The following is a 144,179-nucleotide window of genomic DNA, read 5'->3' as shown; positions in this document are numbered from 1 at the left end:
CCTTGAGTAAAGGAAAGAGTCATAATAAAAGGTACATTTTAGGAGGATAGCCAGGCAGTGACATGAAAGCTATGTTAGGGCTGGTGGGGGAGAGGGGGAATGTTAGTGGGTAAAAAGAAGCAAGGGCAGTAACTTAGTCAAACAACAGCTTCTTAATTTTACTGAAGTTTCCGAATCGAAGTTGAAGTCATGCTGGAAAAAGTTAGAAAGAATTTGCCTCATGTTTTTCCAGGGTTCGTAGCTTTTGAGCTACTAAGCCCTAGGTTTACTTGTGAATGGATCTAATGGTTCATCAAAGCAAAGATTTGGTAGTTCGCAAGATAATTGCCTTATATAGTTTAGCTATGTGCCCCATAAACCCATACAGCCTATTTTTTAGGGCAAATTTCTGGAGGCAACTGGCAAAACGATCCTTGTAACTTACCTACAAGGGGTTGATTAATGGAGATACCGGCCTATTGGCCTTGCAGTATTATGCTGATGGATTTTGGTTCATAAAAAGCTAGTTTTTATTATTACCAATTTCATGTGTTTGTTATTTGAGGGGAAAGAAGTAGAAAGAATCTGAGATTCTGAGGCAGACAGACAAAACCTGATGTTTTAGTTCTGCATCTGACTAGCTGTGTCATTTTGAGACAATTGTCTAATTTTTCTGAGCCAGTTTTCTCATCTACACAATTAAGGTATTAATACTTATCTCTCCATGAGATAATATGTGTAGAACCTCTAGCAGGATGCTAGGCAGAAGATGATGTTCAATTAATAGCTGCTATCATCCAAAGAGGACATACCAGAGAACAATTTAAGATTTCAGGAAGTGAGCCATTTTCTCCCTTTCTGGAACTGTAAGGGATTCATTGAGGTGATTTTAGTTATTGCATGAATTCTGGGAACTTTGTGCCTACAATAATTCTAATTAGATTATTTGGAGGCCAGCTGGTTCCTGAGATGTCTTCATTGCTGCTATAAAGGGCAAGCAAAGTGCGACCAAATAGAACCCATGATCTCCCACCTGTACAACAAATAAGGCTTCTAAACCAAGGTGGGATGCACAGTGTTGTGTGCATAGGCTCTGGATCACTCTGTGATCTTGGACAAGTTTTTTAACCTCTCTGTGGCTACACATCCTCATCAATAAAATACAGAGGATAGTAATAGAAACTACCACAGAGTATTAAGTGAGTTAACACATGTACTTAGAAGAGTGCCTGGCACAAAGCAAACTCTGTATACATTTTAATGTTATGATTATTGCTATTGTTATTTGAGTTCCACATAAAATTTTCTTCAGAAAAGTTTGGGATTTTATAAAAGAAACTTAACAACTGCTCCTTTGCATTATTAAATTTTACATTTGCAACATATCTCAACTTGGACTAACCACATTTTAAGTGCTCGATAGTCACATGTGGCTAGTGGCTACCATATTAGACAGTGTGGTTCTACAAACTTGCATATTAAACTATAGTTGGCTAACAAATATTAAATAAGTAGATTGGCAGAAACACAAATGACTTGTTACTTGCTACATCGTAATAGGTTTAGAATATACATATAGCGAATGATTTTTGCATTTAAATAACACTTGGGCAGAATTCTAACATCTAATAGATGATTTTGTGAAATGTTGTATGTACATGAAAATAAAGACTATGCTTAGATGCAGCATTTCTCCAAATGCAACAAATTATATATTTTCATGGCCTTTGGACACATTGTATGTTGAGCAATACAAATCTGGTAAAATGTCTATGAGAACATGGTGACAGAGATTGAGCTGAGAAAAATATGGCCAGAATGCTCATTTCAACTTCCTCCTAGGAACTCCTGATTTCCTTCTACTGGGAGATCTGTATCTCTTGGAAATTTGTTCAACTAAATGCATCAGCTTTCTTGCTAGCATAAAGAGCATTAGGGGAACAAATGGGCATCACAGACCCCGATGAACATCAGCACCGATTGCATTATGACACTCTAGCTCCTAAATCTTTCATGGTAATGGGCCACGCTGGAGATGGCTGCAGCGGTAGACTTCATGCTGGGAGAAATCGCGGGTGGTGCTCACGACGTCCTTATCAGTGAATTTGAAGGATCATTTGAATAGCTTGTAATGAGAGTGGCTAAAGTATTGATTTTGGACTACATCTGAATGTGAAAAAGATGATGGTTTTGAAGCTCAGAGAGCCACCGTCATGGGGAACAATACCACCTTCACAGAAGCAGTTTTAAGGAGTGAAAAGTAAACATTCTCTCTGTGGCCAAAGACGTGCTCCATGAAAGACTCACGTATTCTGAATCAAGGGCAGGAGTGTTCTCCTTGTGTTTTCCTATGCCATCTTTGGGTATCTGGTTAGAGCATTAGTTAGCAGGCTTGACAATTTCACGGGCACAGTTTCAATCATCAAGCAGACTAGTGAACTTCAATATTTCCTGGCCTCAGATCCCTTCCTTCCTCCAGCTGCTGTCTTTAATGAGTGTGTAGGGGGTCTCAAGGGAATTAAGGGAAGAAGCAGTGACAGATAAGGACCATCTATCACTTCTATTGGCAAAACAGCTCATAACCTATGGAGCCTGGGTCAGTAGTGGCACCTTTTAAAGAAAAACAGCACATAGAGCATATGCTATCAGGGAGAGTCATATGCTTGCAAATCGGATCATGGTGACTTTTCAATGAAAGCATGCTTTGCCACTAAAGCTGAGGATGGATGCGAAGCCGGTAAACAAAGCAGCAAAAGAGTTTAGCTCTTTGAAATACGGAGCTATCAGTAGAACCTAAAAGAACACAAGGCAGTGAGATCAATGAGTGCAGATAAGAATGCTGTTAGAATTGGTAGTGAACATCAGCACTAATGTTTCCATATCAATACTTATTTACGGCCTCTGTTTTCTAACATTTGGCTTACATGGAGTGTTCTCCATAGATAGTATCATTTCTGCTTGTCCATCAGTGTCCAAAAAACACATGTTTTTTGTTAAGTTTCTAGTGAATTTTAATTTCTTATAGTATTCTAAAGGAGGTTGTTGGTTATATTTTACCAAGAAACTTACTCCGGTATGTTTGCTGATACTAGATTCAAGTTCTCCAGCTGTTTTTTCTGGTCGCTAGTTTCCATCCAATTCAATAGCTATATGTTTGTCATTGACTATGCTAAAATTGCTCTAATAATAGAAACCTTGTAGAAACAAGGTGAAGACATTGTGGTCCCTGTCCAGAAAGAGTTCAGTATCTAGCTGGAGAGAAAGACTCATAAAACAACTAAAATATAAAAGGAAAATTGCTATCATGGAAAGTGGTTTTGCACACATGCATTTAATGTCACAGATCTGGGAGAAAAAAAAAGAAATTTTGGATAAATGTTGGTTTTGCTTATATTGCTACCTATGAATAATCTTTCAAGGCAAAAACCCTTCTCAGTTTTAAGATGGAAAATATCATTTGAGGAAGCTTAAAATAAACATAAGTATCAAATACACTATGAAGTCATTGAGTGAAGGCTATTCAGCCACAGCTTTCAGGATATCAAAAAAGCATATGATGTTTTATGCAAGGAGAATTTGTGGCTTACACTTCAAAACTTTATGGATCTAGGAAAATGTTTGTATTTCTTATTTGGTATGATTTAGGGAAATATTTCCTTAACATCTCCTTTTCATATTGTGCAATTCACACTAGAGACATGTCTATGAAATATTTACACATGATTTTTATTTGAAAGGAAGTAGCTGGTTGCTGCATGTAAGCTTCATGGTGAAGATTCCTTGCTTTCAAAAGAAAATTGAAGCTAAATGAAAAGATTTCAAGGAGAGTTTAGAGAAGTCTTTTCTGTCTTTTTTTTTTCCTTTTCAAGAGGTAATTGATTTGCTCCCCAAAAGAGTCTTTCTAGAACTCTAGGTAGACAATACTCTAACCTTGTCAGAAGAGGATAATAAATTTAGAGTTAGACTGGTTTGGAAGGAAGGACTTAGAATGAACTACATTTTACAGGAACAGAGCACCAAGGGTCTGTTGTTAGTTTATAGGGCCTTGATTAGATAGCTTATTGATTTTGGCTGCTGGTGATATGGTTCATGTTCAGAAGGTATCAAACTCATGCTGAATAAAATAGAAGCAAACGCTTTAAAAAAAAAAAATCCCAGAAAGTAGGGAGACACTGGCTAGCAGTCTAGTTGGAGTTCTTCAAATGGAATGGGCAGCTGTGCCTTATTGCCTTAGCCCTCTGGAAGCAGTTATGTGTATTAAATACTGGAATAACTTGATATTTTAAAAGCTTATATGCTCATCCAAGTAAAATGGTTTTAGAAGACTACCGGGAGTTTTATGATTTTATAGTTAAATCAATACCCAGATTTATGCCTTTTGGACAGAGAAACTTGAATTTAATTGAGAAAATGGATCTAATGAGGATAGGCATATTTTGTGCAGATGTAGAAGAGGTTTTTTTTTTTTTTTTTCTTTTTGCTTATTATCTGAAAAATGAAACAGGTACTTTTGATATGAAGATGAACATAGCGTTTCAGGATAAAAGACAAATGTTCAGAAATTTTAAAAGAAGATTTGTGATATTATATAGAGGTTCCTGAATGTCTGGAATCTGGCAGAATAATTTTTTGTCTCTTTTAAATTCTTAAATTTAAGATTCATTAATTATACAGAAAAGCACATAATATTTTACTTTATACTGCACAATTAATGGCCATATGGTATTAAATTGGCAACCAGACTTTTAAGAATAACAATTTTAAACAAAATCACTTGCAGTCTAGATTTTTTTTTCTTTTTTCATATTTTATGATGTTTTTCATAGGAATTTGTATTTTATTCACTGGCTAAATAGAGGTAACATTTTTTAAAAAGGAAATTGTGAAGGACATTGTTAATTTTTTTAGAGATAGCTATAAATAAAAATTCCCTAGATATTATGCTCCGTGTTCTCAGAAGTCTTGGTGTTTTCCAAATGGAAGGGAAAGCCTTGTAAGGAAAATTAGCAAGTGCAGAGATGTTTTGGTGATCTGCGATTTATTTTCTACTAACCCTAATTCTCCACAGTCTTTGACCACATTTTGCTTCAGGAAATATTCAAATACACTGTTCTTACACAAACAAAATTCAATTTCATGGAGATTCTGCCTGTGTAATAACTGCGTGATTAGACCTTGAAATGCAATGAAGCAAATTCGGCTTCTAGAAACATATGGACTCAAGTAACTTTAAGAAAAATCATCGGAGGGCAGAATTTGGCTCTGTGATATGTTTATGCAATGAAAGAGTTCCAGAAATAACTGACTGCTTTCCTGCTGTCCAGAAAACACACTTAAACACACACACACACAACATTTTTCACGTTACTTTTTCTCTATAATCAATTTCTCTCAAATTAAGAGGTCTCAGGACACTCTATGAACATCAAGATTTTAAAAGTGGAATTTGTATATCAAAGTGCCAAAGACATACTACCCTATGTTTTTCATAAGTGCAAAGAATTGATCACAAGTAAATCTGGAAGTACCTAAGAGTTATGTCTAGAAGGTTAGCTGAAGCTTAACTTCATTGCCATATATTTCTCCTGGAAGATATTGTGAATATAAGTTTAAAAAAATCTTCAGACATATCAAACCCATACTGTTCAGAGAATTTATAGGTTTTATGTATAATGCTATAAATAAAAATACATTTTCAAACTGAGCACTGCAAAAAATAGAAAATCTGAGTATAGTTTTGGCTGAAATAATTTTGAAAAAGCACAAAAAAACGGACATTGATGTAACTTAAAAGGCACAGTCTTTTGGGGGGAGTTTGACTCCCAGTTTTTACTCAAATATGAATTATTTTCATTAAAGAAAATCTAAAGGTGTTTATATGCTCCTACTTTATGTGATGTATTTAGGAATTTACTTCGGTGTCCTTTAAATCTTATTTACTCTTTTCCAAGGGCATAATCATCCTAGAAAATCGAAACAAGATTCACTGGATATTCAAAAATGAATGAATCTACCACCCCCACTGTGTATTGCAGGAAGACACCTGGCATATTAGACAAGGAGAGATACAGAATTAAGTTGAAGACGCTTCAAGTTGCAGGGTTCTATATTTGAAGGCCGTAGTGGAGTGATTTGGCTAGTGCTGATAAGTGATTTGAAAAGTAAGCAGTGATTCAGTCATTTTGTCTCTGGAAAGTAACCTGAAAAGGAGATGCTATCTACGGAGAATCTGTGAAAGGACAATGATTTCATCTAGACAGTTGATCTGATCCACCGGAAATACATTTCCTATTACAGGGAACTTTCTATTAAGCTTTGTTCAATTAAGTTTCATTTTTTCCATCTTTTGCCTTTATTCAATAGGTAACCACAGGCCAGGTAAAATATTTTTAAATTCCTTATAGGCTAGTTAGTTATTGGAACCCAAACAGATTTTCCCCCCAAGTTGTTACTTTTGTTTCATTAGTGGGCCTTTTTTTTTTAGGTGACAGACTCGTGTTGGCTATGGGGTGCTCTCTGCGTCATGCTAGAAAGAGTTTATGGTCCCACCTGCATCCATGAGAAAGAGAAAAACAAGGCTTTATTTTTAAGTCCTTGGAAATTCCATGCCATTAAGAAACTGCTACTGCCAGCTTTCTGGTGTTATTTAAAGGGGTAAAAAGTTCATTACACTAGTTTGCTTCTAAGCGCTGGTTTTATTTTTATATTATTTGAAGAGATGCTCTATTTGATAACTGTAAATTGCTCAGAAGATGGCAGATCCATGTTTGGGTTACAGATTGTTTTTGGCTGCAGGTAAGGAGACCCACATAAGAGTGGCTAAAACACATCAAAAGTGGAAGGACTAAAGGCAAAAGGCACATGTCTTCAAAATCTGTCCCTTATGAAGACAACCACATTTCCTCTAGCTGGTCATTGAACAAAACTGTTTCTCAAGGTCCATCACAGCCAAAAGGGAGCCTGGGAAATTAAGGATTTTAGCTGGGCACAATTTATTATGGTGGACAAAATCTGAGTTCTTAAATTAAAGGAGATGGGAATGATATTTGGAAGAGACATTTTCCATAGTTATCTGTTTATCTTCAATAAACATCAGCTTAGGTCAAATATCAGTTTTACACCTGTTATTTTTTTCTTTATTGGAACTTGTATTGTCTAAGAATTTTCTACTCTTAGTTAAGTTTGTCTCACGGCATCATCATATTGCTTCTCTTCTCCCAGGATATTGAAACCATCCACACAAGGTGATCCAGTGCTGTGTAGTGATTAGAAAGATATGGAAACTATTGCTTGAATACTTAACCACTAACAACCTATTGCATTTTTCTTCTTGGATAAGTATACACAGTCTAAATTTATCCTTATGAGTGAAATTATTACCCTATCATATCAATGCATTGAGAGTTTAATAGATTGTAATACAAGCCATTGTTTCTTCAACCATTTATTTTTCAGCATGAATTCCCCTTAAAATAGCCTGTTCTGTTTGTCATAGGACCTGTGGGGGGTGCTGCGTTAATCAATTCAGTTTAATTTATTAAAAACAGTCATTGAATACCTAGTATTTGCTGGGGCTTTTCAAAATCCATTTTTAAAAATAGCTTTTGAATATTTCAAAGAATGACGTAAAATTTGTTCAAACTTTTCACGGCAGTAAAAAACAAAATCTACTTTAACTAAAAAAGCAATATATGTTATACATTTTAAGTCACCTGTTTAGGTATTATATTATCCTTGATCCCTACCTCCCCTCCCCTCTCACTACTGTTGTGTGCACTTCTCATAAATAGGACAATTTATATATTGCCAAACTGGATGATTTTTGCAAAAAACATTTTAGAAACATTTTCTCCTGAATCATTGGTTTCTTACAATGATCAGGAGTCAAAATAACAAAAATTAGTACTTCTTAAAATTTTGCATACTGTGTTTTCACTGTATTTTTAATGATATTAGCCAGGTAAAAATCATATCTCTATTTAATTTTGCTCTTTGAAAATAATAAAAAACAGGGTTAGCAGCCTTAATACTCATGAAGTTTTCTTCATAAGGTGGTATTTTCTTACTTTTCAGTATAAGAAACAACTTAATGCATTTAAGTTTTAGGGAAATAATATAGATGTATCAAAACATGTTACCAAGTTCCATGTTTCTGCATCCGGGGAATGTAGAATGGCTGGGAATCAGAATAACTGGTTCAAAAAAAACCAAAAAACAAAACTCCACAAGAGAGTTCCTGAAGTTGATAACTCCTAAGGTACCTCCTCCCTTTAATTATTTGGGCATTCTTTGTACAAGGTATCCTGTGCAGCTTACTTTCTGGTATAATTCTTAGGTTATGAATTGATTCTGCTTTTTTACTGAAATTTTATATTTTTTGCGTGATTATATTGATTTGTATTCATTCTCAGGTGTAAAGGAAGAACCCCAACATCTGAGTGTTTATGAAGATGCTAAACATGGTGAGAATAGAAATTGTTTGTGCTAGGAAGCTGTATTATCTCATCTTTTGGAAAAAATCCAAATGATAAATTTAATTAGATGTTGATATCTTCTAAAATATGCTTTAAAGAGTATAAGTGGTTGAATAGAGAAAGAAAAATGTTAGTTGCTTTTTGAAGGAGTTGTAACTAAAATCCAGACTCAGAGTCAAGCCAAAATAGAAGGTACATAAAGCCATGCAGAGGAAAGTTGCTAAGCAAGATACGATGTAGAGATAAAGAATTTTGGAAGTAGTTACAAGTATTTAGTAACTCTAGATTTAGGTAAAGGTAAATTGCCATTATTTATAAGAAATAAACATATGTGAGTGAGTGGTACTTCACAGTGCCTAAGAAGAAATTTTTTTTTCAATTTTTCTCGATAGTGTCTCTGTTTTTTTTTTTTGTTACAGAATCTAGTTTTATTGTATTCGTATGCTTACAAATGAAAAATTCTAGAAAAAGTTAACCTTCGATCCTTTCAATTATCTATTCCATTGGTATCAATGAGGTCTAAGATCTTTTAGGCTCCCATCTATGAAGGAGTAGCCACTGAACTGAAACCACTTCTAATTATAGGTCATAAATCCTACATGGACAATCTAATTTCAAAATCATGAACCAAGCCAATTCTAACATATTTTTGTATTTATAGCTTATTTCCCAAATTCTAATAAGTACTCCCCCCCCAACATACATTTTAATGTTTTCAAATTGAAATACATCTTAAAATCAATATGGACACTTAATGAGGTAATTTTTCTTTTATATCACTAACGCTGGTCTTCAGTTGGCTTAAGTAATAAGGAAATTTGTTATCTCAATTAATAGAAAGCCTGGAGATGAACAGGTTTTCTTTTTGATTGACATAGTGGTTTAACTGTATTGTTTGGGACTTTAGTTCTTTAGATCTCTTCTCTGTCAATGATATGAATACAGATATGGCATTGATTTCATCAGGTTGGCCAATAGTAACCAAGATGTCTTACTTTCTTGCTCATGACAAATGAAAGTGAAATAGAGTACCTCACCCCCCAGTCTAACATATATGTTCCTCCTTTCAGTCTGCTTGGGTCAGTTTAGTTCATGGGGCCACCTTGGACCAATCAGAGTTACCAGGAAAATGTCTTGCACTGATTGGTTTATTCTCCTCAGGCTCTCTCCCAGAAGATTCACCTGACTGTGGTGAATCGCCTGAGTTGTATGAGAGACAGGAGGTACAGGATTGAAATTAGAATTCTACTAGGAGAGAAGCAGAAGGAATAGATCTAGATAGACAGCTCATAGTGTCCGCCTAACAGAAGTGGACATATGTGAGCTGACCCAGAACCACAAATCTTAAAAAGAATCACCACTATGCTTTAAAAAAAGTGTTCTGAGACTTTGTAGATAAATCCAAGCATTTGGATTATCCTTTCTCTTATCCCTTTCCCTTTGCAGTTTCCTCCAGAAATTCTGCCAGATGACTAGATAATGAATTCCCAATAAGGTGATAAGAGTTTAGAATAATTTAATATGGTGAGCTTCTCAGGACTGCTGTGTTATAACAAGACATTCCTAGCAGTAAATTTCTCTCTGATGATGGTAAAAAGTTAGGTCCTGGGTTCCTGTAGGAGAAAGCTAGTTGGAAGATGGGGTGCCCTGACCATTCACAGTTGCTCTTCACTTTGGGTCACCAAAACACCTTTGCATATGGTAATTAAGCATAAATTTTTATTGTTTGACATTAAAGAGCATACTTCATCCAGAGATATTTCTGTCCCTGCTCCAAGACTGAAATTCAGCATAGCCATAACATCTCCATGCGTTAGAGATTCACACTTCAGGTTAGAATTTGAGTTCACCAAATTCACCAAGAAACAAAATATTTACAAATAGGATATAAAATATGTTCACTGTCTTCTTCACGCTTTAATATATTTCCTTTGGTGTAACTAAGGACAAGGCAAATCAAGCAGGTGGGGTTAGGGGCTAGGAGTACTCTTTATTTGCAGTTCACGGGGTTATACCTATAAGAAGCCACTTGGCTGAACTCTGATTGCTCAAGGTAAACTCAAGAAATTTACTGGAAGGAAACCCCTTAAGCTCAGTTGTACCCAAGTAATTAGAGGATGAAGAAAAGCAGAAGTAGCTTCTGTGAGTGACATAGACCAGCATATTAGATGACATCATTATTGAGAGTTTAGCCTCATCAACTTTTCATCAATGTCTTGGCCTGACATGGATTTTTAAAAATACTTTTGTAATGTAAAATTTGGAACTTTCTTCTTTCTCCATCCCCCTCCCAAAAGTGATGTTCTATGAGTTGTTACAAAGAAAATTCAATGAAATCTTTCATGCCCAACCCCCATTTAAGTAACTTTCCAGGCTAATAATTCTCTATTTCTACCAGAAGACATACCCTGATGACTTGCAGTGACAGAACTACTCCAGTGCACCTATCCTTTGATTTGTGTCCTAACAAGATCAGCTGACTATGTTTCCAAATCTGTTAATACCTAATGTCCTTGTTATATACATAACTGATTAAATATTATATAAACTGATTAAGTAAGAATGTGAAAAGATAATTGCTTTTTTCTGAAAACTAATTTACATATTGTGCAAAGACTTGGTAAAGGTTTACATTTCAAATTTCTCTCTGATTAGGTGGAGAAGAGAGTGCGAAAGTCTGAGGGATGTGAGTATCATAAATATTTAGAATTCTTTACATGGGTTTTTCTTACAGGTCTCTAAGATCTTTGCTTTAAGAGCTAAAGATGAAAACTTTAGACGATGCATTAAGAAAGTGGTATATGCAAAACACTGATTGCCAGGCATCCATTTATCCTTTAGTGTTAACCCAAAAGATTAGGGAACATGTGTACATCTATATGTTCTCGGTGAAAGAAAATGTCTAAAAAAGTATATGTTCTCTTTAATGCTCCTTTGCTTAATCTGGACTTCTTTGTTTAAGAAATGAGCTTTTACTGTGGTAATTTACATTTGTACATTCCCCTGCCTGACAAAATCTGACACTCCCCTGTGTGGAGAAAGATCTGAGGAGGGTGTGTCACCCATTCATAACAGTTTGTTCAATCAATATTTATTGAGCACCAACCATGAACTGGTCTCTGGTCCAGAAACTGGGAAACAAAGATTAAAAACCCTCTCCCTGACTTCAAGGTCATAGTCACATGAAGGGAGAGACGCGTACACTAGGGTAAGGAGAATGATAGTCGTGTGTCTGAGGTGTTGTGGGAAGCAGAGGAGGGACATTAAGCTGTTGAAGGCTCCAGATGAGCACTGTATAACATCCTGCCATTCACTTGACCTCTCTTGGTTGGTCACAACTGGTATGGCACTCAGTGTTAGTAATGCTAATATTTATTGAGAATGTACCTTGCACAAGACAATGTGCTAATTGCTTTACATGCACAATCCCATGTAGTTAGTTCTCACACTTATTCCACAAGGAAGATCCCAGTATGACTCCCATTTTCTAGAAGAGATGGCACAGCTGGAAAGGGTAAAACTGGAATTCAAACCTGTTTCTGTCCGTCTTTGAAATACGTGTTCTTAAGTGTCCACGATGGTACCTCCATCAACTTTCAATGTAAAGAGATCCTTATTTGTTCATGATACAGTTTAAAAATTGTTTGAACATATGGACAATATATGTGCGTGTTTGTATGTCTGCAAAATATACAGTTGGATGTTCTCTATATGTACTTGCTGTGAAAATGTATGGTGTATGTATATATCTATAAACACTCCCTCCCCATATGCCGAGCGTTATAGTTAGCAAGATGAACCAGTTGGCCGTTACACATGCTGGCAGGGCCATCCTAGGAGCAGTTGCTGGGGATGTATAGCACCCCCCTTCCCCAGGAAGGCTGAACCATTGTCTTATGCGGACTCTTCAGATCAGTTCCAGGCCCCTCTCTAATGCCAGCATTTCTGTAGCCAGTGGATATTTTCTGTTCTTCTCTTATACTGGGGATGCGTGGGGGGAGGAGGGGGCATTCAATAATTTTCTGCTGTAGGCACTGATACACTTAGGACAGCTCTCTTCCTGGAATATATAAATGCCAGCAAATCAGCATTTCTTAAGCTGCAGTATCCTTCCTGGAAATCCTGTTAAAGGACATACCCTGGCTGCTTGTCTCGGACTGAATGAGAATATAGTGACCCTCAGGATTTCCACTGCTGAGATATTAGCATAAATCTCCCACTAATGCACCTCTGTTAGTGGAAGAGCCACTGCAACCCAGGAAAATGCGTTAAATTGAGAAGGGACTAATGTTTTGCAACTGGGGCATGGCACTGCGAAGGAGGCATTTGCCGGGGGCTTTCAGCTCTGCAAATACTACTGGGGAGGCATTTAGAATTGTTTCTGTGTTTGGGCCACGAGAAATAATTAGATGCCCTGCTAGGAAATATACTTTTTGATCTGCTCATGGAGCAATAACAAGAAGTTTACAACTGATGGAGCAGTTTCTTCTTACATTTTTTGCCTCTGACATCATAACAACCTCATGCGGGAGGCAGAACAATTAGTCCCATTTTGGAGATGTGGAAATTGAGACTTAAGATGTTATGCGACTCTGAGACGCAGACTGGCAAAGCAGGAGGGGCTCTCAGGATTATTCTGGGTCCTGGTACTCTCTCCTGTGGACATTCTATGTCTTTTTTTTCCTTTCTCTTTTTCTCCCTCTCCCTTCTTAAGCTCTTGCTCCCCTTCTTTTTAGAAGTGAAATTTAAGTATTTAAACATTGCCTGGAGCATAGTGCTCAATCTATACATATATGTATTTTCTGGTGTGTGTTGAGTGCATGTTAGATGAGTTTACACAGAATCCTACCTGGGATCGTAGTACCTACAACAGGCAGGAGGAGAGCTGCAGAGGCTGAGTGGGGAGAGCAGCCCAGCAAGCACCCGGCTCCCTCAGTTGCCCTTGGCTACCAACCTGTCCCATTGACCTGTCCAAGCGCCATGTTGAGTACACCCCAAGGGAGTCCAAGATCTCATTTTGCTGAGGCTTCCTTATTTGTTGAAAGCTTATGCTCCTTTATGGCAGAGTTGGGTATTAAAACCAGCATCTTTGTCTACCAGCCCAATGCTTGGCTTCTAAGCAGGTCTCTACTTGGACACAAGAATGACTGACTGAGTCTTAGAGTTAGAAGAAAACTTAGAGTTCACTTAACTGCCTACAGTGTGTTGGAAGATCCTCTGTTTTGTTTGTGAATGGGGCCAATGGACTTCTGCTTGAACTCTTGGATTATAGTGACAGGTTTGTTATGCCCAAAAGTCTTTAGGGAAAAGCTCAATTCATAAAAAAAAAAAGTACTTGTTGAGTGGGTGGACATATGAGGTATGATGCTCAGCGAACAGTTTCAATCATTCTCCTGTTTTTGTTTTTCTTTTCCTGTCATCATGGAATAGATTTTTATTGTTTTACCTAAGGGGAATGTGTGTGTGTATGTGTGTGTGTAAAAAGAGAAAAGATAGGTGAAAAGGAGAGAGCTTAAGTTTTTGAGTGATGGAATATGAACTGAAATTCAGTTGTCTTTGAAGATAAATGATTTGGAATAAACTTAGGCTTTCATGTTGGGTTCTGAGAAATCTCAGACAGATAGATAACTTACTGGTCCCAAGTCCTACTTTTTCATAGGCAAAATGAGAATAGTAATATCTTTTTATGGGTTTTTTTGTGAAGATTGAACTAAATAACATACATAAATTTCTTTGGCAAGTGCCTAGCACATAGCAAGTTTTCAGGCCAATGAGGGCCACTCTAATAATAACAACAATAATAAAATTATAATCATGTTGATAGTTATTCATATATATGTATATTATACATACTACCTATATATAACACCTAATATATATTTATATAGCTGTATACACACACGTATGTATGCATAATACCTAGGCCTTAGAAAATAGAAATCTAAGACCTGAAACCTTTTTATAAGCCTGGGTCTCTCTTACATAGCTACATAAACCAGAATGTCCTTGATTCGCATTAGTGCCCAATCAAGCAAATGTTCAAGTTCTCTGCTGAACTTTCAGATGTGCTCATTGAACAATCAGGGTTGCCAAGGTAGACTGTGTTGCTCCATGTCTATTCATTCTTTTACAAATATTAAATTGTGCCTACCGTGGACCAGGAGCTATGCCAGTTGTGGGGTTTATAGCAGTGCACACCAGACAGACTATTCTTGCCCTCGCCATGAAGTTACAAATTCAATTAAGTGCTGTGAAGGGAAAGGAAGAGTCAGAGAATAACAACAGACCCCTAATTTACATTGAGGTTTCAGGGGGAAAGGCAGCAAAACTTTAGACCTGAAAGGTGAAGCAGAGCTAGCTGGACGAAAGAACAACAGCAAATGGCCCGAGGTAGAAAAGAGCTCCTCATGTTGGGGCAACTAACTGTGATTCCTGCCAGGGCTGGAGGCCTTGTGCAAAGGTCAGACCTTCCTGACCTCGTAAGTCAAGGTGAGGGGCTTGGAATTTATTGGGGGAACAGTAAGGGAACATGACGGTATTAAACAAGAAAATGGGCCAGGCGCGGTGGCTCACACCTGTAATCCTAGCACTCTGGGAGGCTGAGAGGCAGAAGGATCACTCGAGCCCAGGAGTTTGAGGTTGCTGTGAGCTAGGCTGACGCCACAGCACTCTAGCCAGGGCAACAGAGTGAGACTCTGTTTCAGAAAAAAAAAAAAAAATAGAAAGAAAATGACAAGACTCAGTTTACATTTTTAATGACTCCTTCAGCACCATCTTCCTACCCAGTGATGCTTCTGCCTTCTTCTCATTGAGTGAAACATACCCATAGAAAAGGATCCGATATTCTCACTCCTGATAAGGCAAAGTGGATGATGAAGCTGTATATTTTGTCTTGAGAGGACATTTATATTTTAACACATTAACTGCCATGTGAGTTGTGTTTTAACTCAGGCTAGTTTTGAGCCCAGGGCCTCTTGAAGCAAAACCCTGCAGCTGGTTAGTGAAAATCTTACTTGTTGATATTCTTATTGTTGCAATTAATATTGATAATTTAATTCTAAAGACATGGATTGCATTGCATATAACTCATGCACAGAAAATAATAAAAAATAACAAATTAGAAGGGATCATTTTGTTTTAACAAAACACTGTGGCCCCAGCGAAAAAAAAATTTTTTTCTAGTGTAGCAGTCAATGTGTTAACTGAGGTTCAAGTGTTAAGCTAAAGGAATGAATCTCTAAGTGTGCTTTTTCTTGCATCAACCACCCCAGGAGCTGAAGGGGCTTCTCTTGGAGAGGGAAACAGCCAGCCAGTGACTGAGAGCTCACAGATAAGCAGACCAGGGATCAAGTCCAAACCGTGCTTCGTAGGGGCGTGACTTGATTTTACTTCATTTTCTTAACCTTCAGTTTCCTTATCTGTAAACTGGGAAAATAAGAGTCCTCACCTCATAGAGTTGTTAAATTGAGTGACATAATGCATGGGAATAAATACACCACTGTGGGACTGTTTATATTAAGCCCTACCGTGTAGAGTGGGTAAAGGACCTCCCTTCCCTGATTCCTCCTTCTTTTGAAAACATTATCACAAGATTCCAGGGTAATTTCAAGTTGACTTTCTCATGATCTGTATCATGTCATCTATGTTTAGACATTTTCACACTTTCATCCGAAAACATTTTGGGTGTTCTTCCTTTAAGAAACATATACTTTCTTCCACACATATTTTTGCATGTAACAAACTGTGTCAACGTGCAATTCATTTCCTTGAAATAATTGGCAATTTGGTATCGGCGATGGGCAAGGGGTGAGCCACCCGCAAGTCCAAGGAAGAGATGGAGCGCAGGGGAGGGTCGCGGGGAGGGAGGGGGTGGCCTTCGGAATCGAAGCATTCAGAATCGTATGGCTCGTGATAGGATGACATCAATGTCAAGAGTACTCAAGTGCTCTGAATTCCGGTACGGAGATTGGCTGGAGGTCCTCATTTCGCCTTCGGAAAGGGGCCTGGGTAGGAAGCGACTGTCTAACGGTGGTAAGGAGCTGTGCAGTCCCCATGGCATATGCCCTCAGAAAGCTTGCTTCTCTCCCCACCCCCCGCCCCCACCTTCGAAAGCAAGGGGTGGGGGAGCTGAAACACACTTGGCACAGGTGCAAGAAAGCTGAAAACGTCTGGCAGAGCTCACAGACGTCGTTTTCCACTCGGCACCAAATGTTTTACAGTCTTCGCGAGCCCATATAGATTCTGGCTTCTGCCCAGTCGTTTGTTTGAAACCCTAGGCTCCGAGAAAAGGCTCCACGCTGCAGCTGGCCTTTAAACCGTGTTTTATGGGGGAGAGTGTTCAGGGTACAATTGGAATGAGGAGAGCTTGCCTTTGACGTTGGACGTAAAAGTAACAGATTGGAGCGGGGTGGAGCTAACGCGAAGGAATTGTTGGTCTGTTCATTTCCCCCCCCCCAAGATGACGCTTTTGGAAATCTTACCTCAATCTCCGTGATTTCACGGGCTAATTTATAGTGAGGCCCCCACATGTGACTTTAGCCCAATTTAGCTCAATTTTACAAAAACATAAATCTAACAGTTCCAAGTAATGGAGATGGCAGAATCGTTCTTAGTGATGTAAATTTCTCACTAATTTAGGGCGATTGTGGCTTTGCTCCCACCTACATGCATGTTCATTATGAATGAACATTTAATAGTTAACTATTTGTCTTTCTTTCTTTGTAGCTTTTTTGCGTTCCTTATCAAGCTATGGCTCATAATTTCAAAGCACTAATGACTAATTAGATTTTTTTGGTAACTGTGTATTAATGATGCAAAAGAAAAAGACTTCAACAAGAGAGTTAATCAAAACTGAAATTTGAGCTCTAAGAAGTCCTTCTTGCTCTGACAATTTAGGGAAAAGTAGGTATTTGAGTCCTCCTTAGGCCTTTGGATTTCAATAATAATTATTCTTTGTTTGAACGATTGCTATGTGTTAGCTGTTATCCTAGATGCTTTCCCTGAACTGTCTCATTTTACCTTCGCTATAACAATGAGGTATAACTATGATCTCTATGTTCCAGGGGTGGAAACTGAGGCTTAGAAAATTTAAGGGACTTGCCCCAAAGAGATTTTTATGAATGTGCGTTATGGATTTATTTGTTTGATCCTTTTCATTTTTCAGGAACCAGGAAGAACAAAATACACACAATTCCCAGAATAAACGTTGCACTCACTCCCCTCAGTGGCTCATGTGAAATAGTTTATCCTGGAGTTGAATTAAAGATAATTCTGATGCCCCAAATAGCAGAGCCTGAAAACGGTTCTTTTTTTCAAACAGAGGAACTGGTGAATATGCAATCGAACCTCTGACTTAACTAGTTAGTTAATATGGAAGTTACAGATGCTTTATTATTTGGGGAAAAGCTTCCTGTGAAAGCCAGCAAATATGCAGTGTCCCCTGGGGTGTCCAAATTGTGACAAAAAGGTAGAGCCAGCTTGAAATAAGCTAGTCATGACACAGGTGGCATGTGAGTGATGACCCCCTCAAATTTGTGACTCTCTTCTCTCCTTATGAACTACTTCAATAAATAAATAAATGAGCACTTTCTCAGTTCCCAAACTGAGAGCAGTTAAAAGAAAAAAATAATGAGAGCACAGATATATATTTAGAAGGATGGCCAGACAGAGAGGAGAGAGCGAGTTGCACGCCATGGAACAAAGAGAAAGATAAGAAGAGAGAGTGTGTCACTACTTCCCCGTGGCAGAATCACAATCTTCTTTTGGATGTCATGTTGAAAAGATTCCCAATTCTTAGCTCTGTGAGCTAAAGCAGATGGGTGCTCCATGTTGGTACAGATTCCTATTTGAAGCAGTGTGGTTGCAAAGATGGGGTTTGGGTCATTTGATTTTCTCTGAAAAACAGTCTTGTGTAACTGTCTAAAAGAATTTCTAATACCCAATGAAACGCATCATCTGTGATGTTTCAAAAATGTTAAATAAATGCCAAACCCATGTTTCAAATATGTTTGTCCAAATTAATAGACAGAGTTCTTTGGTTAATATATGTTTGGGAAATGCTAAGGTAAACACAGGGACAGGTGTTTGTTTTTTTTTTTTCCTGCAGAACTTTTCAGAGCCTTTAATATGCCCTATGAGTCTCCAAGGAATAATATTACACCACTTGATCTTAAAATGCTCTTTCTATAAAGTACCTGCTTGGGACTGCTGTGCTGCCAAACAGCCTTAGGGAAATGCTGAAATACAATTTTCTTTTGCTTAGCTGAAGACCGGTGTTACCTTTTTCACCCTATTTAGGGTGATTGTGGCTAAGCCTCCACTTATATGGAAGTTCATTATGAATGGATTTTAACAGTGAACTCCTCTCTTTAATCCTCTTATCATGCTTGTAGCACATAATTCCTAAGGATTAATAACTAATTAGATTTTTAGACAATCAGAAACCAGAGATGTAAAAGAAGAAAATAAAACAGTAGGGTAAGTCACAACTGAAATTAGGAGTCTCAGCTCCCACTGAAGAATTTAGTTGTAAGCACTTGCTGGAATGACTGCATGCAGTTATGTCACCTTTATGGGGAATCCTCGGAAAGAATCCTGAAATGGAGCCCGCTATACCTGTTGGCACAGGGTATTTTACCTCTCAGGTTGTCCCATGAGCCTAATGGATTGCATGCTTTTCTTAAACATGGTAGGCCAAGTTTACTGTGCCCTTTTCCTGTAAGACAGGACTAGCAACATCAAGGAGAATGCTAGCATGTGCAAATCTCCTGCTCAGATTCTTTTGCTTAGGTGTAAAATTGCTTGTTCTTTTAATGCCTTGGTCTCCATCAATAGACTGCAGAGAAACTTGCTTTATTGTATCCCAAACAGAAGCTTGGAGCTTCGCCTTGAAGATTTACCTTAAAGCTAGTAAAATTCAAGCTTCGGGGGCTCTCGCTTGTGCTGAGGCTCTTTCAACATGTTAGTATGTTTTTGTAAAATCACTAAATTAAGATATTTTTGCAGTCTTCGTTCTTAAAGAGATTCTCTTAAATTTGAAGCATCATGACCCACAAAACATGGAAGGGCCCCATGCCCAAAGAAAGCCTTAATTAGATTTTGATACAAAAGGGGGGGTGTCATATTAAAATTTCATCCGTGGCACACATCTCATCCCAGAGAAATAATAAAAAGGTTTAGAACACCCCTCCCTCATGCTGAAATGTTCACCCGAAGTTTCCTGCAGGTGCTCAGCTATAGTTGGGTACCTATTCTGTCTTTTCTTCCTGTAGTCAGGGGGCTACAATAGACCAGGGGCCCAGAACTCTCCAATGATTGAAGTTTCCCGCCCACCTCTAGGCATAGAGTACCTGGCTATTATACAAGGTATACAGGACAGCAGAGAACAAGAATAACCCTTGGCCTCTCGGCACTTGCTTTCTGGAAACTCTTTTCATGGTGGGTAAAAGAATCAAAGGATCCCCCCCAAGTTTGGCAGATCCAGAATGTACCACCTAAAGTGAACTTCCACCTTCTATTTTCAGCTCTTCCATGGGACATGCAAAGAAGTGATGCTGTAGTCCTGACCCACTACTGCCGGGAGCTCGCAGTGTGACCAGCAGAGATCCGTTCATTCCATCCTCACCTCCGCACTCTCACTTGAAACACAGACATCCTTTCCTCATCACAACATACAGCACACAAAGCTTTGCACACGCTAAGAACCAAAGGACTTATTAAAATCATAGTTTTCTTTATTTCTTATGATCAAATATCCATCCATTGAAAAAAAATTAAATCTTAATGTTTCAATAATGCCATCTTAATGTTGAAAGGCCACCTAATAGTCAGCAGGGAATGAATTGGCAGCAGCGAGTCAGGGTTGGGGAGGTGGAGGGCCAGTGATGAGATGAAGGATCAGGAACCAACCCTCTTGGACCTTTCTTGGCTGAAAGAGGAGTCCCAAAGAAGCGTCCAGAGAGTGATGAGAAACAAATGTCAGCAATATGTTGAACAATCAGTACTCACGGAGTGTCGTCGTAAAAGCAACCTTACATTTGTCTCTCACCATTCTTTCATATTTATTCATCAGAGGGAGTCCTTCCCTGGCGCTTGGATGTTAACTCAGGGAGGCGCCATGACATTTCTGTTTACTCTTCAGTTAGAGGCAGCCCTTAAGTCATAAACACAGTCTCAATTTGTAACCTAATTTGAATGCTGATAACCATAGTTCTGAATCTGATTCAGTCAACGTCTTCTCTTGCTCTAGCTGGGGACTACTGAGTGGCCTGGCTGCTGCAAGAAAGGTCTGTGGGCCTCTTTCTCCAGCTGCCATTTTTCCTTGTCCACTAGCACTGTGGCTTCTGACCCCACGGAGACCGAATGGGCTAGGGAGGGGGAGGGGAGCAAAGCGGGTAGAAAGCTCCTAATTTGATTGATACCCTGATAAGATGGTGGCATGTTCTCTGGATCAGACATATGTTTAAAGTGCCAGTTTCATTAACTGTGCCTTTTGGGGGTTCCTCAGAGTCCCCATGATGGAGAATGGTCTCCTACCTGTGTTCTTTCTACCTGGGAAAATGAATTCTATTCCTCCAGGACTTGGTGTTGCACACCTAATTTCTTTCTGCTGAAGTCTTGTAGACACTTCAGGTGGGCCTTTGAGACTAGCACGAGGCAGCTCTTGGACCAGCTCTCTCCCAGGTGCCCCACCCCCATGTGGTCTGTCCCACCACAGTGCCTTGCCTGTACTCACTCCTCAGTGTGAGGCTTTCTCTGGGCAAGCGCAACTCTCCCTCACTGCTGCCAAAGCGGCTCCCCCTGCTGACTTCCTGGGTGGGAGTCAATGCCGTCTACCTCATCCCCATACAAAAGGGGCATGCAGCAAGCTGTCAGTGGTCACACTGTGGTCCCTCTCACCACATTAAGGAGGAAGGCATTTCCCAGCACTCCCCAGGAAAGCATCACAGAGGAGGATCTCCAAGGAAATCTCCTTCATAAACTCGTCTTCATCTGTCTGTCACTGCCCTACCTCTTGAAATTCTCCAAGTGGTGAATTGGCCAACCTGGCCTTCAGCCATGGTCGATTTATAGCTCTCTTTATTATCTTTATAGTAAAGTGAGTGATTAAGAGCATGGGCTTTAGAATCAACAATCTCCAAAGTTCAAATCTCCACTCTGCCATTGTGTCATCTTGGTGTTAGAAAGTTATTTAAACGCTCCAAGCCTCACTTTTCCTCATCAGTAAAATGGGGATTATAATACCTTTATCAGAGATTGTTGAGGCTATTCAAGGAGATAATGCATTAGTGGCTGTTAATAGTGTTTGGCACATAATAAATGCTTATTAAAATCACCTACTATAGTGAGCATTATCCTAATCTTAGGAGAAAACTGGACAGTATCTAACAGAAGGAAAAATAAAGAGATATGAAAATTAAAAGTGCTCATTTCCTGAGGGAGTAACCAGGAATAATGAAAATGTAGTAAGTCTCAAAAATTGATAATTTGTGTGATGTTGCAAAATAAAGCATAGACATCTCTCATGTGTTACAAATGAACTAAATAGTGATATTAATAATAATTATAGCTGAAATTGAGTGTGCTGTATGTACTAAATCTACACTAAGGGCTTTGCTGAATTATCTCTTCTACTCCTCACAATGACCCAAGGCGGGAGGTGTTATTAACCACATTTTTTTGATGAGGAACCTGAGGCTCAGTGAGGTTTAGTTACTAATCTAATGCATTTAACTAGTAAATGGTGGTATTAGGATTGGAATCCAAGTCTGTCTGTGGACTTCAATCTTCTTATCTGTTACTATGTGGCTAACATGAGACCTTTCTGTGGAATATATTTGCATTATAATGGGGCATTTTGGAGCAGGAGTCGCCTAATAGCCCAAATACCCCAAAGACCAGAGGAGAGGGCGGTCAAGTCTGTGATCCTTTAGATTGTTCCTCTAATTCAGAGGGCCTGGATAATGGTCTGTCCCCAGCACAGAGAATCATAACCCTCCTAAGATGGCTTTAAGCCAAAAAGGATGGCCTCTATTCTCCCACTTTCCTCAGCCCATAGAGGAATCTTGAATTACTAATTGCTAGGTTTATAATGGATAAGGCTAGGAGAATTGACAGGGTTATTTTTTTTTATATAAGTGATATTAGTAATAAAAATTCCTGCTTGTTCTAGAGTTTCACATGATTGTTCTGATCATGGTGTAGCTGTCTTTCTCATGCAGCAAGCCAGAGAGAAGTACATTTCAGGCATGACCTCTTATATATATATGCACTAGGTTCTAAGCCATGCAAATGTGCTGATAGTTCATCAGATGAGTTTTCACTGATTATTCCTATAGGACCAATCCACTTTTGAGAAGTTAATTTCCATTATTCTTCTCCATGAAGCAGAACTTGCCAGGGGCCTGGAATACAATTTAGAGTATAGTCAGATGGGATTCGCACTTCCCACCCAGCAAAGTCACTCCTTGACTATTATTTTTCACTCTATTGTAAATAGCAAGAGGCAGATGAAAAGGTAAAAAATATGTTGGTTGGAAGATACTTATTCTCACCTACCTAGGGTAATCAAGGAGAGACATCAGCTCCGGATTTGGTAAGTGATAACTCACATTTGACTTTAATACATGATGATAAACTTTGAGGAATATATCTTTTAAAACATAAAATGCTTTACCTCTGATTTAAAGTTTGGGGGATTGGTCCTGCACCGTAGGCAGGTTAGATTTAGCATCTCTGGAAATTCCAGAGCAATTTTAAACTACTCTTTTTGATCACTTGCTGCAGCTCCAGCTCTCAAAGAGAATGAGATGTTTGGGGAATGAATTGTGATGGACTTATATGAAAATTTATATGACCAAGAATTGGATTTGTTCCCCTGGAATATTATAGATTATGTTTTATGTTGGAATTACATCAGTGTGCAGAGCAGCAGAAGGCTAGCTTAATGTAGCTAAAAATATACCTGACTTTCCACTTGGAATAGAACTCCCCTCTCTCCAACCCGTTTCTTCCCTAATGAAAATAATGGCTTCATGACTCATATATGTGATAGACAGTGGGGAATATTTGAGTCTTAAAATAAGAAGAGTTTGAGAAAGGACTAATGGTCCTTTTCTAATTTCTTTCCCATCCATCTCTTCCCTCCTGCTCCCCTGTCTACATCCTATTTCAAGCCTTCGTCACCCCATGCCTTGCTGCAGTGACACCTTTCTCAGTCTCCAGATCTTCTTGGTTTAATTTGTCCTGCACGTTGCCGCATGGCCAATCTCCCTCCTGCACTAATTTAATCACGCAATTCCCTGTCATTTTTTGGTGGTTTTTTCATCTGCTCCTCAGTAAGCTTCGAACTCACTTCATAACCACCATCTTAGTCCAGGCCCCTACGAGGTCTTGCCTGGAGTTGAACGATAGCCTTCTAACTGGTCACCTAACTGGTCTCACTCTTGCTTTGATTTAACCTAACGTTTCCCAAATACCATACAATTCCCATCGGTAACCTGCAGAATGATTTTTGATGCTACGCAGAGACTTTTATGTACAAATTACTTCTCATACGTGGCTAACACATTATTATCAAAATGTAACCCATAGATCAAAACTACAAATTCGTATATGTTATTGTTTAGAATGAGAGTCAGCAAAACCATGAGCTAAGAGATAATTTCCTGGGGTGTGTTGGATCTGTTGGGGCCTTTCTGGGGCATTTAGAATGCCCTCTCCACCTCACCTCCCAGGGGACAGTTCCACAAACTCACTTCATGTGCCAGGTGGTTTATTGCCATGCCCACATTGGCAATTATGGAATCGTAGCAATGGCGGAGTGGTGACACTGGCACGATCCTGGCTTCTTGCCTTCTTCCCCAATTGCAGGGACCCGCACCTAGTATGGCAAAACTGCACAGCCGTGATTGGAAATGATAATGCAGCTTTCTGGAGTGCCTCAATTACAAATGATGGGTAGCTTAGCTACTGAGAAAATCTTGTTCCATGTTCTTATTTTATTTTATTTTTTTAATTTTACGGGAACTTGATATTAAATGAGGAACCATAGACAGAAAGTGCTGAAGGAGGAAACAAAGAGAATGTTGGGGAGTGCTGCACCTAATGAAAGCTCTGTATCCGCAAAATAAGTTGTGGCTTTGTAAATTCACTCTAAGTACCTTTGAGAAACAATAAACCATAAAAGAGGTTACTGTGACCTTGGATTCTGTATAGCTTTTGAGATAAAAGGTCTAAGTATCAGAATGCATTTGGTTGACTGTAGTGTTGTTGACTGATAAAAAACAATCCATGCTCCTAGAACCCTCCGGTGGAATGCAGATGAGGGCCTGGCCTGGGAGCAGTGTGCACCATGAACTCTCTTAAAGCAGAGATCAAAGCTGCTTGGCTAAAATAGAGCACTAAAAGGTAAATCTTTGTAACCATAGATGAATAAGGCGAAGCTACTGACATACGGATTAAATTGTAATACATTGACTTTGCATTTATTACTTATTGGGTATGTATCTTAAAAGCATTTTGAAGATGTTCCAAATTCTAAAAATTGTACAGGATAACAACTCTTAAAACATTTACTATCAGCGAATGTTTTTCTTTGAATATAGCCATTATATTTTCTCCTTTTTTTTTTTTTTTTGGTGAGACAGGCTCTTGCTCTGTTGTCCAGGCTAGAGTGAAGTGGCATCATTATAGCTATTATAGCTCACTGCAACCTTAAACTCCTGGGCTCAAGTGATTCTCCTTCCTCAGCCTCCCAAGTAGCTAGAACTACAGGTGTGGGCCACCATGCCCAGCTAATATTTTTATTATTTGTACAGATGGGTCTCACTGTGGTGCCCAGGCTGGTCTCGAACTCCTGGCCTCAAGTGATACTCTTGCCTCAGCCTCCCAGAGTGCTGGGATTACAGCCATGAGACACTGTGCCTGGCCTCATTATATTTTTCCAATTGCTTCAAAAGTGAATACTTGAACTTTATCTTGGTTTCAGCATTTTTCACACATAAAACTTTTAGGCTTTAGTAATTAAAAGCATGGGTTTTGGAATTAACAGACCTGAGTTCAAACCTTGTGACACTTGCTTACTTGCTGTGTGATCTTGGGCAAGTCACTCAATCTCTTTAAGTCTCTGTTTCCCTGAGAAAAATAGAAATAAGAATAGAACTCATTTCATAGGTCTGTTTAGAGAATGGGATAATGTACGTATAATAATATACTTAATTAAATATTTACTATGAGAATTTCCCCCCTCATCTGTAAAATAAATAAATGAGAATAAGAATAATGTAGGGAAAAGAACACACCACCCTCTCTGGTCCACCCCTAACTATATGCATGGTGAAGTTGGGGTGTAGGTAGATGGTATTGCAACCGATAACTAAGGAATGCCTCCACCTCACCTCCCATTTAATTTCCCACGACAGAGCTATATGGAAAGAAAGATAGCTAGATAGGGCAAAGTACTCCCTTATAGCTGTGCAAGCACCTCTAAGATGAGTCCTTCTGGCTAAGGCTTGAATCAGACAATATGTGTGGATCTCCGGGCTTAAGTGAGATCTGCTTCCTACCCCTTGAATCAAGATAGCTCCTGGCTGAGGGTCCTTTTCAGTTACCAATTGAGATGAGAAGCAGAGAAGGAGACCTGGCCAGCTTAGTCCAAGCCAAATGGCCCTGGGTATGCCTAGGGCAGGAAGGGAAATGCTGTGGAGCTGGTCTTTAAGCCAGACTCCCCCAGCCTGTCTCAAATGACACCACTTTGTAAAATGTAGCCCAGTGAATGTCCTGGCCTCCGACCAAAGAGATAAACAGCTCCTCCTTTTTTGGGAGAGAGCTGAAGGATCATCATTTCTGTAGATCCCTTCACAAAAGGTGGAGTTTTTAGAGCTGGGGTTGCCAGGATGTAACAAGTAGAAATATACGGAACATCCAGTTATGGCTGAATCTCAGACAAAGGAGGAATCATTTTTGTAATGTAAGTAGGTCACATGCAATATTTGGGACACATTTGTTGTTTTTCTGAAATTTCAAGGTTAACTAGGCATCCTGTGTTTTGTCTGACAGCTCTGTTTTCAACAGTTTTTTTTTTTTTTTTTTAAGGTAAATCTGGTGATGGCTAAGTGAGAAAGGCTTTAGAGAAATATTGTTGACATTTGGATAGTCATCGTGGGGGGCTAACCTGAACATTGTAGGATGTTTGGCAGCATTCCTGACTTCTACCCACTAGAGCTAGTAGCAATCGCTTCCCTTCCATGGTGACACCAATTATGTTTCCAGACTTTGCCAAATTGGAGGCCGGGCATGGTGGTTCATGCTTGTGATCCTACCACTTTGGGAGGCCAAGGTGTGAGGATCTCTTGAAGCCAGGAGGTTGAGACTAGCCTGGGCAACATAGTGAGACCCTGTCTCTACAAAAAACTAAAAAAGTAAAAACGTTAGCCACTGAGGTGGGAGGATCGCTTGAGACCAGGAGTTTGAGGTTACAGTGAGCTATGATCTCACCACTGCACTCCAGCCTGGGTGACAGAGTGAGACCCTGTTAAAACCAAAAAGACTTTGCCAAATTGTGGGAGGTGGCAGTTGAGAATCACTGCTTTCGAGGTGGTGGCAAAAGCAAAACTGTGAAGCATATCAAGATGGTAGAACAGAAGGTGGCACTTTTATCCAAATAATGATGCTACTTCCATTCCTCACCCTCTCCCCACATTCTGGGCTCCTTCCCTGTGATGTTAGAAGCTGTCTATACCTCTGTTTGAGAAGCTCAATAATAAAATTTTAGTCCTTTGGTGATTATAAGCACTAGAAAATCATTCAACTCTGTCTCTGTTCACTTTGTCTGTCTATACAGCCCACCTAAAGCTATATGTGGCAACTGTTCAGGCTTTTACTCAGATCTCTTCTACAAAGAACCAACAAACTATTAAACCAAATATTTACATTTTATCAGAGGCCATCAGTTTGTGTGGCCTGGGGGAACTTAGCATTTGCTAAGTGAAACTCTTATAGTCAAACTACTTAAGTGTATGTATTATTGTTTTTCTCTGTTTTGTAGAAGGAGAAACTTAGAAGGATTAGGTATTGAATTCTGTCCATCAAACATTTCCACCTACACATTTATCCTTGAAAAAAATGCTGATAGGCCCTCCCACAATGTTTCCCATTTGTGAAGTTTCCCTGCCTCAATATGTTTTCTTACTCCTTTGGAAAAAACTGAAGCGACTTTCGCTCTATTAACTTTGATTGTCCAGCATTGATAATTAATTTTGTAGGCCTATCAGCTTATGTAGTGGGAAAATTTCATTAGCAAGTTAAATGTAACTTCGTTTCTTCATTGCTTTCCATATTTTGTCGGCTTTTAGAGAAGCAATGGTTTTATAAAAATCCATTGAGCAAAGCAAAGATGATGTAGCTATATGATTATATTGCTGTAGGAAAAAAAAATCTCTGTTGTTCATTTTCTATAAAGGTTGTGTGTTCTGAAATCTCTTTTATTCTAGTGTGCTTCCTTAAATCGGAACACATTGATCCCTAAGAAGTCTCACCTTAAAGAACAACATTATCTTTATTTGTAATCACAGGCCTTCATCATTGCAGAAAATATCTGAGCCTTCTCAGATTCTGATATTTGTATTTAATCAATAACCACATCCCTTTTTGATCTGTTTTACCTCTGCCATTGTATTTTCCCAGCTGTGTATGTTTTATTGTGTAAGAATTCAATTGAGAGAGCCATTCATGTTTGCAAAAAGGATGATGTTTTATTATGGGTTATAAAGAAAAGAAATTTCACACTTTGTATAACCGACCCTTTCTGTTATAGCATGGTGAATTCTGAGAGTGAGGAACAAAGTTAACGAACCGTGGAAAGCGAGGCCACAGAAAGATCTTCTAATATTCTGACCGCATTATAAAATAAGACCTGGTGATTTTTATGTCTCTAATTGATAAGCATTCAATTCACATTTGAAATGTGCCATCTTTACATAATTTGAGGGTTTGTAGATTAAAAAGAATGAGGGAATGATGGTCAAAATATTTAACACCAATATGGCACTGCCTGGCCAATGACACCAGGTACCATACTAATGGGCTAGGGTTCCGGAGCCCTCCCTCCCCTGCAGGTCCAAGTATTCCTCCTTTAGTTGCTAGACCATCAGCAGGGTCCTCAGAGAGGGGGCCAGGGTGGTCAGGACATGAAGAAAGCTCTAAAGAGGTCCAAGGAGCAACTGTTTATGAGCCAGTCTGGTAGTATTTTAGTATTTTAACAATTGGAACAGCTGTACCACCGTGTACCAGCTGGAATAGGAAGTGAAGAACTATGGAGTAGTGCAGTGCAGTCAGAAAATTAGACCCTGCGCTAGAGTTCCTCACACTGCCATTAACTCACTGTGTGGTCTTGGATAAGTCAGTTCTTGGGGCCTGTTTTCTCTTACGAAACATGAGAATGTTGGATAAGAACAGCCCTAAGTTCCCTTCCTGTTCTAAGAAACTACTTTGTTTTTCCTCTATAATCTACACGTCCTATGCATAAATTCTAGAGCTATCTCTTTGAGCATCTGGAAAGCAGTGAGATTGAAGTGATTCATAGACGGTGTGGGGCTCTCTCATGCTCTGTTGTTTGTGAATGACATGGTGGTCAAACAGGAATGAAGCTGGCATTAACCATGGATATGCCTGCCGTGATGTCAGAAGCAAGTCAAGAGCAGTTAAATATTTTTTTAGAAGCAGCTTAAAAATGTATTTTGTAAGAGTAATAGTTTTCAATGTTTGGGGGAATTTATCTCAGATTAGAAAAATGTGCTAGTTTACTGCAGAAATAAAACGAATGTTGCTTTTGCCTAAAATTACCTAAGTCAGGGAAAAAACAGGTAGTTTGGAGGTTTTTGTTGTTGCTGTTTCCCTAGGTCACAAAAAATTCCCTTAATTCTCCATTTCACTTTTCTGTTCTTTGTTTTGTTATTGGTACATTATGCTTTTTTAATATTCAGTGAATATATTGAGATATATCCATGGGAATATATAGGCACAGATTAATGAGCAATGTATTTGCCTAGCAACTATAGAATCATGCCCACAGGAAGCATTGAAGAAGATTCCAAAGTAACCTCAACCTAGATTTATTTTCCCCACAAATTGTTTTAACTTATTTGAGTTAAAAATCTCTTTCTAGTATATATCACATCTTTTTTTCAAAAAAAAGCTAAGTATGAAGAAGTGCTCAATATAGTTATTAATTACTTTAATTACTAGAAAAAGAAAAAATATGGTTTACGAAGTATCTGCTGTGTTAGGAAACTTGGTGCTGAACAAGTACCTGCATGTGTATTTCCTTTGGGTGCCTACACAAATGATAGTTTAGTAAAATGAACTGATTCTGTTTTAATATCCTGTTGCTTATTGGACCTGACAAATAGAAATGAGGAAAATGAAGAATTGATTATCTGGGGTCACATAATTCCCATTTATGCTTATTAGAATAAAGAAGAGCCTTTCGGTAACAAATGAGGAATGTGCATAACCTGTTATGACATAGTCATAGACGTGTAATGATACGGTTTAGAATTCTTGTACTCTCCTGAAGTATACCATATTCAAAATTCACAGGAGATGTTTTAGAGACATCTGTTGTAATTATAGGAACATGGTTTCTAATTCATTTAATTCCCTTTCCTACCTAAACTGTACATAGAAGTGAATTTTAAGAGACTGCATAAATAAATTTTTAATTACAAAATGATGTTATACATTATTAATAATAACCAACAATGCATAATGTTTATGCATGAGTCCATTAGAAAGATGAGCTAATGTATGTCAATGCTAAAAGAATGCACTAATTTGTCCTGAATTTGTGAATGAGGCTGACTCCATGATGCAAGCTGATGAGTGCAGGAACACAGTGTGAGTTAGCATGCTATTTGATAGTCAAGAAACATCTTGTACCTATGGCATTTAAGAGGTATTTAAGATTTGCTCCTCCATGTGATCAAAAAAATCTTATTTTTCAGCGAGCCATGCGGTTGTGAAATTTGGAACAAGACCATTGAGTTGACAATACTAGCTTTCCCAGACAGGTGCAGAATAAAATGGCCTAGAGCATCCAAGAAATGTGTACGGTCCTTACATTTCAGCACATGGAAATCACAGTCTTATCGTAATGGAATTTCCCACCGTGGCCAAAGGCCTGCCGGCACGCGGTGACTTCATCGTGCTAGCGGTAACAGATTTCTGAAATCTCCATGGCCAGCTCCAGACACTCGCTGGTCTCGTGGCAAGATTCAAAAAGGCTGCAGTCCACGTCACAGTTGCAGTTGCAATCATTCCGAGAGGGGTTTTCATCCGTGGCGTGGCGATACGGGTGAGAGGGGCAGCACAGGTTGGTACACACTACTTCGCACGTGTTGGGGAGCATCAGAAGACAGTCCCAGAACTGACAAAACAGACAGGTGAGGATAAGGGAGGCGCACTCCTCTGTTTAAAGAAGCAGAAAGACAATGAACAGTGGCACATCTGGGCATGTCTGTGAAGGGCGGGCGTGTGCGGTGGTGAACTGGATAACTTGAGAGCCCACTCTTAATTATTTATCCGCATTAGGGGTGATCCTGCCCCGTTCTCTCCGGCTCCCCCACCCCCATGCCCGTACTCACTCCGCTTAAGTAATTGCTTTATTAACTTCCTGAGCATTTCCTATTGATTCAACATAATCTGGTTATTTAAAGTGCTGTCACTTTTCTAAACTCCTTTATTTACTTTGCCTGCAGAGGTGCTGGGAAGCCACACAATTAGCTGCCTCCCTGGAAAAAATAGCAGGGCTTCCCCAGATGCAGGGGACTTAAGGAGCAATTAGAGCTGGGGACAAGAAGAGAGGGTACAAATGCCCTGCTTCTCGTCACCAGGCTTTGTTATTTGTCCGACATGGATTCCCATAAATCCGCCACACCCACACTCCAATGCAAGCGAAAAGCACATTTCGAAACTTAATATAAATGCTTTTTAAAATAATCACAGCTTTTGGGTTGTGCTTTATTTTTAATCCCTGTTTCCGTTTTCCTCCAGTTATGTAAAGCCTTGATTTTATATCAAGTTGTTTAAGTGAAATACGTCATCATATGCCTAAAAGGTTTTAAATCTTATCAATCCTCTTTAAGAAAATTGGTTTAAAAATTTACTATACAGACTTGTAAAAATCTGGAAAGTATCTCTAAGGCATTGAGGGTAATTGGTAATTCTAGCCAAACAGCTGCGATGGGTTATAGATTATTCTATTTTTTTGTTTCCATAAAGGGAATTAGTTAGAAGATGTAGCAGTTCTCTTGTTAAAATTATAACTTTTCTCCTTTTTTTAAGTTAAAAAAGTCTCAAAAATGTGTGAGTGTTTTGTAAAAGTGTGGGTAAGTGTTCATTGTGATATATTATCCAATTAATTAAAATCAGTAATCTAAAGATTGTTGATGATTGAAAGGAACATTCTAGCATGAATGGGAGAAAAACTTCCCCTCCAAATGGGCTTATCAATTGATTACAGTTCGACTTTCATGGGCATCTATTTTTTCCCAGTAAGAATGCTAATAACATTTTGGTTTTCAGACTTGAGTCAGTGGAGATTTTAGAAGCCTACAGAAGAGATTTTGCCCTCTGCAACAAATGTTATAGCTTAAGAGCCCTTTTCATTTATTTCCAACAGTATTTTCCAGAAAATGTTTTTTCTTTTATTGTTTATATACTTACTAATCTTCAAGAGAAAAGAAAACATGGAAACATGCTCTGAAAAGGAACAAATAGTTTAAAGAAAGCCAGTTCACTTTCTTGTAAAAACTCAATATAAAGTTCTAAAGTGAGTCCTGAATATAGGAAAGGAGAAATCTTCTTTCCTTTCTCTGTTTCTCTTTGTCGCCCTCCTCCCCTCCTCCCTTCCTTTCCTCCCAATAAGATGGTGGTAAAAACCACACCGTAACTTTTATGAGTACCGTAATTGCTATATATTGTTGCAGGTGCTGTGGCCATTACTCAGTCTTTTCAGTTTAGGCAGCATAATCCATAATACCTCTATGGTGTATTATGCATCTCTTTGCCAAACTTGGTATATATTTTTTATTCACTTAGAGCCAGTTTCTAGCATTTGGCCAACTCACCCATATCTCACAAGTCACCACAAACCACCCACAAAAAATTCAGGAGTGAGTGAGTAATAGTACATAGACAGTCTTTTGCCTGTGCTTTTCTGAAGAGGGAGTGTTGTTTGCTGGTTAAAGATGTGGGGCGTATAATCTCATCAATTTTACCAATGCCAAGACAGCTATTGTGGCAGCCCCTGGCAAAGAGGAGGTTCTCAGCAGAAAATATCCCAAATGAATACTCCGTGATCGCTCACGAGGGGGGCTCAGGAGACTAACTCGTGCTTATGGCCATATAAAAAGGACTCCACTGGATCCTGTCCTTTATGCACTCAAGGTTGGAAGCTTGGTTTGCAGGAAAGCAGGGTAGGATGCAGGTGACTGTGAGGATAGGAGCTGGTGTTCACCTATCAGAGTGTGAAGAGCTTGCTTGTAAAATGGCCTTATAATTTCCTGAGGGCATGTAACCTTCTGAGTCAATTGCTCTTGCCAATGTCTCCCCAGTTGGCAAACCCTGGAGGTCTCCACTTCTGATGTATGCTGTAGATTTTATTTAAAAAAAAAAAATTTGGCCTAATCCTTTGGCCAAATTGGCATTTGTTTCCTTCTGCCTCCCTATTTTGCACTTGAGCATAAAGCCCATTTTTTTTCTGTTTCTAAGTGAGTTCTTTTTATTTGGTTTTAAAAGACAGAGCCTCTTGCCCCCCCCAAAACATGGTAACATTAATAAATTGCAAACAGATTTTTCCAAACTTTCAAGTGTGTTCCACACTTTTCCTAAAAGGCGTATTAAATAATTCTACATGAGCAGGCAAAACTATTTTGCATATGGTCAATTTTTGTTTGCACAAAGGTAACATAAGCAGTTCAGGGGAAAATTTGCAACTGTTTGAAAAGAGCTTTGGATTTCCCCTTCTCCTGAATGAGTATATTTTCCTTTGCCTACACTGTTTCCTGGGGCTTTAATGTTTAACAAACATGATATTCAAAGTCACATCCCATGATTAGCCTCCCTTCTCCTGGCCCATGCGAAGGAGTATGCCGTGTATCCAATTGCCTCCTTTATGTCTTTTCTGCATTCTGGATCTCTCTCTTCGCCCCATCCCACAAACCTGTCCCTTCTCCAATTTTCTCTTACGAATGGCTCCTGAACACACAGATGAATTCGGCAGAAATCCGGGAGTCATTCTTTATCATATCCCTTTTCCTCATCATACCCTCCCCATCCAGTTCATTGCAGGGTCCTGCTGATTCCTGATTCCACCTCAAATTTACATTTGAAATCCACAAGCCTCCAACCACCTCCAGTGCCTCTGTCTTAGTTCTGGCCACCATTGGCCATCATCAGGTGAACGGCAATGGCCTCCCGTCTAGGACACTCTGCTTCCACGTGAGCCCACTGCAAATTCACCAGCTCCCGAGAGATTTTTAATCCTAAATTCAAACAACTCATTCTCCTCTTCAAGTCCCAAATCATTGTCATAGTCTATAAGTCCCTGCATGACTGGGCTCCTGCCTGTTTTGGGGGGACCTACTTCACTCCTCACTCACTACACTCCAGCCACATTGGCTAAATTTCAGTACTTGGAATGTACCTACCTCAGGGCCTTTGCACATGCTGTGCCTTTTGCCTGCATTGCACACCCTCCCCCACCCCAACTTTACCCAACTCCTATTCAAACCTTTAGGTCTTTAGTTGAAAACACCTTCCCTCTAAATCACATCCTTGCTGAAATCCTCACAGCATCCTGCTTTATTTTTTCTTCATAGCACTGACCACAGGATGGCATTAAACCACTTAGTTGGTTTGTTATCCCCTCCTACTAGAATCTAGGTTGCAGGAGGCAAAAAAGCCATATCTCTTGTGGAATGAATAAATCAATGATGAATGATTCTAAGAAATAAATATTAAGGTTCCCATTTTTAGACGAAATGACTAAGGTTCAGAGACAGATTGTCACTAGCTGTCCTAAGTCCCACCAGCTGTAAGGTAGTGGAGCAGGGGTTCAAATCTAAGTCTTTCTGGATCCAAAGCCTGTACTCTCTGTCCCACTGTTGTATGTGCAAATTGTTTCACCTAAAAGTCAATCTGCTGCCCTCTACATTTTACGTGCATCTCAAAATAACCCCGAGTTGAGTAGTAGTATTATCCCGGTACAGATGAGGAAACTGTGCGGAGCGTTTAAGAGACATGCCCCAGGAAACACGGGCAGTCACAGGGGCTGTAATTTGAACCCAGACTGACTCCTCCAGAGCTCTTAACTACAAAGGTGTCCTGCCCACTGCAGCACTCTCACTTTCAAAATTTCGGACAGCATTTGAGCATCCGGGACACTCCCAGCTCCCAGATGGTCTGCTTTCCTCTCCACTCCCTCCTCCTACCCTGCTCTTTGCTGTATGCCTGAGACTGGCAAAGTCATTTTCCAGGTTCCCTTAGTGGCTTCTGGCTAGATTCAGCCAACAGGAGGCATGAAGAGGAAGCAGGAGGCTGGAAGGAAGGGAAAGATCAGGGTGCTTCTCCTCCCCTCCCTCTGCTTGGGGTTGAGTCTGAGGCAGTGGTGGTGTCTTCTCCTAGCTTTGATCTCTCTCTCAGCAGCTCTTCTCCCTCTGGCTCCGGCTAACGCCGGTGAGTAGTGGTCTGTCTAATGACGGTTAGCCCCTGGTGTCTACGAGCTCGTGTGTGTACTAGCAGGAGGTGTGTTTCTGGAGCTGAGAGATGCGCAGGGATCATGGTCTGCAGGGACAAAGGCAGGAGACGGGAGAGACTTCCTGATGTTGGTAATTCTGGGGGCCTCACTGTTCACAGTATTTGACTTCTCTGTTCTTCTAATATTTCATAACTTTGTAACAAGTTTCTCATGCGTTAAATCTTCAATATGGGACCACCTGGCATTCTGGCATAGGCTCTATAACACGATCAGAGTGCCCACATGGCTCTCCCACTCCTTAAACCTGGATTAAAGAAGATTTGAGATGGATCACAGATCTATAGGCCACCCCATCGACGGTGGCATTTGGCTGTGAGCAAGAAGCAAAAAGACTCTTAACGTTGTTTCATTTCCTTTTCATACCCCTCGGGCCCCTTTAGGACATCTAGGCTGCAATGTGCTGATACCCTAATGACACTGAAGAATTAATGGCAGCTTCCAGAGGTGCTAAATGTGCAACTGGGGATTGGCTAATTAAGAGGGAGAATCTGTCTCACTAGAAAGGATCATTTTAATTGTAGTGGAAAGATACCAACACAGGAAGGTTCCACAGATGTGCCTGAGGGCCGCCCCATGGTCACAGTCCTGGACTCCCTGACCCTGACCTCCCAACTTCTTGTCTGGCCACCTTGGTGCCCACAATTAGGAGGGGGGAGGGACAGGAGCACATCTTTCAGCTCCAGAAACACACCTCCTGCTACCTTGATGATCATTATCTGAAGTGACCCCAGATAAACCACAATCCTTCCTCCTTCCCAAAAACAAATTAAGAAAAAAAGAGGCAAAATGAACCGGGCCTGAACCCAGTACTCTAGGGAGTTAATGTGCTATCACAGAGAACTCGACATCACAATGAGATTCAGGACACGGTGGCTCCAACTGATTATTACAAGTTTTTTTGCCCCAAAGTATAAAATTTGGCTCCTCCTCCACCCACGTTAATTTCTGGAAAAAAAATATGTCTGTAATGTAGAATGGGAATAAATAATGTGTGACTGAATGCCTTTCTCTGTCTGGGGTATCATCTCTGATGCTATCAATTTTAATAGGTACTTAAATATGTCAAGATCTATTTAAGTTCAGACAAGCACAACTAACACTCAAGTCAGTTCTTTAGAACTAGAATGACTAGATTTGGGTGATAGTTAATAAATTTGTGCTTACGTTTTTTTCTGAGCAAATGAACTGAAATAATTATAAAATTGAAACATTTTATAAGGTGACACTACTGCATTTAATTGTATGAAATTTACAGTGTAGAAAATGTAATCATTTTATTCAGTAGTCCATGGTGTAATTAAGACTATTCTTTTGAGGTATCTTCTATTTATGATTTTCCTCTTCCACCTGGATGAGATGTCTCCAATTCAAAATTATACGTCAATTAGATATATTCTCGGGATTATTTTTTTAAGGGGCCTGTTTTCTAATATCATGTGTATTCCTGATTTTCTCAGCCACAGGGATGCTTTTGCAATCTGAAGATTGTAGAAACAGAAGCAAGGACACAAACAGTTCTCTGGACTTTTTCCATTTTACTCAGGGAAGGGACCACACACGATGAACCACAATTTAATAATAAAGTAATGTTGCAGCACATAGTGTGTGATGTGCAGTAAAGATCCTTTTAAATTCCCATCAGAGCACACACCATGAACTGTGCTAATGGATGTAACACATTTTACAAAATCTGCATGTGTGAGGCTTTTCCATCCTGTTTTAAGTGGGGCAATGTATATAAATAATAGATATTAGCAATTAAGCATCCATTCCTATGCACTCATTTATACATTTGAAAATAAATTAACCACAAACTACATGAAAGTGGATGCAATCTTCTTTTTCCCCTTCTGTTTTCCCTGCTGTTCCTGAAAGATATTTCTGTATTTATCTCAGTACGAACAATGACCCCACTCTCAATTTCTGCATCCTTAAATTAATTACTATCAAAAAATTCTCTAAAATGAAGTGCGTCTGACTTAACTCTTGATTTTCTTGATATTTGCTGTTTAGGATAATGAGAGTTTCTTAACACTCTGGGTTTTTTACTTTCTCTTTTACCCAAGTACGAAAAGCTCTTACCTTACTGGGGATATTTTTCATATGGGGTTGGGGGAAAAGAAGAGTGGACTATTACCTATGCCTTGAGCTTATGACCTGAATTTCCTGGTTCATATTGGCCTTAGCTTAGTCCTTCAGAAAGACAATGTAATTTGAACAAAAAGTAATCTGTTATTTAACAAAAAATTTTTTTGTATGAGGCTCTTTCAGGGCCATTTTAATGGAGCAGTTATATTGGCCCTTCCCTGGGAATATGGAGGCTCAATGTCACACTAGTTGGCTTGGCCCTGTTACCCTCCCGGTATCACTGATAGGACAGATCACAGTGGTTCTGGAGGGACGCGATGTTTACTGTGTGGATATGTACAATGGCAATCAATTCCTAATTCTGGGATCGTTAACCTAATACTCATGATGAACAACATCCATGTGTCCCTGGTACAATTCAGTAAGATGCTCTAGCATCAACATGCTTTGGCAGAGAACTATCCTGCATTACCTGTTCTCTTGACTGGCATTCACCTCTACCAAAGCTAGAGACTTGAGCACCATAGTGAATTCAAGGTCATAACCTGATGGTCTACAGGGCAAAGTTGGCCCAAAGATGTGTTGTTGGGAGTGTCTTGGGCTTCATCAAATAAACAGAACTAGTGATCAACACTAAAAAACTTAGAAATTCAGTATAACACTCCTGGTCTCTTGCTTTCTTGGAAAACTTCAAGATCTTGCAACTCTGGGCCTACGTTATCTTCTGGCAACAAACAGCTGGAGCTGAGTAGAGGTAGTGACCTGTAGATGAGACATGTGCTCTTCAGCTTGCCACAGTCGTCACCAATCCCTACTGTCTACTTCCAATTTACTTCATTATTTACATTCTCTCTTCGCAAATGCAGTCTGTAGTTTCTGCTCTCAAGCATCCATGACAACACGTGCATAAGATACCAGAAATATAACAAGTGTCAGAAATCTTCTCTCTTACTTTCTAAAACTGTAACATAATCAAAGCTGAAATTGAGTACTTACTGTGTGTCAGCTTTTGTACTTGCTGCTTTACACACGTTATTTTATTTGATCCTCAAAACACGCCATGATGTGTTACTAGCCCTGTTATATCTGAGAAACTGAGATTCAGAAATGGTAAAAAAAAAAAAACTTGCCTAGTATTATACAGTTAATAAACTTCAGAGGCAGGAGTTACACTGATATGATTCTAAAAGTGCTGTTATACAATGTATATTTGATTTTTTTCTTATTTTCAAAAAGTAAACGTAAATTTAAATGTAGACCAGAAACAATACCCTGTTACATTTTCCTTTGAGAAATTCCAGGCTTTCATTAAATGCAAATGTAGGTACTGAACACTATAAAATTCTTAAATGGTTCATGTCTCCTGTAAAGGTCACTGCAAAGTTAACCTGAGTAAAATTCCATGTCTTCGTGTGAAGTCCATGATTTTGAACTTGATCGTGCTGATCATTTAGCACCAAATCAATTTGAAATTGATATTACAAATGGAACATGCCCTTTGTGTCACATACAGGGATGGTTTGGTCTAGGTGTACACGATCAGGACACTTAGGAAGTGATAGTACCTAGAGGAACCAACCCTTTTCCATAGATTTCTGATGTAATCATCTTAATATTTTATACTATCTATATTTATATATTTCCAGCATTTTAACACCAGCCCACTCTGCCTTCTTCACCTTCTCTCTGCCTAGAGCTGCAGGTTGAATAGTCCCACATCTGAGAAGAGAAAGAAGTTTGCCATTTTTCTTTATTCCACGCCATAGCCCCATAGCAAGAATGATTATGCCTTGCTCCAGCTATTTAAAACATGTTGCCTCTGATTCCCAGCTTTGAGAGCAAACAATCTGCCAAGCACCTCATAACTGCAAAGTGACCTTGACATGTGTCATTCACCAGGGTTTTCAAATTGAAGTCTTCCTGTTTAATATTCATAAAGACTTTTTTTTTCCCCTAACAGCATATGTGATGATTTTACAGGGGCTGGGGGTTGGGGAGCTTTATTTAGAGATGGGTTGAATTCTGAGAAACATACCATCAGTGTCTCTCCGATGAACTGAAGTATCAGTTTGGAGGTAGGAAAATTTCGTTTGGCATTCTTCAAGGGAGGACAGTGATGTGCTGGATTCTGACAGTTTTTTCTCATTGGGGGTTTCCTTGGCTGGTCCATCTGTGATATTGAATTCGGATACTGAATTTATAACGATAGCATTAATGGGTTTCTCATCTGCATGTTTTTCATTTGTGAGTTGCGTATCTAGACAAAAAAAAAAACACAGAAAAAACACGTACACAAACCCACTATATTTTACATGACCTAGTGATTTAACAATGGACATTTACAGAAAATTTCACATCCTAGACTTTTATAAGAATAAAATCTTATTAAAAAGAATGAAGTATTATTGAGCAGGATAATTGTGAATAAAAATATAAGAATAGAAGAGTGCAATCATTATAAAACTTTATACACATTATACACATTACAAGTTTCACCTATCACAGTAATTTCTAACACTTATTTCTACTATTTTTTGTGTTCTGAGTAGGGAGAGTCAAGGAATTCATTCACATGGATCAACAAAACGTCATAGTATGTTGTCAGTGTACTGTCATAGTGTATTATGGATCTGAAAAGCAGGGAGGTACTGCTGATTAATTTGCATGGTCTCAATCAAGTAACTTTATTTCTTTGTTTATGCAATCCTCAGTTTCCTTCTCTGTAAAAGAAAAATAGATATAGATGAATTCCTACTTCTGCCCTCAAAACATATCACTTGCTACCTCTTTCTCTTCCTTGAGATTTATTAAGTCCCTGTTCAGGTGGTAGTCTATGTGGCTTTTGGGGAGATGCTTCTTGGGAACATGCTTTATTTCCGCATAACCACCTGGCACAATTGTTAGAGATGTTCAGGGAATATCTAGCAAAGACTTTGACTAAGATCTGGTTTGAGGAGGCATAGAGAAGGCTGAAAAGTCCCAAGTGCTTTTTGTTTTTTAGATCTCCTATATAGTCGGCCCTCCATATTCATGGGTTCTGTATCCCTGGATTCAGCCAAAAGCATATAGAAAATATTTAGGCCCTCCCACCCGCAGAGTGGTCTCTGTGCTCAGTTCTCACATGGAGCCACCCTACCTCCCCCTCTGCATATCCACTCTTGCTCCTGCTGGAGGGTGGGAGGGTGAACCAGAAGACTACATGTTTGGGGTGATGAGTGGCAACTGCAACCCCACTGGCAGCACTGCCTCCATGGCCAGGCTTGTGTGTGAAGGTGGGGTCTCTCCCCTCTCTGTGTGGCACTGTGGCACTGCTGCTGCAGACACCAGAAGAGCCTGAGAGCAATTTGTTTGGGGCTGTTAAGGGCAGTCTTGCACTGCAACCACGGCCAACACCAGCCTACACCACTTGGGCCCCAGAGGATCATCCTACCACTATTGCTACCACCATCACTCACATCACACCAGCATCCCAGGGACTTGAGAACCCGTTCACTCACCCAGCCCACCACTGTCACTACCTGCACCCAAGCAAACCACCTGGAGACCCAAGAATTAGACCACTGGTAACCACCAACACAGTTGCCAGTGTACACTGCCCTAGGGCACAAGACAGGCATGCTCAACCCACTATTGCCACCACTGTGGCCTGAAGACTGGCCTACCTGGCTTCCTACTTTCCTAGTCCCCAGCACAACTTCAGTGCAGCCTTCACTAATAACTGCACCATAACTCTCTGAGGATATCTCAGAAAGCATTAATGCTATTTATAGCCAAAGAAAGACAGAGACACTACTGCACACACCCAAAATCAAACCCAAAGTGCCCTACTGAAACAACACCACTGATATATCTTCAGGAAAATGTCCTCCCCTATGAAAGTAAATTCAATAACAGAAACAAGCAAATGTCATAGCATATATGCAGACATCAACATAAGGACATAGGAAACATGAAAAAGCAAGGAAATATGATACCTCCAAAGGAACACAATAATTCTCTGGTAATAGATCTCCATCAAAAAGGAATCTTTGAAATTCCATATAAAAATTCAAAATACTGATTTTAAATAAGCTCAGTGAAATACAAGAGAATTCTGAAAAATAATAAAAAGAAATCAGAGAAACAAATAAGGGTACAAATGAGATATTTACCGAAGAGATGAATATTTTTTAAAAAGGACAAACTAGAAATTCTGGAACTGAAGAATTCATTGGCAGAAATACAAATACATTTGAAAGCTTCAACAACTGACTAGATCAGGCAAAAGAAAGAATCTCAGAACTTGAGATTTGGTTATTTGGAAATAACCCAGTTAGACAAAAATAAAAGAAAAAGAATAAAAAAGAATAAGCAACATCTTCATGACATTTAGGACATAGAAAGCAATCAAGTATATAAATTATCAGTATCCTTGAGCATGAAAAGAAAATCAAATGATTAGAAACTCTATTTAATAAAATAGTAGACGAAAACATCTCAAGTCTTGCAAGAGATTTAGATATTCAGATAGAGGAGGCTAAATAATCCCCAGATATATCCAATGCAGAAAGGGCTTCTCCATAGCACATTATAATCAGACTGTCTAATCAGACTGTCTAAAGTCAAAGACAGAGTCCTAAAAGCAGCAAGAGAAAAGCTTCTAGTCACCTGTAAAGGAAATCCCATCAGACTAACAGATTTCTCAGCAGAAGCCTTATAGGCCAGAAAAGAATGGGATGATATATTCAAAGTGCTGAAACAAAAACAAAAACAAAAAATAAAACAACAGTAACAACAAAAACCCTCCAATTGAGAATACTGTATCCAGCAAAAATTATCCTTCATAAATGAAGGAGAAATAAAGTATTTCCCAGACAAGCAAATGCTGAGGGTATTTGTTATCACAAGAAAGGCTCTACCAGAAATGCTCAAGGAAGTCCTAAACCTGAAAATGAAAGGACAACATTTACCATCATGAAAACACATGAAAGTGTAAAACTCACTAGTACAGAAATTATAAAAAAGAGGAGGAGAAAGAACTCAAATGATACTACTATAGAAATTCACCAGGCCACAATGACAAACAATAAGATAAAAAGAAAGGAACAAAGAGTATATAAAACAATCAGAAAACAATTAACAATATGACAAGGAACAAAGCCTCATATATCAATAATAACCTTGAATATGAAGATATTAAAGTATCCACTTAAAAGATATAGAATTGCTGGATGGATAAAAATAACATGATCCAACTATATGCTGTATACAAGAAACTTGCCTTACTAGTAAAGACACATGTAGACTGAAAATAATGGGATGGAAAAAGATATTCCATGTAAATGGAAACCAAAAGTGAGCAGGAGTAATTATACTTATATCAGATAATGTTTTATCTTTAAGCTAATGTTTTGACTTTAAGCCAAAAACAGTAAAAAAAAAAAAAAAAAAAAGACAAGAAGCTCTTTATATAATGATAAAAGGAACAATCCAGCAAGAGGAGATAGCAACTCTAAATATATATACATCCAAAACTGGAGCATCCAGATTCATAAGAAAAGCCCAGGACCAATTTGATTCACAGCTAAATTCTACCAAATATACAAAGAAGAACTGATACCAATACTCCTGAAACTATTCAAACAAATCAAAAAGGAGGGAATTCTTCCAACTCATCCTACACTTCCAGCATCACTCTGATACCAAAATCAGACAAGAACACAACAAAAAAAGAAAATTATAGATCAATATCCCTGACGAACTTAACAAAATACCAGCAAACCTAATCCAACAGCACATCAAAATATAATACATCATGATCAAGTGAGATTTATACTAGGGATGAAAGGATGGTTTAACATATGAAAATCAATACATGTGATGCAGTACATCAACAGAATGAAGGACAAAAACCATATGACCATCACAATTGATGCAGAGAAATCATTTGATAAAATCTAACATCCCTTCATGATAAAAACTAGGCATAGAAGAAATTTACCTCAACATAATAAATGCCATATATGACAAACTCACAGCTAACATTATACTAATGCACTAATTGGGAAAAGTTGAAATCCTTTCCTCCAAGAACTGGAACAAGACAAGGAGGCCCACTTTCACCACTCCTATTCAACATGATAGTAGAAGTCCTAGTCAGCGAAATCAGGCAACAGAAAAAAGTAAAACATGTCCAAGTTGGAAAACAAGAAGTTATATTGTCCCTCTATGCTGATAATATGATCTTACATCTAGAAAAATCTAAAGACTTCACCAACAAACTCATAGATTTCATAAAAGAATTCAGTAAAGTTGCAATGATCTTTGCAGTGTACAAAAATCAGTAGCATTTCTATACATCTATATGTAGCTGAGAAAGAATTCAAGAAGGCAATCCCATTTACAATAGCTACCAAAAAATACCCAGGAATAAATTTAATGGAGGTGAAAGATGTCTACAAGGAAAACTACAAAACTGATGAAAGAAATGGATGATGACACAAATGGAAAAACATCCCATGCTCATAGGTCAGAAGAATTAATAGCATTAGAATGACCATATTGCCCAAAGTAATCTACATATTTGATGCAATTCCTATTGAAAAATACCAAAGTCATTCTTCACACAGTTAGAAAAAACAATCCTAAAATTCATATAAAACCAAAAAAGAGTCCAAATAGCCAAAGCAATCCTGAGCAAAAAGAACAAAGCTGGAGGCCATTACCTGACTTCAAAATACATTACAAGGCTATAATAAACAAAACAGCATGGTATTGGCATAAAAATAGACACATAGACCAATGGAACAGAGTAGAGAATTCAGAAATAAAGCCTCATATTTTCAAGCAACTGATCTTTGACAAAATAGACAACTTGCACTGGGGAAAGGACATCGTCTTCATCAAGCGATGCTGTGAAAATTGGATAGCCACATGTGGAAGAATAAAACTGAACCCCTATCTCTATCTTGCCATATATAAAAATCAACTCAAAATGGATTAAAGACTTAAACATAAGACCTGAAGCTATAAAAATGCTAGAAGAAAACCTAGGGAAAACTTTCCTGGACATTGGTCTATGCAAAGAATTTATGACTAAGATATCAAATGCACAGGCAACAAAACCAAAAATAGACAAGTAGCACTTAATTAAACTACAAAACTTCTGCACAAAAAAAGAAATAATCAACAGAGTGAAGATGCAACCTGTTGAAGGGAAGAATGTATTTGCAAACTAGTCATCTGACAGGGGACTAATATCCAGAATATACAGGGAACTCAAGCAACTCAACAGGAAAAAAACAGCTAGTCCCATTAAAAAGTAGGCAAAGGATATGATAGATAGTTCTCAAAAGAAGACATAAAATGGCCATAGGCATATGATATAATGCTCAACATCACCAGAGAATCAAGTTAATCAGAGAAATTCAAATCAAGACCACAATGAGATATCATCTTACCCCAGTCAGAATGGCTATTAATAAAATGCATATATAAAATAACAAATATTGATGAGAATGCAGAGAAAAGGGAAATCTTGTGTAATGTTGGTAGGAATGTAAACCAGTACAGCTACTATGGAAAACGGTAAGGAGATGTCTCAAAAAAACTAAAAAGAGAATTGCCATTCAATCTAGCAATCCCACTACTGATATCTACCCAAAGAAAAATAAATTGATATGTTAAAGCAATACCTGCACTTGCATGTTTATCACAGCACTACTCACAAAAGCAAAGAGGTGGAATCAAGCTAGATGTCCATCAATGGATGAATGAATAAACGAAATGTGGTACGTGTACACACACACACACACACACACACACACACACACACACAATGGAATACTATTCAGCCATAAAAAAGAATGAAATCATGTCATTTGCAGCAACAAGGATAGAACCAGTGGTCATTATCTTATGTGAAATAAGCCCGGCACAAAAAGACAAATATTGCATGTTCTCACATGTGGGAGCTAAAAATTTTGACCACATAAAGGTAGAGAATGGAAAGATAGATAACAGAGACTTGTGAGTAGTGAGGGCAGGAGGGAGGATGAAGAGAAGTGGGTTAAAGGGTACAAACATACCCTTTAAGGTAAGATGGAAGGAATAAATTCAATGTTTGATAGCAGAGTAGGGTGACTATACTTAACAAAAATGTATTATACTCAGGTGACGTACACCCTAAATACCCTGACTTGATCGCTATGTATTATATACATGTAACAAAATTCACATATATCCAATAAATTTGTACAAATAAAAAAGTAAATATTCACTAATCCCCCCAATAACAATACCATAAAAATAATATAAATTACAAGAACAATACAGTATAACAACTATTTACATAGCATTTACATTGTATTAGGTTTTATAAGTAATGTGGAAACGATTCAAAGTATAAGGGAGTATATGTAAATACTACACCATTTTATATCAGGGACTTGAGCATCTGATCGTTTTGGTATCCGAGGGGGGTTCCTAGAAGCAATCCCTCTCTGATATTAGGGGACAACTGTATTCACTCATTCATTCCACATAATGATTGAGGATCTGCTATGTAACAAACATGGGCTGGCCACTGGGGACATGGTAGTGACGAAACAGTCATGGTCCTTAGCCTTCATGATGCTCAAATAAGTTAGCAAAGAAATAACTGCTTAAGTTACGTTATTTAGGAATGTGTGAAAGAGAAACACACCATGAAATCATGTTAGAGAGAGGACCGGACTGGGTAATGGTGTGGTTAATTTATAACTTATCTGCACCCATTAAGCGGAGTCCTAAGATCAAGGAAAGAGTTAACAGGAAGACATTATTCTCAAACGTGCAGCCAGGCTGCTTTCCAGAGACAACTTAAGGCTTAAACAAGTGACAGTCATGGTGATTTGGTGGCACTATTGGGAGATAGTAAGGATGCATCCTGGGGAATTGTATTCCCATTGCTAGCACAATGCCTGGTTTGTTCAATAATGCTCATTGAGTGCCTTGAAATTAATAATACAATGGGCAACCTGGTTTGATCTTACCATGCTTATGCAGTGCAGCACAAGAAATATATTCTTGCTAAGCCCATCTTCATTGTTCTTTCCAAAGTTGTTTTTCCTTTGGGGTAGATGGAAATCTCTGCTTGGTCCTACCTTTGAAGGTAGTAGTTCCCTGACTTTTCTGCAGAGTAGAATCACCTGGGAAATTTTTTTAAAATTTGGAGTTTTTTTAAAGCCCAGGCACCCTCCTCCTCAGCAGACCAATTAAATCACAATCACTGAAGGATTTTTGAAGCTCCCCCGCCCCCCCAAGGTGATTCCAACATGCAGACTAGTTTGGAACTGCTGTGGGGCCTTCTTCTCTTGAGAGTGGAGGCGAGGGAAAGAACCGTCTGTTGACTTGTGCATCAGTGATTTTCAGAACCTGTCATGAAATAGTTTCTCTCTGAAGGCTCCTAACTGGTACCAGAGCTAACAGATGTAAGACATACCCAATTGTCTTACGTCATTTTTTTCCTTCTGACCCTTCAAACAGCCTTGGTTTTCAGCAATGTTTAATTTTTATCACCTTCCCCTGATGTGCTGGCTTTAAATCTGTTGGTTGTGGTTTAACCCACCCTAAAAAGGATGTGCAGAAATAGGGCTTTAAAAAAACATCTATTGTTGACAACAATTAACATAGTATTGAATATTGAAATAGAATTGGCTCAACAGACTGGGAAACTCTAGGCTTCCTCTAATCCAAGAAGGATTCACCAAATTGAAATAATGATTATGAAAATAATAGTTTATTATTCTTATTTGGATATCAAAGCATCCAGTAATCAGCTAATATCATAAACAAATGGACATTCAAATTATGCCTTAAAGCACTAACAGCAATATTGATATTTTGGGCCAGATAATTTTTTGTCATGGAAAGATTGCAAGATATTTGGCAGTACCCCTGTCCTCTACCCACTAGGAGCTAGTAGCACCTGTCATCCTAGGTCATAATAATCAAAAATGTTTGCAGACATTGACAAATTTCTCCCGTAGGACAAAAATCACCCAGGTTGAAAAACCACAGCTTCACACACATGCCATGTGCATTCACACACACTCACAGTTGCATGCATTTTATGTCAAGTTCTATGTTACCACTTATATACCTTATTGAACTTAAGCATCACAAAGACTCTAGGAGGTAGATATTGTTAGCCTCTTTGAACAGATGGGAAATGTATGAATGGGCAACTCCAGTTAACAGATGAATGAAGGTAACTTACCTAAATAAACTTAGAGAGTTAGAGAGTTTATTTAGGTAAGATGTCCAGGGCCTCCTCATTAGTCAATGTTAGAACTGGGGTTCAAACCTAGGCCTGGTGGATTCCAAAAGCTTTGCTCTTATCCTTGGCCCTTTTATATTATACAACATTTTCTCTGATTTATTCTTAGCTTTTATCTCTGCTTCCTACCTAACTGCTGAGACTGCACATCAGCAAAACCTTCTTCACCCTAAATCCCGTGATGTGTCACCTGCCTAAAATCAAGCCTTTTAAATAACTTGGTTTTACAGACCCACCTTTCCCTGAGCAGCCTTTGCAAAGCAAAGCTTCCTTCTTGCACACTCAGGGTATCCTGCCTGTTCAGTTACAGCTGCTTTACACTGTGCATTAGAGAGCAACTCAGACAGAGCTGATAGATAACGAAACCTTGATGAGTATAGAGATTGCAGCAGCTATTTACTTAACAGAATTAATTAACAATCAGTTCAAATTATCACACGTAGTCAGGCTGTATGTAATTTAAATTGCTTTTGCACAAAGTAATTCAGTAACAAAAAAAAGTTGGATAGAGGTTACTGGAATGTAAGAACATGCGGAGAATACGGTATACAGCCAAGTGGTATATGATTCTCTTTTTAATTTTGTGACAATTTTAAGTATAGCATTTTGAATGTAAGTGGTGTGCTACATTAAGCAACCATTTGGAGCACACTAGGCTTGTACTGAGAGAATTTTATGGAGAAGTTAAACTGCCATTCATAAAGTTATTTTAATTCTATATCTCTGTTTATATTTTTATTTTTTTCATTCCCCAGTGGGAACTATCTGTTGCTCATTAGAAAATCATTTGACATACACACATTTGAGAACCCAGTCTGTTCAACCCAGAATTCTGACATCTGAAGTGAGTCACAATTTTTGGGTGAATGTTACTGACTTCTTCCATCTTTTATAGAAGGAATGCTAACAATAATTTCCTCAGATTCCTTCTTTTACAGTATTATTTGACATTGCACCCAAAGTATTATAAAGTAGCAAAAGCTTAAAGGGGAAACACATTAAAAAGTGGTGTCACATCTTCTGCAGAGAAAAATATTTCAGAATTAAATAAGGAACTCATGAAACTATATTTGAGATGTTATACATGGTTTTTGACATTGAATTAGAGAAAATTATTTTTTTCAACAGAGAAAAACAAACCAAAATTAGGACAAAATTTAGAAGCTCATTTATCTTTCTTAGAAAAAAAATTTGAAGTGTATCTTAAAAGTCAGTGAAATAGTAAATTTATATTTGGGTTCAAAGTAATTGCAAGAACAAATGGGCATAAACTTAAGCAACAGAAAAGATAGACAGTTAATTAATTTTTTATTACCATTGAGCAAATGTTATTAATTTAATTCAATTAACATTTATTGAGTACCCACATGCAATAGATGAATCAATGTGACAGGAGCTATTAATTTATTTACTTTAAGTTATTAAGGAAACATTGTAATGATTTTTATTTTTTGCTTACTAAATGTGACTTTGTAATTTTTGCATCAATGTATTCTCTATTTGAATCTTTATAGATATAAGCATTCAAATTATGAATCAGTAGCATCTCTTCTTCCCTGGCTCCTCTGATTCTATTCTTGTTTTTTCCTTTCCTTTTCCCTTTTCCTTTTTCTCTCTCTCTTTAATTCTCTGACTGACCTGCTCTGTCTCCATAACCAGCTTTCTTTCCCCTCCAGCTCCTTCAGTATATTTATTCCGTAAGACTTTGTCCCCTTAGTTCCTGTCTTCCTACCCTACCCTTCAAAGTCTTGTTCATCCACACTCACGACTTCATTGTCTTCTTTGTGAAGTTGGCCCCTAAATCTTTATGCAGCAAGCCAGCGGGAGAGGCAGGCAATATTTACGGTGCATAAACTACATGCCTGGCCCTGTACTAATCACTAGAGAATTGAAAGAAGAATAAGAAACGGTCTTGGTCCTCGAGAAGTCCACAGTCATCACAAACTGCAGTCTCACACTTGTATCTGACTACTGGATATTTTATTTGGGTTACCAAACCCTTTCAATTATGGTGTCTCTTTCTACTAAGCCCCACATTGCTCTTCCCAAACTGAGTAACTCTAGCTAACCCTGGAGAATTCCTAATTCAATTCCTCTTCATTGTATTGTCACTTTTTCAGCTTCCTAGGCTTAAACCTATTCTTTGACTTTTCCCATCTCTCCATCCAATCATTTACCAGTTCTTTTTTTATTCTTCCTTCTAAATATCTCTCAAGTCTATGTCTGCTTATTCATTTCAACCACTACCACTCAGGTTTAATCCTCTGTGCCCTCAAATATGGACTATATCAGTAGTCATTTGTCTGTTTTTCAATTTTTTTAGTCACATACTTTTAAGATGGGGGTGTCTCACTGTGTTGCCCAGGCTGGGCCTAAATTCCTGGGCTCAAGTGATCATCCCACCCCAGCCTTCTGAGTAGCTGGGACTACAGGTGTGTGTCACCATGCCCAGCTTTAGGCATTGGTCTTGACTATAGTGACAACTCTCTTCAAGACAGCTTATGTGCTATTATCAAAATGATGTTTTGAACAATATTCTTTGGATCATGTTACTCATTAAAAAAAGAAACACACACACAAAAATGCTAATGGCTCACTATTATCTGAATATTTTCTCATTCTCTTGTTCTCATTTAACCCACCCATTCTATTGGCAAGTTGCCTTTTGAAACAGGTAGCTTGTTGCTAAGTTTTCTTTGGTGAGCAGTAGTAAACTCCAGAAACCTATATAAAAATTAATAGATAAGCTTTTAAGGCAGGGTGATTTTAATTTTAGTTCTAGACCAAAACATTTAAAGTGAGTGTGTGTTTCATATGTATGGACCATATTTTAAACTAGAATGTCGAATTATATTTTCCCTTGGATTTAAACTACACTCTAGCTTAGAATTTAGTGCTGAAATTATCCATGGCTGAAATCAGATCAAGACACACAAGTGACATTTCAAGGTGTAAGCTACCAAACCATTAACAAATTATTTTGATAAGTAAAAGTAGTTAATTGAAGTGACATTGTAGAGAAAAAAAGGTTTTTCCTTTGTCTGAGAATTTTGTAAAGTGCCCACAAATGTCGGAAATTATTTTTGTTGTTGTTGTTAGAATATATGACTATATTCTCCACAGCTTGGTAGGTAATAACACAATATACAAAATATAGGAAATCATTCAACGTGATCAGTATCATCCCAACATGGGGAAAATTATTAGAAAGGGTCAGAATCACCTTTTCTAGATGTGTAGATCACTATTATTCTTATATTGAGTAAAATATGAAAACAGATATTATGGCTGAAGACAGAATAAAATTAGGAAGATAAGGATTCCATGGCACTGATAAAAGCATAATAAAAGGTGATTGATACTCAAAAAGCTGTGTTTTCCAGAAAGCCATATTTTCTTCTTTGGAAGCTGAGTTATAAAGCTGAGTGGATAATTTTCTCTTGCTGAGGGGTGAAAGCTTCCTAAAATGTCTTCACCTTTTTCAAATGAATGGGAATAAGCAATTCATGGAGTATTCAACTGCAATATCCTGTTATATTGGATAAGACAAAACCTGAGTTCATTAAATCCAATTTCTGAGGGGGGTGAATAAATAAGATAAATACACTTGACATTATTTCCCTTTAATTTTCAAATGCCAGCTGTGGTTGGAAGATGTCCTTTAAAGACTTTCAAGTTAAAGTCGCAGGTGTATAAATTGTTGTTTTGAGTTGTCTTCCGCAGCCCTTCAACTAAAACTCTGCCTCCAACACGTTAGATGAAATGTTTATCAGGGGCTATGACAAGAGGACATTTTAAGCCTTTTCCATCAGCCTTAGTAAATCTTTCTTTAAAAAGAGAGAAAAAGCAAAAGTATATTATTTCTCCAGAAATAATAGCAGTGAGCGTTCAAGGTGAAAAGGAGTAAAGGGTAAATAAGAACTGAGTGAAGAAGGTTGAACATACCCCGCCTCCCAAGCTTCCTTCACACCTGCAAAGCAACTTTAATCTTCTGGGGCTGAAGTGGGGTGTTTTTTTTGTTTTGTTTTGTTTTTGGCTTAACTATTCTAGATAATTACCTTGGTGTTCTGCTCGCCAGTACACTTTGCACCTGTAGACAGACATAGGCTAAGTGATATACTTTTATAGCTGGGTCATAAGCTGGTAACAAGGAACAATTGACTCCTAAGAGATGGTTGAATCTTCTTCAGACATGAAAGCCGTTTGCAATTACAAGTCTCCATTTCATTTTTATGCAGTTACCTTCGGTTTAATGTTTGTAAAAAGCGTCTCAAGAAATAAAGATTATGTTATCCAAGAAAAAAAAATCAGTTAGCAGTTTTTATAGTTTGATGCACTTGGATTAGTAATAGGTTTAGGGCTCTGAAAAAAATAAATGAAGCCCATCAGGCTATAAACTCACGCATAATTGGTATTATATATACAGTTGTTTTTTTTACTATCAGTGTTTAAATGAAAATGTTAAAAAATAAACTATAATTATTCAACGTATCCTCTATTATGTTAAAGCCACCACAATTTATTCTTCCTAACTATCTGAATGTCATTTAAAGTCTCTTACATGCATTATCACATTTGAAGCTCACAACAGATTTGCAAAGTATTATTATCACTATTACATGAATGAGGAAGCCGATGGAGGGTCAGAGATTTTAGTGGCTCGCACAGGATTACCCAGCTGGTAAAGAGCAGAGCTAGTACTTGAATTTATGACTTCTAATTCCTATGGCAGTGAAACTTTGCATATCCAAACTGCTTTAGAAACCAGGCACTCCGTTATGAGATTGAGAAACTTTTCTGAAGTATAAATGCTTTGTAACTCCTGACTTTCCTCTCTCCAGGTTAATTTATCAAGCTGGTATTTGATTAGAAGGTACTTTATGTGTATGTTCAAAACCAGAACTTCCATTTGATAACTAACGATTGCATTTTTCAAACTTAACCCTCACAGCCCAACACAAGAAGCTTCCTACAACTGCCCGCGCCCGCCACCAAATCTAATATTAATAGAAATTAATTGTTTCCTTTGGGAGCCCCTAGAGGTCTGGGTTGATATCCTCACTAGAGCTCTTACGTTCATTTATTGTACTATGATTAATTGTGGATGTATTTCTTTTCCCCTTTCTGTTGTGAACTCCTTGAGGAAATGCATGTTCCATTCATCTTTGATTTCTCCAAACCTAGCAAGGTGTCTGGTAGAAAGCAAATGTTAAATAAACTTCAGGCAACTGATGGACAGATTAAAGGTGGGGTGTCTTGGCTTTTGCTTGACAATGGACTCATCCCTAGCAGAGGTTTTCTGATCACATCCCACTGGCCTCCCTCCCCTACTCTTGCTACACCCATTGATTCTGGTGAAAGTCTACAGATTTCTCTCCTTTGTGCTAAAATACATCTTGATTTTTATTTTGATTTGAATGCAACATTTGCATTTATATCTGTAAAACTGTGAAAAATATAAAAAGATACAAAGAAAATAAAATCCCCTACAATTTTACCATTTTTTTCAATTTTACCATTTTTAACATAGTGTTGTATTTGTTTCACAAAAATGGAAATATCTGGTGTTTGCATACATTTATATTTATATTTACATGTCTATATATATCAACTAGAATACCTATTATAATTCTAATTTATATATAAATTAAAATGTAATTAGAATATATTGGAGCACAATTATAATATTGATTAATATATTACTTTGTATTAGAATATCTAATTAAAATAATACATTCTACTTCTATTTAATATAAATATATATACATAAGAATATATAGTGCTTCCCAGATGTGTGACTTCTCTAAGAGCTTTGCATATATTAAACCATTTAATACTCCCAGCAACCCTATGTGGGAGGAAGTACTGGTGTCATCCATATTTTTCACATGAGGACATAGGAGCACAGGGATCCAAAATAACTTACCCAAGGTCACACAACTCATAAGTGATGGAACTGGGATTTTAACTAAGGCAGCCTGGCTCCAAGTCCATGTTTCTAACTAAAATACTATATTTTGTCTAGATAGAGATTTAAAAAATTAATATTGAAACTTTATGGAATAGAATATATTATATATGTTATTCTATCATAAACATTTCCCTACATCCTAAGGATTATTAAACAACTTGCTCAGGTCTCAGTTGAAATGTCATGTCCTCAGAGATTTCCCTTACACTGAAAACTATAGTTCTCAATCAGGGCAGATTTTGCCCCCCAAGGAGATACTTGGCAATGGCTGGAGACAATTTTTGCTGTCATGACTGGGATGGGTACTACTAGCATTTAGTGGGTAGAGGCCAAGGCTTCTGCTAAACATTCTACTGTGCACATTAACCCCCCTCCCACCACCAAAACTCGTAAGAAACGCAGTTTCAAATGTCTGTAGTGCCAAGGGTCAGAAATCTTTATATAAAGTAATCCCACAGCCCTCACCACCAGCCATTTCTATCACTTCACTGTTTCATTTTCTTCAGTGTTTTTTAATATTTTGAAAATATTTTGTTTATTTGTTTACTTGCTTATGGTGCATATTTATTTCCCACCCTTGACTAAAATACCACCTTTAGGAAAGCTTTGTCTGTATTAATTAATTGCTATATCCTAGAAGAGTACCTGAGACTCAACACACGGAGAGTCAAAGAATGCACACCATTTCTTGCATGGTATATCATAAACTATTTAACAGTTCACCATTCAATAAAAACATAGGTTGTTTCCAATTTTTGCTATCATAAACACTCTGGCAATAAACATTATTTCCATGAATCTTTTCAAATATCTTTTACTTATGTAAGTTGAATTCATAGGAAAGGATCTATTGAATTAATGGCTGAATTTCTAAAGCTCTTAATATAATTTGCTAATTGTCTTCCAGAAAGATTATGTCAATTTATACTCACCCCAGCAGTGATTGGAAGAAGTTTATCTGCTATTCTCTGACCAACTTTAGGTTTTGCCATTAAAATAATTTATTTTTATCAATTTGAAAGAAACTTTGATTCAAGTGTCCAATTTCCTACAGCTGGAAAAACAGTCATTTGCTATAAGAGGTAGAAGGTATTTTCATATCTACTGCCTTTCTGTGGAATTTTTTGCCCCACAATTAGATTCAAGGGTAATTCTGAGATCTCTTGTATTATGTGGAGTTGGGCAGTTAATGACACTTATCCTATATTTATAGATCAATAAATTCTTGTTGAAAAATATTTATTGAATGATTGATTATTGCATTTGGTGTAGAAGCTGGTTTATTCTTATCATTGAGTTAAGAGGGTTTGGAAGTGACACATCAGTTGATGGACTTAGAAGTCTCCCTAACAGCATCTAGGCCTTGACAGGCTAGTATCCATCTATGATGTGCCTGTATAAATGCTGGATACATATAAGGTCTGTACAGAGGCCTTGGAGAGGCCAGAAGTCAAGCTGTACTGGTGGAAGGGCAAGAAGTATCAGGAGAGAGGGAGTGGAGGAGCAAACCACATGCTTATTCATAACTCCTTTTGCCCTCTGTGTGTGCCCAGTGTATGTATTATGGAATCTATCAAAAGGCCTAACTGGTGATTTAAGGTCTGTTTTCCTGGTGATCCACCTGGTGAAAGTTTAGCCCAATGGTTTCCAAAGTGGCACGTGTGTATCTAGAGGAGGTGCAAGTCTATCCAATGGGTTAGAGCACCTATTTCTATTTTTAAAAATCCTGATAGCTATTTTTGCATACTGTATAATGTATACTACAGTTAATATGGCAGCATATTGCATGCATTGTGTGTGTGCATGTACATATATATGTATATATGTATGTCTTAGGTGGGCTTGCTGTTTTCTCCTGTTTTCCTAATAAAGGTTTATAAGGTTTACCATAAAAAGTTTGGAGACCACTGATCTAAGTAATAGACTGAGGTCAGCGCTCTACACCCCTCTCCTACTGAAGGAATTCAATTCTCTTTTGCTTCCTTTTGGTGCCAGGGTGTGGTTGCTGGAACGTTTACAGCCACAGCAGCTGCAGTAGTGGCCTGAGTAGACTTTTCCTCTGAGTTTCTATAGTGGTAACAGGATTAACAGACTCTATTCTGGAAGTACTTGGGTGGCATAACACCTCCCAGCAGAACTATTCCTGACAAGGATGTGCAGATGGAAATGCATATTTATGTCACTTAAAGCCTACAAGAGACACAAGGATTTGAGCTATAACAATAAATAGAAAAAAAAAATTCTTCAGCATTTTTGGTAACCCATACTCAAGTGCATTGACTGTGCTTGGCGAAAGACCTACAGTTTGCTCTTTGTCCAAGCATAAAATATTCAGCATTCAAGCATGTTGAGGTGAACTATTCTGAATATATTTTACAGTGTTAAAATAAGCTACCACAAAGTTAGTTTAAAATTTCAGGTCTTAAAAATAACAGGACAATTTTGTGAAGTGTTTGGGCCATTTCAAGAAAAAAAAAGTCTCCCTTAAAAAAACAGTGTTCATTTGTTCCATTTATTAATAATGACAGGTTTTTTTAAAAAATTATTTCCAAAACCCAAATAGTCATTGTAGTCAAGGCTTCCAAGTTTAAGGTATTACTTATCTTGCAGTCCTTGATACAGCCTCTCCTAGCTTTCTTCTAAAAAACCTCTGAAAATATAGAAAAAGAATGCCCACATCCACAGAATTTGGGTTTGATAGCCCTGGGAAATATTTATACTAAATATCAACCCATTAGAATTGAACTTGAGCAATCCTATCAGTTTAGCTCTTATCCTAGCTCCTCTGAAAGTAAAATGAATTACCTTTGTTTTCTGCATGCTCCTGGTTCAGAAACCATATTTTGTGTCAACCAGAAAACTGGGCTTTTAAATCATGTCTTTTAAAGATGTATTACTTTTTGATGTGACCAAGAGAGCTATAGTTCTTTGTACCCTAACCAAGCCAGAAATAGTTTGTTACAATAAACAGAAGAATGTTTTCAAAATTTGTACAAGGCTCTATCATTAGGTTGCAAGAAAGAACTTTGTGAAGAAAAGAGAAATAATCTTAAGGAATAAAGAAATTGGGATTAAAAGGCAACATGATAGATCCCAAGGGGCATGTGTGCTATAAGAAAGATACTGAAGAAGTCGAAATTGTAATTAGAGAATTAAAATCTGCATTAGAAGCAGTAAAATACAGAACTGACACTGCAGAAAATATCATTAGTAATTTAGAGGTAGAGAAGAATGTGAAGCACTCTCCTATCGTTCAAAAATACAGGACAAAGAATTAAAGTTCTGATGGCAAAATGATGCCAGATACAGAGGTCAGAGCTTGTAGATCTCACCTAAGAGATACAGAGTTTTCTAAAGGAGAAATCAAAACATTCTAAATATAAGCTTTATTCAAAGATGATCCTGAAATGTATGCCCTAAGCAGAAACAATTTTTGAGTGTGTGTTCCACTGCCTAAGATTTAGTAAAAAGAGACCCACAATCCTAAAAAGTATTTTGAATTACAAAAATAAAGATCCTTCAAGCACTCATGCAAAGAAAACAAGACTGTGTAAGAAAGAACTGTCCTGAGGTTGGCCTCAAATTGTTCTTGTACAAAACTAAGTGCCAGAAAACAGTGGTGCATCAAATTAAAAATTTTAAGAGAATAAGATTATGTTGCAATAAATTTATCCTTAGTTTGTCTTTTCTGTGTGAAAACACAATAGTTTCATATATTATCAGAAGAAAATATATCATCTTAAAAAGCTTTCTTAGGCCAAGGTGGGAGGATTGCTTGAAGCCAGGAGTTTGAGACCAGCCTGGGCAATAGCTAGGCCCTGTCTCTACAAAAAATTGAAAAATTAGCCAGGCATGGTGGCCTTGTAGTCTTAGCTATTCAGGAGGCTGAGCCCAGGAATTTGAGGTTGCAGTGAGCTATGATGATGTCACTGTACTCTATCCTGGGAAACAGAAGGAGACTCTGTCTCAACAAACAAACAAACAAACAAACAAAAAACCCGAAAACAAAACGAAAAAAACCCACCAAACTTTCTTGAAAAAAATTGAAATCATATTTTCACTGAATGAGAAAGAAAAAATTAGGAGCTCAAGTGTTTGAGAAGCCATAATAAGAGAGGAACATTAATTGGTACAAAATTGGTACAAAAGCATCTAGGTGAATTTCAACATACAAAACTCACCCTGATTGGACTTAACATAGTCAGGAACCAGGAAGTATATGGAGGCGTTTGGTCTCCTTTTAGAGTGGTATCTGGGTGTAATGTATAAGGAAAACTTTAAATAATTATTTTTTATTCTTGATTATGGCAGTAACCTGGAAATTACACATATGACAAATTCTCTGATAAAACCTCCACCCACAAAAGTGTTTTTTGAATTTTCCAAATGTTCTTACCTGGGCATGAGTTTTCCACATTTTCTGAATTTTCCAAGTTTTTAAATGAGTATTTCAAGGCAGAAGGTTTTTAATAAAAACTAAGAAAAATATTTCTTCATTGAAGAAATATTCCTTTTCAATATGACAAATTAAAAATAGGAATATTTAAAATGAGTGCTGTAAAGTACTCAGGTAATGATATGGATCAGAGAAACCAAGACCATCAAACAGAAATATTAGTGGCTGGAGTGGTCAGTGCACATACATTTATAATTTTATTCTTTAGAAAGTTTTATAAGTATTTCCTTTGTTTAATGAAAGGAATAATCAAACCAAGTGTTATGTGTCTTTATTATTTAATGATTCTTTGATGATTCTTTAACATATTTCCAGAAAGAAAGGAGGAAGATAAAGGCATTTTGGAGAAGACATTGGAACTACTGAATGTTTTAATGCGGAACCAATCTTTGGACCATGTGGGATGCCAAAGTGTCAGGACAGGGAGGAAATAAGCACCATAATAACATAGCTGTACAGCACTTTCAAGTCACATGACACTTTCATCTCATTTGATCTGCACTTCTCTCCTGACAGCCTCCTCCCCACACCCCCCTGCATTTGTGTCTCCCAGTTCTGTGAATGCTCTTTCCAGCTGCCATTTTCTCTCCTAAATATTGCCTTCTTCATGCTTCACATTACTGAACTAATCATTGCTCAAGACTTGGCGAAAATGATGCTTTATTTATTCAACAAATATTTGCTACTGTGTTTCAAAACTCTTCCAGGCACTGGGAAGATGGGGATGAATAAAACCCATTTCCCGCCATCATGGAGATTTCAGCCCCTCCGATGCCTTTCTTGACTTGCATGATGTAATGTTTTAAATGCTGGTTCTCAGGCTGCTAGTTCTATATGCTTTTCCCTATATTATATTGCATCTAAAACAGGCACAATAGCCAGCACTGGTGAAATATTTTTAGATAAAAAGTTTTCGGCCATGAAATTCTTTGGAAAAGTAATAGAATTATAGAATTTTAGATGTGGAATAAACCATCGATGTCAGTTGGTTTCCACACCTGTTCAGCCATTCATTTATTCATTAGTGCCTGCTATAACAATAAAAATAATGATAGCTAACATTCACTTCATACTATGAGAAGCTTTGGCTAAGTGCTTTAAATGAATTTTCATTTAACCTTCACAATAACCCAATGAGGAATTTATTATATGTTCAATTTTGCTAGTGAGGAAAATACATCTTAGAAAAGAAGAGTGTTGTGTCCTATTCATTGTTGTATTCCTAAACTAGAAAAGATTTGAGTAAGAATTTGAATTTAGGCATTTGGAGGCTATAGTCCTTCCTCTTAATCACTGTGATATATGCAGGAGATACAAAGATGAATGAGGCATGGCTGTGAATTGGGGACTTTATGGCCTATTTAAAGGAGACAAACTTGTCAACAGATAGATTGCCCACAGGCATTCCTTCTGTGCCATCTCTAACCTGATTTTTGTAAACCAATATAATTCCCCTTAATGACTAATGACTGATTAGAATTCCCCAGTGAGGCCAAGGTTCAAATGAAGGGAGAGAAAAGACAGTGAGATAGATCTTTTATGATGGAGATAAGGCAATTTGGCTGTTGTCCCAATCCTTGGGACCCTGATTATGTCAAGCTATTATATCATTGTTAAGGCAGTCTTTGTATTTACATGGCTTCCCTAAATTAGATGATGAGCGTTGGTCCTCATCCCATCAGTTGGGTAGATTAATCATCTGATTCCCCTTTAAGAACCTCAATCAATTAAGTTGTCATAGACAAAGAACAATTGAGCCTGGCTGAAATCCCAAGTGTTTAATAGGTGAGTTCTCTGGCTCTGTCCCACTTAGTAAATAACAACAACAATATTAACCATTACCACATGCACTCTTCATGCTTTAGCATTCTCCAGGTGCTTTTATGTTCCATAGCCTCCTCCCTACCCCCAGGCTTACAGCGACAAACACATTTCTGTTGGTCTTTTTCTCTGATAGTCTCAGGTATGAGAGCAGTCAGAACCATGGAGAGTTGTAGGTTTGGGTAAAATTCTGAGATATTCTTGGCAACTGGAGATAAAGACTCTGAAATTCTAGGTCCTCCAAAATTCTGAAGTTCTTTTATGTTACCGCGAAGATAAAACTAGTCATTTTAGCTCATTGTTAAGAGCTCATTGACATTTTTATTTTCATCAAATGAGTTACATAAACTATGCATTTTAAATCAATTTAAATAACTGATATTTATGGATTTGTGTCTATACACACTTTGGATAGGTAGACTTTTAGCAAAGCAGTTCTTTACTACTGCTAAATCTACTTTGGACTGATGTTACTTGAATTGAATGCCAAATATGCTTGCAGAAGCTCAAAAGTTTGCAAACAGTAACAGAAACTCTAAAGGAATAATACTTAAGATGGAACCATAGGGCCTCCTGTGTTGCTCCAACCTCCTTACCACTTAGTTAATGAAATATTTAAACCTGAAATGAGCCAGTCATACTTTGTTTGAAGTTGTCTCTTAGTGATACAAAAAGTATAGATATACCAGGTTACTCCAATTCAATAACTGTGGTAGACTGGAAAGAGTATTTTTTTTCTCTTTCTCTAAGAGAGCTCCATAAGTCATCAGAAGATACAGCTGATGTTTTAGAAGAATTACATTAGCTATTGCCAAGGTCATTCTGAGAGGCATGCCTTTATAGGTGATCAACTAGGCAAGTCCAACTAGAACACCCACAGAGTTTACACATCATTTTGACATGAGTCCATCCAGATCTTGCTCAATAATGCCTAGGGCAGTGGTCCTCAAACTTTAGCATCCACCAGAGTCACTTAGAATGCTTGTTGAAACACAGATTGCTGCATTGTACCCTCAGAATTTCTGATTCTGTAAGTCCAAGTTAGGAGCAGACTACAAATTTCTAATAAATGAAACTAAACAGAAAGTCATGGAAAACCTGGCAAGTCTTAATGGCCAACCTTCTGCCACCTGTTTCAGGTGATTCTCATTGTTCTGTACTATCCTTTTAGTCTATTTGTAGCAGGATATTAATATATGAAAGTGACACTTTCTGCCAAAGTTTTCATTTCTTGTGCACCTATATGAGTCACAAGGCAACTGAAATTCAGAGAGATGAAGCAACTTGCTCGGGGTCACATAGTCAAGACTCAATCTGTTAGGTAGATAGCAAGGGATTCTGGGTCTTCTAGGGATGAAATGGGTGCTGTTGCCTTGGTGTAATTAGCCCACCTGGGAAGAAGGACAACAGTGGGCCCCAGACCTCCATCTTGGTCCTGTCCTACCCTAATCCTGCCCTGAGCTACTGCCATATCTGGGGTAGGAGGGAACACCCTACATATCTGCCAGTCAGAACTTGGTGGGCCAGCTGCAAAAGAATGCAGAGGACTCTAGCCCACAGGCCAAGCAGCATAGGTACCATAAAGTCTGGAAAGTGATCTAGAACCCATGTGCATGACTCAGGTCATGCAGCTCCGAACTGTCCAATCAAAGTGGTTCCATAATGACGTTTGAACCACGGACAGGTCCCTACCTGGACGCCATAAAACAAAATGCAGACCATAACCAAGCTCTTTTCTTGCTGCCGCAAGGGGTCCGGTTGCCATCTGTGCAGTATGTATCTTACTCAGTAATCCTATATCTTGTTCTTGCCCTGTAATCCTATTGTAATCCTATCTTGCTCCCCCTCAATAACTTACACCTCATACTTGCCTTACTTTGGTGTGTCTGGTCATTCTTCTACCATGGGTGTGCCAAGAACCGACATTTCAGACTGAAACTTGACAAACCCAGTTTGTTCTGACCTTAAAGTCCTTTCTCTTGCTACACCTATCTCTGCACAGGTTCCTCAAAATCAAGGGCAGAGCACTGATACAAGCACTCATATCCAGCACTTTGGGCTACATATATTTGAGAATATTTGAGTTGGAGTTAGGAATAATTTCATCTTTTCCTTTCTGAGCAAAAGTTACTTTTGTAGATTTCCAAGAAACTAGTGTAATGCCTCAATTCAGAAAGGTCAAATATCTCTCCCTCTAGAAAATGTGAAATCTATTGACAAATTATTGTCCTTTGGGTTGTCATAATGAGTCTTACAAGCTGTTTCCTGGTGCCCTGTCCCAAGTTCATCCCTAAAACTTAAGTCTGAAGAATTTCTTTTCCTGGTATACTTACTGCCCAATTTTAAGAGTACCTTGGAACAAGACCAGGTCAACTCCAAGGTTGCTTGTGATGAATTTAATTCACATGCAAATGAATGTTAACTGCTTTGGGGTTCTTTTAATGTTTTTTGCCAGAGGTAAATTTGCTTTTAGTCACTCTTTTAGACTTAATCTTTGTTCCTCCTTTATTGTGCTATTTCTCTGACATCTTTTTGTCAATCTGACTTTTGTACCCTCCCCCCTTTTGCTTTTCTTTCCTTCTTGACTATAACCTGATATGCAATCTACACTGGAAATATACAAAAGTGCAGTATCTATAGTCTTTATATGTGCCTCCATGTTATCTTAATCTCTATTTTTTATCAAGACCTTATAAAAAACACCAGGTGAATGTAAAAACCAAACCCCTGAGTGTATCTTTTTCACTAGCAAGTAGAGGGGAAATAATGGAATGTGGATGAAACTGGATTAGTGAACTTTGGTAAATAGCCAATGTACATTTCCTTCTAAGTTTATAAGTAGGCTGATTTTAAGCCCCAGCTAAGGTTTCTACATGGACCAGACGTGTTGCATTCTTCCTCAGTCTTCCAAGCCATTATAATGGTGGATAAATAACCCCAGCACATTGGAGGGGTGATTTCATGCTGCACCTAATGGTGCAAACTTCATGGCTTGGCTGCTTTACTTCATTATGTTCTACCACCTATTCTGGAAGCCCTTTGGGTGGGCTCCAGATGTTTTATAAAAGGTGACATTTTTTATAAAGAAAAACACTTCGTTCTCTTGTTGGCAGCACTTAATGAGTGTGTTCTCTGAAGATAGGAAAGCACCCTGCAGAGGATACATTTAACACAACACTATAATTTCTGCAATGCTCACTAAGTGTCTGACTTTACAACTGCCCCTTTGGCTTCTCAAGTGCCAGAGGCAGTAATGGGGTCAGTTAGAGAGCTTCCTTCAGTACTTGGGAATCTACCCTCTGAGACCAGTGGAGTTAAACATCAGGAGAAAATTCACCCTCTGTGTTTTATTTTATTCATTTAGACATTCACTCGGCAAATGCTATTTCCAATTCTGTTCTCTATTAAAACACTGAGGTTGATAACATCACTGTAATTTTTGCAGTTTTTCCCACTTACCCATCCAACAAAGAAAGGAGATGGCTGAAAATATATGTAAAGTGAAAAGATAATATTATATCTTCTTTTACTTTTTACAAAGCGTGGTAAAACAGATTCATCAGTTTTGACTAAATACAAGGTTTCCATGAGGATTTTGGATAGGTGACATGACAATGTTGATTCGTGTGCTCAAGACAATGGAGGTTAAAACTGTTTAGAAAATATGTTTCTCTAATATGTCTTGGGGTTTGGAAGAGTCACAGAGTAAATATATAGTAGATATTTTTCAATGTAAGAAAAGAATTTTCAAAGCAGGTATGTCTTTTTGTGAAACACCTTTTGTGCCATGATGAGCTAGCCTACAAAAGGAATATTTTTTTTTTTGGTTTAATAAGAGAAAGTAATTTATAATACTGATATGTCAATATATTTTTCAATAAACTTTTCCCCAGATTTTTTTGAATTCTAGTCAGTGTAAGAATTATAATTATATGTCTTCCTCCCACTTTGAAAGTGGCACAAGGTGCTCATTTGCAGAGTTCTGCTGTTCAAGTCATCACTAGAATAGAAATGTCATGACTCAGTTAACAATGCTTTATTATTCAGATTGATCTTTTTTTTATAGTGTTCTTTATCTCAAAAACATTGTAAATCAGATATCTACCTCCCACTCTTTTGTTCATTTGCAAATTTTTATTATTCTAGTTTAAGAAAGCAATGGTGTGTCAAGAGTCAGTGTATACTGTTTATGTTCTCCCTGCTTCAAAATCCTTTTCTCTGTAAAAGTGAAGATGCCAGAAGAATGCCTGATTCTCAGGTTCTCTATAGACATTCACAAAAAATTCTGTTTCTCTTCTGGATCAAAAGCAATTTAGTGTTTCTTGTACCCACAAAGATGAAACAATGGAGTGAAAATGTATTTTAGTGATAAGAACAAAAGCATTTAAGATTAATGTCTTTTTTAAAAAATTGTCATTCTTCAGTTTTAGCTATATGGTGGTGCTATTGTTGAAATAACTTTATAATGAGCTCCTTTTAAACAAATGTTGCCAGTGGAAAGAGATCTTGCCTCCTAGGACTTAAAAATCATGTTATCAAATCTTTGTTTCATCACCATCTACTGGGTGGTCTTATGATACAATGTTTACATGATTAAACACAATGTACAGGGGGTGAAACATATTGCTTTATTCCTCAGTTCCTCTCTATATCAGAGTATGGTAGGTATGTTCCAGGATGGATTGATTAATCAACATTCATTTTTTTAAAAAGATGGCAGTTGATCACAACCCTCAGAAAACACCATGCAATACCCGACCTAACAGATGAATTTGAAGCAAAACAACAATCAGTAATTCATTCAGTCTTTCAGGAAACATTGTGGACTCTTTACAAAGTGCCAGGAAATATACTAGCTGCTGGGACATATACAAAGATGAGAAAGGCCTGGCCCTGCTTTTAGAGTTCAGTCTTCAGTGGGGTAACAGGCACTCAGACAATTTCAATGGCCTGTGATGAGCCCTGTAATAGAGACATGTACACAGTTCTATAGGTGCAAAACCCAGGAATTTCCGTTTCTGTTTGGTGTGATGCAGGAGAGTATCTCGGAGGAGATGAAATTTTCACTGGATCTTAAAAAATTTGTGTTCAAATTTCAGGTGGCAATTAAAAGCAAGGATAATCCTAGAAGAAAAAGTTGGTAAAGTGTGGAAATGTGAAAAAACAGCGCATAGTAAGAAGTGGGGATGGGGGAAGAGAGAAGAAAGACTGGTGAAGCTTTTTATCTTTACCTATAGATTTAAAATTTTAGCCTTAGACAATGGAGGGGCATTGAAGCAGTGGCTCTTTATTGACAGAGGATGGACCCCAAAGAATATATGGATCTTCTCCTTGGAAAATTGCACCATGTGCAGACATACGACACAGATTCCCAACCCTTGGTCCCCCAACACACAAACTATATCCAAGTTCCCTTAACTCCTGTTTAAGAGTCTGAAATAAAGGTTTTAACCAGGAATAAAGCAAGGTCATATTTTTGTCTTAGAAATGCCGTGATGGAGGATGAATTAGAGAGAAAATAACCTGAATTCTAGTCATTCTTATTTGTCTGTTCTCCTTCAAATTAACCCACAAACCAGTTACGGCCTCCTGCTTACACTAGCTTTTCCTGGGCTACTTCTGATACCAGTCTCTCTGGTTTGTTTTTTTCTTCCATTCCTCTTCTCCTTGTGGAAGGGATGAGAACATTTCAAGAAAAAGGATGTGACTAAGAGGACCAAATGCTGCAAAGAAGGCAAAGATACTCTGGGATGGAAAACAAGTCCCTGACTTTGGCAATTGGGATGTCATAGGAGATGCTTGCTAGAACAATTGCAATGGAAGGGCGGGGCTAGAAGACAGATTGAGTGGGCTAAATAAGGGAAAACAAACATAAGAAAGGGAAAATGTTGAACATTGATTATTCTTTCAGTAGGTAATAATAGATAACTATTTCTGCAGGCTTTTGAAATGCCAGATAGTGTTCTCAGGCTTTTGATGTATAAACTTCTAAAATCCTCACAATAACTCTATGGGCTAAGCCCTATTACTATCCACATTTTACAAATGAGGAGGCTGAGGCACAGAAAGGTAATGTAAATTGTGAATTATAATTGCAGATAGTAAGTAGCAGAGCTGGGATGTGAACGCAGGAAATCTGGTTTTATAAAAGAGCATGAGCTTTTAACCATCATGGTGCACTACTTCTGATAAAATACACTTAAAGTAAATATAAGTAACATTCATAGTAGGTGTAATATAATTAGTAATACTGATAATAGAGTAATATTGTAATATTAAATAGCAATATAGTAAGCAATATAAATACTGTGCAAAGGAGAATCTTAATATCAGATTGAATAGGTTACCATTATTAGAATAGCATGTGTTACATAGTTCAATATTTAGCACTTAATAAGGTGCTCACTGTAGTCTTTACTGTCCTTAATTTTTAAAGGTTTTGACATCAAGAAAGACAATCTAGAGCTGAATATCCACAATAAGATCTAAAATATTACAATAAAGCCAAAATGCTAAAAAAATACAACATATTACATATTTTGTGTGTTTCACTATGAATGGAAAATCTCAACAAAAAATATTTTCTTTAATCAAAGTTTAATTTCAAAAGTAACCCATCTTCAGGATAACTATTGTTTCCTAACTCTCAGAAGAAATTGTCTTGTAACTGATATAAGGATGCCAAAAAGAAAGTGCTTCACGGACAGAGATTCAGAGATAGACAATTTTTTAATGTAGCACAAAGTTTGGGGAGGAGAAACTCTGGTAAGCTTGTTCTAAGTTGTTTATCTTTTTTTCTGCCATCCAGATTACGTAAATTAAAGGAAAATATTTCTAAGATTGAAACACTTAAGGTTGTTACTTCTTATTTTTTTAAGTATAGCGCTAAAATGTTGAACAGTGAAAATAAGAAAAGAGAAGTTTTATACAATTAGAAAGGAAAATGGATATTCCTCCCATTAATATTTTTCATGAATCATTTGTTTTTTGACTGACAACACTCAAGTTTGACTTGTATCCTGGTTTTCTTTACCTACTAAGATGTTATACTTCAAAATTCCTTAATTCCTTCAACAAATGCTATTGAGTGTCTACTATATAGCAGACACTGTACTATGTGAGGGGAAATTCAGAGAATAGACAGAAGTCAGCTGTCAAATAGCTTCTGGTCCAATAGCAGAGTCCAGTAAGAAGACAGTGAGAATACCATGTAATAATTGCTAGGGGTGAGGTTATAGGAGTGTCCACGTGGGGCGCTCTGCTTAGCTTCCATAACCAGAGAGGTCTTCCCAGAGAAGATGAACCAAGATCTGAATCTTGAGGAAGAGTAGGAAGAATGTACCTTCGCTTTTGTAAAAAGCATAAAACTTTTTGTGAATTTCATTATTAATGATCAGCATCTTACACGTAAGAAGAGGAAAGGAGTCTGTAGAGGAATGTTCAGAAAGTAGGAGAAAAACCCAGAGATGGCCAAGAAAGGCAAGTGTACAAAAGAATTTAGTGGTCAGCAGTGTTAGTGCATGCATTAGGAGTATTGTATGTTCAGAATGCCCCCTTATTTGCATATATTGGTATATCCAATCCTTCAAATACAACTAAAGAAGATGTCTTAATTACACTATTGTTACTGAAAGCTCAGCACTTGTCCCCGGCATGCCGAGGCTGCCTCAGAAGAACAAGGACAAGTGGTTTGAGGAGAAGCAAAGAGAGATTTATTAATTTGCTCGCAAATGAGAAGGACAGAGACTACTGTCTAAAAATGCCATTGTCCTCATAATAAGCAGAAATGCATAAAGGGTGGGTTCTGAGCTTCAGGCAACTGCTGTTCAACTACAGTTGATGATTCTAATCATGCCATCTCCTCTCCCATCTTGGCTGGTGACAATCTGCTCAGGACCTTCCTAGCTCCTGTAGCATGAAGAACAAAAGACATTCACCTGCCTCTTCTGATTGCTGGCCTGAGGCAGGGATGCAGGTTCTAGTTCTCCAAAAGGGGTAAGGGATGTTTTAAAGAGACATAAAACATTTTTGCCATTTTTTCAAGCCATTTCCTCTGTTACACTAGATTTATGTTGGTCTTCAGCCTCAGTAAGAGCAAGATCCTGTCTCTACAATAAATAGAAGAATTAGCTGGGTGTGGTGGTATACCTGTAGTCCTAGCTACTTGGGAGGTTGAGGCAGGAGGACAACTTGAGCCCAGGAGTTTCAGGCTGCAGTGAGCTATGATGATAGCTCAGCACTCTAGCTTGGGCAACAACAGAGTGAGATCCTGTCTCAAAAAAAAAAAAAAAAAATTATGTCCGTGACAGACACTGGCTAGATGCATATTGTGGAGCCTGCTCTTTCCGGACACAGTTAAACTACATTTTCAGGCATTTTGCATCTAGATTGGGTCATACAAATAGTTCTGGCCAAAGGGGAGTGGGCACAAATGATGTGCCTCATTTTCATGTTTGGCTCCTAAAATATGCCATATAATTCTCCACATTTTGTTCTTTACTGATTGGCCGGCCAGTAGAAAACATGGCAGAAAACTCTGAGAAACTCCCAAAGATGGTAAAGCCACAAGATAGAAAAAGCCTGGATCTCTGGTTTACCCCTTGGTAGAGCATAACCCAGGAATACCTATCTGCCTTAAGCTTTTGTTGGCCAAGAATTAGCTCTTATTAAATTAGGCCACTGAAATTTGAGAGTCGTTATTTGTAGGAGCTATCATCAATTAATCTGGCTAATAACATGTTTATTTGTAATATAACTCATGTGAATTAATCAAGAAATATGCTTTGGTATTTGTTATGGAATTATAATGATAAAAATATTTACTATTTATTCAATTCCAGGAGTTGTACAAAGTATAACATACTTATCATCTAATTTTATAGTATAAGAAATGCTATGTGGTAAGATGCTATTGCTGTCATCTCTCTTACAATGGTTAAGAAACTAGAGTTCAGGGAGTTGGAGACATTTACTGAAGATTATAGAATTGAAAATGATGAGGACAGAATTTGAATCCATGCAGTTAGAGATAAGAGCTGTCCACTTAACTATGTGTTGTCTCTCACTGGTAGATACCATAATTTATATTGGACAACTAATATCCTTTCAAGAAGGTAAACATGGCTTAACAACACCCAATACAGTCCTCTTCATTTTATAGATTAATGTAGGAACTCTATTTTGCTCTTAGCATAGCGGTAGAAATTCTTTCCCCGGTATATTCTTTCATAAATATCTGTATTTATTTGTGGGCTGGTGTCAAACTCTTATTTTTGACAGCTAGATAGAACTTTTATTTGGTTCTCAAAACCTCTGCCAAATCATCATTACCATTAGGAAAATAATAGCTGAATCATACATACATATTCTTTTAATCCTAGCCAAATGGACATTTGAATAATAGAAATCTCTCTTGAAATTGGCTGACAGAAATTGTCTATTTATTGTTTATTATTAATATCTGGTTTCATTTAACAACAGCAACAACAATTTAAGCTGTGATGACAGCAAGCTGAAATCTAATAGTCAAGGATTCTAGTCGTTTCAGTGGATACCTCTTCTAAGTGGTGGTTTGTTTACGGAATAATTTATCCCATCCCTTCATTCTCCTTGAGTTTTGCAGGCAATGCTCCATAGTGAGACCAAGGGCTAAATGTGTATTCAAATATAAGGATGTTGCGTGTCCACCCCACCTTTGCTTGTGTTACCATCTTCCTCCCAGGTTGGGGAAGAGGGTCTGAACAAACACTGCTCTTTATTTAAAAGGGGTACTTCCATTTGAATGAAAAGACCACAACCTGATCGCATTTCATTGTTTCCCTGCTCCAGGGCACAGGATTTACCCTCCTGTGGGCTGAGCACCCACGGAGCATCGTGTCTTGCCATTGCTGCATCTGTAACAAATACTTTTCTACCTTCTCTGACAAAACAGTGTTGTTGTTATCAGTTGTAAATGTATTAAAAACACATCAGGGCATTCTAGTATGTCTATCGTGCATGAAAAATATTATTGCCTGACAGCCTCCCATTGGCAAGTGAAAAGAGGTTTTATTGAAGGAAACAGCAGTTGCAAACAGCAGTGCACAAGGAAGGTAATTGTTCCTTTAACATTGGTGGCACACGTTTGCAGAAGACAACGCTCCTGCCCCTGCCTCATCCACACCCAGAGGACCTGCTAGACACGCAGCCAGCCGTCTCTCTCTGGGATCGAGCTGTCAATGCAAACTTGCATTCTTTCTCTTTTTCCAAGCTAAGCTCTATCCCCAGAGCTCCCGACGCCTTCCTGAGTGAAAGCTCTAAAAGAGCTCCCTTCTAAATTGCATCACACGTGCTGCTGTACTCTTCAAACTGACAGAACAAAAGACCCAAATTCCAAAAGTCTGGTCTGAGTGATTTGTTAGTGGCTCTGGATGATGATTACCCCTTAATGGGCTCGGAGGACAGGCTGGGGCACTTTTGACGCTGCGGAACCAAACCTCGCAGGGTCCTTCCCTGGTTAGTTACTAATGAAGGGTGATTTGCTTAGAGAGAGAGAGAGAGAGAGAGAGAGAGAGAGATACAGAGACTCAGAGAGAGAAGACAGGGGACAAGACAAAGTCCCATGACTGTCCCTCATCCCTACCGATTAGTGGCAGTGAAATCACTTGGACCAGGAGTCCCCAAATAGATTCTAATCTGGAAGGACTAAACAGGACTGCTGTGGTGCGTGTGTGTGTGTCTGTGTGTGTGTGTGTCTTTTTCTCTTCCAGAACGGATGCTACACCAAGTAGCAGTCCTGTGTTCCCAATAACAGCTATTTAGTGTTACAAGCCCCCAAAGCATTATTGTCTGCCGCTTCGCCCTTCTCCTCCCTAACCATTAATACATATGTTTAACTGACAAGGGTCACTTTGTTATTCTGACATAATGAACTGGGAGATGTGCTTTCCGAGTTCTAAGGCTGACACAGTGACACTGGCAGGGTGACATTTTTACCTCGAGGTGCCCTGATTGTATACTCAACACACTTGGAAGAATAAATATTGATCTGCTCTATGAGGATGTGTGCCGTGTGAAATGTGAATGCTTTTAAACAGCTTTGGATGTGCAAAGTAGCATTTATTACTATTATTATTATAAGGTACAGAATCTTGGAGAGTGCCTCACCTTTACCCTTTATCCTCATGTTTAGTGCACACATATTGAGCGCCCACTGTATTCACACCATGACTCCTGTGATGGATACAGTGATGATGTTGGGGGTTTCGAAACTCCCCACCAAGTAATGTAAGGACTATTCACAACAATAATGTGAATATACATTGTTTGGTGGACTATCGGTAATGAATGTTCATTCCCTCACAGGGCCTCACTTATTATTGGGTTGGAGATTTTCCACTCATATTCCCAGGGTGATTCATTCCTTTGTACAGACAGAAAGAAAAAAAATTGCCATTTAAAATCATAATTGACTATAAAAGTTTGGAGCCTTAAAAGGGATGGGGTTAATATCTGACCTTTCCTTTGACAAAATAATTTCTGGGAAATTTGGATACTAAAAGGGAGTTCCCCTGCCCAAACCATGGTGTAGGAGAGAGTCCTCATTAAACTGCTCTATGTAAGATACAAGCTGAAATTTGTGGGGTGGGTGGCACAGGGGACACTTGAGGGAAATAGGAGCGCAGGAAGATGGCAGGAGGCGAGAGCTCAGCGGGGAATAGTGGCCAGTGAGAATGACCAGGTGACACAGGTAGCCATGCAAACATCTAATATCTATTTTAAATCACTTTCTAGCTGATATTTTGATATTAATAATTAATAAAGTCTCCTTGACCATTGTTTATTTTTTTAAACTTTTTTAGAGCTTTTATATATAATAATTGACAAGTAAAGTATAAAATGTGATGACTTTTGACATATGTGTGCACCATGAAACCATCACCACCATCAAGGCAGCAAACATTTCCATTCTACCTCCCACTCAGCTTCCACACTTCCCTTTGTAATCCATCCATCAATCCTCCTCCTTCACCAGCAATCTCTGACCTGTTGTCTCTATATACAGATCAATTCAACTTCTAGAGTTTCATATAAACTAAATCACTCAGTGTGTACTTTTTTTGTGAAGTTCTCAGACAGAATAATTTTCTTGAAGTTCATTCAGATTGTTGCATATAAAAACAATTTTTTTTCTTAGCAATAGTTGCATGAATTTACCTTAATTTAGTTTCTCCATTTATCTCTTGAAGGCATTTGTGTTGTTTTCAATTGTTGGCTATTATAAAAAAAAGCTGCTATAAAAATGTATGTGTGGGTCTTTGTGTAGACATTTCCCTTGGGGAAAAATTTAGGAGTAAAATGCTGAGTCATATGATACAGCCTCCCTATTTTTGTTTCTTTTTTGACAAACTTTAATAAAGATTTGATACACATATAATTTAAATTATGGCAGCCTTGAGAAGATAGAGATTGGAGTCACATCTAATGAGGCCAGTGGAAGACCCAGGGATATCTGAGTGGGGTGTGGACAGGTACTTGCAATGAATGACTTGGGATTGGGTATGGGGCAATTCCACTTTTCTCAAGTATTTCAGAGACTTTAAAAAGAGGGCTAGGCTGACACCTGAGTGACACATTTGTTTATTTATTAAGCTAGTCATTCAACTGTTTATTGAACAACTACTGTATCCCAGGGAATCTGATGAGGACTGGGGATACAAAGGTGAACAATATGGACACGATTCTTGTGCTTAGTAGAGCTTAGGGTCCTAAGAGGATGCATATAGATCTGCTTTGCCGCCACTTGACAAGTTATAAGGATCCTTTGTGATCTACCCACAGACCAGCTTTTCTATTTTCTCTCTCACTTCTTCCTGGCAAATTAATTTCTTTTTTGCCTCCTAGTTTTTTAGATTTTGGTTAAATTTTTGTCACATGAAATTCCCCCTTTTCTCCCCACCTACTCAAATCTTGCTGGCAACTTTCTATACTTGATCTTAGCCAAAATACCAAGAAGTGATGGCCAGCAAATTTTTAAACTCTGCCTTGGAAAACCTAAAAGTTTTCTGACTCATTTGGTCTGGAGTGCAGTCTGAGCACTGTGATTTGTAATAACTGCAAAGATGATTGTAATGTGTAGCCAGGATTGAGAACCTCTGTCCCAAGGTGATTTTATTGACATAGTTTCCTATGATTGTACTTTACTATAAAATTTCTCTGTTCCTTTACATTTTCTTCCAACCCCTGTCACAGGAGAAGGGGCCCTCCTCCTTTTAAAGGTGAACCTTTGCATCAGGGTTTTCCATCCTTATTTCTTGCACCACGCACAAGATGTGTCTTTATCAACCATCACCCTCCTTCCTTGTATTTTCGGTCTTCCTCTACTGACTCCTTCCTCCCTTGGAACGCATGCTCAGGTGTACCAGAGCCCATGAATGCTCTTTGCACTAATTTTTCCATCATCAGATTCTCAGAGGAGACCTTAACATGTACTATTTCTTTATCCTCTCACTCCTTAATCCCTCGCAATTGGCTTCCATCCCCATGCAAATGAAACTGATCTTTCAAAGCTCAAGCAATAATACATGCTAGGTGCTTAATAAATATTTGTTGAATGAATGAATAAACACACGAATACATGACTCTTTCTCATCCCCATATCAGTGACCTTTAATCAGTTCCTATCCTTCTTGATCCAAGGTCAGTCAGGCCTCCGACTCTGTCCTTGTCTTCTTTAAGGTAGAATCCTGGTTTTCTTTTCCTTTTCCAAACTTGTCTCTATGACCCCTTTGCTGGCCACTTATAAGGAAGCCCTGTTGCTTAATGTTTAAGGGTTCTGGTGGCAGCCAAACTTGGCAGTCAAATCAGGCCCTTGACACTTTATAGCTGCATGACTTATGACAAACTGTCCCACCTCAATAAACCTCATTTCTTTATCCATAGAAAGGAGATAATTATATAATAGCATGTTTTAAAGGTTGATGCGATACTTAAGTGCCATTGCAAAAACAATAAAAGCTCCGTAATGTTAGTGGGTGTTAGCCTTCCGGTGGAGATAAGCTCCCTATGGGGAATCACCATGCCATTATTTCCACCATTGTGATTCTGTCCTCAAAATCTGCATGGTATTTGGCACAAGGTGCTTAAAAAATACTAATGGTGAATGAAGGAGCCAATGCATTGCTCCCCTTCTCTTCGTGGATGATCATTTCCAAGGCCTTGGCTTCAGCTCTCTTCTCTCTGTCTCTTGCTGACCTCATTTTTTCCATAATGATCTTTTGAGCTCATTCACTCTTTGACTGTCTCCTCTACGTCGACGACTACTGAATCTAAACTGAAATCAGACTTGGCCTCTGCTCCAGATTTGTTGTCTAAAGCAGCTTCCCAACAGAACATTCCCAAAGGCATCACTTTGATACTTTAAACTCTCTATTCTTAAAAAAACACTATTCTCACCCCTTAATCCTTATTATTAATTCATATATATTTACTTATTATATACATTTCTTTGTTGTACATATATATTTAGAATGGCCTCTAATCAGTTCTACCTGCCTATTTGCTTATTGGCTCTAAGATAATTGCACTTGCAACATGTTCTTCTTCCTAATGTGCAGCTTCATGTATTAGCTACCTCCACACTGAGAACCAAAAAAATAATAATAGCAATTTTTTTAAAAGTTCACAGTCCTTATTCTGCCAGTAACTTGACCTTTATTTTAATAGAAAACTTTCTTTTATTTATAAGTAAAAAATTAAAAAATATTTCTTTATTAAGCAACATGTAGGTACATTATTCTTGTGAAAAATAGTAGCTGAAATAACACAGATGTGTCAAAATAAAGGGAAAATCTCCACTTCATTGCTGCTTGCCCCCTTCTCACTACTATTGTTTGATTAATTTATTTGATTCCTATTATCCGTTTGGGATGAAGCTTTTCCAGACTTTTTACATTTATTCATGAACATTTGCATATTTGATTTTACATAATGTAAATGGGGCCATGCTGTATTTATTAATGTGAAACTGGACTTTCCCTCCTCTTTATTATATCTTGGAGATGTGCTCATTTAGCTCTACTTCACCCTACAGAGCTACTGTTATTCCCCAATGCAGATGCACCATAATATGGATGGGCCTTTATTGATGAATGTGTAAACTCTGCTTTGCTATGTTTATTTCCTGTCACTTTCATGTATGTAAACTTTCAACCACATAAAAAAGCACATTTCAGACTTTTTTGTCTTTGCCTCTTTGTGTATGCCATTCTTCTTCTATTCTTTACAGAGAAACTCCTACTTATCCTCCAAAACCCAGCTCAAATGTTACTTACACAGACTCCTCTGTACTACGCCAAAGGCGATGTCTTACACCTCTTATTCTTCCTCCTCAGTCATTCAGGGACAGAGACTGAGGTTTTTGAACTCTCACAGAGTTAAACCTAGTGTCGTACATACAGTAAACTCTGATTCCATTTATTGCCTAAATAAGGAAACAATTTCTAACCTTTTGTTATCTAACATGTATACACACATGGTTACAAGCACCTCCAAGGTAAAAACTACCTCAACGTGCTTTGAATACTGTGCATATGTGATGATTTGTAGGCTGGTGCAATGGCTGTCATATTGTGAACAAAAGTGGAGTCCTTTCCTTACCATACTGCACCAAAAGTGCCCCTCAGTCAATATATTATAGGAAGCCACCACAAAGAAAGGAGGACGAACTTACCAGAATCTCCAAGAGGATTTATAACTGAACTGGATAATCCTAATAGAAGGGGGGATGGGAAGAGAATTAAGTGGTATCCCTTGTTTTCACCACCCCAGTATCCTTTTCCACCTTTTTTTTTTTAGGGAAAAGAACTCTACTTTCAAGCAGAGAACCTACTCCATACAGCTTGAGTGGGAATGACTTGCTCTCTCCTGCTCCCTGCACGGACACATGGTGGCAGGAGTCCTCTATCTCCAACCCACAGCAGTTTGTTCTGGAATGGTTATGAGACTCCCGTAGAACTGATGCAGGTGTTCCCTGAGACTTGAGATTAGTACACTGGGAGTGAGAGTTCTCTCCTTCTAGGTGACGTGTAAGGATTATGGGAACTTGGATGGGCAGAAGCCATCTTTCCCACCATGTGTAAAACTTCTATCTAAGAATAAAGCCCAACAGGGGGCCAAACAGCCAAGAAAAGAAGGTAAGGCAGGGAACTTTACCTTCATTTCTGGGACAAATTCCAAATTTATTGTTTGGGTCCCTGCATTGAGTTGCTCCTGATGTCCTCCTGGACATCCTAGAGATGTGAGTCCACAAATTCCTTCTTTATCTAAACTGGTTGGGTTTCTATGACCTGCAATGGAAAGAGATTCACAGAATTGTATGGGAGGTTTAATTAATTTATATGTTTCTTCTGACTCTATTTTCTCTCCAGCTCTTTTTAGAGGATGTATGCTGATTAAATTCTCTAAATCTAATTGTTTAATCTCTGCTTTCTAACTCCCAAAATATTCACAGAGTGGAAATGTTTAATTTTGTGAAGGTATGCCAAAAATGATCTACAAAAATGGCTTAAAATTGGAGGCAGAATCTTATGCTAAAATCAATGGTAAGGAATAAAGAAACTGTGATGTGGTTTCTGCTGATCTGGTCTTTCATCAGTTCTATTCAATTTACAATAATAAGTGGGAATTTACGTATGTTAAGTACCTACTCGGTTCATCTATGTCATGAAATTTACCCATGTCATGTAGATGTTATTATCCCGATTTGAACCATTTTTTTAAAAGTTAAATAATTTTCGGAGTTCTATTCTTGCCCAGGGTCATCTATTAGGTAGAACAGATGGAAGATTAGAACCCAGCTGGATTTTTCAACCTTTCTTCTCCAACATCCAGGATGCTGTGCAATTAGGTAGGATATTGACTCTGTCTTTAAAGTACATTTCCAACTTCAGTCAACTGTCCTGAAATTCATGGCTTGATCATTATTTTGGGGGCAGAAAAACAAAACCAATCATTTTCTAGGGAGAAGTACATTGCTATTTAGAGTGTAAGAGATTTGAATGTGGAGACTCTGTCCCATTTCCACTAAAGACTGTGCTTATGAGGCTCAACTTTTCTAGACCTTAGTTTCTTCCTCAAATAAAGGGCATAAGGGTGGATCACCTCTATGTCTATTTCAGCATTTTGCTAGTGATAAGTGCTTCCCCAGCACCCTGTACTTCCCCTGTTTGAGATCATGTCACCCTGTGTTATTATTTGCTGGTGATAGTAACATCTTATTCAACTCTTGTGTTCTCCAAATAGATAATCAATAAATATTTGTTGAATAAATAAATGAGGCAATGAAGTCTGTTTACTCCTGTGTACAAAAGATTACTTTTTATTTTGCTTGTGTTTTTTTTTTCTTTCACTGACCAAAGGAGTAATCTTTGAAATTGCAGAAAATACCTCTAATTTTGCCAGTGAGAAGTAAAAATAGGTTAATGATAGATGTGAGCACTCCAATGTTCTATACATCGGTGTGGATTTTAAACAGGACTTTCCTTTAGTTAGAAGCTCAAAATAAACAAGGAGTTCATGCAACTTTAAAAATAAGAGATGTATTTTAATGTGTAAAATGGTCATTTTAGAGAGCCATGGTAATTCAACTTTTAAGGCTGGGTAACTGAGCCATCCTGGTGAACTTTCTATGTGAATAAAGCCTTCCTTAATCGGCTTTTTCTATATTATTTCATCCTGGGAAAGAAAAGCAACAGTAGCTAAGCCAGAAACAAGCAGGATAACAACAACAACAAAAAAGAGTCTGTGGCAAAGCAACAGAATTAACTTTTTTTTTTAAATCCCATTACTTGTGTTTGTGAAGAAGTAAGCAACGTGGTTTTTTGTCTTTGTTTAGACATTGGACAATAAAAATCACAAGAACATACATTTTTGACATACTATTTTTTGGTGTTCTTTGGAATTTGGACCCTAATTAAAAAATATGTGTTTCCTAGCCCTTCTTACTGTGAAAATCCTTGGCAATATAAACAGATGCACTGGTTGGCTTTTAATTCTGACACCAGACTGTCTGAAATAATAGCTCTAAGAAAGTGTGAATTCTTTCATTCCTCAAGCTTCAATTATAAGTACTTAATTTGTTTCTCTTTGTATTGCTGACTATCGTACCAATCTGGTTTATTTTTCATCTGGCTAAACACAGTGCACATTAGAAATCCCTCATCTTGAAAAGTTTCTTCTGCACGGGAAGACAGAAACAAGCTACAAGTTTGAGTTATTTTCAGACTCCAGGGCATGTCACTGTAATTTAACAATTAAGATATTAAGTAGTGTTCTGAAAATTTCAGTAATATAGGCCCGTAAGATGACAGAATTAGGATCCTTGATAAGCAGTTTGAAAACACTGAATATTTCTCATAAAAGTCGATTCATCGCTAGATAAATGAGCCAAGTTAATAGCGTACTAACTCATCTTGACCTTTCACAGTCAAAGACATTCTTCATTTTTTGTGTCCACTACTTTTTGTGCCTTGTCCCCAATTAGCTGTCGTGATGTTTTCAGCCTGTGATGTGACTGTGGTGACACTGACTTCTGTGCTTGGATGGGGTGCCACAAATGGCACGTGAGCCAAAACGTCATCAGTTTCTGGGACTGGGGATATTTTGGAAGAATTGCTAGGACTGATCTTCATGAATATTGTCCTATTTCCACTTTTAAAACTTCTCTCTGTGGAGGTGTGTTTTTATTTTCCAGGGGCAAAAATCAAATCAAAGAAAGGCGAATCATTGCTGGAACTCATGGTAACCATAATGAAGAAGGTGTCATGCTTCTACATTTGTTTTCTGTTTAAGTCTACCACTATATGTGTGTGTAGATCTTGAGATGTTTTTGCCAGTTATTTTGGTGCCTAATACTAAAGGAGTTTATTTCCCATTTGTAACTATGATGGCAAGAATGATTAGGCCTAAAATATAATGAGTTATATGGTAGGAATTGTTAAGCCCTCTATTTTTATTGTCTCACTTGAATCCTCACAACAATCCTAAAGGTATTGTTGTTAGTATTATACCCATTTTAGAGATGACGACATTGAGATTTAATGAGGCTAAGTACCTTACCTAAGGTCACAGAGTGACCTTAGGTGGTGGAAGCAAGGACTTCAACCAGGAAAGGCCAGAGAGTACCACCTGGTTTTCCCCGCTCCTAGGCATTGCAGCTATTAATGTACCTACTGTTTTGCACATGTGACCCTATTTTATCCTTCCTAAAACCATTAATGTTGGTCATATTATACTTATTTTACAGATGGAGAAACCCAAACTGTGATAAAACAGTTTTGTTCAAGCTCACAGAGTTGGTAAGTAGTGGAGATGGGCTTAGAACCAAGTTTTTCCTGGTTCCAATAACCCTGTGCTCAAAACCTTCATTCTAAACTGCATAATAATATTGTTTAGGGTTTTAGAGTTCGTTACCTAAACCTAGTAGATGACACCAACACAATTCTTCAGTGTGCAATGACTGAATACATGGTCTTTGATGCCGGAAAGACTTGAGACAATTTCCTGGTAAGTGTAAGGGCCAATGATGTGTCCTGCTGTTCTTGACATATTTATGACAGCGATGAAAAGGAGTCATGCAAGATATGTATTTCCAGTGCTAAAGCAGAGACTGGGAATTGGGCTTCTGGAACATCTTCCTTACCTCTTTTACATGACACATCATTTAATTCATTTGCCTCCAATTAATCTCCCCTAAAATCAAGCTGGCAATTATAACAGCTCTTCAGAATTGGTGGGAAAAACACATAATGGCATCCTGTTGATCCTTTTGCAAAAACGCTACTATGATTTTGTCCATTTTTAAACTTTTTTCCCATTTGTGGAAAACTTGTTTTTGTAGAATTAGATTTTTGAAAATATGAAATCTCCATGGCCTGTGAGTTCCATGACCATGCTTTGGGGCAATAGCTTGGACAGGCATGATAGCTTCTAAGTGGTTTCCTGTTTTTCTTGGCCTCATTGCAATCCTTTCCAAAACTTTCCTCCTTAGTAATGCAAAATGAAATTCATTGTGCCCATTATATCTGTTAAATGGTTTCCATTTTAACTTGAGAAAAATGTATTGACGTTCATGTGTTTGGCATGGAAAATGTGTATATCTATCGAAGATAGCAACTTGTCTGTTGGAATTACAGTGCATTATGTATAATGCTGCTTTTAGCTGTGCATGTACATTTCCTGGAATCTTATTGTGTCAGAGCTTGGAAAGTTTACACAAGCATTGGTAATCTAATTTTTGTCTGGTGGGTGGCTGTGGAAATATGGAGTATATGAAAAAGCAAATGTCTTGGCCATCTGTGCCAGGGAGTGGTTTGGTGGCAAGGGTGTCTAGTCAGGTGGGTAAAAAAGCATCCATCAAAAAAAGGTTTTAAAAATATTGCCCCAGGCGTAATCTAAATATTAATTTCCCAAGAGCAGAATGATATAACAGTTATTGTGACATGGTTTTTTAGCACGTTTCTGGTTATTCTTTTTAGGAGTTCTAATTGCAAGGTTGAAGAATCTGTTTTATCTTTCTCCTGCCTCTTAATGATAATCCTTCTCTAGACTATATTGTTTCCTGTGTCTTTTGTCTTCTGCAGACATGAGCCTTTGGCTCATGAACATCTTGTTAAGGTCTGTTGAGGATTAGGGGCTGTGACACAATTTTCTTACTGAGTCTTTTTATTGGGGATTTTTCAGCTGGTTTGTCTTGGAGGTCTTTGAAATGTCTTCTATCAAGCAATGATTTTCATTTTTCTTTGTCCTCCTCGAAATTGGGGTTGTATTTGGCTCAACTGTTCCTGGGGTCTAGGTAATGAATTGTGTTATTTAACAGGCGAGTGTGAGATCCTGCGTGCAGCAGCTGTGCTGCTCTGTCTCTCCGAGTCGCTTAAATCCTGCTCACTGAGCTGCTGCCGAACTGTGATGCAGTTTTCGTTTTTTAGCTTAGAGTGTATTTCAGTCATCCATCTAAAGCAGGGTTTCTTAACTTGGGCACTGCTGTCCTTTGGAGCTGGAGAATTCTTTGTTGTTGGGGGCTGTGCTGTGTGTTGGGGGTTGGGTCGCAGCATCCCTGGCTTCTACCCACTTGATGCCAGCAGCACCTTCTCCAAATCTCCAGCTGTCCCCACTGTCCCCCGGGGGTGAAATCACCCCCACCTGGGAATCTCTGATCTAAAGCAAGGTTGAAAGACAAGGCTGTTGCGATGTAAAGGAATGTCCATAAAAAGCACTGAGCTCACACAAGGCAGTGACAATGCTGAGGGAGCTTTGTGTCTTGGAGGATCCGTGGAGGAACTGTATCACACATCCCCGGAGAAAATACTGTAATAATTGTCTATAGTTTCCTAGCCTGAGTAACAGAGGAGGTAAGGGTCACCTTTTAACTGCTTTGCTTCTGATCTGCTAATTATCTCCTCACCCTGTGATGCCGTTCATCTCCCCTCTATGCAGCTTGACTCACATAAGGAAGATTCCAATTCTTCTCAGACTTTCCACCTTAACTACTTTCCTACCCTAACCTCCTTGCTCTTCTGTTTCCCCCACTGGTTTTCTTTGGCTTAAATGGGAACAAGGTGCCCATTTATTTCTTTAATCCACTTTTCCACCTAATAGTGCATTCTCTTCTGCGGACCAATTTTAACGAGATGCATTCTAACTCTGTAACGCACTCCAGTAAAGAACTAATGTTTACCATGATGAGTATTCTCAGTTCCACCCGAAAAGCTGAAATGCTGCCCACCACTGAGGAGTAGACTTTGTCACGGTTAACTTTTTCTCAACGCCTCTTTGAGTGAGTTACATCTATTATACTTAATGGCAGTCTTATGGGCCTGTCAAAAGGGCATTCTCGTTGCTACTGAGACATTAATTAAAATAACATGCAAACGAATGAAGTAATCAGATGCATCTGATGATAATAACAAGATTATTTTTCATTTTTTTAATGCCGTGAAAGCTGTGGAGGTAGGCTAACAAATCTATTTGATCAATATATGGGATGTAAAAAGAAGAGGAGACAAGATTGACTGATGAATAAAATGAAACTGACACAAACAGGCTGACAGCCAGCTGTAAGTCTCTTTAGGGCAAATGCAATTAACTTAGAATAATAGACTCAAATTTGATGGTTAGAAATGCATTTTTATTAACAATCACAGGCTGAATCATTATGCTCTTATGAATAAAATGGTACTTATATTTTGTGCATGTGTGTGCATGCATATATAAATACATACACATATGTCTCTGTACGTATATATCCATGCCTTTCACATTCCTATGTGATCTGCTTACAATTTGGGTGGAAAAGTTGATTTTCAGAATAACGTACTTTAAAAAGGAAATTCATTCATAAATTGTCTCTAGGACTATAAATTCTGAATATTCTCCCAAATTACTTATATAAAAATCATGCTACTTATCTGGTGCTATTAGACATAAAGCCAGTGAGCCCTGGTCCCAGAACTGCTGGTCCTTTGGGGATTTGGAATTGCAATCAGGGATTTACAGATTTCATTTTGAAGAGGAGAAGTCATTACTAGAAACCTAAGCTCATTTCCTCTCCTTTAATAGCTATTTTAAATCATTCATTTAGAAAATACATTAACTATTTAGGGTACTTGCAATGCATTTCTCTTGGCTTTAAGTCTGCATTTTTAAAAGAGTTTTTCTAAAATTATTTCAAAAGAAGATGAGAATTAGGGGGAAAAAAAAGACCAAATGTAATTTTGGTGATATAAAATCACTTTTGGATAATATTTTTCTCTCTTATTGCCTAAGAGAAAACAACTTAAAACTTCAACAAAATATTAGAATATTAGCAAACTCTTTTGATGTTTTAATGTGATATAGAGGAAAAAAGTACATGACTTGGAAAATTACAAACTGGATTTTAAATATGATTAAGAAATAGCACATAGTTGATGGTCTCTTTAGATGAATTTGTTAATAATTTAAATGAAAAACAGTTTTAATTCTGTACTAGTTAATATTGATGCCAACCTTAGCTAGTAACTGGGTAATAAAAGGGAAAAAAAGGTCACAGTAAAAAAACAAGTAACTTTGATTTGTACAAAGAATTCAGAATATGGAGTCTTGCATAACATTTTGCAAACTGCTTTATATATATGTGTATATATATATTTTTTCAAATGCCTGAGTTATGTAATTGCTATTCTTCAAAAGGACATCATGAAGGTTGACAATTTAAAATGTGCTCTTCCTGTCACTATCCAATTTTTTTGAATGTCTACTGATGGTGTTAAAAACAATCTCCGCAGAAGAGGGCTGCCATTGCCAATTTAGGACACTGGCTTTGTTATTAGCGTAGGCATATTAGATCATCCTCTTGCTCTTCCTGCCTGCTTTGTTCTTTTGATATGGCAGGGAACTGAAATTGACAACAGCCTACATTTATATAACAATAACTTGCATTGTTAAATATATATGTGTAGATAGACAGATAGAGAGTTCCTTTATTCCCAAAGATATCAAAGTTCACTACACACCAGGAAAAAAACCACGGATATATGCTGATGATTCCGAGGTGAACCATAGCAACTATTTAAAAGCATAAAGTATTGACAGCCTGAAGGTCTTGGAATAGTACATCGTCATTTTTAATTCTTGATAATTTTATCCCCTTAGAAAATTTCTGTTTTCTTTCTGAGGAGGAGAGCATAAAGGTCATGCTTTGTTACTTGGGCAACAAACCAGAAGCAGTTTAGGAGAGTCAGCTGGGAAGGAAGCATCTAAGTCTACATGCTTGGAAAATGCTGCTGTTGTAGACACAAGCCTGAGTCGGCTGCTTGGTACCTCAGTCACTGTTCGATCCACTGATCCATTAAAATATCACACAGCGAACTCAAGGTGAAGAGCCTGATCATTGGATAGATGCCACTATAAATAGGGTTTTCTGATTTAGTAAAGAAAAATACAGAATGTTCAGTTAAATTTGGATTTCAGTTAAATGTCATATAAGTTTTTAGTATAAGGATGTCCCATGTAATATGTGGGACATACTTCATACTGAAATTGACCAGAAGATACATTTATATAACACTATGTGGGACACACCTAACACTAAAAACTTGTGCATCATTTATCTGAAATTTCAGTTTAACTGGGAATTCTGTACTTAATCTGGCAGTCCTAACCATAAAAGCAAGGCTTTGTGTACTTTTTAGGAAGTAGATTATAATGGAAGTAAAGAAAGTTTTTAGAGAAAAAAACAATAGAACTTAATTTTTTTGTCATCCTTAAATATTTGTAAATCTGTTGTCCTCATCACAGAATAGAAACAATAATATATTTAGAATATATTTAAACATGACTCTTTTTCAATAATTTATTATTACAGGTCCTGGATAGAGTATTCTTGAACAATATAAGGCTCAGATCATAATAATCAGTGGGTGATCTATCTGTTTCCATAACTGGCATGAAGGATAGTGATTCTTTTTTTATTTTTTCTTTTTTTTAAGTTTATTTTCTTAAATGCCAGACATAATACCAAGCACAAGGTAGATGATCAATCCGTGTTGCTTGAATGAATTTATTCCTTGGCCATTGAATTGATTTTTTTTCTCCTTTCTTCTAAGTTTGTATCATTTCTCTCCTTTTTTCAGACATAATGATAATGCTCCCTCTATGGCTTCATTTCCATTTTGAGATATTCTTCAGCATATACAGGATGAAATTTGACACCCTTCTATCAGTAAGGTATAGGCAGCATTTCTCTGGGAATATTTCTTAGAAAATAGAAACAGAAAAGTTCTGGATGGTTGAGGATAAATCTCCTGGAGATGGGAAGAATTAGTGAAGTATTTTTTTAAGTCCACTAGGAAAGCTGTATTATAGAAATTTAACTGTGCTCTTGAGCATTTCCTACGTATTCTTTATAATGCAATGTATATTATCTATTGTATGAATGAGTTAAGAATTTTCTAGAGGACTCTAAACATATAGAATTTTTATCTTAGGTACTGTATCAATTTTTGAACTACAAACCCAAGCTTTAACTCCATTCTGTTAGAATCTTAATAAGTAACATTAGGTCTCTTTTAAATAAAGTCAGAATTTATGACTCTGTAATTGCAAAAAGTAAATCTTTATCCCCATCATCATTATCATTGGTTTTGTTTCTACTGTTTACATATTATTGGCATTTGCCAACACAATATAAAGCAAGTGAGATGAAGGTAGCAAGGAGAGTGAGATAGAGCCTAAAGGATGATTCAAGGTTAGAGACACATAAAATAGGATTATGGTCATCAAGAAAACACAGAAACTATAAAGCACAAAAATAATACAATTTTTTCCCAAGTTTCTATCTGTTTTCTATGGCAAAGAGATGCATATTCTCCTTTCAGATTACATTAAACATTACATTAACAAATAAAGTAGAACTTGAAGTAGAGATGATCAAAATAAAAGTCTAAACAAGTCAATTCAATCCATCTTTTTATTATTTGCAGGGTAGAATGGGGGTGAGTGGTAGAGGAGATGAGCCTAACATTTACTGAGCACCTACTAAATTCAGGTACCGTGCTAAGCAATGAGAATACTCTGACCTAAAGTCTCTGACTCTCTAACTCACAGTTTAATGGGAGAGACACACAAGCCAGTTAAAGGATTGCAAGGCATTGTAATGAAGTGCTTTAAAGGCATAGCATATTGTATAGACATGATCCCATGTAGAATATTATCAACATTCTATAGAGATTGTAGGAATATCTTTGCTGGAGAGATAAAATGTTAAAAACGTATTTTACATTGAGAGCACAATTGCTAAAGTGTTGAGTCATGAAGCAGCATTAGAAGCAGACTGGTTCGAACTAGAGTGTAGGGTTCAGGGTAGAAAGAACTTCAGGAAATGGGGCTTGAGAAGTATGCGTAGCTCAGAACTTAGAGGCCCCATATATCATAGAAAGGAGAATTTAAAGTAGGAAAATACATAGTCGAATTTAGGAAGAGAATGCTGGCAGCAGATTGGAAGGGACAAGATTAGATTAGAAGAGCAACGTTTGGGCTCTTGCAATCAATACATCAGGCAAGAGGTAATGAAGGCTTAAACAAGATGTTAATTTGCAATTGGAAATGGACAGGATCTAACAGATTAAAGAGTTAATGAACCAAAGGACTCAACAGCTCAACATACTGGAGAGTAGTGATAAGCCTGGTTAGTATAAAACAAGGTAGCATTGAGTAGACTGCCATGTGTGATAGGTTTGCCGATGGTGGCTTATATGACACAGGTGAAAGGAAATCGAGAGAAGGGAAGCGAATTGATTTAGTTGATGATGAATCTACTTACCAGAAAATGGGCTAGGTAGCTTTACAAACATTATTCCAATTGACAACTAAACCATCATCTTTTTTCCCTAGGGAGATCTATTCCGTTTGGCTGAAGAAGAACCTAAAGCTCAGAGATGATAAACATAATATTGTAAGCTCACAGAGCTAGGAAATGATGGAGTGAAGGTCCCCATGCAAGTCCCTCGAACCACAAAGTCTCTGATCTTTCCTCTAAGTTGCACATCCTGAGGTCGACTTCAGATCCACGTGGATGTGTGTGTTTGGACCCAGTTGAATAAAGGTTTAATTCTACATGAGGGACACTTTAAGTGATCTATCCAGGAGTGTGAGGAAGTTCAAGAGCTTTGTGTCTTTAATATTTTCTTACCAGTTCGAGAGGACAGAATTGGATTAATTCATTCATTGACTCAGTCATTCACGATTTATGTAGTGCCTTCTTTCTTATTGTAGTTATCATTTGGAGCCACCTCAGGCTTTAGTGTCTAAGAAAAGAAGGAACTTACACTGTGCAAGTACGAGCATTGATTTGGACGTAATTTAGGAGACAACAAACAGATGCGTCCATTGCTGTGACCTCCATATTACAGGACAAAAAGGAGCAGAAAATAGTTTAATTTCAAATTTTTTGCCTCACATCTTCCTCTTCTTGGTTAATCATCCTTCCCCCCGCTCCAGCCCCCACTTTGTGCCTGCCCCTTTAGGTCTAAGTGAATTCTTTTCTTAAGACCTATCATTGCAGGTGCCCCTGCTGTGAAAATGGAAAAAAAAAAAAAAAAGTGATGTTTTTGGTCACGGGAGAGCTGCCAATTCCACAGTCATCCTCCATTTATTTCCCCCTTTCCCTTTTTTGGATGTTGATGAGACATTAGGATGGCGTGAAGCCTGTTTGCTCCTTGCTGTATTTATTTTGTTAAGATTAGAGTTGCTAAGATACGGTAGTTATTTCACATTGTAGCCACCAATGCCAGTGGTCATAAAATAAAGTACTGAAATTCCTTTATTTGCTAACTCTAATAAAAAAAAATTCTTGAGGGGGTGAGGGAATTTTCTGGCACAAAAACGAACAGTACACCAAGTGGCATATGTTATAGCACATAATTAGATCCACTAGTCTAGCTGATGTTGAGCTATTTTGGTTTAAAATCCAGAGAGAAGTTCTGGCTTCGAGTTGTTTATTAAGTTATTGTTTTTAAATAAAGGGTGTGGTGCGGTTGTGCAAATTTTATGTCCCCTCTTCTATCTAGTGGTTTAAGCCAGGGAATTTCTTTTCCAATCTGTTGCTAGTTATTCTTCTCTGTTCAATAAATATTCGGGGGGATTTGGAGTTTTTAACAGTTTCTTGCAACTTCTTGACTTGGGTCTCTTAATTCTTCTCATCTTGTGTCGCTAAAGCACTAAATCTCTCTCATTCTGTGTATTACTTCTACTCTCTTAGTACATCATTTATACATTACTTGTAATCTTATTGTTGTCAATGACATTTTTTAGGTAACTGAGAAGAAACCACACCCTATTGTTCGGCGGCTTTTATTGTTATTGACAACATTCTGTATTTTTCTTTATAATGAATCATTTTTTAAAGAGCACAGAATGTTTTTCAACTAGATTTAAATCAACTCCAGGACATTTCTTTGAGCTTGTAGGTAAATATTTTCAACTAATACTTAAAAGAAAAACCATTAAACTATTTGGGTGGAAAAATAGTCTCTGAGCAGCCAGTTTGGCAAAAGTTTGTTCAGTGAATGTGTGTAATTTCAAATTACTGTATGTTTTTATTCCACAAAAATTTCCAGCTTCCTTAGAACACTTCAAATACTAATATCCAGAGTTTCCACTGGCAATTCCTTTGTTTGTCCTGGAAGCATCTTGCAATTTGGGACTAAGAAAATGTTGTGTTCCCCTTGGATTTATAGACATAAATATATGTATTTCTCCATCAGCACACAGTTCTTTTCAGGGGAAGCCAGGTTTAATGGGCAGATTGTCAAATAGTGAGAAGGCTTCATCAAGACTATACAGCATATTCGGCTAAAAAAAAGTGATCTACCACAAAATTTAATCTATTTAGAGAAAGATAAACTATTAAATAATGATATCCCAATGTGAGTTGATTAAAAGTAATATTTTGTGAAATCATCATTAAATGCCTTTCCAGGGAGACTTAGAGAATATGCTGTACACTGTTGAATTGTATTCATTAAACCAACCTTGTAATACCCAGTGGAGCCTTATTCCACAACAAGAGTGTGGTTAATTGTAATTCCATTAGAGAAATTGCAAAAAGGCGGTTTCTGCCCACATCTCTGCAGACAAAAGTGGCTCCTCAAGTTCTGTGGTTATTACCCTCTCAGGATTTTGAGATGCTAGCGCTTTGTATAGTTTCAGTTCTAACATCTGACTTCTTAGAACTTAATGTCCAGAAGGTAAAGTGTTTTATCACAGTCTTCAGTCTTCATGTTCTATGTTTATTGTTCATCTATGCCATAAGGGCACCATCTGAATTGTATTTATCTGACTGTGCATCCAAAAGTCTAAGGTTACAGCTACACCAGGTTATCTGCCTACTTGCATAATAGTGGGTGTATATTGGATTGATTTATTGGTCCAATTATGTAATTTCCTTAATTAGTATGTGTGTGTGTATATATATATACACTCTTGCTCTGGCCTCATGATAGTGGAGTTTACATGCCTGCTCCTTTTTGGAGGACTTAAGTGACTTGACTTGGCCAAGGAAGGGAACATAATGAGAGCAATGTACTTGTGAGTCCGGGTTTCTGTTTTTGTGTGGAGAAGAACATGCCTTAGTAGTTGTTGATCCAAGGAAGAGGAGGAACTTATAGAGCAGATCTAGACACACCCATAGCTTTGAGTCAAACAAACCCTACTGAATCTTGCTCAGATTATCCAAACTGCAGCTGACTCATAGATAAGCAAGCAAGAAATAAATGCTTATTATAATTTGCCATTGAAATTTGAGATGGTTTATTATGGCAAGATCTAACTTATAGTGTGCTCGATTTTAGTACCTTAACCAGTGTCTTCAAAACAACATCTGCTTAGATGAGGAGGTAAAAGAGTTATCTCCTGTTATTAAGTCTTTTGATTCTGTACTTCCTCTGAAGCTGCATTTTGTCTTCAGTTCATATAGACCTGAAAAGCTTTAATAAAGTTGAGTCATGTGTATTAATTAATGCCCCAAACCTGTTACTTGGTGAAATTGAACAAAATGGAGTTTTGCAAGCCCAAAGTCTCAGTGGAATTCTTACCCGATATATTATTTAGGCTTAAAATATATGTATTATCTGCTGTGATTTTTCCATTTGCATATGGTGTGGCATATCAGTGTCCCATAAACTTTTCATGGGTGTCACCTCATTTACATCAATGTCTGATTTTTTTTTTTGACAGTTGGGCATTGGAGAGTGGGTCTCATCTGAGGATATAGGCTATCGTAGTAATAACTGTAGATGGTTTATTGTACTAAGTGGTTCAATTAAGACAGCCTAGAGAGAATAATAGGTTAGAAACATGACTCAAAGATTACATTCACAAAAGCTAAGTGAGGCCAGGCAAACAGCATAAATCGATCAAGTGGGCCAGGTAATCGGAACGAGACGTTCGAGGTAAACTGGAGAACACGTGCCCCATTTGTGGAGATGTTTGGCTCCGTCTGGCTTCAACATGCAGGCATTGTATTGCTTTTTGTTTATTAAAAACATGTTTTGAACATGTACAACATGCCAGGAACTATTCTGGGTTGTGTAGACACAACAGTGAACAAAACTAACTATAAAGAAACCAACTGAATAAAATGAAAAGTATTTTGCATTGTGATAAGTGCCAAGGAGAAAAAAATAACACCAGGTAAGTGAGATATAACATTTTTAAAAGGGTGGTAGTGTTGTTGGTTCTTACTGGGAAAGTGCCTTTTTAGTGAAGACCTGAGTGAAGACGGAGAGGGAACTATGTGGATGGGGAAGACCAATTCATTCATGGGGAACGTCAAGTGCAAACATGCAGAGACAGGAGTGGCGTCCCATGGCAAGGTCAGTGAAGGGGCTGAGTGAATACAGGAGAGTGGGTGAAGAGTTTTAGAATACCCAGAGCCTTGCCTGCTTTAGGTGGGGCACCCTGTTTTTACACTGGAAATGTTTCATCCAAACCTTGAACTCTGAACATATAATAAAATAAGCACCCAACAAGACTATGCCATAACCCATTTAGAGACATTTGCAACTCTTGTATCAATTAAACTTAAGTAAAAAAAAAAAATCTGTTCTAGGAGATAAAAGTATTTAAATATACTAAAAATGTACAGTCATGTCTAAAAACAAAACAAAATCTAGAATCTTTTCTATTATGGTCATTGGCATAATATATCCAGTTCAGCAGAATCAAGAAAAAGGGTTAACAAATGCAGAGATAAGATTAATTATGAATCTGTACAGCTCAATTCAAATAACAGTTATTTAGTAGGCATATTTATATTTTTAATATTCTTTTCAGAACATTAAAATTTTGGGGTAATTGTACATAACAAAACCCAGTTCCAATTACAAAAAAAATTGTATGCTAACTAGTAATGATAAAACATTAGTGTCAACTGCATGATTTTAACAGCTGTAAAGTCTGTATTTGAATTCTGTTGAATTTAATGGATAAATTACAGTCATATTTTAAGACTACTTAAAAGAATCTTTTTTTAAAAAAACCTCAACCCCAAACATCCTAAAATTGCTTATTTTTATTCAATCTGTGCAAATTATTCTCAATTATTATTTTGTTTTGTACAAGTTTTACATTATTATAAACAGATGTGAGCATGAACTGAAATAACATAATCTATCTTAGATACAAAGGATAGAAAAGCAAAAATAGACATTCTTTTGGGCTTTCCTTCCACTAAACTTTGGGGAAAATTAGTTTTCACTTAGAAAGCTTTTGGAACAATAAATACAAGTCTATTTTCCCTAATGGTGAGGTGGCAGAGGTAGTCATACTGAAGAAACAAAAAGTGGAAAACAATTTTCCTCTATGAAATCAGGGGTTACGGAGAAGTTTATTACTTAAGTTTATCACTGTGGTAGAAAGAGAGAATCTTTTTCTGAAAATTATAAAATGAAAAGTAGAAGCCCTATACAACTGCTCTACCTCAACAGAGAGATTCTATCACCTCCCCTTAGTAAACATTCTTCTACACACGATTTATTAAAAAATGAAAGCATATTATATGCCATGATCCTTATATTTCTTTATTCCACCTAGACATTTAGATCGTTTCTTACAATTTTATAATAATTGCTTTTGGAATGAGTAGGGAGTCACCCTGAGGTAGAGAAAAATGCAAGTGAAAGCCACGGATCAGTGAAGCAGTTAAGTAAGGGTATGCAGTTCGACTAATGAAAACAGTGAACAAGTGAAGTGGTTTTTTTTTGTTTGTTTGTTTTGTTTTTAAGGCACTGTCTTGCTCTGTTGCCCGGGCTACAGTGCCATGGCACGTGGCATCAGCCCAGCTCACAGAAACCTCAAACTCCTGGACTCAAGTGATTCTCCTGCCTCAGTCTCCAAGTAGCTGAGACAACAGGCACTCCCCAACACGCCCAGCTAATTTTTCTATCTTTCCAGTAGAGACTGGGTCTTGCTCTTGCTCAGGCTGGTCTCGAACTCCTGAGTGCAAGCTATCCTCCCGCCTCTGCCTCCCAGAGTGCTAGGATTACAGGCGTGAGCCACCGTGCCTGACCAGCAAGTGAAGTTCTTAAAGCATACTGACCTTTGATACCACAGAAGTTATTTTGAGATATGTCTTTTTTAAAAAAAGAAGAGTGAAAGGGGTTTAAAATATTAGTAAACTAGAGGATAAACAGTAGATTGGACTAATGACATAAATTTTTTGTAAAACAAAATTTCTATGAAAAAATATTTTGTAAATTTTATAGTTATTAAAAGCACACAAACAAAAGGGCCAAAGATCAGGGGGGCTGTTGTAGACATTTAGTTCATAATAAGCATATTGGTTCTGTGCTTCAGGGACCCATAAGAATCTTTCGACTGTCTTATGTACCCTCTGAACATTGGAAATTGAGGAGCAATCAATGCACACCAATTGATGGAAGCCTCTCTCCCTTTGGAAAATGCCTTAACTCATTGGTTATGTGCAAATTGTGGATCCTGAGCATTTTATTTAAAAAAAAAATCTTAATTACAGGGAGAATTAGTAAAAATTTTACACCATGTAATATAAAATTAAGATCTGTCCTCCCCTTTCTCTCCACTAGAATTGAGCCAATTTGTAGGTTTAGTAATACTACCCCAAATTCTTTTTTAGTACAAATAGTAATCATATTCTGAGAATTCACAGTTCTAGGTAATGGAGTGAGAACTAACAAGTTCAAATAACTTATCCATTGGTGTTCCTGTGGTTGGAAATGATCTTTAAGATGGGTCCTCTTAATTCAGATGGAATGCTAGCACATTAATTATATTGTGAAGTATTTGTTGCTAGTAAAAATAAAGCCACTTTCCGGGAATCAAGATAACACGTATCTTTGTTACAGGTCCTCTGAGTCATACAGAGAGAGAAATGTACTTGCTATTTGAGAGACATGGTTTGGCCTTTTCATCAATCCTCCTATGATGATCCGTTGTATAAACTAATCTCTAAGATTTCTTTAAAACGGAATGGTGACTGTAAACTGCAATTAATAAAAGTTTATGATCTCAATTCCAATTTAGGGAGGTATATTAACTCTTTGAGGATCTCAGAGCCCATTTGTTCACTAAGTTCTTCTAAGAGCTGTATGTTGGAACTGTAGTGACTTTACAGAAATTAATACAGTATTGGAAAACCTATGCCACTTTCTGCTCCATCAGTAAAATAAGAAATACATTATACAGGAAAGCTGAAAGCTGTAAGATGCAGCCCTCCCTTTCTAGTAGTATGGAGAAGCCATGGAAAAGGTCAAATGACATTATTGGTCTTCTAGTTCATTCCAATTGTCAGAAATTCCCCATTAACTATTTACTGCCAAGTTAAGAGCTCGCTAAACATACTAATACTGTAATTCAAGGTAGATGGGCTATTTCTCCTATGTCTACACTAGAAGCTTAAATAAACTTTAGATGGATACTTGGGATTTCAGCAAATGATTTTTGTTTCCTGGGAAAATAGACTAAGATTTCTCCCCACTGTGAAGCCCTCTCACCCCCAACCCCAAATAGCCAGACTAATGGGCCAGGCAAAGGAGAGGAGGGCAAGATCAGTGGTGGAGAATGTATCCAGTCAGTATCGTAATAATTCAGAGATCTGATGGTGAAAAGTAGTATTAGAGCATAGACTATGAAAAAGAAAAGAGGATATTTACACACTGAAACCTGCACAACTTTCCTAGAAAGTAATTTGATAATATATGTCATGATTACTGTAGGGGACTTGGTTAACTGTGCCTTCCCCCCCACCCCACCCCCTAGTGCTCTTCTCAGTACAGGGGAGGGTTTCTTTGGTAAACTTTCCCCATTCTTTACAACCTAGTACATCTGACCACTCAAGGAAGTTTAAGGATAGACTTCTTTGGAAATTTGTTAATGGAGCTAACAGGGAAGAAGCTTTCCCTATTGGATCATGAGCTTTAAGGAATTAGGTTTAGGAATCTCAGTGGCCATTATTCCTCTTGGACAGAAACTATTTGTGGCAGGAGAGAATGTGGCCAAGAGACAAAAAAGACTCATAGATAAGCAGAGCTGTAGGAGGTGTAGGATGGAGAGAGGGTGAGAGAGAGAGAGTTAAGAGGACACAAAAGGGAAAGGTAGAGAGAATTGGAAAATTAATTAGAAGAAAATACTATTTGCCATGGCATCAAAACCTATGAAGTGGCAAGAAAGAGATTTAAGGAAATACATGTAAGACCTGTACACTAAAAAGTACCAAATGTTGTTGAGAGAAACTAAAGACTACCCAAATGAATGGAGATGTATACTTATGTTCATAGATTGGAAGACTCAGTATTGTTAAGATGACAAACCTCTTCAAATTGACCTATAGATTCTGTGCAACTCCAACCAAAATCTCAACAACAGGCATTTGTAGACATACAATGGACCTAGATGAGTTCAAACCATTTTGAAACAGAAGAAGGCAACTGGAAGGCTTTTACTATCTGACTTCAAGGTTTATTAATATAATAAAGCTACAGTAATCATGATAATGTGGAATTGGTAGAAGGATAGACAAACAGCTCAATGGCACTCATTGAAGAGCTCAGAAGTAAACCTACACATATGTGGCCAATTGGCATTTGACAAAGGTTCCAAGGTAATTAAATAGGGGAAATGGAGAGTCTTTTCAACAAATGGTGCTAGAACATCTGGATATTCATAAGAAAAAGTTAAATACATACTAACTTTCATTTCTCATAATACATAAAAAATTAACTTGAAATGGATCACAGATCTAAATGTAAATAAAAAAAAAAAACAACAAAAAAAACTACCATCTTCTAGAATGAAACACAGGAGAAAATCTTTACAACTTTGAACCTTAGGGTAGAAAACAATTTCTTAGAACACAAAAAGCATGAATTATGAGGCCAGGAGTTTGAGACCAGCCTGGGCAACAGAAATGAGACCCCATCTCTACAAAATGAAAAAAATATATTAAAAAATTAGCTGGGCTTGGTGGCACACACCTGTAGTCCCAGCTACTTGGGACGCTGAGGCAAGAGGATCACTTGAGCACAGGAGTTTGAGGTTGCAGTGAGCTACGATACTGTCACTGCACCCTAGACAGGGGGAGAGAGTGAGACTCTATCTCAAAAATAGAAAGAAAGGAAAAGAAAAGGCAAGCCATATATGGAAATAATATTTACAGTACAATATTGGACAAAACATTTCACATGAGAACACATACACATATCTACAGAGAGAAACAGAGAGAGAGATTTACTGACTCTGTTGTAACCTCCAGGCTCAGCTATAACTGAAGGTAGATCAATCCCTAGCCCAGACTATACAGTAATATAAGCCAATAGAGTCTCCTTTTTAAGTTAGTATGATCTGAATTTCTGTCAATTGCAAATTGAGAGCATTGACTGGCACAATCTTTTAAAATATTCACATTCTCTAACTTAGCTCTCATGCTACTAAAAATTTATAAAAAGTAAAAAAAAAAAAAACAACCCTATGCAACCAAAGCTTCATGTATAAGGATGTGAACTGAAGCATAGTTTTAATAGTTAAAACTTTAAAATTATAAAACAGCCAACAATAGGGAAATGGAACATTATAATAAAATATTACTTAATAAAATATAAAACTAGAAAAAGTATACAAAAATGTTGACATGATCGATTTTCTTTAAAATTTTTGTCATACTCTAATGGTGAATGTGTTATTTTTATAATTAAAATTTAACTATAGATTTGAGAAACAGCTAAAAAGATAAAGAAAGGTGCAAGAAATATTATGTAATAGAGAAAGGTACTAAAGTTTATGCTAACTAGATAAAGATACAGTTAACGTGTTTATCAGGTCAGTCTGGTACTTGAAATTATTCAATGGCTTCCATTAGTGGTTTCCATAAGTTCTCTCTCTTTCTCTCTCTCTCTTTTTTTTTTTAAGAGATGAGGTCTCATTCTATCACCCAGGCTGGAGAGCAATGGCACGATCATAGCTCACTGCAGCCTCGAACTCCTGGGCTGGAGTGATCCTCCTGCCTCAGCTTGGTTTATATTCTATTCTGAATGTCTCAAGCTGGCAGACAATGCCCTTATGTACAGCCCTTTTTCCAGGTACGGCCTCAGCTCTAGCCCTTTGCCAGAATACACTCTATTCCTAGTGTGTGCTGAAAAGCTAAATTAAAGAGATAAAGGTTGGAATTTCACATTGTCTTTTAGAGAAAATGGACCTTTATCAGTTTAAACACAGTAACCCTCAAGCCTTATGTTCAGGTCTGGATTGTGCTAGAAGGAGCATGCAAGCACTTGTCGGACAGAGACCGGGTCTGCTCTATTCTTGGCTGTTTCAGAAATCAGAGCCATGCAGGGCTTTCTAGAAGATCCCCACCCCCGCTGGCTATTTTTTATTTGCTGCTCCAGATTTACTTTCTACTTTTGAAACTATCTCTGCACTCTCAAAGTCTGACGTGTAGGGACTGCATCAGTGGGCTTCCATATTATTAACAGTTGACTGTGGCTGCTGTAACTAAGCACCACAAATTAGGTGGCATAAAATAACACCAATTGACTATCTTAAAGGTTCTAAAGGCTAGAATTCTGAAATCAAGGTGTCGGCAGAGCCATGCTCCCTCTGAAACCCATATAGGAATCCTTCCTTGCCTCTTCCTAACTTCTAGTGGTTTGCTGTCAATCTTCGGCATCCTTGGCTTGCAGCTGCCTAACTCCAATATCTGCCTTTGTCATCTGTCACCATATGGCATTTTCCCTGTGTGTCTCTGTGTCTTCATTTTGCCATTTCTTGTGAAGACACCAGTCATATTGGACTTCAGGGCCCACTCTACTCCTGTATGACCTCATCTTAACTTAGCTAATTATATCTGCAACAATCCTATTTGCAAATGTCACACTCTGAGGTATTCTGGGTAACATATCTTTATGGCCTCAACATATCTTTTTGTAGGGGACACAGTTCAACTCATAACAGCCTTCTTTCCAATCATCCTGTCCTGATTCAGCACCTGGGGTGCCCATAACTGATCCCTCGCCTTTCACTTTCAGATGTAGGGGTGGTAACGAACTCACTTCCCTACTATTGCTAGCTCCAAGGTACTATTATCTTTCTTGTTGGGTTCCCTGACATCTGCCCACACTTTTAAAAATAGTCCCTTTATAAAATTCTCCTCCCGTTAGGGAATGTGCCATCTTTTTCCCATTGAGACTCTGATCAATATACCTCCAATTGATAGGTAAACTGAGTCCAGAGAAGAGAAGTGATTTTCTCAAAGTCATAGTATTTGCAGAATTGGACCCCAGATCTTTTGAAAAATTTCCTTTGGCTTCAAGCACCCCTTGCAGAAGTTACTCAAACAGTAAGAATATAAGCACTTCCAAGTGTAATTAAAGTTTAATTCCACTAATTTTGGAAAAAAGCACAAAAATCAGATGTCCATTAGCAGGAAATGTTGCATTTCAGTTTTGTTCTCTCATGCACTGCTTGAAATTTACTCAAAGACATTGGGTAGTCAAAGCTTTGAATCATTTACAAGAGCTGATCTTGGATTCTTAAAATCAAAATCATCATGATTCTTTTTAAATTAATAGAGTTGTTACAGTGTGTCTTTCTCCTTATGGCTCTGTTAGCTAGTCCTTTCTTCATCATACTCTATCAACTGTGCTTCACAAGAAGTTCATGTGGACACGCATGTGCTTTATCTGAACCTCAGCAGGTTCACTCTCACTGTACCAGCTGCAGCCACTGAGCATTTCAGATGCAACTTCCCTCATTGGTTGTGGGTGTATTTTCCTTGCTTCATTCTGGACATCCAGATTGATAATTTACATTTCAATTTCAGTGGTAATAACTCACTTCCCTATTATTGCTAGTTCCAAGGTACTATGCACTCTCCTATTGGTTTTCCTGATACCCCTGGATAGGCTTTCTTAACTTTCAACAATTTCTACTTTCAGTAGAACCATCGAATAAGGACAAAAGAACAAAAACCATATGAGGAAAGGATGGGAATGGATAAATAGTGGTACTGGTAATGTTAGAATGAAAACAGGCACTGGGGCTTAGAAAAAAACTCTGAGATTCCTAGGAGCCAAAGCAAAATGGAAAATGATGCATCATTAAGACTTACCATCTATCTCATAAAATCAGTTTTGATGAGGAAAATATAAGGGACAATGACTTCAATAAATGTTCTTTATAAGATACAGAAACATTCTTAATAATGCTCTTTCTGTAGAAATAAGACCAGTTACAGTAAATGCAGAGCCATTTAGTGTTTATCATGGGAGATGACTTGAGGGCCCTAAAAGGCTACTTCATGTGAGTCTTATTTAGTATCAAAATAAAAGAATTTTAAAGTTATTTCCAAGTGAAAATCTACAGAGATATACTGCTAGGTTCAAAACAAGTAATCATTTGAGCCATGTAACTGGATTCATGCATGCACCATGTTTTTCCTGTAGGGGTTATTTGAGATTCTTGGATCTGTGGGTGTTCATCAAATTTGGAAAATCTTTAGTTGTTATTTCTTCAAGTATTTTTCTGTGTTCTCTCTCTCCTCCTTCATAATTCCAATTATACTTACATCAGACTGTGTGGTATTGTCCCACAGGTCCTAAGGCTGGTTGTTTTATTTTCTTTACTGTTTTTTTTCTCTGTGCTTTGCTTTGGATAGTTTCTGTTGCTGTCTCTTTAAGTTCACTGATCTTTTCATCGGCAGTATCTAATCTGTTGTTAATACCATCCAGGGGAATTTTTATTTTAGGCATTACATTTTTCTAAAAGTTTTATTTCATTTATTTCTATGTATTCATCTCTCTCCTTATTATGTTTGTTCTTTCCTTACATCTTTGAACATATGAAACAGATTTATTATAGTTGTTTTTGACACCCTTCACTGCAAATGCCATTGTATTTGTCATTTGTGGTTCTGTTTGTAATCAACTGATTTTTCTTTCTGGTTATAGATCATGTTTTCCTACTTCTTCTATGTTTAGTAATTTTTTATTGTATGCTGGCTATTACAAATTTTATGTTATTGAGTGCTGGATTTTTTGTTTTGTTTTGGTATTTTTTAAGTATAGTAGACTTTGTTTTAGTGACAATTGTGATCAACATAATTCTTTTGTTTTAAAGCTCTTTTAGGGTGAATAGTAATATTTACTCTAGAGCTGATTTAACCTTTCTTCTAATATGTAACTCTTCTGAAGGTGTGACCATGAATGCCCACATGTTCATGAAGGTTTCTCCATTCTTGCTGGTGAGAATTGAAGTCATTCTCAGCCCAGCATGATCTCTGGAAAATATTCGGCTTACAGATCTCTGGTAATTATTTTTTCCCAGAAAGTTGGTCATGCCTAGCCTCATGGAGTTTCACCCTACACATATACATGGTATTCAGAAAAAGACTCAAGGAACACCTACACAAATTTATGAAATATTTCTCTATGTAGCTCCCTCCTCTTGGGTTCTCTGCCCTACAAATTCTATTCTCTCTGACCTCACAAAACTTCAATCTCTATTTCTTCAGCTTAGTAACATTTCCTGGCTCTATTTGGATGTCCATTGATATGCTATAATCCAGAAATTACTCCTAGGCAGAAATCCTGGACAATGGTAGGGCTCAAGTTCTTTCTTTCCTTTCTCTCAGGGATCACACTCCTGTTGTCCAATGTCTAAAATAGTTGTTTGATATATTGCCTCCAGTTTTTTAGTTGTTAATAGTGGAAGGATGAGTCAGGCCCTTCTACACCCTCATGGCTGAAAGCAGTTAAGTTTACTATGAATTATTATTATTTTTAAAATTCTTTAATTATCTTGCAGCTGGCACAATCACTTTGTCTTTTAAATTTTTGTAGAAAGCATTACTTTTTAAATGACGAAACACGTAAATATTTAAATGTAGCATAAATTTTGCATTTCTTCATTTTGTAAAATACACAGTTTGCCTAAGAAAAAAAATGGCAATGGCAATGGCAATGGCTTGAGCATCTCTTGACCTCTTTTGACCTTAAAAAGGCATTGGTGTTGTCAGCTGTCTCCTTAGTTGAGCATATATTAGTTTATTTTCCACCACGCAGGCTATTACCATCTTTACATGTTTAGAAATCCACTCTTATTTAGTCCTGTAAGAGTGGATTTATTTTTCCGAGGCCAACTCATAGCAACCAGGCTGATCAGATGAACGTTTAAGAACTGAATATCAGTTTGCTAATTTACAGATGACAAGGATCAATGTGCCTGAGTCCAGAGGACCAACACGTTGTCTCTGTAGGAGACATAACCTGAGGACTCTGAAGACTCGTTGATAAGCATGGAATTTGAGCAAAGTGAGTTAGATGAACAAATAGTTGCTGGCATTGGGCCATACATGGAGTCATTCATCTAATCAACAAATATTTACTGAGCATCTAGAAGATGCCATTTACTCTACTAAAGACTCACTTTGCTAAACACAATGAACAAGGAAGATGCAGTCCCACTATAAGGGAGTTCTTGGGCAATTATTAAACAGGGAATAATAGCAGTGTGATGATTCTTAAGAGAGGGGAAATACAAGGAGCTATGGGAACACTGTGTGTGTGTGTGTGTGTGTGTGTGTGTGTGTGTGTGTGTGTGTGTGTGTGTATGTGTGTGTGTGTGTAGAATATACACTAGGGGTCATGTAAGACTCTCTGGGAAAGTCATATTTAAGTTGAGATATACAGGATTAAAAAGTATTATCCACAAAACCAACCTATGCTTCAAAGTGTAATATTATTCTCACTGATGTTAGGGAAGACCAGGTAAGGAATCGATTTTGGAGCAGATGGTGAAGGAAGAAAAAGATAACAGGGGAGGGAGGGAATCTCTTTTGACTTTGGGATTTGATGAACAACACCCCAACCCACCCCAACCCCACGACATGCCACTCCATGCACTCTGCATACACACACTAACACATGGAGTTCATGAATGAACCTTTCCAGCCATCCTAGGACCTTTAGGGTGGGGTTGGCTGTCAAGGTGCTTCATTAATGTTTTTTCAAACTGAATGACAACAGTAAGAAGATAAGGAACATTTTCTTTCCACAATGTGTTTTGTACCTTACCAAATAATTTTGCTTATTCAGAAAAGAGAACGTGAGATCTCTTTGACTGTCTTTTGAGCCAAAAGTTTATTGAACAAAAAGTTTCTGATATTATTTTGGCTATTATATCTTTGTCATCAATTTGGTAGCCTTAAGCAGAATATCACTTTATTAAAAATATTTATAAACATTTCTGTTCTTTTCATTGAAGGAGAAACTCATTTTTAGCCATGCACTTTTTTAAATTGACTCACTCTATTATTATTTACATTTAATTGTGTACATCTAATATCAAATTTTTAATTTATACAGTTGAATACCATTTTGATGAAACTGTAATCATTATTAAATATAAACATTTTAGGGCAACTGTAACTGCTTTGCTTTTCTACTTATAAAGATATATAATTGTCTTTTAAAATATACTACTTAATGTTTGAAATATGAATCAGTTTTAAAGCAAATCAGTAAATATCAGCCCTGATGGTAGATGGATATGGCAAAAACCATAAGGTGAAAGTTTAGGAGAATTGGTCCAATGCATCCATCCTCTGCCACAAGAGGCCTAGCCTGGCAGTGGCACTAAATCATTTGTGCTTTGTTGGATAAGGAGCCTTCACCTATGGACATGCTTGGATGGATACTGCCAACATTTGCCTCTCAGGGTTTTCTTTATCTAAGTTCTCATGAATGACCAATTGTAGCTTCCTTCTGAGCAATGTTGTATCAATTAATTAAGTTGGGTCACTCCCCCAAATTGCTGGCTGTGTGGGGAGGAGGGCTGGAAGTGCTAAGCTTCTATTTTAATAAATTTTCTCTGATTAATTATGTAATGGTTTTACATTTATTTATTTACTTTTTTATTTATTTTTATTTCCCCCTTATGTCTTACATAGTGAAGGAAGCTTCATTTTTCCCAAGGACAGAAGGAAAATCAAGAACTGATGGATACATCTTAGTATTGTGAAAGTATTTCTATCCTGTTCTAAAATAATGTGCTCTATATAAGTTTTCCATGGGGCTTAATTTTATAGGATTATGGACTCTATTCTCTAATACCGACTTTTTAAAAAAATAGTACTTTCATGGCAGCTGCACAGCAGACAATTTAAGACAAAGGGCTTTTCATCAGGCGAGAGCTAAGTTGTTTTCAAGAAATAAATTCTAAGTAGAAATGGTAATTTGAGTGCTAAAACATCCAGAGCACTAGTTCACCTTCTGAAAAGTAGAGTTAGGAATTTTAACCATGGCTCAAATTTCTTGGTTTTATTTCCTTTCCTTTCCTTTTCTCTTCTCTTCTTCTTCTTTTTTTTTTTTTCAATATTTAAGAACTTTATGGTTTTAGAGCAATTTTAGGTTCACAGCAAATTGAAAAGAAGGTACAGTAATATCCCCTATGTTCCTTGCCCCCATATACATACAGACTCCCCATTGTCAGCATCTGCCACCACAGCATTGCATGTGCTACAATCCACGAACCTACATTGACACATCATAATTACCCAAAGTCCATAGTTTACATTAGGGTTCACTCTTGGTGTTATATGTTCTGTGAGTTTGGACAAATGTGTAATGACATGTAGCTTTGCTTTGCAAACCATTAAATTTTTAGTATTCTCTCTTTTTTGCAGCTGATTTTTAAAAAGTTTTTCTTAAAAATCTATTGATTTTGGCTGCTCCTTTACAGAAGTACGTCAATGAAGTATCCACTTTATATGTGATTATTTGCCTCATAAGTATGTTCTTTTCATTTACAAAAAATTAAACTATCATTACCCAATATTTAGTCTCAATAAATTTATATAATCTCAGTGTATGGGAATTATTTTTTCTGGAGCACATATAATGTATGCCCGGTATTAATAATTAACAATGAAAGCAATTACAGTGCTTTCCTTTAAACCAATAAGACTCTTCAGCTTCTTATACATTACAAAAGTTAAATAAAAACAGAAATTGAGAAAAATACTATTGTGACAAGAGATATTAATGTTCTTTTATCAATCTGTCAAAAGTTAAAAAATAAGTATATATAAATCAATAAAAATTGGAATACTATAACTCATAAGGCTGAATTACATCAGAAGATACATGTTCTTTTTAAAATCTGTGTAATATTTATTTGTAATGTCTACATTCAGTAATCACAAAAATTAATAATTAATCACCCATCACATACCAGGTCATAAGAAAATACCAATAAATGCCAAGAGGCAGAAAATGGATCAGCCATATTTTACCACAGTGACATAAAACTAGCAATTAATGATAAAATTTTTTAAATGCCAAGTTAATGGAAAGTTTAAATATTATTATCCAAATTGCTAATAGGACAAAGAAGAAATGAAAAAAAAATCAAGTAGAATTTAGAAAATAAAGGCAGTGATGATACTAAATATTCAAGCTTAAGGTATGAGTCAAATATAAACTTAGAAAAATTACTATTCTTAAGTGACAGTAACTGAAATAAGTATTTAATGCAAGAAATTTGAAAAGAAAATGATCCTAAAGTAAAGAGAAGCAAGAGAAAATAGGCTGAAGCAGAAATTAAAGAATTGGACAAAAGTACAATGATAAATAAATCCAAGAGCTTATTTTTCCTTCAAGGAATGAAGGACACCAAGAATACAATGTTCTGAGAAATCTAATAATGCAAACCACAGAATTATGCAAATAAATTAGAAATTTGGGATTATTTTTAAATTTGGAATACGTAGGCAAGTAGACTAACAACTTTGGAAAAAATGGTTGAATTTTCAATGACCAGTTGATTTTACAGATTAGTTCTTTGAAGCTTCTAAAGCACATCTAATTCTAGCATTTTATAATATATTTCAAACCATGGGAAAGAAATAAGAACAGTTTCCAAAATAATTGTATAAAGAACATGTAACCTTAATCCCTAAACTAATATTAAATTAAAAAAAAAAAGAAAAGATAAACACAGACCAATCACATATAAATACAATATCTGTTTCAGGGCTCAGTTTTGTGTTTCATTCCCTTGTTGACAGTGGCTAACTATCATATTGTAAGTCCTGGGCTACTTTAATTACTGAAACTTTCTCTAGTACACATGTGGCTGCTTCCTTTGTCCAAGTTCAGTGTTTGCAGAAGGTTGGGTGGCATTTCACAGCTTGCCAGTGCTTTCTGTATGTATTATATATACACATGTGAGTGAGTGACTTCCTGAGACTGATTTTTAATACTTTAACTTTTTATTCCTAAAATTAAATCACTGGGGCCATTTATCAAAGCTGGAAAGTTGTTTATCTCTTGAGGATCCCAGTTATTTATCACTGATCAAGTTTAGAGTTTGCAAACTCAAAATGACCAGGACTAGGCAGGTATGTAAATGATGAAAAGGGCCAGGTAGGCAGCAACCCAAACTGGAGAGCATGATATATGAATAAACAGAAATGTGGCTAATCGCTTCCAGCTAATCGGTGTCCTTTAGGGTGCAGATTCAGTGCAGTTAGATATTTGTTTTTCTAGGGAAGCCGTAAGTCTTGAATTTCTTTGAAAAATTTATGCTTTTTAAATGGAAATTGATTCAAATATTTAACAAACATTGCCCTGGCCTTGCAAAGGTTGACCAAATGTAACCTATGGGCCACCAATTGGCAAATTCCAGTCCAGTCCATTACCTTCATCTTATAGCAGAGAAAATTGACCTAGGTAAGTAACTGACTCATCTAAAAAGGTCTCAGAGAGAGTCAGGGGCAGAACTGAGCCTTGAATCTCAGCATGTCAACTAACACTCACGAAGGCTGTGTCACACTAAAAATCCTATTAAAAGGCACAAAAGAGTGACAAGGTAGCCCTGAATCGCAGTGGCCAAAATTGAATTGTGACAGTTCAAACACTTTTGAAAAGGAATAATGAGAATCCCTATCACAATTCCAGAGTTACACAGCACATTAATTTTGTCCAACTTCATTGAAGTATAATTTACATACAATAAAATGTGCCCATTCTAAATAGTGGGGTCTCAACAAATGTAAATACCACCATGAGGAAAATGCAGAACATTTCTGTCTCCCGAAAATGCTCCCCCGTACTCCTTTGCAATCACCACATCCTCACCAGCTAGTCCCAAGAAATCACTTTCTGTCACTATAAATTAATTTTGCCTTTTCTAGGATTTTATACAGAATGTGTTCTTTTGTGTCTGGCTTCTTTTGCTCAATAAGGTTTCTGAGATTCAGCCACGTTGCTGAGTTCATTCATTTGTGATGCGGAGGCACAGTCCATTGTATGAATAAACCACATTCCTTTATTTTCTTTTTTGATGGACATTTGGATGTTTCCTGTTTTTAGCTAATATGAATAAAGCTGCTATAAACATCCCTGTGCAGGTTTTTATGTGGACATATGTCTTTATTTCTCTTGGGTAAATACCTAGGAGTAGAATTGTTGGGTCGAATGGTAAGTGTATATATAACTTTTTAAACTGCTCAGCGCATTTTGAATTTTGAGTTTAGATAGAACACATAGCATTGCTGAATGTACAAACCCTATTATCCTTCCTCTAAATTCCCCATGCTTTCCTCTAGGTTCTCATTGAAAAGCATAAATGAATATTTCCTGTGCCACTAAGTTAGAATTTTCTTTCTGCAAGGTTTTGGGAAAGAAAGAAAGTGAAAATGAGCACAGGAAATTACTGAAACAAAAAAACTAAAGGGACAGCTAGCAACGAACATTCTGCAAAAACTCTCCAAAGAGTCATTCATGGCCATGTGCCTTCTAATTGGCATCCTTATGGCCACAGTCTAGGTCAAATAGTATCCTCCTTCCTCACTGTGTCTCTAGATGTTCTTGCACTCTTGCCTACCTGTTGCCAAAGGAAGTCTAGCCGGTGACGCGAGTTTTGTCTAAGAAGGCTTTCCGTACAAGAAAGATAAATACGATCTAAGAAGACTGCCAAAGCTAAGATTTACCCCAGTGATCAGTGAGACATGAAAGGTATGCATGAGGTTTCATGCAGATGTGAATGTTTGTCCCCAGAGGTGGAATAATAAGTGTGCTAAGCCCAGCGAGTTCATTAAAACTTATTCGACTCAACAATTTCTCTGAAGACTACTCTAAAGAAAATATGTGTTTATATAGTACTTATCACCTCTTTTTTCTTCGGAAAAATGAGATGCTAAGACCTTTAATCCGAAGGGAAGTCTTAAAAGCTTCAGGATGAGATCACAGAATTGTTTCTCTCCAAGAGTATTTTGGGATCATTGCCATCACCCAGGAGATGGTCCAGAAAAATCCTCCCTAAAACAGTAAACTCCAGATAATGCAGTAATATCACCTAATTGGAGAAAGGTCAATCCTAGTGAAAAGTTTGAGCTATGAGAACATTTTAAAAAAAGAAATGTAGGTCTTGTCTTTGATTTACAAGGGCATTTTGGTAGGGTCAGAGGAGAAAAAAGGCAAGGTACAGATGAGCTTGGCATAATACGCTGCCATTCCCTGGTGCTGTGCCAATGGCAGGCATTACTAATCAATCACAGTTTTTAAAGGGTAGCTTTTCCAGGTTTGGTTAGTAGTCAAATGTACAATGAGGAATAGAATTTGCTTTTTTACACCAAAATTTATTGGCCTTTCAAAAACAAGGCATTACTATAAATATTATAAATACAAAAAATAGCTGCCTTGTGTCCATATGTGGGGGTGTGTGTGTGTGTACTCATGCTAAAGAAATCCCTTTAGAAAAAGATGTGGAAGTGTATATTCACATATATGGGGGGAGAGGGTAAGTGTGTGTGTGCATGTGTGTAGAGAAAGAAAGCGAGCTGATATTTTTTAATAATCTTAGGGATTATTAAAACCAGGCAATTCTGATTATAATATTTTGGTGCTTTTCACTGCAGATAAATTATCACTTACGAAAATGAAACAAGATTTAGAGTCATCATAGTCAACAAAGTAAACTTAATTCTCTTTAAATATGGAGTACGTATCTGACAGAAATGAGCACTGATATATAATTTTTAATGACATTGTTCATCAATTCAGTGTTATAAGATATATTTGAAAAGTATTTTTCTTCAAATAATTAATGTTAAACTGACTGAAGAACTATAGTAAGGAGCCTCTAAAGAGACCATGCATTAAGGAATGTTATAAAAACTACTGGGTATTGCTAGTGATGTAACTTTAAAACCCAAATGTCCTACTCTTCTTTCTGTAAACTCTGGATTCATTCTTTTAAAGATCTTTACCAGTTTTGCAAAATGAGTTATATCAATTCTGTTACCATTTGAAACTGCTTATTTATGAGAATGAAGATTCTCAATACCGTGTGTCCCAAGAAATAAGCAGCCTCCTGTGGGCTATGTCAGCCTGCAGCTGTCATTTATAACCTCCAAGCAGAAATCCCTATGATCATCAGAAATGCCTCCTCATCATCCTCACTGAACTTATAATTATATAAATGTTAGATTTGCACAGAAAAAGTTGATATTAATAAACTACTGCCTGTTTTGCATATTTCACTTCCAAATAGTATCCACAATGATTAAGAATACAGGCCCTTCGAACTGCACTGCCTGGGTTTAAATCCTGGCCTTGCCACAGTTAGCTCTGTGAGCTTGGGCAAGTCAATTACCCAACTCCCATGCCTCAACTTCCTCATCCGTTAATCAAGGATAATAATAATAATACCTCATAGGGTTGTTGCAAGGATTAAATAAATTAATAATTGTGAAGCACTTAGAACAGAAGCTAGCATATAATCAGTAATATAGAGGACCTGGTAAATAAAATAAACTTCATTTGAAATAAGAACTTTTCTGATAAAAAAATTCTAAAACCCATGTCTTACTTTGGGAGTGTTTAATTAGGCAATAATGACTTGAAATCAGACTGTTCATTATTGATGCAAATCATGGTAACGAATCAGCTTTGATTAATATTCTTCATCAAAAGAAAGTAAATAAAATTACGCATGATTTTATTCTCCCACAATAAACTTTTTAAAATATTTTGATGAAGAGCACTTCAAACTTTTAAAACACAGACACACACATATATATACACAAAACAGACACACACACACACTATTTTTAACAAAAATACAATTATACTTAATTAAGATAATATGATAATATAGGCTCTATATGGAAAGGATTTTTGAAAGTTTTCTTCCTGCTGAGTTCTGGTGTCTAGAACAATGGTTGGTATATAGTTGGTATTTAATAAATATTTGTTCAGTCAAAAATACTTGTTTATAATAAAATATTTTACTTAATATATTGAAGATATTTTAAAAGTATTAAATATTACTCTTCCAATATTACATATCACCATTTTTAATGACTGCATATCATTTCATCTTATGAATGTACATATTTTCTTCATCCACTCACCTGTTGCTGGACATTTGTGTTACTTCTATTGTCTTGCTATTATAAATAAATATTGTGACAAGAACCCAAAGCAAAATCTTTGCATATGCCTCTATTTTCTTGGGATGATGCCTAGAAGTTGCTGGCCAATGAAATTTATGGACTTCTAAGAATTATGATTCATTCAATATTTATTTAGTAAATACTTACTGAATATCTAACCTACCTGAGGATACCATAGTGAATAAAGTAGGTATAGTCCTGACATCATGCTTATAATAATCTAATGCAGAGGTTAGCAAACTATGACCCAGGGGCCAAGTGCAGGCTCCTGCCTTTTTTTGTAAATCAAGTTTCATTGGAACATAGCCACACTCATTTATTCATGTATTATCTGTGTTCTCACACTATAATGGCAGAACTGAATAGCTGTGACAGAGACTACAAGACCCACAAAGCCAAAAATAATCACTATCTTCCCAATTATAGAAAAAAATTGCGAAAGCCTTAGTCTAGTAGATTACAATTTTGCCAAATTACACTCCAAAAAGTTTATGTTCTCAACTTTGATCAATGAAAAGTCCTCACATTAACAAGGTAAACAAGTTTTGGTTTTCACTGGATTTATTTATTTTTTCTTAAGGAACTCGTCATAAATAAGTCATTTTTAGCATGGCATGCATGAATAATCACCAAATTTGAAATGAGTGAAATCAGAATTATTGAGATTTATATTCAACGAGGCATGAGAAATATTGGCTGAGCCCGTGGGACAGGCTGAGCCCTCAGCAGTCGTATCAAACTTTTCTCATGTGCTCCTAAGCACTGAGGATGGAACAACTTAAAGTAGCCCATATCTGCAGCTGCCTGGAAATAAAATACACACACAAAAAAAACATTCTGGAATTTTTGAAAGCGATAGTATATCATTTTACATATGAAATCCATTTTGTTTATTCTGAAACTAACCAACATTACCCTAATGACTTATGTAAACGGAAATATCTGTTATTTGACTTTTTTCCCCCCAGCACTGGCCTCACACAGGCATGCTAATGATTATTTGTCAAAGTCACACTGTTTGCTTACAAGGTATGAAGGCTTTTTAGACACTCTAATGACGGCTCTTGATTCACTTGATAATATTTAGAATAAGCCATAAAAGCTGATCTCTGAACGAACAGACCGCTTTTATTGGCTTTTAGTGCTATTACTGCTGTCATAAGTGGAAAATTGGCCTAATGCAAGCAATACTGCTGTGTCATACTGCAAAACTGCTGCTTGGTTTTACGGTTTATTTCTTCTAATGAAAGTATGGCCAGGTATGGGGAGGGTTCCATCACCTCCTGAGCTGTGAGCATGATGCCACCACAGTCCATACTTTACCTAAGACACAGGGAGGGATGTGCTTGAGGGTGGGTGGGGAACTTGCTTGATGTTGAGGGCATGCACTCATTGGTTACCTAAATGCCTGTTGAGTCCTACTGTGTGCCAGGTGCAGGAGATGAAAGGGTGAGACAGATCTGATTAACCTGGAAATCAGTCTTAATTAGAGGTTGATGATAGAGAGCCTCACTGGCCCACTAGCCTGCTCAATGTCTTAATTAAATTTTTGTTGAGCTATAACTTACATAAAGTGCATAAATCTTAAATGTACACCTTGGTTAATTTTTACATATGTGTACACCTACGTGACCAAAACCCACTGAGATAAAAATATTTTCAGCACCCTAGACAGCTCCTGTGTGCTCCCCACCCCCAGTCAGAACCTTTGCCCCAAGAATAACTTCTGACTTTAATCACTACGAATTACTTTCGCCTATTCTTCTTATAAATGGGCTCGTACAGTGTGGATTCTTTTATATCTAACTTTATTTCTTCAACATCGTGTCTGCAAGATTCATTTACATTTTTGCGTGTACCAGTAGTTTATTTTTTAAATCACTTTGTAGTATTCTGTCGTAGGACGACTACACTACAATTTATTTACCACTCTATTGTTGGGGGACATTTAGGCTGTTCCCAGTAATTGGCTATTATGAATAAAGCTTATTTGAACATTCTTACACATGTTTTGGTGGACATAGGCACTCATTTCTGTTGGGTATAAGCCCAGGCGTAGAATTGGTGGGTTGTAGAATGGGCAGATTTTTAGCTTTAGGTAGACATTGCCTAGCAGTTTTTCAGAATGGTTCCAATTCATACACCCATCAGGAGATTATTAGAATTCTGGTTATCTTATGTTATTGTCAGCGCTTGATACTGTCAGTTGTAATATTGTTTTAAAAGATTTGAATGCCTTTAGATACTGCATGCACAGAAAATTCAAGAAAATGGGCTTGGCTCTGGAATATGTTTCTATGTACAGTTGAGCCTGGGTGATGAATATGTTGAAGCATGGGAGGTAGTGGGAAGCCAGATTTGGAATCAGAGAGATCTAGGTTGGTGTGTATAACCCTACCAATTAATAGTTTAGAGCCTTAGTAAAGTCGCTTTTGTTTCCTATGCCTCAGATTTTTCTTCTGTAAAGCACAGAAAACCACCTCAAATCAGAGGGATGCTGTGAAGACAAATGAAGTAACAAATGTAAAGTAGAGAGCTAATGTTTGACATATGTCTGGGGCTCAATGAGTAGTTCCTTTCCTCTCTTCATACCGCTCAAGCCAAATGATGAAGCTGCTCTGACATCCAAATGGGTATAGTCTCCTATCAGCATCTGATTTCCTCCCTTGTCAAGCTTTGTTCCGTCGCTAACATCCTCTCAGTTGCCCAAGCCAGGCTCCTGAACATCATCCTAGGGTCTTTCCTCTGTGTCACTCACAATATGCAATAATGACAACAATAAGAACCATTCCAATTTTTTGTTTAGCAAGTGCTATGAAGCAAACATTGTGATAAATGTTTGATACATAGCGTCTCATAAGAACCCTGCAAAGAACTTATTATTATTTCCATTTTATAGAGGGGAGGGAAATAAGACTCTGAGAGATCAAACAAATTATCCTTCATTATATATAAAGTGGGTGGTAGAACTAAGATTTGAACCCAAATTTGTTTGATTCCAATGCTGCTTTGATTAACTACAAATCTGTACATCGAACTAATCAGAAAGTCCTCTGGACTTTATCTCCTCCACATCCCTGACTATGTCATTTCCTCTTCATCCCTGTATTGCATGCAAACCTTGTGCACCTTCTCAGGTTTCTCTGACTATGTTCTTCTTGCCAAATGTGTCACCCCATCATCACCTTTCCTGGCACCCTGGGGAGCTCTCAGGACAGATGGAATCTGACTTGGAGGCTCAGATTTGCATAGATCTCTTGCACCACATGCTGAGTTCTATTTGCATTAAGTAGCTCCACCATTTCTACATTTACATGAAATGCACAAGCTAGGGTGTGGAATCAGGCTTTCTGAATACTTGCCAAGGGGCTGAGTGATGCAATCAAGCTGACAAATTCCTTACCCACTTTCCTTTCATGGGCTGCTCTGAGGTATGACTTCTCCTTGTATATCTTCTAAAGAAGATGGGCTTTAGAAGATATGGGCTACACAACTACAACAGCTGTGTGATGTTGTGGTTCTTTGTAAAGTAGTGGCCAGCATAGTAAGACAGCACATTGCTTGGCATCCTTTCTTTTCTCCTTTCTTTCTTTCCTTCTTTCCTTCTTTCCTTCCTTCCTTCCTTCCTTCCTTCCTTCCTTCCTTCCTTCCTTCCTTCCTTCCTTCCTTCCTTCCTTCTTTCTTTCTTTCCTTCCTTCCTTCCTTCCTTCCTTCCTTCCTTCCTTCCTTCCTTCCTTCCTTCCTTCCTTCCTTCCTTCCTTCTTTCCTTCTTTCTTTCTTTCTTTCTTTCTTTCTTTCTTTCTTTCTTTCTTTCTTTCTTTCTTTCTTTCTTTCTTTCTTTCTTTCTTTCTTTCTTTCTTTCTTTCTTTTCTTTCTCTCTTGACAGAGTCTTGCTCTGTCACCCTGGGTAGAGTGCAGTGGCATCGTGGTAACTCACTGCAACCTCCAACACCTGGGCTCAAGAGATCCTCCTGCCTCAGCCTCCCAAGTAGCTGGGACTACAGGAGTGTGCTACTATGCTCAGCTAATTTTTATATTTTAGCAGAGATGGGGGTCTTGTTTTTGCCCAGGCTGGTCTTGAACTCCTAAGCTCCTGCGATCCTCCCACCTCAGCCTCCCAGAGCGCTGGGATTACAGGCGTGAGCCACCACACCTGGCCTCTTTTCTCCGTTTCTGTACATGTTTCTTCAGTTTGTTGTAATGAAAGTACAACCTGGGTGGCTTAAAACAATGGAGATCTATTTTCTCACAATTCTTGAGGCTGCAAGTCTGAAATCAGTTTCACTGGAACAAAATTGAGCTGTTGGCAGGGATGCACTCTCTCTGGGGGCTCTAGGGGAGAAGCCATTCCTTGTCTCTTTCAGCTTCTGGTGGCTGTGACATTCCCTGACTGTGACTGCTCTACTCCTGTCTCCGTCTCTTTGGTTGTGCCACCATCTCCTCTTCTGTGTGTGTGTTAAACCTCCCTCTGCCTCTCTTTTATAAGACACTTGTGATTCCATTAAAGGGACACTCAGGTGATCCAGGGTCAGGATGCTTAATTTAATCACATCTGCAAAGACCCTTTTTCCTTACAAGGTAATAGTTACAGGTTCCAGGAATTAGGACCTGATACCTTTGGGTGGCTATCATTCAGCCCACTACACTTACCGTATTTCTTCACCTTTTCCATGCTAGGCTCACACCTCTCAAATAAGGCACCAATACTTTCACTCTTGCCTCAAGCTCTGCTTTCTAGTGGAGCTGAGCTGAGGCATTATCTTTGCCAGTAACTTAGTTATGACCATCACTACTTCTTGCCTATATTCCTGATGCCAAAAGAGTCATGCTAAAACCCACATCTGATAACGTCATTCCTTTGCACAAGTTTCTTCAAGGCAGCCTTCCATGGATTTGTGTCGATACTCAAACTCCTTGGTTTATAGGAAGGCATTCGAGGACCTCCTGATCCAATTCATTCTCTTTCAGACTTCATTATTTGACTTTCCTCAGTCTAATGTTTAAGCCATGAGCTTCAGAGTTAAACCATATTTGCTTGAATTTTGCCATTAAAAATTTACTAGCCAAGTAATCTTGGACAGGCCACTTAGTTTCTCTGATTCCCCAACCCACACTTCCCTTAAGGTTCCTTTCATGGTAATTGAGGTGATAAAATGAGATCATATATATACCTAGCACAGGGTAAAAAGTCAAAACAAACAACAAACAGACAAATTACTCCAGTCACATCAAATAATACTCGGGAATCTAAATGTCTGATATTTTATGTCTCCAGGTATTTATCCACGATGGGTCTTCTCCCTGCAAGATCTTCACCATAATTGTCCTTCCCCAATGAGGTAATTCCTTCTTGTCTTGGGAACTCAGTTTGAGAATCCCCTTCTCTACAAAGCTTTCCCTGACTCCAGTAGTTCAAAATCCTTGCACATGTAAGTCGCCAGGTTACCTTGTTAAATGCAGATTCTTAGCTACGAAAATTCTAGTTCATCATATCTTGGATGGGACCCATGAAACCTTCAGTTTTAAAAAGCATCTTTGGTAATTCTAGTGTGGGTGGCCCTCGATTGTACTGAAATACCTTGTGCATGGCACAAAGCCAGTCCCGGCTTGGAATGGAATCCCCCCTGGACAGACACACGGCTGAGATGTGTTCCCCCGCAAGGAATCTGATGTGTTCTCCTACCGAATTCCCAAATGCTAACATGTCTTTTTCCTACATCCTGAATTTTGTAAATCAGATCATGTTACTTACACATGCTAATGATTTCCCACATCTCTGAAATTGAAATTTAAAGTCATATATGGCCTGCAAGTCCTTCCATGATTGGGCTCTGAGCTCTCTGGCCTTAGCTTTTATCACTCAGCCTGGCTTATCCTACTTCATTGGCCTTGAACACATCATACATTCTCCTGAGTCAGAGACTTGGCACTTACTATTTTCTATGCTGGAAATACTTTCCTTCAAGACATGGCTCTTGTCCTCATTTCATTCTGGTCCCTGCCTGGATGATACCTACCCAGAGAGGCCTTCCTTGACTATCTTATTTATGCCATTTCTGCTCCTACTCCTTCTCACTTATTGTCACCAGACATACTATAACTTATTTGTTTACTTATTGCCTGCTGTTCCCCACTAAAATACAACTATGATGACTATTTTGTTTATTCTTTCCAGGCTATGCCTAGAACAGTGCCTGAAAAAGGGAGAAGGTAAGTAAACATTTTAGAATGAATGGATTTGCCGACAGTCTCTCACCAATATGAAATGGGAAAGGGGGAATAAAAGATGAGCCTTATAACCATTGTGTGTCCAGACAGACCTGTCACTTAGACTAACTTTTGGGAAGAAGACAAAATGGAGCAGGAGACTGAAAAAGCAGTTGAGTACATCTCAATCATCAAGGCTTTGAGGCTAGTGACTTGGGGACCTTGGTATGATTCTCTCCACCAATAGCTTTTGGGTGATTAATAATCAAACAATAGAACGCATTTATCTTGGCATCAACAGCAGCACCAGGTAGCTGGGACCACAGCAGTCCTGTGACAGGAGATGCCTGTGAATTCCAACTTTATTAGGAAGGAAGACACTGCAATAGACTTGTGGGACCCTTTGTAAATTTGCACAGTCCTCTGATGGATTGTTTTTTGGGTGGGGTGTGTTTTCAATGCACTGTGCCTGGTGGATAGTAAATGCTCAGTCATGGCTGAATGAATAGGTCCTGGACTTGGCAGAAGTTGAGACTGGATGGTTACTGTTCAGACTGACAAATATCATCATTTTTCCCAGGTACTATAGACTGGAGCAAAGTACAAGGGCTTTGAAAACAGGGTTTGAATCCCAGCTGTGGCATTACTTACACCTTGAGATTAGAGATCATCAGTCTTAGAACTAGAAAGGTCTGGGTTCAAATCCCACATGTCTCTGCCTCCCCTGGCCTCTGTGACCTTATCTGTACAATGGGCTTAACTGGGTCCCCCACCTACCTGGTACAGATTAAAGGGATTCATACTTGGGTAAGGCTCTTTGTATGTATTATTGTAACAGTTGGGGGTTGGATGTCTATATTTCAAAAGGTTTCAAGTTAGAATTTTAATTTTATACATAGAGAGAATAAACGGTATGTGATGCTTACTTTTTTAAGAAAAAAAAAAAAGAAAGAGAAAGAAAAAGGCAAATATGGCCAAATGTTAACATCTGTTAAATCTGGATAGTGAATACATAATATATTTTTAAAAGAATGTGTAAAATGTCAACAATCAAGTAGTTAATATATGTACTGTTAATAATCTTACAAGATTATTAACTCCCTTCACTTCTGATCCCTGGTCTCTATTCTTCCCACCACCCCACCGCCAAACAAAAAGGGCTTTCTATGCCTTTGTGTGGCAGAGATACTGGCTATTGGCTTTTTAAAATCCTGGAATGAGACTGGTTTTAAAACTCAGTTGGACGGGTTTTCATGAGTGCAACTCTTAAAACTGTTACCTCGTTCCAGTTAAAGTTCCACAGAAGCAAGGGTCATGTTGTTTTGCACTTATGTTTTATCTCCTTAGAGAGACTTACTGAACATTAACTAGCAGGAAAAGTGTTAACAGTAATTTTGACAAGGCCAAGATATTTGTACTGGTTAATCTCTATGATACATTTTTGTAATCCTGCCCTATAATTTTATAGAGTGAAGTTAGCCTGATTCCAAACTCTAAACTAACAAAATTTGCATTTGACTCTTCATGTTTCCAGCAAAACTCTATTAACCTTTCTGAAAACAAAAGCAAAAACAAAAAAAGAACAGCCTCTGACTTTGAAGAATGACAAACATCAGAGTAAATGGAATTGGTTTAGCTGATTCCTGTTTTTGAAGTTTCATTGACAATGTTATGTGGGTTACACTTAAATCACTCTAGTTCCAACTTACTTGTTCCTTACTAAGGGAAGGAATAGTCTTCAAGCAGTTTTACCATAAAAAAGTATTTTTCACATATTTTAATGATTAACATCTATGGCTCTAAAGCCAGTCTGTCTAGAATTTGAAACCAGCCCCCAGCCCCAACTACCAGGAATTGATTTTGAGCAAGTTACATCATCTACAGGTCAGTTTTCTCATCTCTAAAATGGGGATAATAATAGCAGCCATCTCAAACGATTTTTCAGACAATTCAGTGAATTCATACATGAAGTGCTTAGAACAGTGTTGTATGTATACTGTTATTGCTATTATAACTGATAAATCGTGTTACTAATTTCTCTAAGCAGAACACCTAACCCCCTTCTCTGGATTGACCCAGCATCTTGTACATAGCTCTGCTCTTGCACTTTTCACAATGTCTAGTACCTTTTCTGTTCTTTGATCTTATCTCTAATGACACTCTGAGATTCTCCTGAGAAAAAACAATATCCTTAGCACAGTGCCAGGAACATCAGTGGCCAGGAATGGCAAATTCTTGGCACACATGCTATCATTCGCCCTCTGGTAATCACAACAGACTTGCTACCTTTTCCCAACTCAGAACCCTCTTCAACTCTGTACTCTTGGGAGTCACTGACAACAGATTAAAAATAGACCATTCAAGATGACATGTATGTATTCTCCATGTAGTAGATGCTCACTAAATTTTGCATACTATGTTGTCTTCTTAATACCTTTCTTCCAAGGTGTGTAATCTGTACATCTTGTCTTTGGCTTCCTGGAAGAATGTCGGAGTCTAATAATTTCTGTTGTCTTATCCTTCACCTCTTCCTTAAATTTTGTTCCATGTTCTTCATTGGTTTTGATTTATTTCTAAGATTCATTCATTTGTTAAGCTTTACCTATCATATAAAAGATGAATGGTCTCTTCCTTCAAGAAGGTAAACATTATTATAGCATAAAGCTGTTTCTTCGTGATTAGTTTTGTGTATTTTGACCTCTCCTGTTAGACTGATATCTCTGTGTCCTCTTATAGTTGTGTGACACAAGGCAAATAACTCCATGTCTCTGAATTCAAGCTTCCTTTTAGTAATTGGAGATAATACTTATTTCAGAGTTGCTGTAAAGATTAAGTGAGATAATACACTTTGTGATTTTCCTCCCTAATATCAGTAATGATTGCACTTAATTGATTACTTATATGTTATGTAATATCTGCCTGTTAGACTGGAGCCTCTGAGAGTTGTTACTATACATGCTTTGTTGGCCTTGATAGCTTCAGCTTCACCCACCACACCTGACACGTAGTAAACTCAACTACTGTTACTTAGTACTAGTAATCATGATACCATTATTAATAATAGCAAGGGTGAATCTGGAAGCAAGGGCAAAGTTAGAGCTGGGATTCAAGCCATGTATGTCTGCCTCCTTCAGTTTCCTTGAAAAAGGAAAGTTCATGATCTTGTGATTATCTTTTATATTAGACTGTTTTATATCTGTCTTACATTGGGATGAATTTTCCTCTATGAAAAATAGCCCTTTAAACTTCCTAATAATTTGACGAAAAACAATTCATTTCCAAATGTTTTTTCCTTTTATGATGTACAAATATTTGAAATTATGTCTTTGACTGTACACACACTCATACACAGTTGGCAATAAATAAAATAGTTATTTTCTTTTCATGGATACACAGTGGAATTGTAATAAAAAATAGCAATTTTCTTCAAATGTTTTCCTTTAAAGGTAGAATCACATTGATAGAAATCCTATAAAATCAACTATTTCAATAATAGGCTCAGAATATTTATGATTCAAAATTATCTAACAAGAGAAACATACATACAACTAATTACTAACAATTTAAAGGTTTTATCTTTTTGAAAAAAGTCAAGGCTGTTCATAGGTAGTGCAATTGCAAGACTTTGATGTAACATATGACAGGAAGGAAAGAAATTCAGTATTAACCACACGCTTGGCTTTTTAAATTTCTAGAAGCATGCAGCTCATTTGCATTCCATTAGTTTAGGTGTCCTATGTAGGTTTGGTGAAGCCTACGGACGCCTTTCAGAATAATGCTCTCAAATGCATAAAATAACATGCATAGTATTTACAAAGAAAAATAATTACATACAGTTACCCAAATATCTTTTAAATTGTGATAAAGCAATATATGTGGAGCCTTATCAATACATTAAACAATAAGACCTAGAAGTTGAATAACTAATTTTGGGATAAGATGCAATGATATTCTGTAATATCAATAACAATTGATACAAAATTGATATAAAAATATCTTTTATTTCTATTGGTGACAAAGTCACAGATATTGCTGATCCTACGGTTGTGATCATTATTGTGATGTTGCCTACATTTCTGACTGAAGGAAATTCTAAATTTTAGTTAGAGATTGTGAAAACAAAACATTTGTGCTTTAGTTGGATGCTACAGTGATATAAGATGGCGTTAGCTTGGTTTTTGCCACCAAATAAGACTTTATTTGGTAGGCCTGTTCCTTTCCTTCCCATTTTCTTTTTCTATTAATAGCACAACATTCTATTGCACTAGAAGTAACAGGATTTTTAAAATTACATTAATATTCATCCAGATAGTCTTAAGGAAAAAGAAATAATGAGTGTCTGAACCTTATTGAAAAGAAGGAAAAAAAAAGACCTTCTTCTGAGCCTTGTTATATTTATTAATTGGTAAAATTAGCTGTACCACTTTATATCTCATTACTTTACTTTTGTGTTATACACTGAGGCCTAAAAAGACTCTTGGAGCCAGGAAAAAAAGAGCAAAGTTATCTGATAAAAGAGGGAGCATATGAATATAAACCCAAGCTATCACTCAAGAATATGAATGCAAGATCAAGGCTGCAACAGGTGAATGAATTTTTGATATTTATCAATGTTTATGAAGGACACAGCTTGGTTTCACAAAGACATTGCCATGTTTTAAGTTTTCTCATCTTAGTTTCTTTTTCTCTGTGCTATAGAAATGTCAGTTCAAAATAATACTGTTCTAGCATTTAAAAATCAGTTTCTAGAAATGTATTTTTCTTTAGAAAGAAAAACATATTCTTTAGAATAAAAATTACATTGATTTACACTGATTTTTCTAATACTGTTCTTTATAAAACATTCTCTATTTTTGCTAATGAAACCTGTCTACCATAGCTCACGAATAGATCTTGTGGTACAACATCCAAGGATACTTAGATTCAATTCAATTTCAATTTAACAAATATTTCTAAGCACTTACTGTTGATAGACACTGCTGTAGGTATGTAGGGGAATACAGAAAGGGCTAAGAAACCATACATTCCCTGGTGGTTTCAAAAAGTCAGGAAAAATGAGAAAAAGATTCAAAAAATGACCATAAGAAAAACGGTAAAATAATAACAGTAGTTATTATTGGATGCTAAGTGCTTGTCATTCATTATTGCTCTTTCTGCAAGGTAGCTGGGTTACTTAGGATGCTTTCAGCTGCAAATAACAGAAAATTCCAACACAAAGTAACTTAAAAAATAAGGTAATTTATTACTCACATATCAATTTTAGAGGTAGGATGGCTCAAGTATTGATTAAATGAATGGCTCAACAACACTTTTAAGAGCCCAGATTTTCTTTTTTTCTATGTCATTTTAGGTTAGGTGTGTGGCTTTTTGCTGAGTCTTGTTTCTTTTATGATTATAAGGTGGTTTTTACCAATTTCAAGCATCATACAGCAACTTGACAGTATCCAAAAGAGGAGATCACTTTTTTCTTGTGAACTATCTTAGGAGCCAAAGCACAAAGCAAAATAAAACAACCAACCAACTCACCTCCCTCCTTCCCCCAAACGAAACAAAACAAAACTCTTTATTAGAAACCCGTAGCAGATGGGCCCTCATGTCTCCTTGTCTGGAATTGTTTCACAAATTATTGCCTAAAAGGATCACTGGCAAGGGCAATGGGACCATCATAACTGGGTTAGACCAGTCAGAATTTGTCCCACTTCCTGAGATTAGTGATGAGGCCAGCCTCCCTGGAAATGCATGACTGCACTGAAATGGATGAGTTCCTGAACAAAACTGAGAGACCTTAAGAAATATAAGAGAATGGATATTAAGAAGACAACCAACTATGCCTCCTGCAGTAGCCATTATTATTTTGGAATTATAGCATTAGAAACTGACTGTCAGTTATGTTGTCATTTTTACCAAGATCAGTATCTAATAAGTTAGCAGATCCAGATATCAAATATGGTACTAGTAGTCTGGGAGTTCCAAAGACTAGACTTTTTGACTGCATCATTCCCCACGGTACTGAAATGGAAAGATTTTAGAGTGCTGTATCTTGACATCTTTTGATTCATGTTGAATGTCTAAGACAAAGATGTTGCATTTTGGTATCAATATAAGACTTTATTTTTAGGAAACTGAATAGGATTTGATAGAAACATGCCCCTACTTGCTTGCCATACTTTCTTATTACATTCCTTAATCTTCATAGAAACAACAAAGCTAAACTGTGTATCAAAATAGAACCAACCTCCGACTTGCAAACTTTACTGCTTCTTTGTGGGGCATTTATGACTATGTCTAATGTGTGTATCAACTTGTTAAAGACATCAACAGAATCCTGAATTTGTTTTATATCTTAAAATTCATTCAAAGAAGTAGCATTATTACTGGTGGGGAAAGGGGGAAAGCCCTGTTTATCAAGACATTTTCTTCACTTTGTAATAAGGTGAAGATAAAACGAATGAGTCTTTTACCCCTACGGCTAACTATAGATTTCCTTTTCCCATCAGCCCCCAAATAAGTTGTAGTTTGACACATGAGATGCTGTGAAATTTAATTTAAATGCTATATTTTGTTTCCCTTTCCAAATCAACTTATTGTCTTCCTGAGTGAGAGACTGAAACTAACTCTAAACATGATACTTTCTTACTATCAATTATTGCTTCCAGAGCCTACCAGAAAATATGACAGATTAATTTTAGGTAACCAAAGTTCAAGAAACACTGAGCCCCAATTTCTAGAGCCCATCATATCTAACACCTTGACAGTGGTTAATATAATTTTGCAAATAAAGTAACTTTAAAAAAATCACTTAGTTATTTAATTCTCACCAAGTAGAGGCCATTCTATATCTCTTCCTGTGTTTCCAACTGAGTAAAGAGCATGATCTTTTACCTAGCAACGTGGTTACTGTCTTTGATGTCTTCTTCTCCTCCATCCCCATAACCACTTTGCCAGGAAGTCCTGATAATTCTAATTTTTAATGAGTTCTCAAAATTTCTCTTCTCCTCATTCCCATTGTCATTCTTTTAACTACTACTTGGGCTACTGCAAGCCCTCCTACCTGCTTTCCACCAATCCACTTTTTCTCCTCTCCAATCCACACTGCAGCCAGAGTGGACTTTTAAAAGGCAAATCCAATAATGGCCTCTCTGTTCGTAATACCATATTATGTTTCCCCCTTGCCCTTAGAGTAAACTTCTTTCACATGGCTAATAAACCCCTGTGATCTGCCTCTCTGGTCTAGTCTATTGCCAGTGTCTGATCCAATCCCCTCTCCTCACAGGGCATAGTGGCTTAACCAATGTGTGCTGACTGATGAATTAGAGAATATATCAATAATATTATTTCTCATCAAAAGTTTCTTCTGATATGATAGAAATCTATTTCTCTCTGAAGCTTGCTTACCTTTAAAAAATGCAAATTTATATTTAAGCACAACACTCTGCTTGTCAAATTTAATATTAGACAAAGAACTTAAGAGCCTCCCTGTTTACTTAAATAAACTGGGGAAAGTTGAGATTGATAGAGGTTGTGAGATGCTTACCTTAGACCACAAAAAGACTGGATATCTGGGTAGAAATTAGGAGTTTAGATATTCGAGCCACTGGAAGGCTGTAATTTGATTACTTCTGCTTAGCTCTCAAGTTGTTTATTTAGTTTCTTTTATTACTAATGGTAAATTCATATAATCTCTGTAGTTTCAATTGGTTAGACAGAAATATAGATGCTTATTATTACATATGTCTGGGTGCCCTGTGGAGCAATATGTCTATGTGTGCAATCAGAATTTTTTGAACTGTATTAAATTCCTTCTTCAAGGATGGAAAAATATTTGACTTTAGTTTCCTCCCTTACGTACGATGAGGAGTTAAAATATTTCCTTTTTAAAGTATTTTGTTATTATTTTTTCCATTTGTGCGGTATGTGTTAAGAAATCAGGTAATTTGTAACATATTATTTGATTACCTAAAAAAATAGCTTTCACTGAAAAGTACTATTATCATAAACTCACAGCCTTCTGACCACCAAAATATAATTGAATTTAATTTGTGATCGAAAAGTACAATTGACACTGTAGATCCATAATGGCTGTCAGAAAAAAGTTATGTTCATTTCTGATTTAAAGCTTTTGCAGAGTGATATCTTTTTTTCTTTGCTAATTCCTGCTATTTAAAGATATAAGGGGACAAACTTTTGAAAATTCTAAGTATAACAAGGAAAATCAGGGTCACATCTAAGGTTGATGGTAAGGTGCTACTTGCTAAATATGAGAAAACACGGCTGTGTGTAATATAATTTTATTGCTAGAGAGATGATTTGACCAGATAGGGATATTTAAAAATTAAAGTTAGATTTGGCATCCAAATATCCTTAGGTTTTCAGGTTTTTGATCTGTTTATTAGCCATGCAAAAATATATTGCTATTTCTTAATCTGATCATAGTTGATTCTGCCACTGGAGTTATTTTCCCCCCACACTTTGATGTGATATGTTTTATTTTCAAGTGCTTGTTTCATAAAGATAAGCAAACAAAATAAGGTTTCCACTTCCCTCCTCCATCAGCCATGTTTTTGTTTAGTTAGCCAATGTCAATGGGAAGATATTAAAATGATTAATTCTTATGATTCATTTGCGTCTTAAATGACTGGTTATTATGGAAGCTGAACTCCAACTTTTATCTCTCAAATATGAATGCAGCAATATTACAAAGTTATAATTCACTCTGAACTATTTAATCAGTACAATCTACAGATAAGTTGACTTCTGAATCTTCACCTGATTTCATAACTAAGTCCTCTTTCCCATTCAAATCGCCGTGACTGTGCTGAAGATAGGTGTTTAGAGAATCCAACTAAATGAATAATAGGTTTAAAGATGTATCAGCTTCACTGACTTCCCCAAACTTTTCCAGTCTTCTTTAATTTTAATTGTCAAAATGAGTGCAAATGAGGGGCTATTGGCTATCTCTCTTCAAGTATATTTCAAAGCGAAGCCTATGATGGAAAAAGCACTGAAATTAGGATCAGAATACCTGGCTTGAGACCTGGTCCTTTTGTCTATGACCCATGTGACTTTGGACCAAATTTCTTAAACTTCTCTGACCTTTACTTTCCTCATTTGTAGAAAAAGCACTGATAAGACTTTCTGCATATGACTTTTATGCAACTACACTGAGGCATTGATGTGCAACAGATTGTCAACTGACAGGCAAAAGCCAAAGGTAAGGTGTGAGGACCTCACACAGTGCTTTTGCATAGCCCATGTATGAGGAAATTCCAGAACACATTGTAATGTATTCCTTTGAGATTTAAAAGCAAAAGACTTAAGACAACCTGAATATCTAAAAATGAGTAATTGGTTACATATATTTTGTTACTTCAGAGAATACTATGTGTATAGCCATTGAAATGATGCTTTAAATCTATATTTATTGCCTTGGAAAGGTATTTATGGTCATTTATGAGTCATCAAATTCTATTAAATATATTGCATAATCATATTTTATTAAAATTATAAATGCATGTCTGTATACACATACATATACAAATATCAAACATAGAAGATGCATAGTAGCTATCTATGCGTGTGGGGATTCAAGTGATTTTTTTGCCATGTGCATTTTCTAATTTCTCTAAAATAAACATAGATAAGTTACATAAAGTCATGCACAAACTTACACACATATGTTTGTACATTGTTCTATTATAGAACAAGTTATGTTACAAAACTCATACTCAGTCATTTGTTCTAGAATTCAGAGGCCAGAGAGTTGCTTTTTAATTAATGGCCTACAGAATTTAGAGGTTTAACAGTATGCTGAATTTGAACAGTCCAATGTATTCGTGCCTTATAAATACACCATGTGTCCAAATTATGCTGTTATTTTTTTTTAAAAGTAAAAAAAGTCCTTAGTGTAATTTTCCCTCTTCTTTCATTTAGGAATTTTCTTTGGAAACGTGAACTACTTACTATCTATTCAGTATCTCTATCTGTTTATGCTGCAGTTTATCCTCATTTTAAAAGAGGATAATAGTTGTTTCCCCTTTTTTAAAGAAAAAAGGGCAAGCAATAAAGAATATTTACACAAAAAGTCTTTTCTTCTGAGAGACATATGTAAGAAATCTAAGTTAATATTTTTAAATTAATCCTGCTGTTTCAAATAACTCCTCATATGGTTGTTTTAGCCCAAACCTCCTAAGTCCGTTAAAAACAAAACAAATAAAAATATTCTGTTTTAATTTTAAGATAAATCTGCATCTAAGGAATTGGGTGTATTCATACGGTTTGGTGTGCGTGAGAGTTGATACCGAAAAGTTCCATCCAAATTGTTTTTGCACATTCTACTATATTTCAAATATAGCAGAAGAGCTTGTGCTTTTCTGAATCCCATGGTAAACAGGATGTGTTGTTGTTATTTTATTTCCCCGACTGAATTGTAAGTTTCTTGAGCATGGGAATCATTGTATATTACTTGTGGAAGTCTGTGTCTTGTAGGAAAGGAAAAATTTGTTGATTTGGTTTACTTAATTTTATATTATTTTTTAAAACAAATGCTTCTTTTAGAGTGGGAATGGTTTTTCTTATCAATCTGGAATTGCACGTATTGGTTTAATAAATTAGTTTTAAGACACATGTGAAGAGTAGAATCCTTTTTATTAATTTGTGGTCTGAATATAGACTTTTGATATAGTCTTCATTCTCCAGAAGATTTATTTACATATACATTTTATATTTTTACGAAATTTGTATTCAATATATTTCAGTATTAACACGTCTTTTGCTAACTCCAGAAGAAATATGATTTCCTATCTAAAGCTGAATTTTCTACATATAAAAGAAAATAAATTTGGTAAGTGAAAGAGGAGCTAAAGTGCTTTCTTCTCCTGTTGTCTGTTTGAGATTAGAAATCACGAAGCACCTTTCTTACCTTGCGCAATGTAGCTATTTCATTTCAGATCCATGTTGGTGTGGAAATGTAGCTCAAGGTAAAGAATTGCCTGATGTCTTATTTAATACTACGCCTCTATGAGTTGTCCCCTGTACTTTTCTTGAAGTTATACACTGGCAGAACTACTGTCATTGCCCTTGCTTTTTGTCTTTGCTGCACATTTACTTCTTGACAGGCTTAAATAATGGCTAAAATGGTTGAAATGATTTATGCCTGTAGAGTGATGTCTTCATTTGCTCTATTCACAATCCCTTCTTTCTTTCTTTTACTAATGGTCTGGTGAACACCTAGTGTTAGGTGCATTTTATTAGAGAGTATATTCCCTCTAAGTGCGGTTCCTATGCTGAAAGAAATGGGCCATAATCATATAAAAGTAAAGTATCTCTTTGCAGAATTTACAAGAAATGGAATGTCCTTATTCCTGAGGCATAGAACATAAAAGACGTTTTTCCTCTCAGTCTAAGACTGCTCTTTATAATAATGTTGATTAAGTGTAGCACATCAACAGCTGTTGTGACATATAGGAAAATGAATGATTCTACCGAAAATCTCTATTGAAAGGTCTAAATCTCTTGAAAATTTCTAGTTATCTACAATTTTCTTCTTCCTGTTGAGACAGGAGGGATTGGTTTCCAGTCTCTACAGATTGCTTCACTCCTAGTTCATAAAATTGCAGTTAATAATGGTGAGCTAAGATCATTCTGGATTTGATGAACTGCCCTATCATCATTGAGCGAGAGTCTTTAAATCTGCTATTTAACAACTTATAGGGACTTTGCACTGATTAATTCATCTGGTCATAGTCTCAAGGCTGACATGGCATCTTCTCGGCCTTCCATTCCATTGGGATCAACATCATCATTTTATAGGAAATGAACTTACTACTTTATAGGCTTAGTTGGAAAGAAATTTTAACCATCAGCTGTAGGACGTGCCACTGGAATTTAATTTGTTGACCTATGAGAACACAGAAGATCTCATCTTTTACTGAACTTTCTAAACATAAATTAAGGTTATCAGAGAGTCGAAATGATTCTGACATTTGAACTTCAGTAGGAGGCCAATACATTTAAAGTAAGTACTCCCCTTCCTGAAATAGTCAGTGTTTTATTAGCATCACATCTCAGGTTCTTAAGAAAATATTATTCCTTGCGGAGAAAAGCATGGGTCGTTGGTATTTAGAGTCTTGGAGTAGACATTATGTTGGGGCCACACAGCATCTGGTGTCCTTTTATTCTGGTGCCAAAACTCTGAATTCCCTCTGAAGAAGCATCTACGTCTCACTGAGTATAGCCTTGTGGTGCTGTCGGACAAGGTTCCCTGCCTTGCCTATCCAGGAGGTCGGTTCGTGGCCAAAACTATTGAGCTTCCTTCCTTGGGACTTGGAGTTTTGAGGAATGAAATAAGAGGACAGAAAAATGATATGGAGCTAATTTATTGCAGGAGTGGTGACCTTAATATATTGTTAAGTCTTGCTCCCAGGCTCACCCGGGCTGGATTAATTCCTGCCTCTCCTGGACCTAGATTTTCCTTCTAAACTGTGATCTAGCACCAAGCCTTCCAATACATTCCCCTTTACATTAATTTAGCTGGAATCAGTGTCTGTTATTGTCCTCTCAAGCACTGATAAAGCTCCTCTTTGATATTGCTAAATTTTGAAAGTAATGTGCCATCCTCTGAGAGTTCTTTAACATACATTCTTTTGAGAATAATACACAATGGGATATATTTTACTACAATACATCTTTAGTAGGCATTCCCAGGGTAAAGAGTTTATTGGAATCCAGAATGTCAACCAGGGCCTGTGAAAAAGGCTCTAGGGCCTGTTCCAGCCACACTCTTCACACTCATGGAATACCAGCCTTCTCTTGGGTCCAGATGCCCCAGCCCTCTTGTTTTCTTTCCTTCCCCAGTACCTTTGCACTTGCCATTCCTTCTACCAGCAGTTTTATTTCATTTCCATTATGATCCCTTTCAACAGCTGCTTTCTAATCCTTCAGGTCTAAGCAAACTCTCAAGGAGACTTCCCTTGTCAATAGTACTCAAAGTAGATCAAGTGATTTCACATATCCTATTGCACAACTGATAATTTTCATGAGATTGTCTCGGAGGCATTTCACATGTAACCTGCCCCACCCAGATCTTCTGATTCTCCCTTTTCTAGCCAGTTTCCCTCACACTGCTCCATTCAGCATTACCATTTTGCAATGTCTCAAGGCCGGAGCCAGCCTCTGGCGCCTTTCTTTCTATTGGCCCACACCAAGGCACCCAGGCAGTCCTGTTGGTTCTACCTCCAGATAGATCCCAAATCTATTCCCTCTCTTCCACCTTTACAGTTTTTTCGTATCCCAGTTATCATCTTTTGCTTGGTCAGCTGCAATTGTCTCCTATTTTATTTCTACTTCCTCCTCTTTTCCTCGTGCAATGTGAATGATTGCTCATATTTCCCTGTTTCAAATCTCCAGTCACTTCTAATTCCAATTAGGAAAAAAATATTCAGTCTCATGACTGGCCAGCAAGATCTAGAATTATTTCCAATTTAAACACCCTTCGTTTTCCTCCTTCTCTCCCTCCCTGCTGTCTTCCTCCCTCCCTTCCTTCCTTCCATCTTTCCTTCCTGCCTGTCTAGCCATTCTGAGCCCTACCACCTTCGTACGGGCTCTTCTCCCTGGTGGAATAATGCTCTTCCCAGATTTTTGCATGGTTGGCTTTTTCTTGTTATTTAAGTCTCAGCTCAAATGACTTTCCCTTGGAGAGAACTTCCTTGACTGCTGATTCTAAAGAATGGTTCTCACGCCAAGCTCTATCACATTATCTTGTTTCAAAGCTTCAAAACAATTACCCTTGTGAAATGATCTTCTTGATGTCCTTGTTTTACGTATTGATACGACTTGCAAGGGCATATTTTCACATCCAATTTTTCCTATTGGCTATACTTTAAAACAGAACAAAACAACAACAACATCCTATTTGGCTACTACCTTTTCTTCACTCCTATTTTGGTTATTTGGTAACATACTTCATAAGTTAATGAAAACTACAGAAATAAGAGCTAATGATTCTTCTGTGTTTACTTAAAATAGGAATCTCAAGATATGCTATTTGTGGAAATTAACAATTTAAAATAGGCATTAGTGTGGCTTAATTTTTTAAGCTAGACATACAAAAAATAGCCTTTTTAGAAATGAGAATTATCTGAGTGAGAGAATTAGCATGGTTTAAATTTTAGTCATTATAATAAAGCACTTAAGTACACGAGTTCCTTGAGGGCAGCAACTGTGACATTTTCATTTTCGGGCATCTTTGTTTCTTTGCCTCATATGTTGTCTATGAGTTCAATAGGAGCTACATCAAATGGTTGCTGAATTGAATAAAATACTATTTTGGAATTGTTTTAACGTTCATGGTCTGAAATTATTTTTTGAGAAAATGAAGTAAGTTGTCTTTACTTAGAATTAAAGGGCAGTACAGTGAACTTATGAATGTCAATAAATGTGAGTAAGATTCTCACTTCATCTCATTTGAAAACAAACATGGAAGTTCAGGAATGAGATAGAATTTTTGTATTAAGCATTTGAGGTTTTGCATTGTATTGAAAAGGGAATTTTTGGAAGCTGGGTTTTTGGGGCTCTAGACTCTTTGCCAGTTTTTTGGATTATTAGTCTCTAATATTCATTAACCTAAATGATAACCAGTGTATTCAAGGTGCCAAGTCATTGGTGACCCAACTCCTCTACATAAGTACTAGGTAAGTTTAGGAGAGTTTCCTCTAAAATAAACCTAAATAATGATTTTTAAATCACCAAAGATTGTGATTACTATGTGATTGCTTACAGAAAAGACACTGTACTTAGTTCAAAATAACTACAGAATTTTCATCTTCCATATTCTCTTCTTCCTGGCATTTACGAAAGGTGAGAGAAAATCTTTTTCATTCCCTTCACCTCCACATTTTTGGTCAAGTTTTTTGCTCTAAGCATGAATTTTCCCATTGGGGTACCACCCAACTTGACAGTTATTGGACAGACCTGACACCTGGTTAGAAGATTGCAAAACTACTGCTTTGGTGTATTGAGGGTACACTGGTAACTTGGGATGATTTTGTTTTGCCCCTACTTGTTACAATTGTGAAGAGAATAGCCCACTAAAACAATTACAGGTAGCTAGTCTTCTGAAGACAAAAATTTTATTTCAGTATTCTTAATTTCACATATTTTAGGTCAAATGATTGCTGTCTTGACTTTGCACATACATATAAATATGTATGCATATGTCTTTACATACATACACATTGACTTTGCTTGACTTTGCTCATACATATAAATATGTATGTGTGTGTATGTAGATAGACAGTAGATAGTTGCAGCAATATCTGTGAAAAAACAGTTTTCAGGAAATTGTATTATGTTTTGTTTAGAAATGTACATTCCTAGAACAGAAGTTACAAACTGGTAGTCTCTGTGCTGGAATAGACCCCAGAACCTGGTTTCATTTGTCCTGAATGATATTTTATTGTCATTGTTATTGTTATTATTATTATTACCTAAGCTTTAACAATCAGAAGATTTCACATAGAAATTTAGATTCCCTGAAAAATCAGAAGACACTCTAAGAAATTGTGTGCATTTCAAACGCTGGTGATGCTGTGATTTTAAACTGCAAATGACAACAATGTAAGGGCTTCCATCCCTTCATCTTGCTGTTTCTCTTCCGTATCAAATGGTGTAAGCTACAAGCACTGAAATGGTTACCCAGAATGCTCCTTGGCTTAATGGGGTATTACATGCCATCCTATTCCACCTGTAATTTTTTCCCCCAATTTCTACGTTATATCAATTTTTCCTTCATAAAGTTTTTCACATTTGGGCCTATTTTCTCCCTCTCTTTGATATGACTTTTATTCAGGTCATGTTTTTCTCACTTCAGGGCTGCCGAATGGATTGCTCTCTTAATCATCACCATCCCTCCTCCCTTAACCTAGCCTCTGCCTTCCTCACCGGGCTCTGCCTACCTGTCACAGAGTTACAGATTTATAGACCCCAACCTTGCTTCAATATATTAGCTCCTGCCCTCACACCTTCAGTGACAACACAGAACCAGTGTCCAACTACTTAGCATACAGTTAGCACACAATCTTTTCTCTCCCCTCATTTTGTGTTAATCCCCGCACAAATAACCCGACAGTGCGTTCATTTCCCTAGCACCAAAACAGGCATCTTCCCACCTGTAATGCCTTTGCTTGTAGCATTATCTCTTTCTCTTTGCCCATACAAATAGATGGTGACTGCCGTCAAAACTGGGCTTCCCAGACCACGCTGGTCGGTGACTGCACAGTGCAGCTCATCTTGCCTGGCACTTAATCTCAAACTCATACCTTGTTTCTCTGATTCTCTTAAGACAGAGTCTCTCTGAGTATGGTCCCCAGACATTTTACTTCAGAATCATCTATCTGTCTTATTCTTAAGCTTTTATTCCTTGGCTTCACCTGTAGCCTCCTGAATTCCTTAAGTAGGGACCCAGGAATCTGATGGATGAATCTAAAATGTGGGAAGTCTAGAATTTACAGGCAATGTGACTGGTATTGGTAGAAGCCTAACCATTTGAGAGAGGCGGAAACAGAATTCATTTTAAAATAAATGCATGTTCGGATCTGCCGGTGGTGTTTCTCAAACACTGTTTAACCCTAATTATCGACCATGGCTCCGGGTGTGGCTTTCACCATCTGTATGACAGGCCCCTAATCTAACTGAGTAAAGGTGGAAGGCAAACAAGATCCTCTGGGCCTTTCTGGCAAAAGCAAGACAACTGAATGAGATGATTGAAGAATAAGTGCCTGAGCACGAATATGTTTCCTTTTTTTGTTGTTGTTGTTCTCCATCATGCTCATACCTTGTCTCTAGTCATGCCATAATTAATAATCATTGAATTGGATAAATGGCATGAATGTTCTAGGCTGAGAAGCTAGAAAGAATAGCAGTACTTAGAATGGTGATGATGGTGGGAACTGCTGTTGGTTGCATGCTCACTCTGAGGTCAGGTGCTGCCCTCAGTGCTTTGTGTAGGTCACTCCAGCGAAGTGCTCACCCAACCGTAATAAGGCATTGCCATGATTACCCGTATTTTAGCAATAAGGAGTATTCAGCTGGGGTTCCAAGGCGAGGCAACAAAAGCACTGTGATGTGAGATACAACCACTTTTGTCATCCATGGGGGAAAAAAAACCAAAAACCTTTGGAACAACTTAAAGCATCTTTTTTTTTTTTTTTTTTTTAAAGCAAGGATGGGGGAAAGGGAGGTTGATGAATTTAAAATTTTGATTGATAACTGTTGGAAAGGTCACTGTGATAAAGTGATTTAATAAAAAGAACAGGATTTGGAACTGGAAGACTTGGGTTTCAGAATCAATTCGCCACTTCCCAGGTCTGCAAGTTTGAGCAAGCTTCAGAGTTTCTCTAAGCCTCAGTCACTTAATCTACAAAATGGGGACAATACTACTGCACACCAGGTTGTTATAGATGTCAAATGAAGGAGTGTATAGGAAATGCTATAAAAATATACAATGCTATTGCTATTCCAGATTGTTCAAGGTGTGAAACAAGCTCTCAAAAAACATTACTATTCTGAAGCATGCTTTTAAGAGGAAAAGAAACAGAGAACTAATAAAATCTCATGGCCACAATTTCACAAAGCAGGTATTCTTGTCCCTAGCTAATGAAACTGAGGCTCAGGGAAGTGAAGTAACATGCCGCAGTCACACAGCTAGTAGGTAGCTGAGCTGAGATTTAAAAACCATGCCTTCCTGACTTCAAATGCCACCCTCTTTTTACTGCACCAGTTTGTCTTTTTTTTTAATAAACCAACCCATATACTTTTTCTTGACAACAAAAAAAAGACATTTATGTTTGAAAACTAACTCATCCTGATAATTCCCAATTAAGATGTTGTCATCTAGCATCTGGCTCAATTTCCTTTTATGAAATATAGTAAACATAATTTGAGTGTAGCTTAAATGAAGTGTCCAAATGAGATAAAACAGGTCACCTGGGAAATTAGATTTTATAGATTACAAGAATTCAATGCCCAAGTTGTACTTAATGGACACAATTTTTTCTTTAAAGAAAATTCATCAGGAAACAATTGATTGGTCTATCAATTTCATCATTATTTCTATATGACATCTATAGTATGCAGCAATTAAAGTAAAAATAAATAATATAAACTTCACCGTAAGTCATAATGAAGAAGATCTCTGTCTTCATGGATTTGGGATTCATAAGAAAAACACAGGAGGATCTTTGATGCGAGTTAAATTTTTTTTCTTTTATCTTGTATTTAAAGAACTCTATTTAAAAGACCTTTTAATAAAAAGAAGTTAGAGAATTTTCTAGCCCTGTGGCTTTTTAAAGGAAATGATTCTGAGAACACTTTATGTCTGTATTAACTTTTATCCCCCACTATTAAATGTGGTTGCTGAGCAATTGGGCAGAAGGAATGATCTTTTTTAAAAAAGTAAACATTTTAAAAATGAGAGTGGGGGTCGGGTGGGATTTAGGACAAGAGTGGATGTGAGGGTATGATGAAGTTGGAGGTTTTGATTTAAACACCGCAGGAAAATCTTTTTTGAGCACAGATCATGTCCTGACAAGTAACTTAAACTTTTTTTCTTTTGGAACACGATCAGGCGGTGGTTCAATTCACATGCTGTAGAATCACAACCTGGCATTGAATCCCAACTCTGGCACTTCCTAATTTTGTAATTTTAGGCAAGTTACTTGAACTCTTTAAGGCTCTGTTTTCTTATCGGTAAATTGGGGACAGTAACTGCTTCATAGGGTTGTCATGATGATTCAGCATAATCATCAATAAATGTCAGTAAATATTGTTGATGCTGTTAATATTATTGTTATTATTTTGGTGTTGTATAACTTACTTGACATATTTATTAGAGTCTCTTATGACCTCATAAAACAATTTAAAAAAATTTCAGCTACTTGAGACCTGTCCCTTTACAATTTAATAGATTCATAAAATGAGGAAAAAGACACAGCATACCTATTTAGATAAAATACCAAATCAGTTTCCTTTAAGAGACATTAAAGGTGTTCACAAAATCAAAAGATTATAAAACCAAGCCTTCTAGTAAATAATCACAGGTTTAGAGATATTTTCGAAAGTGCACAAATTTGCACTCATCATAGGAGAACATATCGATTTGTGTGTGTATTTCAAGCAACCGTCTTACGCATGCCGTGCCGTGGCCGACAGCATTGTCCCCTGGGAAGGTGGCTTCTCTAATTGCAGTGAATGGCGATTCTATTTGCAGACATACTCTCCTACAGCATGCATCCCTTTCTGTGATTATTATTTAAAAATACTTGTCCTCAAATTAGTCTTCTTGGCTATAAAGCAACAAAATCTACAGCACTACAACAACCTCACAGATACTATGTTTCTGAATTGAAAATGCATATTAAGTCTTACCAACAAAGTAATCTATGTTTCCTGCAACACAGGGGTTATAAAAAGCATTTTAATATTAAAGATCCTCAAATGACCACTTAGGCCACATGTGTGTTAAAATAATAATAATGATGAAAATCAGAAATAGTAATGTCATTTGAACTGCCAGGGCACTTTTTCTCATTCTCCCATGCTATTCCTTGCTTATAAAAATTTTCACACCAATAGAAAATCAAGAGCAAGAAGACTTACCTTCCTTCAACCAAGAAATGTTATTTTTATCATTTTCAAAATGCTCAGCTGTTCTTACTTTTATCTTTTCCAGCTCAGTTTCTGACATCTAAGTGGAAACAGAATTTGTGATATAAAAAATTCATTAAGAACCCAAATTTATAACATTGAGTTTTATATTTAGAGACTACTGCCATATTATGGGAAAATTTTATTTCTATAGTTTTCCAGTTCACTGTCCAATGTCAAGTCTTATATTTATTTTATCCATTGGTGTTACTTTAAAATATTGAATTGAAAACCTTATATGACATTTCGTTGTTCAGCAATACAGATTGCTATAAGATCTCATAATTTCTGAATGTGAAAGAATAATAGATTAATAACTAGGCATGGATTTGTAACAAACAAACAAACCGTTGCTGTTTCAGTGGGTTTTTTTAATAGGCTATAGAAAAGCATGCTGCAAAGTGATACACAAAGATATAAATAACAATAAAACACAAAAGGACCTTTTCAGGAATTTATTGGGTGGAGTAAGAACCTTATGACCTAAGTCAGGCCAAACTGAGCTCCCTGAAGGTGTTGGGGAGACCCATTCGGCATCTTAAGTGCAGTGCACTTGACTCTCACCGCTTGCTGGCAGTGAGCTGGGACGCTCTGCTTGAAGCAGCACCGCGGTGTACTTACCTGTATGTTGCAAAAGGAGGAGGCCCAAGGTGTGGGGCTGGGGAGAAGCGTGTTGCAGCCTCCCTCGTCTTTGGATGTCCAGCATTCCTCAACCCTGACAGAAATGAGCGAAGAAGCAAATACGCTCCCTCCCTGGGTGGTGCTAGATTTGTACTGCTGCCAGAAGCATCCAACTTGCGGCTGAGAGGCTTTTTTTTTTTTAAGGTAATATAAAGCCGGTGGTTCAAAACAATAAAAACCTTCTCCAGGCTAGCACTTATTTAAAATGACACTCTGCAAAATAGGGCAAAAATAATGAACTCTTTTCAAATGGACAGAGTTTCTTCCCTCCTCTTCCTCCTTTACCCGCCATTCATTACTTTACGGTTAATATGAAAAGATATTGGAAAAAAAGGTATTGAAAATATACACAGGTTATTTGAGTTAAAAGAAAAGGAAGAGAAACATTTAAAGCTACATTTTCTGGAAATTCATCCTGCAGCTGGTATTTTGAAAAGCAATTTTTCCCCCTCACATTTTAAAAGCAACAAGAAAGCATTTCAAGTTCTTTTGATCATCTGCAGATATTCCAAAGAGACTTCAGAGTAACATTCCAAAGAGGATTTGTCATTAAATTCTTAGTTAAGGATAATACTATTTGCAACAGAAGGTTAAAAACAAAAAGCATAACCCTTGGGTATGCATGATGATAAATAGTCCACCATTCTGAAAAGCTGTCATTTTTTTCATCATGAAAAATAATATTTATTTTTTTGTCCCAAAGTGGTTTGCCTCCTCCAGTGTTCTGAACTGGACAACTGTTTATTATCTCATTGCTTTGCAACCTTTTCACCTCCTTTCCCAACTTCATTGCTCCTTGTACTTTGCTCCCAATATCATCATTTTTAAATTGTACCTCGATCAGCCAATTTTCATACTCAAAATAACTCTCAGTTTCTCCCCTTATCAATAAGAAAAATTACAGGTTTCTTAGACAGCTAAGGAAGACCTTGAGTAGTCAGATTCTGTACCATGGTTTTCAAACTGTGGCCCACACTAGTCTTCAGATTTCTTGGAGATTCCTAACCTTTTACGCCAACCTAATTGTATTGCTACTGTTCCTTGAGCAGACTTGCTTCTGTTATTAACATTCCTAGAAATGTTCCCTCAACATTCTGTCTCTACCCTTACCTTGAAGGCTTCTTGATCTCTCTCATCTGGAAATGACCTTTCCCTTCTCTGATCTTTCTTGGTACTGTTGGTACGATTGGTCTCCATTTTAGTCTTATGTTCCTGACAAGACTATTAATCCCCTGAGGGCTCAGCCTCTATCTTAGTATTTTATGTCTCTTGCTCAGTACTTAACGTGACCCCCCAAATTAATAATTGTAGTATAAACTAAGCCAGCACATCAAAAACTAATGACAGTGTTTTCCTTTTTCCCAAAGTTGTAGAGTACAACCAAATTCCTTTCATTTGTCTCTTTTCTATATGTAGTGTTCTATGTTGCTTCCTCATACATTTGGAGACCTAATCTAATTCCCTTAACAGTTTAATCACTGTCCTTTGGAAAAGCAAATTATCAAAATTTTACATATTAGTGGGGCCAGAAAGATGTGATAAATAATAATCGCAGTGATCTTAAAGCAATGAGGGGAGAGATAACACAGGAGCTAAGGAAATCTAAGACAAAAATATCTATAATGGATTAGAAGAGACAATTAACTACCAGGAGAGAATAAATGAGCCGGGGACATACTGAACATATTATTACTCTTGGTTGATTTTTAGCTCTATTTTTAATATGAGACCCTATGATTATTAATATTATTCCTCTACAGAAATGTTTGTTGTTTTTTGTTTTTTAATTTTCCAAATTGGAGTTGGATCTCTCTAAGATCACAAATCAGTTGACCTCTTCTCTCCATGCACTTTCTAAGGCAGAGAACCCCTTTCTACCAATGCACATGCAATGTTTCCAGGCTCATTATGAAGCTTTGCTAAGATTCTGTGATCATTTTTATATATTTTATACTTATGTCCAACTAAACTATTTTCCCATTTTCTGTCCCAGCATAACCCAGTACTCAAATCCTTGTCCATAATTCTCACTTTGGAGATTATGGATTACTCTTTGATTATAATTTATCCTTTGATTTTTCTTGACTTATATATGCCTTCCACTTGTTTGACTTTTGCAACTACATATGATATATGTATTTCAGGCTCAGTATTACATAAATTGCAAACTTTAACATCCTTGTGCAAGGTTTTGTTCTGAGGAGAAATTTTTATGAAGATAATGTGGTAACTAATTTGGAAATAATATCCAATTTGGGCTGATGTATTTGCAACATGTCGTCAGTCCTAACCCTTGGAATTTTTCTGGTTTTTGCTTTATCATTTCTCTCTGCTTGGCCTCTCACTGCAGTTTGATTTTGCTTTAGCCCTTTGTTCTTAAGACTATGTGACATTACTTGAACTTTCTATGTGGATTTTTTTTTTTACTTTCATCCTGAACAGCACCATTTTTCAAAGTTAGACAAACTCATTTTGAATTCTATTGCTGTGTTAATGAGTATTTGCAATCATTCCTTGTGACAGTTATAGCTGTAAATAAGCATAGTGTTCATTTTTTTTCATCCATTTCATTAGAAAGATGATAAGAACCAACACTGAGTACTTTTTCCTGAATCAACTGTGTATCACTAGTGTCCTTGTTGGACATTGCGTTAAGCGTATTCCATACTGATGCCAATCTTCAAACCATTTATTCACCCACCTAGCTATATCCTTGGGCCACAAAATTCTCTGTCTGGGTAATGGAGTCTGGTTTGGACTAAGATTTTAGTCTTTTGAGCTGGGCTAGACCTTGGAATGAATGAGGTGAACCCACACTCTGACAAACCCCAGGCAGGACAGACTGGGAGATAATAGATGGTCCAACTGGAAGTTCAAAAGCGACAGGCCAGCCTCAGAAGTCAGGCAGGTCTGATGGGAATCCAAGGAGAATAAACCCTTTTTTAAAAGAATCCCCTGTCCAAATAATGTGCATTGTGTGCATTTAAAATAATGAGCTAAACAATTTATAACCAGGGATGTGGTCTCAGAGTTCAAGGTTTTCTCTTAAACTGTGTTTTCTTTTTTAAATGGAGATAGTCCTTTTTAAATTATTCTATTCTTTTTATTTGGACTCAAGGCTCAATATTTTTAATTCCTAATCAAAATGTGATCCAGAAATAGAATGTTTAAGGGCAAATTATGCAACAGAAGGCAATCTTTGCCAAGAGAGAAACCTGTAAGATTATCACACATTCCACATTCTTGTTTCTGTTAGAATTGAATGCATGGAGCTAGAGCACTTTTAACAAATAAGTGCTATCATAATAGTCTTTATAGTCTTAATATCATAATAGTCTTAAAAATATCACATTATCACTTGCCATTGTTTGTAAAACAATGAAATTATATGTGCAATGTAAGAATATGATATTAGTTAATGTGTAGATATGTCACCAATGCAGACTATTGGATTTGAGGACTACAATTTGTAGAGTAGAGCTCTCTGAAAGATTTGTGGATTGGATCCAAATACAAATGGTATAGGAAGATGTACTATTCCTTTGAAAGTGTGTTTTCTGCCACAGAAGAGAATCTCGATTATTCAATATAATTAATTAAAAATTTTAAAGAGCCATTCTAATGATCAATATATGCCATTAAATATTTTAAATTTTAAAAATTCTCTTTGGGATTTTGTGGCTTTGATACAAAAATACACATGGTGTACAAAAACATTGATCCAAGGTATCAAAGGCAAAGGTAAATAAAACAAGAAGAAAATTCCGTATTTGTAACACAGGCTTTCCCAGGGGAAGGCTACAGCTAACACCACAAGGCAAAACAATTTAAGGATTTATTAGATGTTAGATCTCACCAAAAGTCTAGGTATGAGAAATAACACTCAGGGATATAAAATGCATTAAATTTTATCTTCCTTTCATGCCAGATCATTAAAAAAAGCTGCTTATCTTGACCAAATTGTTTTTATACCATACAGAGAATTGCTTTTACTAACTTAGACTGTGGCTAGCAGTGAAAAATGATATAAGAATAAACATGTGAATGACACTTGTGAGTGGATTTATAATGAAGATCCTTGGTTCCTCTGGGGACTGCAATACGCATCCTTAACTTAATAGAGTTCACTTAGTCTTAATATTGTTCCACTTGATGGTAAGGCTAATAACTTCATAACTACAATTTTACTCTCTCCTTTGTACTATTATTTTCACATATTTCACATCTGCAAATGTTATAATACCACAAGCAATGTATATGTGTATATATAAGCAATGAGTATGTGTACGTGTATACACACACACACACACACACACACACATATACAGGCATACATTGCTTTATTGCATTTTGGTTATTGTGCTTTGCAGTTATGGCGTTTTTTACAGATTGAAGCTTTGTGTCAACCCTGTGTCAATCAAGTGTATCAGCACCATTTTTCCAACACCATGTGCTCACTTTGTGTCTCTGCATAAGCAATTTTTAGCAATAAAGTATATTTTAATTAGGATATTTATACTTTTTAGTCATAATGCTATTGTACACTTAATAGACTACAGTATAGTGTAAATAAAACATTTATATGCACTGGAAAATGAAAAAAAAATTGTGTGACTTTCTTTGTTGTGATATTCACTTTATTGCAGTGGTCTGGAACCAAATCTGCAATATCTCTGAGGTATACCTGGATGTGTGCATATGTGTGTTTGTGTATATAGACAAAGATATATACACACATACATATAGATATATACATATATCTATATACATATGAACAGTTAGTTCTAATAAAGAAATTAGGAAAAAAAATATTTTTTAATGTTTACTCTCATAGTTACCACTTCTGGTTCTCTTCACTCCTTCTAGTAGACCTGAATTTTCATCTTGATATTATTTCTTTTCAGCCTAAAGAACTTTCTTCAGCATTTCTGGAAAGGCAAGTCTGCTAGTGACAAACTCTCTCAGTTTTAATCTAAAAATGTCTTTAGTTCACTCGTTTGTGAAGGATACTTGCCCTGGATATATTAATAGAATTCTCGATTGCCACTTTATTTCTTTTTTTCGTTCTTTTTCTTTTCTGTTCTTTCTTTTTCTTTTCTTTCCTTGTTTCTTTTTTTAAACATCATTCCTATCATTGTTCCTCTATATCTAACATGTCTTGTTATCCTCTGTGACCACTTCAAGTTTTTTTCTTTTTCTTTGGTTTTCAGCAGTTTAACTATGATGTACTCAGGTGTAGTTTTCTTTCTATTTTTATTCTGCTTGGTTTTTGATGAGATTCTAGGTTCTGCAGATTGATTTTTTTTAACCAAATCAGAATATTTGGCCCATTATTTCTTCAAGTAATATTTTTCAGTCCCATTTTCTGTATATTTTCTCTCTTGGACTCCAATTACACATGTGTTAGACCAGTTTATATTTTCACATAGGTCACAGATGCTCAGCTCAGTTGTTTTCAATCCCTTTCCTCTGTTCTTCAGATTGAATAATTTCTGCAAATTAGATTCAAGGTCACTGACCCTTTCTTCTGGAGTCTCCAATCTACTCTTAAGGCAATCTGGTGTATTTTTCATTTTAGATACACTTTTTGTTCTAGAATTTACATTTTGGTTTTTTTGTGTGTGTGTAGTTTCTACTTCTTTGTTGATATTACCCATCTCTCATATATTATCACTATCATTTTCTTTAATTTCTTGGTAATATTTATTATAGATAGTTTACAGCCATTATAGCAACTCCAACATCTCGGTCTTCTGTTGATTGCTTGTTTTCTTGGTAATGGTTTATGTTTTTTTGATTCTTCAGATGCCTAATATTTTTTTTATTATGTACTAGACATTACGAATGATACATTGTAGGGAGTATGAACTATGCTGTATTCTTTTTAAGCAGTGTTGAATTTTTTTCTAGCAAATAGTTAAATTATTGGTGTAACCTTTGATCCTGTCAGGCTTTATTTTATTTTATTTTATTTTATTTGATGGTGGGTCATATTCAGTCTTTTTTCTTCATCTTAGGATATACTTTATGTTCTAGGTCATACCCAAGCTATGTTCTTTTTTAGGTGACAACTGAATGTCCAAAGTGATCAGGGAGATATCTCCACTCCGGTTAAGACAGGGTGTCTTCTAGGGCTGTACTATGGTACCTGTATTCAGTGCTCAGTCTCACAAAAGCTATTTTTTGCAAGATTTGTCTAAGTCTTATCTTTTACATGCATAGCCCAGCCATTAGCCAAGAATATCTGTGTTGAACGCTGACTTTTCCCCACCTCGTGCACTTCCCTCTTCTTCATAACCCTGCACTGCAAATTCTAGCCACCTCAACAGCCCAAACTCCAGTCTTTGCTTCCTTAGCTCAGCAAGTCTGCCACTCTGTTAGGATTCCAATTCCCTGCACTAGAGTAGGGAAAGGACTGCCAGGTCAAGAGCTGGAACAAATGTGTAGCTCATCTTTTGTGTTTCCTGACTCTCAAAAATTACAGTCCTGTTCTGCCTGTTGTCCTATGCTTGAAAACAGCTTTTTATATATTTTATTTTGTTTTATAACTGTATGTGAATAATACAAGTCCAGTTTATTTCATCATGACCAAAACAGAAGAAATATTTTAAATTTCTTTGCCACTACCTTTCCAATCAATCAGACAGTAAAGATAGCTTTCTTTCACTGTCCTCTTGTGAAGGGCACATGCAGCCTGGAACAAAGGGTGCTCAGCTTTGAGATTCAAATTTCCTTTTATTTTAAGTTCATAGAAGAATCAGGAGTTTTGAAAGCAAGTCTTTTTTATGATAAGTACCAAAGAGTTGAGATTCCATTTAAACCATAAATCATATATTAGGTAAGAATACGAATTCACTTAAAAGTAGTGTTTGAGCCAGCCACTCTACCAAACTAAATCTTCACAAGTGAGTAGGAAGGGGATTTGAAGGAGATTTGTGACCATGGTTTAGATGCTGGGGCTTCATTAAAAAGGGACTTGATGCCCTATTGTCTAAGATAATCCTGGAAAGACTGGGGGACAGTAGTATCTTCAGATATTGGAGCAGAATAGAGCTTTGCCCAGTTCCCCATAAGAACTTAAATGAATTTCAAGGCCTAGAGATAATCTCTGTGTCCAACAGGGCATCTGAGCATCAGTGGCAGATGGAGGCATCTAAGAGGAAAGATTGAGGTCAATGTAGTATGAGGACACCTGCAGAGAATTCCAAACTTCCTTCAAGTTGGAGATAGATGCTGAGGGCCAGTAAACAGGAACATGGCTCTTGGTCACATTAAAAGATGCTATTAGTGGATGCTGCAGAGATGATACAAGCTAGAGACAATGCAGGATTTTAGACACTGGGAGAAGCAGCAGCAGGAAAAGAGATGATCCCAAAGGCTCTACCCAAGTGAAACCATGAGCAATGACAGAGGATTAGCATGTACTAGATGTGCTACCCAGGAGCAAAGCAATGGGGAAGTATATTGCCCCTGAAAGCCTCTCTTTTAAACTGGAAGAGATTGAGTTAACTTGAATTTGCTAGTTTGTTTTCCACCATCAGTAGAAAATTGGGCTCAAATTCTGTTAATATCAGTTATGGAGACATAAAGACATTATACTACATATTTTGTTGATCTGAACACATAGCCTTGCTCTATACTTCCATTTCTAGTAACCTTTTCTCTCCAGAAACCTGCAGTATGATTTCCCCAACATAGTCAGCACCTAATGTGTCCCATTTAGAATTGCTTCTTTCTCAGATAATGACCACCATTTCTCACAGAGGTGGATCAGCACCACCAGGCCACTGTATTCTTTGGCCACAACAGATTATATCAGAAGTGGGTAATTCAAGCTAGTCAATCCAATCCTCTCTCCCAAAATTTGGAATTGGGATCTAATCAGTTAGCATCTAGCACCTTAGCTCAGCTAGGGAGTCTCAGGCAGCTAGGATGGCCTGTTTGGATTGTGGGAAAGTTGATAAATTGGACAGTTGTGGGAGAGCAAAGTGTCAGTTTTTTCATTTGTAAAGTAGCAATAACAATGGTCTCTATTTAGGAGTTGTCCGGAAGGGGGACAGTGTTAAATAAGTTAATGAATATAAAGAGCTTGAAAAAGAGAAATAGCATACATAAAGACTCAGTAAAAACTTAGCAATTATGTTTACTATGAATGATTTTTTTCTTGCAACTTTATGAAGGTATAATTGAAGTACAGCTAACGCAGGCTCCAGTCCAACAAATGACACACATATAAAGCATGCACTTTGATTGGTTTGACATACTTATCCATCCATAAAACCATCACTGCCATCAAGGTAAACATTGCCCTAACCCCAAAAGTTTCTTTAACCCTTTGTAATCCAACCCTCCCTCTACCCTCATTCCCAAACAATGATCTTCTTTTATGTCATTCACTATAAATTTGTTTGCTTTCTCTAACTCTGAAAGAAGTTTTTAAAAAATTTATTTAGAGATGGGGGTCTCGTTATGTTGCCTAGGCTGGCTTTGAACTCCTGGGCTCAAGCAATGCTCCCACCTCAGCCTCCCTGTTTGCATTTTCTGGTTTAAATGGAAATGGAATCATATATTTGTATATTCTTGACTCTTTTTCTTTTTTTCTTTCTTTTTTTTTTTTTTTTTTTGAGACAGAGTCTCGCTCTGTTGCCCAGGCTAGAGTGAGTGCCATGGCATCAGCCTAGCTCACAGCAACCTCAAACTCCTGGGCTTAAGCGATCCTACTGCCTCAGCCTCCCGAGTAGCTGGGACTACAGGCATGTGTCACCACGCCCGGCTAATTTTTTCTAGATATATTTTTAGTTGGCTAGATAATTTCTTTCTATTTTTAGTATAGACGAGGTCTCGCTCTTGCTCAGGCTGGTCTCGAACTCCTGACCTGGAGCGATCCACCTGCCTCGGCCTCCCAGAGTGCTAGGATTACAGGCGTGAGCCACCGCACCCGGCCATATTTGTATATTCTCGCTGCCTAAATTCTTTTATTCAGAACAGTGATCTTAAGATTCATTCATATCAATAGTTCATTTATTTTTATTGCATTCCATTGTATGCCTATACCATAATTTGTTTAGCCATTTATTTGTTAATGATATTTGAATGGTTTCTTACTATGGCTACGACAAATAAAATTTCATGAACATACGTGTACAAGCTTGTCATCTTACTTTTTTATGGTTTCAGTAATTTCCAAATTAAAAAT

At 37.2% G+C, this 144,179-nt stretch overlaps 1 protein-coding gene across 2 annotated transcripts; it reads right to left on the bottom strand.

Moving 5' to 3' along the window:
• Window positions 1–28,182: 28,182 nt before the first annotated feature.
• MDFIC2 (MyoD family inhibitor domain containing 2) lies at window positions 28,183–135,013 on the bottom strand. Of its 2 annotated transcripts, XM_045529638.1 has the most exons (5): window positions 134,924–135,013; window positions 134,255–134,342; window positions 75,611–75,649; window positions 39,392–39,613; window positions 28,183–30,917 (listed from the first exon to the last, which is right to left on the bottom strand). In XM_045529638.1, exons 2-5 carry the CDS (start codon window positions 134,340–134,342, stop codon window positions 30,658–30,660), a joined length of 609 nt encoding a protein of 202 aa, XP_045385594.1. In that variant the 5' UTR covers window positions 134,924–135,013; the 3' UTR covers window positions 28,183–30,657. The 2 variants fall into 2 exon arrangements, with proteins under 2 accessions (XP_045385594.1, XP_045385596.1); XM_045529640.1 differs by lacking the exon at window positions 75,611–75,649.
• Between the last annotated feature and the right edge of the window lie 9,166 nt (window positions 135,014–144,179).

The sequence above is a fragment of the Lemur catta genome, chromosome 18, assembly GCF_020740605.2.
Source record: "Lemur catta isolate mLemCat1 chromosome 18, mLemCat1.pri, whole genome shotgun sequence".
NCBI lineage: Eukaryota > Metazoa > Chordata > Mammalia > Primates > Lemuridae > Lemur > Lemur catta.
The sequence above is the reverse complement of the archived record's forward strand: the minus strand, read 5'-3'. Positions and strand labels throughout refer to the sequence as shown.

Coding starts and splice junctions, on each gene's coding strand:
- MDFIC2 (XM_045529638.1), bottom strand. CDS start 134,342: ATGTCAGAAACTGAGCTGGAAAAGATAAAAGTAAGAACAGCTGAGCAT. Junction 75,650..134,254: donor CATTTCTTGGTTGAAGGAAG/GTAAGTCTTCTT, acceptor CCCTTCTATTAG/GATTATCCAGTTCAGTTATA. Junction 39,614..75,610: donor AAATCCTCTTGGAGATTCTG/GTAAGTTCGTCC, acceptor TTTTTTGTCTAG/ATACGCAACTCACAAATGAA.